This window comes from Medicago sativa, chromosome 8 (assembly GCF_051527215.1).
Source record: "Medicago sativa cultivar Bolivia chromosome 8, Bolivia_mono, whole genome shotgun sequence".
Lineage (NCBI taxonomy): Eukaryota > Viridiplantae > Streptophyta > Magnoliopsida > Fabales > Fabaceae > Medicago > Medicago sativa.
Genome location: NC_140756.1, coordinates 14,551,565 through 14,695,743, shown reverse-complemented (window position 1 = coordinate 14,695,743; position 144,179 = coordinate 14,551,565). Strand labels below are relative to the sequence as shown.

Genomic DNA, 144,179 nt, shown 5'->3' with positions numbered 1-144,179 from the left:
CAGATATTATCATGGTTGTGGAGAAGCTTTGCCAACAATTGAACCATTCATCTCCTGAGTACAAGATATTTTTTAATGATGTTTCAGGAAATGACTTCAACAACATATTTAAGTCACTTGACAACTTTAAAGAGAAATTGCAAAATGAAATCAAAACTAAAATGGGTCCTTGTTACTTCTTTGGGGTTCCTGGTTCTTTCTATAACAGAGTTTTTCCTGATCAAAGTTTGCATTTCATTCATTCCTCTTACAGCCTTCATTGGCTTTCAAAGGTTAATATCGTCACCTCATTTTTTATACTGTGTTTCTTGTATATTTTTGTGTGTCGTTGATTAATTTATACCCTAGGAAACACCTTGTATTTTTTTGCAGGGTTAGAATAAACTTATTTGGTCTTATATGATAAAATGCAAGTATTTTAGTATATTTTGAGAAGAGTATTAGTGAGTAACTTATAAAATGTTTAAAAGAGTTGGCAGAGTTTCCCCTTGTTTTTATTAACGCTTCTAGGTATAAATTATTTGTCATAAGTTTTTTTTTTTTTTTTGAGCAAGTCATAAGTTGTTTTTAGCTCATGCATATACTTTTCTTCTTATATAATTTTGTATTTGATTGTACAAAAAAAAAAAAAAGTTCAAATGTGATAAGTGTTTATTGGATAAGCAATTTAATTAAATTGTATATCTAACCACATCTTCATGTACACACACTGAAATATCCATATATGCATTTACACACACACACACACACACACACACACACACATATATATATATATATATAGAGGGCATATCAAATGAGAGGAGTAACTAAAATGAGAGATGAGAGGATATAATAGCAACCATTGGATCAAAATACACGGTCCAGATCAAATTCCACTAAAATAGGATCGGCACACACAAACATACGCGTGCTCTTCTCTTTCTTTTTTCTTCTGAAAGAACGTTTCCTCTATCCCTTCAATCTTCATCGACTGTTCATCTTTACCCCCTGTTTCTTCAATTCGTTATCATGAGCTGCCATGTATTTTTTCTCTTCAATTCCAGATCGGGAATCCATGATATTTTTTATCATGTTGAAACCCATTTATATATAGTTTTGGTCATCTCAATTAAACACCCTTTTTTCTTCCGCGTTGGATTTTCTACAATAATTTTTTAGCTTAATTTTATAGGTAGGTATCAAAAATTATGATTTGTAAAGCAAAGAAAAAAAAATAAAGAAAAGAGGTAAATGGGTTTGTTTTCTCGTGTGCAAATCTTCAACAAGAAAAAATGTGTTCATGAAATAAAAGAAGTATGACTATATTTTTCCTCTTCGGCAATGATTAATGGAAGCACATGTATAACAATATCTCCTGAATATGCAATTTGCTTAGTTCTGGTGACCAGAATCTGACTGTGTTTGTAAAAGTCTGTGAGAGAAGAAAGAAGAAGGGTATCAGGATTGAAGGTTATGAAATTCCGCTGCATTTGTAAAAATGAGATATCATGGTAAAGATCAATCTAAGGGCTGTGATTTAACCCTCTCACCTCTCATATTAAAACTCCTCTCACTTGATACATCCCCTATATATATATATACACACACACACACACACACACTATAGATTATTTATTTCATTTTTTGAAAAATCTATTCTATAGATGTAAACATGTACATACAAATATATAATTGATTTTATTTGTTAATATGGGGGATTATTAGGTTCCGGAGGGTATAGAGAACAACAAGAGCAACATTTACATCAACTACACAAGTCCCTCAAATGTTGTTAAAGCATACTATGATCAATTTAAAAGAGACTTCTCGGTTTTTCTCAAGTATCGTGCAGAGGAACTAGTTGAAGGGGGTTGCATGGTTCTAACAATGAGTGGAAGAAGAAATGAAGATCCATGTGACATAAAATATTGTTGCTACTATTGGGAGCTTTTAGCTGCTGTTCTTAATGGCATGGTCTTAGAGGTACGTATAAAAGCATCTATAAATGAAAAACAAGTCTTTCTATACATAATAAATAACATAAATATCTTGTAATATACCCAACTTCCTATTTGTACATATTCACCAAGTTGTTTTATTTTTCATTCCATAAAATGTAGGTAATCCTAAAAAGTGAACAGTTGCTCATCTCATTTTTTAAATTGCTCAAAAACATACCCAAAGGCAATTAGCTGCCGCTCTGCTTTTCCAACGTTAGTTAGCTGTCGTTGGACACTTTTAAAATCGATTAAACCGATTTAAAAGGTGATTGAACCACTTTAGTAAGTGTCCAACAACATTTAACTATTGCTGGAAAATCTGAGCCACAATTAATTACCGTTGAGTATGTTTTTGAACAATTTTAAAAGCGAGATGAGCAATTTCTTAAAGTTGCTCACTTTAAAAAAAAAATCCTAAAAAATTACAATCATTGTTGTCTTAATTTAGGGTCGGTTTCTTTGATTAGTTTTAGGGATTTTTATACGAAGTAGAAGTTTATTTGTATTTTTTTTTTTTTTTGACAAAAGAAGTTTATTTGTGTTTATCTATATAATAATATGAATATGATTTTTGTATGCAACAGGGGATTATAAAGGAAGATCAAGTGAATACTTTTAATGTCCCTCAATATTATCCATCTCCATATGAAGTAGAGTTGGAAGTTCTCAATGAAGGATCATTTGCCATCAATCGTTTGGAGTTGTTTGAAGCGTATGTAGATGGTTCTAATCATCGTGAATATGTATATAATGTTGCACGATTAATGAGAGCTATGGCTGAACCATTGGTAGTTAGCCACTTTGGTGAAGATATAATAGAAGAGATTTTTAGCCGTCACCAAAAAATCATAATTGATAAATTACCCAAGGAGAAACTGAAGGCCATTAATGTTATCATATCATTGACTAGAAAAGCATTATAAGCAAGAAGTTTGTATTATTTTGATTAAAAAAAGATATTGAAAGTCATTGTGGTGGATTGTTTTCTTGTAGATAATCATATTTAATGTGTCTCTAAATGAGATTCAAACCTTCGTTCGTCATCCCGTCAAATAGGAGTCCGTTCATTAAACTCAATTCTAATTGGTTGGATTGTTTTGCTTGATTTTTTTATAAGTAATTGTTTCTATTAAATGTTATGCCAATGAGCATTCATATTTTTTGGCCAAAAATCATCTTAGAGTCGTTTATCTTATTTATTTATAGCACTTTAGTCTTTTTATCTTTTTTTTTTTTTCCTTATTTAGGTTATTTATATATTTTTTTTTATTTTGTTCAAATTTGTTGATGTGGTTGTGACACTTAATTTCTTACGTGGATTAAGATAAAAAATAATTAAATTTATTTATAGTTTTTAATATAAAATATCTATAAATTAAAGGAGAAGAATATCTACATCTAAAACCCAGCCAAACCCATAATCCATCAAATTCATTAATCAATTATTTTTTAAAAAGTTCACAAAGTTATTAGAAGGAATCACAAATGTAGACATTTCCAATTTTTTGGGCATTTTAAATGGATCCATAAGTCACAAAATTTATTAATTTTTAAAACTCTAGTTTTCACATAAGTATCGAAACTTAGAGCTTCCTAATGTAATATAGGAATCTTTCATAGAGTTGGTTTTAGAGAAGACAAACTCTATAAGTTATTTTTTATTTTCCCTCAAAAAAAAGTTATTTTTTATTTATTAGTTTTATTTAATAACAAGTTTGTTTTAATAATTGATCAAAATATGATATTAATATAAGGACAAAACTTAGGTACAATTCCTTAGATGATTTTCGTATGGTTCTTAACTAAAAATACAATTTTTTTTTTAATATAACAAACTTTGAGAAAATCGTGGATTTAAGGAAATCATGGTGAATTTAGTTAAGAAGCATACGAAAAGCACCTGAGGAATTGTACCTAAGTTTTTTCCTTAATATAAATATTAAAGATTCATTCTAGATCCTCACAATTTGTTTGTGATCCAATTAAGTCTCGTCCAAAACAAAAAAAAAAACAAAAAAACAAAATCATTCTCACTAATGTTTTTATACCGGAGAGAATATTCTTTCTAGTAAATTTTACATATACTTAATTGATCGTGTTAAAGTGATGATGTGTCATTTACTAATGCCACCTTGAAAACAATTAAAGGCGTGTAAATTCTCTGGGTCAAATTAGTCCCTCCTTTGTAGTTTATTTCGAAATTAACTTCTAAAAAGAGTTAAAGTACTCCCTAACTAACTTGGCTTAAATAAGTTAATGTCGAAACTTCTACTCTCATTATTTTCTCCTTCATCAAATCATAAGTTTTTAATGCATTTTACGATTGAGATGAAGAGAATGGAAGAAATCAATTTCACAGAAACCTAACCACCACCTTGTATCAGTCGCAATGCCCCCCCCACACCCAATCTCATACGTAAAATGGTAAACTTAGGATTTATTGAAGGATAAATGAATTAGAATATTGTTTTAAGAAAAGGCTTATTTGGTTCAAATTATTGAGCGACTAAATTGGATTTTTTTAGTAGACAATTTTGACATTCATAAAAAAATATGAGGGGAGGACTAATTTTGCCCAAACATAATTATGGTTCAGTAACTTATTCCAAGGTGACATTAGTAATTGAGACGTTAATCAGACTCGTAAGAAACCAATAAACCAAGTATGAGCCAAAATTAACAGAGGGATAGATGCCACCTTGGAAAAAATTGGGGACACATAAGTTGTATGGGCCAAATTAGTCCCACCTACTTAGTTTAGTTCGAAATTAGCTTCTAAAAACACTCAAAGTGATCCATCACTAACTTGACTTAAATAAGTTAATGTTAGAACTTCTACTATCGTTCTTTTTTCCTTCAACAAATCACAAGTTTCTAACCCATTTAACAATTGAGATGGAGCGAATAGGAGGAAACAATTGCACATATAACTAACCACCATCTTGTATAAGTCGCAATGGGTTTCCCTCTTTATCCAAACTCAAACGTAAAATGATAAACTTAGGATCTATTGAAGGAGAAATGAGTGAGAACAAAGTTTAAGCGGAGACTTATTTTATTCAAATTAGTGAGCGACTAAATTCGATTTTTTGGTAGATATTTTTGACATTCAAATAAAATGAGTTGAGGGATCAATTTTGCCCAAAAATAATATCGTGTCAACAACTTTTTTTAAGGTGGCATTAGTAATTGAAACATCATTACTTTAATCTGACTCGTCTGCAAGCAATCAACCAAATGTTAATCAAAGTTAACTGAAGCCGTCTAATTTATCTCTCGTATAAAATTGTTTGGAACAAATTCATATATTGTTTTGTGAGGGGCTGAATTTGGCCACTAGTGAATGGGCATGGATCCTTTCCAATCACTAGATGATCCAGTGAAATCTCATCCATTGAATTGGCTTACTTTGTTTCCAAAAATTCTTTAAAAATCAATTGAATGGTCAAAATTTTAATTAGACCTCCTCCCATGTAAAATACACGGGAGGTAATCATAATTGCTGGTGAATAGTGAGACCCCAAATTGGATCTTTAGTCTAATAGTATAAAATTAATATAATTATGTTGACTCACATCAATTAAGACATAGTTAATATTAATTAATTATTTAAGGAACCTTTTTTTATAGTTTATGTCTCTAATGACACATTTTCAAGCTATTTGTCCTTCAAAATAGCCACATCTTTTTTATTTCAAAGAGTTAATGTTCTCTTTAATGTGAAGGACGAAAATGACTAACCAGGTGAATAATGAAGTATTAAATTATTTCTTTGTGAGAATCATTGGCTACTGCATGTGACATTGCCTAACACTTTCACACACTTATTTTGAGGTTTGAGTTTAATCTATTTGAAAGTTGAGGTTTGAAAAAAACGAAACAATACAACAAAAAGGCCAAGACTAAGAGCCTGTTTGGTTCAGCTTATTCCAAGACCAGAAGCAATTCTAGAGCCTCAAAAGTGAAAAACTAGATTTTCAATGGTGTTTGGTTTGGCTTTTCAAAATTGCTTCTATCCCCCAAAAGCAATTATCCTTCAAGCTACAACCTATTATTTTCTTTTATTGCCCTTTATCAATTCTCCTTCTTTTTGTTTGTAATTTAATTTGATGAACCAAATTTAATCAAAAAACTTTTTTTTTACAAGAAAAAAAAAGTTTATGGTAATCAAAAAACTTTTTTTTTGAAAGTGGTAATCAAAAAAATTAACGAATATTTTTGTAACTTAAAAAAACTTTATTATTTTTGAAAGTTTATTTTTTTTGAAACTTAAAAAAAAGTTAACGAATATTTTTGTAACTTAAAAAAACTTTATTATTTTTGTAACTTAAAAAAAAGTTTATGGTAATCAAAAAAACTTTTTTTTTGAAAGTGGTAATCAAAATAATTAACGAATTTTTTCAAAACTTTTTTTTTTGAAAGTGGTAATCTAAAAACTTTATTATTTTTGGCAACAAACTCTAGTATTGTTTAACTTAAATATATTTTATCAAAAAATATAAAATATTTGAACAAATATTTTTGTAAAAAAATTTGTTTAATGATCGTATTTATTATTTTTTAAATTAATATATAGAAAATTTATTTATTTAAATTAAATAATATATCTACATTTAGTTTTGATCTACATACACATTCAACTATGTCTAAATTCTATGTCTATTTTAGTAATTATACATTCAAAAGCAATTTTGATCAAAATCATCCAAACAACATTCAGTTTGTTTAATCAATTCTACATAATTGTATCAAAACATAAATCAATTCTCTCAGAATCAATTCTATCAGAATCAATTCTGTCAGAATCAATTATATTCAAAGCTGAACCAAACACACACTAAATGATCTTGGTGGCTGCCGTTGTCGTTTTTTTGTTGTTTTAACATAGTCAAGGAAATTCAGGAAAAAAACGGCCTCGACAAAACGTTGTTATGGACACAAGGGCTGCTGAAAACACTGCTACAGGCCTCAACATTTCCATAATCTGCATTCTTTTCTTTGCTCAATTCATCGGTGTGAAGATTTTGGGATTTCGTAGAAATCGAGCTAAAAGACTCGTAGAGAAACATTTTGATAAAAGATACTCACATGAAAACAAGTGATGATGCTGTTGTATAGAGCTAAGACACGAACCTAAGTATTTAAAGTTAAAACTATTAACTATTGTTATTCTTAACACTCGGTTTCTCCGTTCCTAACTTCTTTCTCAGATCATCTCTCGGCTCCTCCCTCCCGATTGGTAAATATGACTATTTTTTGTGTTGTTGCATGTTTTTTAAGTATGGCTAAAATACTTTACATGTTTTTTTTTTTTTTTGAAAGAATACTTTACATGGCTTGTAGTGTGACTTTTTACGTAAAATATAGATGTCTAAAAATACCTCAGCATTCTCTATTTTTTTGGAGAAAATAAAACATGTTTTCTGAGAAAAACTAAATGGTGTGGTCCCTTATATAACATGGCTGATAATGGTAGGTACAATAAAATTAATGGATATTCTTTTAAAAAAAATAAAAATAACAGGCATGGCCCATTCTGGCAATAATTGTAAGGATAACATTATTATGGTTTTTTGATCCTTTAAGTTTTTCGTTTTTCTCAGAGTGGTCCTTTAAGTTTCAAAAGTCTCAAACAAATCCTTTTAGTTTTTGAATCGTTTCAAACAAGTACTATTGTAGATAACATAGTTGGTAATTGCTTCCTTGAACTCATCTTTGGTACCAAATCTAGCTCCTAACACCCACTTAAAATTAGTCATCTTTTTAGGTATCGCAAATGGTGGATAATGCTCTTTGTTGCTATCATCTGAATCATCACCATCATCCTCTAAAATGACTTGTTTGAAACGATTCAAAAACTAAAAGGACTTGTTTGGGACTTTTGAAACTTAAAGGATGATAGGCCAAACCGCAAGTGCACGGTCTATCGAAGTAATAGTAGTAAGAGAGAGTATCGTTCCGCTAGGGAGTTATGAATTTAATTAACTTTCAATAATGATTAGATGAAGGTTTCAAAGGTTAAAAAGTTTGGATTTTTAATTAAAAGAAATAACAATAATAAAATAAAAGAGTCTTGGAATTATTGGTTCGTCATAATAACAAACCCTTCACTAGCCAAGACTTTAAATTCTAATTTCATGTTTTACACCTTAATTTCTAAAGACCGGTTTCCCTTTAACCCCTCACCTTTCCGATGAAAGTCCGGTGAGAGTTTACCCCTAGTAACCAAGCCTATTTCGCTGACTTGATTACTAGAAGAAGCTTATAAGGATTGAAACTACACATGTCTCAATAATTGCAAAGACTATTTCGCTGCCTTTGCAATTATTGTCTAGATTCACTTGTTCCAATATCAAAGCTCCGCTTTCGCTTTATGAATTGATATTTGGGATGATGGATTAACAATTATCAAACCCTCCACTTTCGCTTCTACAGTTTGATAATGGTTAATTCATGTTAAAACGGTGAATCTAAATTAGAAATTACGGTTACATGAAATTAGGGTTAAAGCTTGGTTCGATTAGGATTATGTCATTAGACTTATCCAACAATCCCAAGACAAGAAGAGTCTATTCACTAACGTTCATTGTAGACATAGAGAAGAAAGAGAAGAAGAAGAATATAAAATAAAGCAAAAGTGAACTTTTTATTCCCATAACAAAAGATCAATATTTGTGATGGAGAGCTACTCTATTTATAGCTTTACAATTGACTTAAAATGTAAGCAACTACAAGGGCTATTCGGTAAAACTAAAACAGGGTAACTTGGGCTTGAAGAAAAGCAGCAAAAGGACTCTTGGAGGGTGGCACGGCCGTGCCACATGTTGGCACGGGCCGTGCCAAGCTTCTGACTTGGGGGCTCTATATTTTTGTTCTGAATCTTTCGTATTTTTGCTCCAAATCAGCTCCAGACTCCTTTCTTTTGCTCCAAGACACCTTCCATCATATATTCGTTCCTAAAATATAAAATATGCAATTGTAGTAAAAAGATTCAAAAAGGAAATATTATTGCAATAAAATAAATTCAAATCTAAATAAAACTAAACTAAATAATGCATAAAAATAGACTAAATATAGACTCATCAAAGGATCCCCACACTTGAATCTTTGCTTGTCCAAGGATCCCCACACTTGAATCTTTGCTTGTCCTCAAGCGAAAGGCAATAGACATAGCAGCAACAAGAAAGATTAAACATGGCAACACAATTGAAAAACTCATGCCTCTCCTAAGGTTTTGTTTCAAGTACACTAATCACGACCTCAAGCATTCCTTGTGAACCTATTCAACCCAACAACAAGTCTTAAGTGAGTGTGTGTGTGTGTGCAGTCCAACCCTTTTCTTGCTCCTGTATAAGACAAATATTATGAGGAACAGGTTCTATCCCTAATGCTAAAGTAACCGAGAAAAGTCCTTTCTTCATTTCATATAAGAGTGATGGGAATTTAGTTAAAATTAAATTAAATTAACAATTTAAGCACAAAGGGGCTGCAGGTGCTTAGGGGCTATCTATCCTCATAGGAAGTCTTTTTGGATGTAATTGTCCTTTCCCCTTAGATTCAAAATCACCCTAAGCAGTGCTGCAAAATTTTTATTCCATCTCCGCGTAGGAAGTCTTTTTGGATGTAATTGTCCTTTCCCCCTAGCATTGATGAATTTATTTTCCTCATTTCAGGGATTTGGAACTTAAGTTCAAATTAGGGAGTCACCACCACAATTAGGAAGTTAGGAATTGTCCTTTCCCCCACATGTTGGTGTCATTCTCCCGCCCCATTTAACTTTAACAATTAAGAGAATATATCAATAAAGCACAATTGATTATTTTCCCACACAAACTTATACTACTTTTACTCTAAAGACTTTTAAGGGTCTAAGTTAACACTAAAGATAGAACGTGCTCCTTAAAATACCTACTTATACACTTGCTCAAAGATTGCAACTGGGTGCTTTTCTCATTGGAGATCTTTCGCAATAAAACAAGATGTGGGTATAGCAAGAACACTAAAAACACAAAAAATCACTTTCATGTACAAGAAACAACCTTTAAAGAAGAGACAAAACAAAAAATTTTATGCCATGATTTCCATTAAAAACAAGTTACTTAATCATGCCTTTCGCTATAAAAACAAAACAAAGGAATAAAGTTCAAGGGAGTTTGGAACACTACGACTCAAGACACTTTATTAGCCCTGATGACATGCTGTCATTACGTAATTTTTAGGACTTATTTTGACATTTTGATAGAGTTCTAAGCAACATTAAGTGTCCAGGAGCAGTTAAAAGCATCAAATATGGAAGAACTGGAAGAAGCCAATCGTACTGCGATTTACTAATCGCAATACGATTTCTTGAAGTCAGAAAGCATGTTTTTTTTGAAGAGTTGGATCGCAATACGATCCATACCATCGTGATACGATTTCAAGGAGGGCTTTAAAGGAAATTAGGGTTCAAAGTACCAATCGTGGTACGATTTGTGCCATCGTGGTACGATTTTGGGCGATCAGAACTTGCCTATTTAAGCTGAAGTCAGTCTCAAACAAAGGGGATTACGATTTTGGAGAGCTAAAGTGCGATTTTAACACCAGAAGGCTGCAGCGGAGAGGATTTCATCATCTCTAACCCAGTTTATGTATGTTTTAATTCTTCCATTGATTATGCTATTTGTAAACTCAATTATGAGTAGCTAAATCTCTTAGAGATTAGGTCAGAGATGAACCTATGTAACCCTAATTGATATTATGTTGCTGTGAAACTCTATTATTTATTAATGAATTTCTAGTCTTTATTCAATTCAATTGTTCTTAATGCTTTTTATATCCTGATCAAATATAAACATGATTTTGTGAGATCGAATGACTACTGACCATAGCTTTCGACTTAGCCCTAATTGAATTGTTCTGATAAACATGGTTAGTCTAGGAATAGATAATCGTTTGTTAGTGATATTAGGTTAACGTTCATAAAACCTTCAAGGATTATTAGACCACCTAAGGAATTAGGGGCTGTAGTTTAAGAAGAGGGTCCTAACTCAAGGGATTGATTAGGGCTAATTTGTTAACTATCGTGAAACTAGAAAATCATTAGTAATAATAGGTGCAGTAACCAATTAGGGGAAATATAGAGGATTCGAAGACCTGATCTCATCTCTCTCCATATTTTCTTAATCAAATCTTATTCTTTTATTTGATTTTATAAAATCAAACCAAATCTACTGCCTAGTGGCAAACAAAAATAAACCTTTATACATCCTATTTTTATAACGCGATTGAATTTTTGAAGTTAAAAACAGTCCTCGTGGGAACGATATTTTTACTACTTCGATAGTATTTGGTGCACTTGCCAGAGATCTATCAAGTTTTTGGCGCCGTTGCCGGGGACTGTTGAATTATTTCAACAAGGCAATTACGTTATAATTTAGGGTTTTTGCAATTTACTTTTCTGTTTTTTTTATTTTTATTTTTCTGTTTTCATATTCACTTGATTATTTTGCGTTGTGCAGTGCTACTAAGGTATTTTGCTGTTTATGCGAGGTAAACAGAGCTCTGACGACCTAGAGTACGATCCGGAAATTGAAAGAACTGCTAGAGCACTTCGGAAAGCTGTCCGATCGCAAAGGTTAGCTCAATCCGTTCCACCGGGTGTTCGAGAACAAGTACCGGAGCAACTCTCAAGTGAATCTGAAACAATCTCTTCTCCTAAATCTGCAACTATGGAAGGAGAAGGAGTTGTACCACCAAGACCTAAACTAGGAGACTACGGGTTAGCCACTCATCGCGGTCAACTGACCCACACTTTTCAACCAGCTAACCCCGTAGCTTTCGACATCAAGACAACTGTCCTCAACGGTTTAAGGGACAAGCAATTCGATGGGACTGAAGCTATGAGTCCTCATGAACACTTGAGTCGCTTTGCTGAAACCTGCGAGTTTTGTGTGCAACCAGCCACCGTGACTGAAGCACAAAAGAAGCTAAGGCTATTTCCTTTCACCTTGACGGGAAGAGCAAAAGATTGGTTGCTAACAATTCCAAACGGGACTGTCCAAACATGGGAAGAGTTAGAGCTGAAGTTCTTGGAGAAATATTTCCCGATGTCTAAGTATTGGGACAAGAAGATGGAGATCTCTAACTTCAAGCAAGGAGAAGGTGAATCATTGTATGATGCTTGGGAGCGATTCAATTTGCTTCTTAAGAGATGCCCTAATCATGAGTTCACCGAGAAACAATACCTCCAAATCTTTACTGAGGGGGTGACACCAAACACAAGAATGTTCTTAGATGCTTCCGCGGGAGGTAGTCTCAAGAGCAAAACTGATCATGAAGTCCAAGCTTTGATAGAAAACATGGCTGGAAATGAGTATCGTGCTGAAGCTAAGAAGAAGGAAAGAGGAGTGTTTGGGGTGAGTGAACAAACTGCTATCCTTGCTAACCAAGCAGCGATGAACAAACAAATCGAAGCTCTAACTAAGGAGTTTCAAGGCTTCACTTTGGCTCATAAGCAACAACAAGTAGCTGCAATCAAGTGCGACTTATGTGGTGAAGAACATCCCAATGGTGAATGTGTTCCAGAAGGATCAAATGAAGAAGCTAACTTCATGGGAGGATATCAAAGGCAGAATCAATACTACAATTCAGGCATTAACAAGCATCCAAATCTAAGCTACTCAAATAACAATGCTTTGAACTCTCAGATGCTCACTCCTCCTCAACAACAACAAAGGAAGCCATCAGCTCTTGAGGAAACTATGATGAATTTCATGAAGATGACTCAAGGCAACTTTGAAGAGATGAAGAAGAGTCAAGAAGCTGAAAGAAAGAACAATGAAGCTTCTAGGAAGATGCTTGAAACTCAACTGGGGCAATTAGCTAAGCAATTGGCTGAACAAAGTAAAGGCGGATTCTCAGGTAACACTAAAGACAACCCTAAGAATGAGTCTTGTAATGCTATTGAATTGAGGAGCAAAAAGGTTTTGACACCTTTAGTTCCAAAAGCTCCAAAGAAGGTTGATGATGTAGTTGAGGTGGAGGAGAATGATGTAGTTGAAAAAAATGATGAGGGTGTAGTTGAAAAAGAAAATGATCAGGGAGTAGTTGAAAATGAAAGGAAGAAAAAAAATAGAGGGAGAAAAAAGTGAGAAGTTAATTGATGAGGATTCAATCTTGAGGAAGTCGAAGAGTCAAATTTTGAAAGAGGGAGACAAACCACAGGTTATTCCATCATATGTGAAGCTTCCATACCCTCACCTTTCAAAGAAGAAAGAAAAGGATGAAGGCCAATTCAAGAAGTTCATGCAACTTTTCTCACAAATTCAGGTGAATATTCCTTTCGGTGAAGCTCTTGATCAAATGCCGTTGTATGCTAAGTTCATGAAAGACTTGTTAACCAAACGAAGGAAGCCTAAGGATGATGAGAACATTGCACTTTCTGAAAATTGTAGTGCTATTCTTCAAAAGAAGCTGCCACCTAAGTTGAAGGATCCTGGTGCCTTTACTATCCCTTGTTCAATTGGACCGGTAGACATTGGAAGAGCTTTATGTGACTTGGGAGCAAGTATAAATCTGATGCCACTTTCAATGATGAAGAAGCTTAAGTGTGGGGAACCAAAACCAACAAGAATGACCATTACTTTAGCTGATCGGTCAATCTCTTATCCTTTCGGTATACTTGAAGATGTGCTAGTCAAGGTTAATGACTTGGTGTTCCCAGCAGATTTTGTGGTCTTAGATATGGCTGAAGATGAGGATATGCCACTCATTCTAGGAAGACCTTTCCTTGCAACTGGTCGTGCTTTGATTGATGTTGAACGTGGAGAGTTAATGTTGAGATTCCACAATGAGCAGGTAGTTTTCAATATCTTTGAGGCAATAAAGAACCAAGATGATAACCACAAGTGTTACCGGATTGACGTTAGTGAAGAAACAGTCGAAGAAAACTCCTTTGAATCTCAACCTATTCAACCTATGGAAGGGGAAATTGTGAAGCTTATTGAAAGTAAGAAAGAGGTTGAAGATGTGGATCTAAGGAAGTCTGGTGCACAAGGAACTTTCAAGGGCAAGGAACAAAAGCTGAAACGGTACCGTAAAGGAGGACTCCCAAACAATGAAGAGGGGGAGACATCAACTGATCCTTAGGGATAGTCATCAGTCAAGCTAGTGACGGTAAAGAAGCGCTGGGTGGGAGGCAACCCACTGATTTATTTTCAGGTATAATTTATAGCTTTTAGCTTTTAAATTTTTTCTTTTGGAACAAAACACAAAAACAGGCAGAGGATTGTAATACAAAACTGATGTTGTATCACAATCTCCCTTTCCAAGAATAATTATTTTTCAAAAGTAGAAGTCCAGAAAAAAGTTTAAATTTTAAAATATTGGCATTCTGACTTTACAAAATCGCATTACGATTGTAAAATCGTAGTACGATGGTGAAGTCAAACACCTGGACTTTGACTTTTGATATCGTATTACGATTGGGGTATCGCAATACGATAAATGGAAAAATTTTGCACCCTTTCTGTTTCAACAAATCGCACTACGATGGTAGAATCGCATTACGATGGCATCAAGAATTTGAAAAATATAACCGTTACAAACTGCAATCGTAATACGATTATACAATCGCAGTACGATTTTATCAGGTTCTATAAAAACCCAGCAGTTGCAAGCACAACCCATTCGACCCTTTTCCTAGTGTTACTCTGCCCAAATTTCTCCTGAAACCCTAACCACGAAATTTATCCCTTTTCTACCAATTTTTCATCTTCCTAACACTTCCCAACATCAATTCACTCAACAACCTTCATCTTCATCCACATAATCCAACATATTCATCCAACCCTTTTCACCAAATCATCCAATTTTCATCAATGGCACCCAAACAACAACCACCTTCCAAACCATTGACCCGTCAACAATCCAAGCCTAAGAAAACAACCACCCAACCTTCATCTAGCCAAAACAAACGCAAACGAACCGCCGTCCCACCAACAAACGTTAACCGGTTCATTTCCGAAGATGCTAGAGCGTGGTTTGATTATTGCAAGGGTTTTGAAGTGGTGGGAGAACGAAAATTTGATGTGGTGAATCTCACAAAGTATCCAGTCTTTGACACAATGCTTCGTGAGAGAGGATGGGAAGAGTTGAACAACATGGTACCGGAAGAGAATAACAAGTCTGTGGTGATGGAGTTCTATGCAAACGCTCGTTTCACGGAAACGAAATATCAATCCTACGTTCGAGGGAAGGTGATAGATTTCAGTCCTGCTGCTATAAACAATTTGCTTGGGTTAATTGCACCGGAAGAGTGTGCGGTTCGGAGATTGGAGCGTGAAGCAAAAAGTTGGGGTGATGATCGATGGGCTGAGTTGCTTGCCCAAATGTGTAGGCCAGGGGCTACATGGAAGAAAGCCCGGATGTTGACTTATGCTGAATTTTTGCCCATTCCAAAGGCATGGGCCTCTTTTGTTATTCAGACGCTTGAGAGCACTTCTTGCTCCTCTGAGATTCCTCTCAAGCGAGTACTCACTGTTTCTGCTATTCTTGATCAACAACACATAAATGTTGGTGAACTCATTGCCAACAACATTCATATGATCGCAAAGGGTAGCAAGTCAGTCTATGGGCATGGGAGCATGATTAATTGGCTATGTGAGAAGATGCTGGTGTTAGAATTTGAGGGTGACTTGCATACTCCTACCACAAAGCCTATCACTGACAAGACTATGGATGTCTTGATGAAAAAGTACGCGGATTATATGCGGAGGAGAAGCGGTGAACCTGAAGCACCACCACAGCAACAGCCACCACAAATGGAGCATGGAGAGGGTAGTAGTCAGCATGGTTCTTACCCTCCAGTTCATCCTATGGTTCTAGAGTATATGTTCAGTTCTGCTAACTGGATGAATGAGACCTCTGATCTCATGTGGGTTAACCGTCCGAGGTTCTCCGCTGAGTTTGCTGCAGAGGCACAGATGCATAGGAGGCCTATCACCGGGTCTTATGAGAGGTTTGACAAGTCTAGGGAGTCTATGGATGCTTACTTTGATCGCCAAGAGCGATATGCTGCTTTCATGAAGAAGGAGATCACTGATGATTTCGAGGCAGGAGAGAAGGCAGATGCTGATGACTTCTTTGATGGGATACCCGGGACTGCTGGTGATGATGATGTGGATATGGGACTGGATCACTGAGGGTCCAGCTTTGTTTGTTTTATTGTTTTGTTGTAATTTTTATTTTCTGTTGAACAATTTTATTTCATTCCGTATTGTTTTTTTTATTTTATTTTCTCGTATTGTCAGAAGTCCATTGAACTAATTTCCCCGTTTGTGATAAATTTGCACTTGTTTATTATTGACGAATTTGTTTGTTATGTGACCTATTCCAGTTTAGTAACAGTTGTCTGATGAAACGGTATTCTAAAAGTTCAAAAGGAGGGGTGACTTGATTCAAAGGCGAAGTGTACGGCGTTGCTAGGTAGTCACATACTCCCACAAATCTCAGCCATAAGGTTCATTGCCAAATCTTGTTTTTCAATTTACTTATATTTAGATTAGTTTTCCATGCAACTACATTTCTAGAACTTGCATTGTTTCTCTATTATTAATTGGTCTTTGTCAATTACACACTGAGGCAAAAGTGCTTGGTCCTGTGAGCCTTTTTGAAGCCTACCCTGTTTTAATTTGTTGAATTTATCCTTTCTTAACCAATTGTGAGCCGGTAGGATTAGAACTTTTTGTTCGGTGACAAACTACATTACAAGCCTAGAGACTTTTAGGACTTGTCCCTTAATGTATTTTCTGAGTTAAGGCATTGTAGAATGTTGCTAAAGATTAAGTTTGGGGTTGCTATTGGAATTTGCAACCAAATTAAGTTTGGGGTGGGGGTACTAGAGAATAAGAGAACAAAAATGAAAGAAAAAGAAATTGTCATGCAAAATATACACAAAAATGGTGTATCAAAAAAAAAAAAAAAAGAAATTGAATGATGAAAAAGGGACAAAACATTTAAAATCCGAGTAACTTCAAACTCGATTGTCCCTAAATGTTAAAAATATTCTCTAGTACCTTTGCATTGATTGTTATTCCACAAGGTGAATGATTGAAGGATTGAATTTTGTGCTTTAACTTCCGTAGGAATGCCTAACTCAAATTTTGTGTAGCCTACTTATCCAAATATATCCCACCTTTCACCTAAGCCCCGTTATAACCCTAAAGACCTCAAAAGTGTGTAATGATATTGACTTTGATTGATGTTTAGAAACTTTTCAAGCGTATGGTAATATGTAGACCTGCATGTCGACTGGTAGAACCCTGTTTCAATTGAATGCGTGGAGTTGTGAATTGGTGGATGCGAACAAGTCAAACTAGCTCATCTTTAGCTAGAAGGAGAATGAACTTTTGGGTACTATCGTTTTGTCAGGTAACTGTTATTTTACTGTCGTTTGTCACTGTTGCAAGCAAATTCCTTGAGGACAAGGAATGGTTTAAGTTTGGGGTTGTGATGACATGCTGTCATTACGTAATTTTTAGGACTTATTTTGACATTTTGATAGAGTTCTAAGCAACATTAAGTGTCCAGGAGCAGTTAAAAGCATCAAATATGGAAGAACTGGAAGAAGCCAATCGTACTGCGATTTACTAATCGCAATACGATTTCTTGAAGTCAGAAAGCATGTTTTTTTTGAAGAGTTGGATCGCAATACGATCCATACCATCGTGATACGATTTCAAGGAGGGCTTTAAAGGAAATTAGGGTTCAAAGTACCAATCGTGGTACGATTTGTGCCATCGTGGTACGATTTTGGGCGATCAGAACTTGCCTATTTAAGCTGAAGTCAGTCTCAAACAAAGGGGATTACGATTTTGGAGAGCTAAAGTGCGATTTTAACACCAGAAGGCTGCAGCGGAGAGGATTTCATCATCTCTAACCCAGTTTATGTATGTTTTAATTCTTCCATTGATTATGCTATTTGTAAACTCAATTATGAGTAGCTAAATCTCTTAGAGATTAGGTCAGAGATGAACCTATGTAACCCTAATTGATATTATGTTGCTGTGAAACTCTATTATTTATTAATGAATTTCTAGTCTTTATTCAATTCAATTGTTCTTAATGCTTTTTATATCCTGATCAAATATAAACATGATTTTGTGAGATCGAATGACTACTGACCATAGCTTTCGACTTAGACCTAATTGAATTGTTCTGATAAACATGGTTAGTCTAGGAATAGATAATCGTTTGTTAGTGATATTAGGTTAACGTTCATAAAACCTTCAAGGATTATTAGACCACCTAAGGAATTAGGGGCTGTAGTTTAAGAAGAGGGTCCTAACTCAAGGGATTGATTAGGGCTAATTTGTTAACTATCGTGAAACTAGAAAATCATTAGTAATAATAGGTGCAGTAACCAATTAGGGGAAATATAGAGGATTCGAAGACCTGATCTCATCTCTCTCCATATTTTCTTAATCAAATCTTATTCTTTTATTTGATTTTATAAAATCAAACCAAATCTACTGCCTAGTGGCAAACAAAAATAAACCTTTATACATCCTATTTTTATAACGCGATTGAATTTTTGAAGTTAAAAACAGTCCTCGTGGGAACGATATTTTTACTACTTCGATAGTATTTGGTGCACTTGCCAGAGATCTATCAAGCCCCCCCCCCCCCCACCCCACCCACCCACCCATCCACCCACACACTTAGGGGAAGCATTGTCCTCAATGATTCAAAAGAAAAGCAAAATTAAAAGAAAAGAGAAGGAGAAGAAGAAGAAGGAGTAGAAGAAAAAAGGACTAGGAGAAGGAGAGAAAAAAGGAAGAGGAAAGCTCACAATTGTTCATTGAGGTCCATAAGGAGGACCTTGGAGATGAAGGTGTTGCATCATCCGACGGAGCATTTCATTGTTTTCATCATTGATGCGGTTGCCCTTTTGGACATCATTTCTGAGCCTGATAATTCAACACCTTGCCTTTGTTGCTTGGTGCTTATCCTCTTAATTTCAGTTTGCATCCATGGTCATGGTGCTCTCCCTCATGGTGCAAGTTAGCACCTTCTCCCACATCATGGTGCAAGTTAGCACCGTCCCCCTCATCTAGATTTTGCTCCTCATGTACCTGGACATCATCAACATACAACGAATTTTCTTCCACCACGGTGTTAGTCCGAGATGGGTTAGGAAGTGGTATCAAAATAGGCACATTGAGCTTGAGTGTGTTGGAACAAAATGTGTTTAACAATGAACCTTAAAGGGTTTTGATGATAACAAGGTATTAAAAATTGTAAATTGGACTAGCTAATATTTGTTCAAGTGTACAGGACCATAATTATAAAGTTACATCATCATTGGTTCTGAATGAGCAAATAAAGAGCTATGGAAACAACAAAAATTTGAAGCTTGGACGCTCCTGAAGGCAACTTGCTACTGAAGAGAAATAGCGCTCCTGAAGTAAGCTGCTCCTGAAGAATAGTGCTTCTGAAGACAAGAGGTCCAGAAGCCACATCATCAGAAGCTGCGTCATCAGAAGCTGCAGAAGTCATATCATCAGAAGCTGCATCATCAGAAGCTGCCTCATCAGAAGCCATTTCACCAGAAGCTGAATATCAACTGGATTTGCAAAGAATCAAGAATTGAAGAATTATCAATGCAAAAGCTGTCTATTGGATACGAAAACACAAACAAAGGATTAGTGGAGTTTGCAACGGTCATTTCAAAGGTGTTTGAAGGCGTGTGTTTGCAATTTGGACGAAAGCGTTGACATTGTACTTTGTACGAATTGTACAACCACGTTCTCCACTACTCTGTTTTGTGTCCGCGCTACAGGACAAGAAAACAGCTCCAGAATACGGTTTCTCCTGCATAGATGTTCCTTTGGATAAGGAATGGATTTCAAATTTGTTCTTCATAGGACAACAGCCAAATCAGGCAAAAGATTATTGGTGAAAGATCAAGCTTCAACAACGACTCTTTGGTGTGCTGGCAATTTCACAACGTCTCTTTCACACCACTATATAAAGGAGTGAAGACCTAGAGAATTGGTAATGCATGAACTCTGAACGAAAGACTCACAAAGATTTTCACAAGTACCAAACCTCTGCTGAAATTGTTCTGCATTCACTTAGAATTTCTGTGTCTCAAAGTCATATCTTAGAAATTCTTAAGTCCATTGAGTCTGTATCTGATTTGTATTGTGAGCACCTCTGATTGTATATCAAGTGTTCAACCTTAAACAATTTTCTGTGTAATTTTGTTTAGTTAGGAAGTCTCTTGCAGTTGTGCTTGAGCAGGAAGTCTCTTGATTGTGTTCTTGAGCAAAGGAAGTCTCTTGCTTGTGTGCTTGAGCATTGGAAGTCTCTTGCTTGTGTGCTTGAGCATTGGAAGTCTCTTGCTTGTGTGCTTGAGCATTTGTAATCAGATATTTCTCATAGTGAAATCTCCTTGGAAGTGCAAGGGGGACTGGACTACTTCCGGATTGTGGAAGGAACCAGTATAATTGCTTTGTGTCGTTCTTCTTCTCTCTCTCTCTGTTTTATTCCGCTGCATTTAGATTCTGATTATCACTTCAGAAGCTGTCTCGCTTAGCTTCTGATCAGTGTGTTCAGTTTTTAGGAGAAACGAAGAATTTTTCTAAAACACAATTCAACCCCCCTTCTTGTGTTTTTCTCACCTTCAATTGGTATCTAGAGCCTTGGTCTGTTGTGTATCACTTAACCGTGCAACAGTCAAAGATCTGAGAAAAACATGTCTACTCCTACTCCTACTGGTCCTGGTGATACTAGCTATAAACATGTCTCACATGATTATAGTGATAGTAAGAAAACCAGTATTGGAAAAGTTCCAAAGTTCAATGGAGATGCTGAAGAGTTCTCTTGGTGGAAGACCAACTTTTACAGTTACATCATGAGCCTAGATGAAGAATTATGGGATATTCTGGAAGATGGTGTTGGTGATTTAGTCCTTGATGAAGAAGGAGCTGCTGTGGATAGAAAGAAACATACTCCAGAACTGAGGAAACTTTACAAGAAGCATCATATTATCAGAGGAGCTCTTGTCACTGCCATACCCAAAGCAGAATACATGAAGATGAGTGACAAATCCACTGCTAAAGCTATGTTTGCTTCTCTCTGTTCAAATTATGAAGGGAGCAAGAAGGTCAAAGAAGCAAAGGCTCTCCTGCTTGTACATCAGTATGAGTTATTCAAAATGAAGGATGATGAAACTATTGAGGAGATGTACTCAAGGTTTCAAACCTTAGTTTCTGGTCTACAGATTCTAAAGAAGAGCTATGTTGCTTCTGATCATGTAAGCAAGATACTCAGAAGCTTACCTGCCAGATGGAGACCAAAAGTGACTGCCATTGAGGAAGCTAAAGATTTAAACACTTTAAGTGTCGAAGATCTTGTTAGTTCTCTCAAAGTTCATGAGTTAAGTCTTAATGAACATGAGTCTACTAAGAAGAGTAAATCAATAGCTCTTCCATCCAAAGGCAAGTCATCAAAAGCTCTCAAAGTGGTTGAATCTGAAGAGGAAGAACAGTCAAGTTCAGACTCTGAACCAGATGCTACAGAAATGGCCATGCTCTCAAACAGACTTCAATATCTGGCCAAGAAGAACAGAAAGTTTCTCTCCAGAAGGGGTAACTCCAGAAGCTCAAGGAAAGAAGATCAGAAGGGATGCTTCAACTGTAAGAAGCCAGGTCACTTCATTGCTGAATGCCCTGATCTTCAAAGAGAAAAGTCAAAGGACAAGTCAAAGAGGTCTACATTCAAACCAAGCAAATTCAAGAAGCAGATTAAGCAGAGTTTAATGGCAACCTGGGATGATTTGGGTAGTGAATCTGGATCTGATAAAGAGGAAGCTGATGAAGATGCAAAGGTAGCTGTTGGGTTGGTAGCAACAGCAACTTCAGAAGCTGGGTCAGATTCAGACTCAGAAGATGAAAACGAGGTATATTCCAAAATTCCCAGAGATGAACTTGTTGAGTCACTTAAAGAACTTCTTACACATTTTGAAGTAAGAACCAATGAGTTGAAGGATTTAAAAGAAAAATATGCTGATTTGGTACAACAGCAAAAATCAACTTTATTGGATCTGAAAGCTTCTGAACAAGGACTTAGGGGCTTTGACTTCATGTGTAAAACATATGAAGATCAGCTCAGGTTCTTATGTCAGAAGCTACAAGAAAAGTGTAATGAAAAACCTTTAAGTAACCATGAAATTGCTCTTGAAGATTTTATTATATCTGGCATTGACAGAAGCAGAGTGGCTTCTATGATTTATAGCATTTACAAGAACAATGGCAGAGGAATTGGTTTTCCAGAAGTGAAACTGGAGAAAACCAATCTAAAGTCTTGTTGTGAATGCATCAAGGAAGGTCTGAAAACATTCTTTGTACCAGAAGGGGCTGAGTTGGAAACTGTTGTTCAATCAGAACCTGAAGCTTCTAGTTCTAAGGCTAAGATTATTTCAAAGCCAAAGAACTCTAAGTCAAAGGCTATGATCAAATCTGATTCCAAGACTTCAAAGGTTAGGATCCTGAAAAGATCAGAACCTATTCCTCAGAGTCTGGTGAAACCAAAATCTGGGGTTCTGAAGTCTAAGTTTCAGAAGAAGACAGTTACTGCTTCTGAAGTACCAAAACCTAAGGTGATGGTTAATCAGAAGCAACCCAACTCACAGCACAAGGTACAAGAAGTGAAGAGTAAAGCCTTAAGTACTAACCTTCCAGGACCCATAGAACAATGGGTACCTAAAACTAAAAATGTCAATGATGCAGGTATGTCTAAGAGCAGTGCCAAAGCAAAGATCATGGTACCTAGACAGCGGTTGCTCAAGACACATGACAGGAGACAAGTCCATGTTCCTCAGTCTAACAATGAAAGAGGGAGGAAATGTGAAATTTGGAGGCAACCAGTCAGGCAGGATCATAGGTACAGGAACTATTGGTAATTCCTCTACCTCAATTAATAATGTATGGTTGGTAGATGGTCTTGAACATAACCTTTTGAGCATTAGTCAATTTTGTGATAATGGTTATGATGTGCTTTTTGAAAGACCCAACTGTACAGTAATCAACAAGGAAGACAAATCCATTGTGTTCAAAGGAAAGAGAGTTGACAATGTCTATAAAATCAATTTTTCTGAACTGGCTGATCAGAAGGTGGTTTGCCTACTATCAGTGAATGATAAGAAATGGATGTGGCACAGAAGGTTGGGACATGCTAACTGGAGGTTAATCTCTAAGCTTAGTAAGTTACAACTTGTGAAAGGGCTACCAGACATTGACTATCATTCAGATGCACTCTGTGGTGCATGTCAGAGAGGGAAAATTGTGAAATCATCTTTTAAATCCAAAGACATTGTTTCAACCTCAAGACCGTTAGAATTACTCCATATTGATTTATTTGGACCAGTAAGTACTGCATCCTTATATGGAAGTAGATATGGATTAGTCATTGTTGATGATTACAGCAGATGGACTTGGGTGAAATTCATAAAGAGTAAAGATGTTGCGTGTGATGTATTCAGTAGCTTCTGCACTCAAATTCAATCTGAAAAAGAATCAAAAATTTTGAAAGTCAGAAGTGATCATGGTGGAGAATTTGAAAATGAGCCATTTGAAGCTTTTTGTGAAAAACATGGAATTTTCCATGAATTCTCTTCTCCTAGAACACCACAACAAAATGGGGTTGTAGAGAGAAAGAATAGAACTTTACAAGAAATGGCCAGAACCATGATTCATGAAAACAATTTACCAAAACATTTTTGGGCAGAAGCAGTGAATACAGCATGCTATGTTCAAAACAGGATCTATATTAGACCTATTTTGGAGAAAACAGCATATGAACTCTTTAAAGGAAGAAAACCCAATATCTCTTACTTTCATCAATTTGGATGTACATGTTACATTCTGAACAACAAGCTCTACCTAAAGAAATTTGATGCAAAGGCCCAAAGAGGAATCTTTTTAGGTTACTCTGAAAGGTCAAAGGCATACAGAGTGTATAATTCAGAGACACTCTGTGTTGAAGAATCTATGCACGTTAAATTTGATGACAAGGAGCTTGAAGATAAAACTTCAAAGCAAGGTGAAAGTTTTGCAGAGATACAGGTTCCTGAAGCTACTCCAGAACCTGATCAGATAGCTGAATCTGAAGATAGTCCAGAAGCTGAACCCACATCAGAAGCGCAAGATGAAACTGCTTCTGATGAAGCACAAGATGACTCACATCAAGAAGATCCTCCCAGAAACACATTCAAACACAAGTCTTCACATCCTGAGGAGCTAATCATTGGAAACAAAGATAGTCCAAGAAGAACAAGATCACATTTCAGACAAGAGTCAATGATTGGACTAATCTCAATGATTGAACCTACAACAGTTGATGAAGCACTTTCAGATGATGGATGGATCCTAGCTATGCAAGAAGAGTTGAATCAATTTCAAAGAAATGATGTGTGGGATCTGGTACCCAAACCTCAGCACAAGAACATTATTGGAACAAAATGGGTATTCAGAAACAAGCTGAATGAGCAAGGTGAAGTAACAAGAAACAAAGCCAGGCTTGTTGCACAAGGGTATAGTCAACAAGAAGGCATTGATTACACTGAAACGTTTGCTCCAGTTGCAAGATTGGAAGCAATCAGGTTACTTCTTTCCTATGCAGTTAATCATGGCATAATATTATATCAAATGGATGTCAAGAGTGCATTTCTAAATGGTGTCATAGAAGAAGAAGTGTATGTCAAGCAACCTCCTGGATTTGAGGATATTAAATATCCTGACCATGTTTTTAAACTGAAGAAATCACTATATGGCTTGAAACAAGCTCCCAGAGCTTGGTATGATAGACTAAGTAATTTCTTAATCAAAAATGATTTTAAAAGAGGACAGGTCGATACTACACTCTTCAGAAGGACCCTTGAGAAAGATATTCTTGTTGTGCAAATATATGTTGATGATATAATATTTGGTTCTACTAATGCATCTCTTTGCAAGGAATTTTCTGAGTTAATGCAGGATGAATTTGAAATGAGCATGATGGGAGAGCTGAAGTTCTTCCTGGGCATTCAAATCAATCAATGCAAAGATGGAGTCTATGTTCATCAATCAAAGTACACAAAGGAGCTTCTGAAGAAGTTCAAACTTGTAGATTGTAAAGTGATGAACACTCCAATGCACCCTACGTGCAACTTGAGCAAAGAAGATGAAGGAGCTAAAGTAGATCAGAAGCTGTATAGAGGTATGATTGGTTCTTTGTTATACCTCACTGCATCTAGGCCAGATATTTTATTCAGTGTATGCTTGTGTGCAAGATTCCAATCAGATCCTAGAGAATCTCATATGACTGCTGTCAAGAGAATCTTCAGGTATTTGAAAGGAACAACTAATCTTGGACTCCTTTATAGGAAATCCTTAGATTATAAGCTAATTGGATTCTGTGATGCTGATTATGCTGGTGATAGGATTGAAAGAAAGTCAACCAGTGGCAATTGTCAATTTCTGGGTGATAATCTTATATCCTGGGCTAGCAAAAGACAAACAACTATTGCTATGTCTACAGCAGAAGCAGAATACATTTCAGCTGCAAGTTGTTGTACACAACTACTTTGGATGAAACATCAGTTGGAAGATTATCAGATAACTGCTAACAGTATTCCCATTTATTGTGATAATACTGCTGCTATTTGTTTGTCTAAAAATCCAATTTTGCATTCAAGAGCTAAGCACATTGAAATCAAACACCATTTTATCAGAGATTATGTTCAAAAAGGAATTTTAGATATACAATTCATTGATACTGAAAATCAATGGGCTGATATATTTACTAAGCCTTTAACTGTTGAAAGATTTGATTTTATAAAGAAAAATTTGAACATGCACTTTGTATCTGATTAAATGCTTGCTTGCTCCTGAATAGGATTTTAGGTTCTGAAGTTAGTTCAGAAGCAGTAGTCCATCAGAAGCTCTTTATTGAGGTTCTGAGGAAAACTCGCTTCTGATGATGACGTCAGCATCTGAAGTCCAGAAGCTGGATTTGTTGCTTCTGAATAGTTGAATTAGTGGAAACGTTGGAAGTTACCTTTTAAAAAGTAACTTCTGACCCACTAACTTGGTAGTTACTCTGTGAACTTCTTACGTGGCCTGTATGTGTTGGTGTATAACTAAAAGGGCAATGATGATTTAATAGCTTTGAAAGTACTTTTCACGCGCCCCCAATTTTGTCATTAATGTTATGTTTGTTTGTCTCTTTTGAATTGCAATCGTTTTACTTTTAACACTTTGTCAATTCACACACTACTCACTCACAACAAACACATTTGCTCTCAAACCTCTTGCGAAGTAAGCGCATTCTCTCAACCTTAGAACCCTAAAATCTTCATCTTCTTCAAATCTTCGTCAATCATCAAATGGCATCATCAAGCTCAAAAGTTTCAGAATCTACATCAAACAAGCAAAGCGTATCAGAATCTGGGTCCATCTACAAAGAGAAGACTATGGATATTCCATGGGAATCCTTAATAGTTCAAGTAGAGTCACCGATGGATTTTGCTTCACTCAAGAAGTATGAAGTAAACGTGGAAGGTTTGATAGAAACTCAGATGATGTCTGAGTATTTCAAGATGCTAAATGGGCCAACATATGTGAACTTGGTCAAGGACTTTTGGTTAAAAGCTGAAGTGTACAATGAAAAGCCTGCAAAAGTCGTAAGCAAACAAGCGGGGTCAAAGAAAGGGAAAATGGTCATGGATATGAATCCTACATCATTTGATAGCTTAGAAATAAGGTCTGAAGTGATGGGCATTCCTATAACCATCACTGAGGACGTTATAGCTAAAGCTTGTAGGATGCATGCAGAGGGAAGATTCCAAGAAATAGTCAGGAAGGAAGATGTCCTGCTAAAAGGTTACTACAACTCTCTTCTGGGTGGGAAGAAAGATGCCAAGCCTTCAGAGATGGAGATTCACAACAGAATGTTGGTGAAATTCAGTAATGATTGCTTCTTTCAAAGAGCAGGAGGGTCTGACCAACCCAACAACCAACAGAAGCTAGCAATTTATTTCATGACCAATCTTGAAAAGATAAACTTCCCCAGATATGTAATGGATCATCTCTGCTGGGCCATAAACGAAAGCACTACAAGAGGAAGAAAACAAGTACCCTATGGAAGATTGCTGTCTGAAATCTTTCATCAAGGAAGGGTGCTGGAGTTCTTAAAAAGGACAAGGAGTGCTTCTGATAAATGTTTCGAAGTCTCTACTGCTGAAAGGACTATCAGTAGCAGGAGCTTATGCTCTATGAAGTTCATCAAAGAAGCCCCTAAAGATGAAAAGTGGTTAGAGATGACAACTGCTGAAACTGAGATAATCAGGGACTTTCCTCCCATCTTTAAGGAAAGTGACTCTGATTTCCTAGTTCAATCAGTAGCTGAGGAAAGTCAGATGGTGCTAATGTATCCTGAATTAGAAGGGAAAACAAGAGAAGAAATGGGTCTTGCGCCATTTGTTGAAGATGAAATCAGGTCCAGCATCTGTGGTATTCCAGTAAGACTTGCACAATGGCACATAGAGTATGTTCTCAAGGCTGCAGCCTCTGGATACTACTCTGGAATTGATCTTTCAGATGCTGCTGAAAAACGCATTTGGAAAAAGCAAGCCAACTTGGTGATATACAATTCTGAGAAGGAGAAGAAATATGCTGAATTGAGCATGGAAACTAAGATGCTTCTGAAGATTCAGAATGAGAACCTGTTTCCAAGTGGTGACTGTGTGAAACCAAATCTAGCTCAGAAGGTCCTTCTCCAGCACTTCATCAAGAAGGAAAAGGTGAATGTGCCCAAATACATGTTCAAGTACTTGGTAGAGTGTTTGAAACAGAGTCAGCTACTGGATAAACCCTTGGTTCCTTATGGAAGACTTCTCTCAGAGATATTCTATCAAGGAGGTATCTTGGACAGTCTCAGTCAATCTCAAGGCTTCACAGATCAGCTACTTGACACAAAAACTGGAAAATTCATTAATGCTCATACTCTCTTGAATATGAAGCTAATCAGTGAAGTCACCAAACTTCAAACTGATTTAAGTGAATCATTTGTTAAGTCTGATCTTATGAAGGACTTTCCACCCATCTGCAAGAAGGATCCCATTGAAGTGCAGATGTACTATATCAAGGAACATTTTGAGGCAACCAATGAGAGAATCAGATTGGAAGATATTCCAGAGGAAATGTATGGTGGTGCTCTGCCACGAGCCAGAGGCAGAAAGTCAAAAAGGAAGATAACTGCAGAGCAATATCTAGAGGTTGAACAACCTGCTAAAAAGGCAAAAGTTGCTACTGACAAGCTCAAAATTGGTAGTTCATCAGTACCTTCTATTGAAGAAGCCATTGAAGACATGGATTCCAGGTTGATCATGGATGTTGGCATTTCTCTTGATCAACCTGCTATACCAAAGAGGAAGAGGAAGCCAGCCTTGAGGAGGACCAAGGATTTTCCTCATATCACCTCTACAGCTCAAGATGCTTCTGATTTGGAGTTAAAGAAGTTACAAGAGAAGAAGGCAGCAGCTGAAAAAGTCTTGGAAATTGCTGCTGAGCTACAAGAGTCTGTAGTCTCAGAAGCCAAGAAAATGTTGCAGATGACCAGTGAGTTTGCTCAAGAGGATTCTGATCCTGAACCAGAGAAGGTAATTAATATATCATCAGATTCCGCATCCAAATCATTATCAGACTCTGATGATTCTGATGATGATATACCCTTAGCTCAACTGTTTCGAAAACCAGTAAAAAGCCAATCAACATCAACCAAAACCAACGATAAGCCCTCTCAGTCAACTACTTATGAACCAGTTGGTCACATAATTAATGAGAAGTTGGCTGAACTGGCTGAGCAGAGAGAAAGAGTCATTGATACTATTTTTCGCCTTCACCCTCAACCTCTTAACATTCAACCTCTCAACATGATTCCTCCAGAAAATGTTGAGTCTACCTCAGAAAAGGCCTCTGAAGCAACTCCAGAAGCAGCTGCTTCTGAAAACGTTGTTTCAGAAAACCCCCATCAACAAACACCTGAACCACATAAACCCACAACACCCCCTCAATCACCAATAGCCACCATTGACCCCTAACTCAACACTCAAACATCATCTTCACCACAACAACCATCAACTGAAACTGAATTTCAACCTTTACCTGAACACTCCCCTGAACCAACTCCCATGGATGTTGACATCTCTCTAGTCAATGTTCAAGCCTCAACCTCCACCACACACATTGATTCTGACCAGCCTTCATCTTCAAACACACAAACACACTTTACCATTCCAGTTCCTAACCCTATTCAAGATTTGGAAATCAATGATTCTGATCTTGAAATCCTTGAACAACCACCCACAGACATCCTGGAATCTGGATATATTAATTCTGAGCTTCTGACAATTCTGAGTCAATTGCATAATCTGGTGGATCAAAGAGGGACAATTGATCTCACAGGTGCATATGAAGACTCCTGGGCATCTCTTCAGAACCGGGCAACTGAGCTAATTGAAAGCATAAGGGCTAAGTGCATCAGAAGCAAGGAAGCTACTGTCAGGAAGTTAATGGAGCATCTGAATCAGAGTCTCAGAGTAAGAAGTTCTACACTGCTTCTGGCAAACCAGCCTTTCTTCTTTGAAACGGATTACTTGACCAGAGAAGCAAGGTTGTGTAAGCTTCTGAAGAAACAGACGGCACAGCAGCAGCAAGAAGCTAGAGAAAGGGAACAAGCTCTTCTTCAGAGGCAACAACAACTTGAAGAACTGTTGAAGAAGAAGATTGAAGAAATGGAAGAGATGAAGAAACAACAACAAACCAACCCTTAGTTGCACACCCTTGTGTTTTTCTTTGTTTGTTGTCTGTTTTAAAATTTCTTAGTCCTTGCTTCTGAAACCATCTTGTCTTATTTCTCTTGCTTCTGAATGCTTACTGATTCTGACTGTTTAGCTGCTTCTGACAATTGAATATACATGTTCATATATTTTGCTCTGATTTATTTAGTTCATTGCTTAGTATACTCTCTCATGTTTGAGTTTTTCTCATATCTCTTTGTCTTTTATGCCTATATATTTCAATTTTTTTTGATAATGACAAAAGGGGGAGTATATGTGACAAGTATTTAAAGGCTCTGAGCCCCATTAATGGAATTTGAAATTTTTGAAAACCTTCTATCATTTTTTTTTTACCTTATTGGTATAAGCTATGAACGAACGAAGGAGTATCAAAATTCAAGTAAAATTAATTGAACCATTCTTCTTATCTATAAGTTAATTCTTTCAATGATTCAATTTTGTTTTTAAGCTCTGATAATATTATTGCGCGAAAAATGAATTTAATTAACCTGGATAGAACTTAGGGGGAGCTTACAAACCTCACCTTAAAGACTATCAGACTCAGGGGGAGTTTGAGCTTACAAACCTCAGATTCTGAGCTTACAAACCTCAGAACCCCAAAGTCAACTTGTTAATTAGATTAACAACAATTGATCAATTTTAAATACTTTTGTTTGTCATCATCAAAAAGGGGGAGATTGTTGGAACAAAATGTGTTTAACAATGAACCTTAAAGGGTTTTGATGATAACAAGGTATTAAAAATTGTAAATTGGACTAGCTAATATTTGTTCAAGTGTACAGGACCATAATTATAAAGTTACATCATCATTGGTTCTGAATGAGCAAATAAAGAGCTATGGAAACAACAAAAATTTGAAGCTTGGACGCTCCTGAAGGCAACTTGCTACTGAAGAGAAATAGCGCTCCTGAAGTAAGCTGCTCCTGAAGAATAGTGCTTCTGAAGACAAGAGGTCCAGAAGCCACATCATCAGAAGCTGCGTCATCAGAAGCTGCAGAAGTCATATCATCAGAAGCTGCCTCATCAGAAGCCATTTCACCAGAAGCTGAATATCAACTGGATTTGCAAAGAATCAAGAATTGAAGAATTATCAATGCAAAAGCTGTCTATTGGATACGAAAACACAAACAAAGGATTAGTGGAGTTTGCAACGGTCATTTCAAAGGTGTTTGAAGGCGTGTGTTTGCAATTTGGACAAAAGCGTTGACATTGTACTTTGTACGAATTGTACAACCACGTTCTCCACTACTCTGTTTTGTGTCCGCGCTACAGGACAAGAAAACAGCTCCAGAATACGGTTTCGCCTGCATAGATGTTCCTTTGGATAAGGAATGGATTTCAAATTTGTTCTTCATAGGACAACAGCCAAATCAGGCAAAAGATTATTGGTGAAAGATCAAGCTTCAACAACGACTCTTTGGTGTGCTGGCAATTTCACAACGTCTCTTTCACACCACTATATAAAGGAGTGAAGACCTAGAGAATTGGTAATGCATGAACTCTGAACGAAAGACTCACAAAGATTTTCACAAGTACCAAACCTCTGCTGAAATTGTTCTGCATTCACTTAGAATTTCTGTGTCTCAAAGTCATATCTTAGAAATTCTTAAGTCCATTCAGTCTGTATCTGATTTGTATTGTGAGCACCTCTGATTGTATATCAAGTGTTCAACCTTAAACAATTTTCTGTGTAATTTTGTTTAGTTAGGAAGTCTCTTGCAGTTGTGCTTGAGCAGGAAGTCTCTTGATTGTGTTCTTGAGCAAAGGAAGTCTCTTGCTTGTGTGCTTGAGCATTGGAAGTCTCTTGCTTGTGTGCTTGAGCATTGGAAGTCTCTTGCTTGTGTGCTTGAGCATTTGTAATCAGATATTTCTCATAGTGAAATCTCCTTGGAAGTGCAAGGGGGACTGGACTACTTCCGGATTGTGGAAGGAACCAGTATAATTGCTTTGTGTCGTTTTTCTTCTCTCTCTCTCTCTGTTTTATTCCGCTGCATTTAGATTCTGATTATCACTTCAGAAGCTGTCTCGCTTAGCTTCTGATCAGTGTGTTCAGTTTTTAGGAGAAACGAAGAATTTTTCTAAAACACAATTCAACCCCCCTTCTTGTGTTTTTCTCACCTTCAGAGTGAAAATTGAATGGGCGGTTGATGTTTTATGAAGTTCATGGCATTTCATTGTTTTCATCATTGATGCGGTTGCCCTTTTGGACATCATTTCTGAGCCTGATAATTCAACATCTTGCCTTTATTGCTTGGTGCTTATCCTCTTAATTTCAGTTTGCATCCATGGTCATGGTGCTCTCCCTCATGGTGCAAGTTAGCACCTTCTCCCACATCATGGTGCAAGTTAGCACCGTCCCCCTCATCTCGATTTTGCTCCTCATGTACCTGGACATCATCAACATACAACGAATTTTCTTCCACCACGGTGTTAGTCCGAGATGGGTTAGGAAGTGGTATCAAAATAGGCACATTGAGCTTGAGTGAAAATTGAATTGGCGGTTGATGTTTTATGAAGTTCATGGCAATGAGGGTGTCTATGTTAAGCCTATTGTTTCCCTCAATTGGTTTTATCCCCTCATCTTCACCCACTCCAAATTGCCTAGCTATGTATGTGATGATCCCCCCCGCCACTATCTCTCCCTTACCGGCAGGCCTATTACCTACATCGGCAAGATAATCAAGCAAATATAAACAAGTGTTTACGGGGTGGTTATAGAGCATAGTCCAAAGCATGAAAAGTTCATCGGTTCTAGTGTTCCCTAACTCGGTTCTACCCCAAATGAAAAATTTCCCACTTCTTCCTGAAGCCATTGTCATTGACCTTGGTTGGACTTTATGTTTTGATGAAGGTTAGGGTCTAGAAAGATTTTCGGTGGAAAAAGGTTGGTTTAAGTTTGGGGTTTATGTTCGAGTAAGGGTTATGAGTTTAGGTGTGGAGATTGGTTAAGAATTTGTGGTTTTTAGGGTTAGGTTTAGGGAGGTAAGGGTTTGGTGAATTATGGGTTTGGGTGGATGAAAGTTGTTTTTGATGGAAGGGGTTTGTGTAGAATGAAGTTTAGGATTGATTTGGTGAAAGAATTGGTTGAGATGCGAAGGTTTGAAGGTTGTTGGTTATGGAGGTTTTAGAGAGAAGTTTGAAGGTAGAGAGATGTTTGTGTGTGAAAATGAGGGAAGACGAAGAAAATTTTTGAGGTTATACTTACCTAGAGATGTGGCATGGCCGTGCCACATATTGGCACGGACCGTGCCAAGCTACTGGAATTTTGGCTTGTGTTTGGCTTCAAAATCTGGCACGGCCGTGCCAGACTTAGCACAGGCCGTGCCAACCTTCTGGTCAGGGGGCCTCAATTTTTTTTCACTTTTCTTGAATGTACTCGGACAATTACCTACAAAACAACTTAAAACAACGAAAAACAAACAAAATAAAAGCAGTTAAATGTGTGGGTTGCCTCCCACGAAGCGCTTGTTTAGAGTCATTAGCTTGACGGTAAGAAAGTGGTTTGTCTATCCTATACCCAATCTTTCAGAAAGGGACAACGACATCAAACTGACATTCTCTGCCAAATCACACATGGCTTTTGCTATGGTTTCAGATCCTATGACACAAGGTATGGAAAAGCTCTTTGGATCCTTAAGTTTAGGTGATAATTTGTTTGGAAGTATTTCAATAAAATTTCTAAACTGCTCATCTAACTTTGATTTTGAGCCATGTCTTCAATCAAGGCGTATGCCTCCGTATAGTTTTTATTCATTAGAGCTCCACCTGCAGCTGCATCAACAAAATTTTTGTGGTACACAAAAGGCCATTATAAAAAATGTGAATAATAAGCCAATTCTCTAAACCATGATGGAGACAACGTCTAAGCATTTCTTTGAAACGCTCCCACGCATTGTAAAGAGATTCTCCATCTTTTTGAGTGAATTGTATGATTTGTTTCCTTAAGTGAACAGTTTTAAAATGAGGAAAGAATCGGGCAAAAAAAACTTGCTTCATTTGATGCCATGAAGTGATAGAACCAAATTCCAATGAATGAAACCAAGAACTAGCTCTACCCCCTAAGGAAAAAGGAAAGTTGTGCAGCCTTACGACCTCTTGGTTTGCATTCACGGTTCTACTGAGTCTTAAAAATGTTGAAATATGAAAATTCGGATCCTCAGTGAGTGATCCGAAAAATTGATTTTGCTCCACTAAGTGAACAAGTGCAGGTTTTATTTCAAAATTGTCATCAACCGTTGGGTACACAATAGCATCGTATGACTCATTTGAAGATGGGATTGCAAACTCTTTGAGAGAGTGTTCCTTAGCCATATCGTTATTATCTTCCCAAGAAGTCAAAGACAAAAGAAGAAATAGAAAAAGAAAGAAATAAAGAAAGAGAAAATAAAATAAAATAAAGGAAAAGATTTTTTTTTCAGTCTAATCCTTAAAAAAAAAAAATTAATCAAATTGCAATAACTTCCCAGCAACGGCGCCAAAAACTTGATAGGCCAAACCGCAAGTGCACGGTCTATCGAAGTAATAGTAGTAAAAGAGAGTATCGTTCCGCTAGGGAGTTATGAATTTAATTAACTTTCAATAATGATTAGATGAAGGTTTCAAAGGTTAAAAAGTTTGGATTTTTAATTAAAAGAAATAACAATAATAAAATAAAAGAGTCTTGGAATTATTGGTTCGTCATAATAACAAACCCTTCACTAGCCAAGACTTTAACTTCTAATTTCATGTTTTACACCTTAATTTCTAAAGACCGGTTTCCCTTTAGCCCCTCACCTTTCCGATGAAAGTCCGGTGAGAGTTTACCCCTAGTAACCAAGCCTATTTCGCTGACTTGATTACTAGAAGAAGCTTATAAGGATTAAAACTACACATGTCTCAATAATTGCAAAGACTATTTCGCTGCCTTTGCAATTATTGTCTAGATTCACTTGTTCCAATATCAAAGCTCCGCTTTCGCTTTATGAATTGATATTTGGGATGATGGATTAACAATTATCAAACCCTCCACTTTCGCTTCTACAGTTTGATAATGGTTAATTCATGTTAAAACGGGGAATCTAAATTAGAAATTACGGTTACATGAAATTAGGGTTAAAGCTTGGTTCGATTAGGATTATGTCATTAGACTTATCCAACAATCCCAAGACAAGAAGAGTCTACTCACTAACGTTCATTGTAGACATAGAGAAGAAGGAGAAGAAGAAGAATATAAAATAAAGCAAAAGTGAACTTTTTATTCCCATAACAAAAGATCAATATTTGTGATGGAGAGCCACTCTATTTATAGCTTTACAATTGACTTAAAATCTAAACAACTACAAGGGCTATTCGGTAAAACTAAAACATGGTAACTTGGGCTTGAAGAAAAGCAGCAAAAGGACTCCAGGAGGGTGGCTCGGCAGTGCCACATGTTGGCACGGACCGTGCCAAGCTTCTGACTTGGGGGCTCTATATTTTTGTTCCGAATTTTTGCTCCAAATCAGCTCCAGACTCCTTTCTTTTGCTCCTAGACACCTTCCATCATATATTCGTTCCTGAAATATAAAATATGCAATTGTAGTAAAAAGATTCAAAAAGGAAATATTATTGCAATAAAATAAATTCAAATCTAAATAAAACTAAACTAAATAATGCATAAAAATAGACTAAATATAGACTCATCAAAGGATCCCTTTGGGAAAAACGAAAAACTTAAAGGACCTTTAGATGCATTTGACCTAGTTTTTGTGTTAAAATAAAATATTAACATATTTAATTAAGGTCTTCCTAACTGTTTTAAGGACAATGGTTAAGGAATCTACAAATATAAAGTTTGTCATAAAAATATAAAATGGTACTTTTAATTAAGTAATGATTACACATCTTTTTTATAAAAACTTACATGTAATTAACATTTAGTGTACACAATACACAACATACCCTTTTTATCTATCTATCTATGGGTTGATGTATGGCCTATTATTAAACACTAAATCAGAATAGAAATAAAGCTAAAAGAAGCAAGAATGGACGTGGGGAAGATAGTGCACATGAATGGAGGCGATGGAAAAACAAGTTATGCAAACAACTCATTTTTCCAGGTACGCACACATATACAGATTAGATCTCGGTTGACTCTATATAGATCGGGTATTGATGTTATCACCAAGCTTGGGTTTTCTGGTGACTATATAGTCATGGTGGTGACTTTAGCATCTGCCTATGGCTATGAAACATTGAGATGATATTGATTATAGCATTTGCATTGTGTTCGTATTACTTGATGATCCAACATAGCATAAATAACATTTTAGAGATAAATACTCTCTTCGTTCCTTTTTTTTTTTTTTTTTTGAGGGAAATACTCTCCTCGTTCCTGTAAACTTTCAAACTTTTGTTTTTCATTTCCATAAAAAAAAAAAAAATCACAATAGTTTCTTTTGTCAAGTGAACGTATATTTTTGAGTGATTTTTTGCTTTTATGTTTAAAATATTATAAAAAAAATCTACAAAAAAATTAGTCTAAAATTTGTTTTTTAAATCCATATTTTCTTTATTTTTATCTTAAACTGTTTGACATTTAAGAAATTTATGTTTAATTTATATCCCACATTAACAAAAATAAAAAAAATTGTATGGGGGCAACAATTTATAGTTTTTTAAACATGTCTATGAAAAACCATTAAAACATCTGTGGTGATTTATCATTAGAGAGTAAAATTGCTCGCGTCGCAAGATAAATTTGTTGGACCCAAATGTGTGATTCTTTTTATGGAAATTTTTTAAATTTTTTTTGTAAAGACACAAATATATTTTACCTTTGTTTTTTATTCAAAAATAGCATTAAGAACTACTCCCACCATTCCATATTAGATAACTTATTTGACAACGTTTAATATTAACCTGACAAACTTTGATCATATTTTTTTACTAATATAAAAAGATAAATAGTATCATACAAGATGTTGTTGTATTCGTTTTGATGAATATTTTCAGAATATTAAATTTTTTTTAATTTTTTCTAATAAATAATTAAAGATATTAAAGATAAAAAATATGCATTGATATGTGTGATAGAGTCAATTGTGTCACTTAATATGGGACGTGGGAGTAATTCTTATAGGAGCCTACCAAAAAGTTGGTGAAAATTTATAATGTACAACACCCCACTTAGCAATTCTTTTTTTCTTTTTTCTTTTTTTTTGAGGGAACTTAGCAATTCTTATGTCGCTTGATTTTGATGCATCATATTGTTAACCGGTCTTAGAAGTCATCCCAAGACCTAATTTTTGGAGTGAGATCCATCAATAATTTTTGTGACATCTTTTTCTCTTATACTCACATTATGTTTTCACTTTAATTCTCTATTGTTTTGATTTTCATGTCAATACTTACCTTTTTTTTTTTTTTGTAAATCTATAGTTGTTCAAAAAGTTATCAAACAAATGGTTGTTTAAATAACACACCAGAGAAATTGGAATCAGAGTCGGTTATAAATTGTAAACTGGAAATTGAACTCATAACCCGCGATAGACGTGAATATAGTAAAGAAGTTGTTTGAAGTCTCAAATTGCTTAATTTTTCGGGTTGTTGGATGTCTAAATGTATTTGATGGCTCTCACTTTTTAAATTTACTTTTGAGAAGACGAAAGTTTTCATTAGTCTTGCGAATAGATAAGACATCTAAAAGTGAAAACATAATGAGATTAGAACAAGATAATCTCTAATGAAAATTTAGAATCACAAATCTACTTGGTTATTGCGCTTTGGGTTGGTCTTTGTATTTGGGAGTGAGATCGATGATTCCTGGGAGAAGAAGAGATTGAATTAGGTTTGGGTTTTTAAAGAAGGGCATTTTGGTCTTTTCGCTTTTGCCTTAAAGTCCTAGGGGCATTTTCGTCAGTCTACCCATTCTTTTGGTGACTCAGCAACTCATTTAACCAATCATCAGTGACACCTCAGCTGATTACTGACGTGGCAGTAATTAACTTGGTTGAAGGACTAAATTTCAAATGATTAAATTTTGCAATGGCGGTTTAAAATAATTAGTAAGTTCATAGACCAAAATTCAAATGATCCCTATTTGCAGAACTAAACATATACATATATATATATACATATATATATATATATATATATATATATATACATATATATATATATATATACATATATATATATATATATACATATATATATATAAGCCTCTTAGTTGCTTTGTGCACTTCCAATGATCACTCCAGAGGATCACTAAAGATTAGTTAATTGAAAATTACTAGCTAGTTTGCACTAATTAGGAATAAGTTGGATAAAATTGAGTTAGTTAGTTAGATAAAAATTAACTTTATCACAAGATTTACTTGTTAGTCGGGTAACCTTAGTTAGTTAGCATAAATCCTCTCTATACATAGAATTGTGTCCCTTGCGTTTTGATATCTCCACATCTTCTCTATTCAATACAATTTACATAATTTCATTCATTTCTCTCATCCTTATTCTAAATTGTTATTCAACTAACATTTAGTGTTTAGCTTTTCAATCCAACATATTAATGATTGCATCAGGGACGGCCCAACAGATTAAGAGGCCTAAAGAAAAAATTTAATGTGGCCTTTAAAATTATTATTTTTTTAACATAATATTTATATAAAATCAATTTTGTGGACACTAAAATTTGAATTCGTGACTTAGAGTAATTGAGGCCTTTTTGATAATTAAGTAAATTATGCAAATGTCTGTAATTTAGCTGTCATATAATATATTTAGCAAATGTCTAAAATTAATTTTTTAGAGGTCTATTTTTCCACCCAAAATTTTGAGGCTAAAAACCCTTGTTTGGGTTGTTTGGCCCTTAGGCCGGCCCTGGATTGCATTGGAAAAAAGATTAGTAATTTGTAATGTGTCGCGCCGATGATAAATATTTTATTTTTAGGGTTAAATATGTTTTTGGTCCCTATAAATATGTCAACTTTTCGTTTTAGTCCCTCTAAAATTTTCCTTCAACTTTTAGTCCCTATAAAATTTTCAATCACTACTTTTGGTCCCTATTTTTAATTTAATTTTTGCATATTTTAATGAAGTTATGCAGAAATGTGTAAAATATTCTAAAAAAAATTCCTAAAAAAAATTAGAATTTTTTAACAAAACACAAATTAAATATGAATTTTTAACCGTAAAAAATATAAAAATTCATATTAAATTCTTGTTTTGTTAAAAAATTCTGAATTTTTTTTTGAGTGATTCTTATAATATTTTGAATTTTTCTGAAAAATTTCATTAAATAATATGAATTCTACATATGAGTTTACTTTAAAAGAGGGACCAAAAGTGAAGATTGAAAATTTTATAGGGACTAAAAGTTGAAGGGAAATTTTAGAGGGACTAAAACGAAAAGTTGATATATTTATAGGGACCAAAAACATATTTAACCCTTATTTTTATGTCATTATAGGGAAAGGGGATTTCTTTGACAAAACATATAAGAGAGGAAGCCATAACTAGCCTCTACACCAGCACACTTCCCAGAAGCCTTGCAATTGCTGATCTGGGTTGTTCTTGTGGACAAAATACTTTGTCTGTTGTCTCAGAAATCATCATGGTTGTGGAGAAGCTTTGCCAACAATTGAAATATGCATCTCCCGAATACAAGATCTTTTTTAACGATCTTTCGGGGAATGACTTCAACAACATTTTTAAGTCACTTGATAGCTTTAAACATAAACTACTCGATGAAATCAAAACTGAAATGGGTCCTTCCTATTTCTTTGGTGTTCCCGGTTCTTTCTATGATAGAGTTTTTCCAGATCGAAGTCTGCATTTCGTCCACTGCTCTTACAGTCTTCACTGGCTATCAAAGGTTTATATATCATCACTTATAGACTAGTGATATACATACATGCAAGTACACAATTGAATCTATAGATGCAAACATATATGATATACATATATGAAACTATGTCTAATTGATTTTTATTTGTTTGGTGAATTAGGTTCCCGAAGGTATAGATAACAATAAGGGCAACATTTACATCAGCAACACAAGTCCCTTAAATGTCGTCAAGGCTTACTACGAGCAATTTCAAAGAGACTTATCGATTTTTCTCAAGTGTCGCGCAAAGGAATTGGTTGAAGGGGGTCGCATGGTTCTAACGATGGTGGGAAGAAGAAATGAAGATCCATGTGACGTGGAATATTGTTGCGACGATTGGGATTTTTTGGCTACTGCTCTTAATGATATGGTGTTGCAGGTATAGACATCATTTTCCTATATGAAAAATGAGTTATATAGGAAAATTATTTGTGTTTGTCCTTAATATTGTATATGAAATATTGTATGCTACAGGGGATTATAAGGGAAGAACAAGTGAATACTTTTAACATCCCTCACTATTATCCGTCTCCGAATGAAGTGGAGTTGGAAGTTCTCAATGAAGGATCGTTTGCCATCAATCACATGGAGTTGTTTGAAACAGAATCAGATACTTCTAATATGATGAAAATGATTCTGAAAATGGATATGATGTTGCAGGGTGCATCAGAGCTGTGGTTGAACCTTTGCTAGTTAGTCACTTTGGTGAAGCTATCATTGAAGAGGTTTTTAGCCGTTACAAGGAATTATTGATTGATCAAATATCCAAGGAGAGAATGAATTCCGTTAATGTTACCATATCATTGACTAGAAAATCATAATAAGCAAGAAGTTTGCATTATATGTTGTTTATTAATGGTTAAATAAATTGAAAGTTGTTGTGGTACTGGTTTGTCTGCTTGATTATTTTTGCTACTAATTAATTACTTTTTAATAAATGTTATGCCAATATAATAAGAACTGCATGAACATTGATATGTTTTAGCTACCAATTGTCTGCGTTGTTGTGTTCTACAATGTGTAATAAATAAAAATCAGGATTTTAATCTCTAATCCTAAAACCAAATAGTTAATCATGTGTCCTCTTTACTAAAGGCATGATATGTATTTGATGATGTGACAATGATGATTTAAATTAAATCTTAACATGTTAGTATCCTTATTTATTTTTAAAACTACCATTACATGAGACTATAATTTAGTTCATAAGCGACCCTATTACCTTGCCTCTGACTAAAATCGACATGAGAGTTTTGAAAATTAATGTTCTGAAACAACTGCTTACAAATATATATAATACAACCAAACTCAGTGACATCATTTATGCATGTCCTAAAAGAGTCAACAACCTTCTTAGAATCTAACAGAAAATCTACATTATCAAACTGAATGTTTGCCACCTATCAAGTGTCATATATAAACTCATCGCTTCACCCACATCAAGCGTAAAATTACCCTCTTCGTCTCTAAGACACATTCTAAGTCGCACCTTAGTAAGCGACAAGGAAAATGAGGCATCTATATCACATTTACACCTTTCAGGGGGGCGGTTTTACCCATCGATATGAACCTATAAGAGTCCACCCATGTGGGTCAAAATTAGAGGGAGCTGCACTACCTAAACGAATGACTTGCGCACGTCACTAATCTTTGAAGGTGAGAAAAAACACAAGAAGGGGGGTTGAATTGTGTTTTGAAAAATTCTTCGTTTCTCCTAAAACTGAACACACTGATCAGAAGCTAAGTGAAAACAGCTTCTGAAGTGATAATCAGAATCTACACGCAGCGGAATAAAACAGAGAGAGAGAGAAGAAGAACGACACAAAGCAATTATACTGGTTCCTTCCACAATCCGGAAGTAGTCCAGTCCCCCTTGCACTTCCAAGGAGATTTCACTAAGAGTAATATCTGATTACAATTGCTCAAGCACACCTGCAAGAGACTTCCTTTGCTCAAGCACACTTTGCAAGAGTCTTCCTATGCTCAAGAACACAATCAAGAGACTTCATTGCTCAAGCACAACTGCAAGATACTTCTAACTAAACAAAATTACACAGAAAATTGTTTAAGGTTGAACACTTGATATACAATCAGAGGTGCTCACAATACAAATCAGATACATACTCAATAACTTAGGAATTTCTAAAATGAAACCTTGAGACACAGAAATTCTAAGTGAATGCAGAACAATTTCAGCAGAGGTTTGGCACTTGTAATAATGTTGTGAGTCTTTTTGTTCAGCATTGCCAATTCTCTAAGTCTTCACTCCTTTATATAGAGGTGTGAAAGAGACGTTGTGAAATTGCCAGCACATCAAAGAGTCGTTGTTGAAGCTTGATCTTTCACCAATGATCTTTTGCCTGATTTGGTTGTTGTCCTATGAAGAACTAATTTGAAATCCATTCCTTATCCAAAGGAACATCTATGCAGGCGAAGCCGTATTCTGGAGCTGTTTTCTTGTCTTGTAGCGTGGACATAAAACAGAGTAGTGGAGAAGGTGGTTGTACAGTTCGTACATTAGTAAAATGTCAACGCTTTCGTCCAAATTGCAAGCACATGCCTTCAAACACCTTTGAAATGACCGTTGCAAAATTCCACTGATCTTTTGTTGTCCTTTGATGAATTTCGATCCATGACACAGCTCTTGAATCCTTGAATTTCTCAAATTCATTTGATCTTCAGCTTCTGGTGAAATGACTTCTGATGAGGCAGCTTCTGATGATGCAGCTTCTGATAACGCAGCTTCTGATGATGTGGCTTCTGGACCTCTTGTCTTCAGGAGCACTATTCTTCAGAAGCACTTTACTAACTTCAGGAGCGGCTTTACTTTAGGAGCGCTTTTTCTCTTCAGGAGCGAGTTGCCTTCAGGAGCACTAAGCTTCAATTTTGTTGATTCCTTTTGCTCTTTATTTGCTCATTCAGAACCAATAAATGATGTAACTTTTTAATTATGGTCCTGTACACTTGAACAAATATTAGCTGGTCCAATTTACAATTTTTAATACCTTGTTATCATCAAAACTCTTTAAGGTTCATTGTTAAACACATTTTGTTCCAACAATCTTCCATCAGGTGTTTTGCACACTCTAACCTACACATTAGTCTTGTCCGTTTGTTGCCAAAGTTTCATGTTTCTATGTTTTCATAAGCTACATATTATTCAAGCCCATCTTTGGGTAAGAGCACGGAGCTCTATGGAGCTGGACCTCCAATTTATGGGGACCTCAAATATTTGTAGGGATAGGGGTATAGTTGTTGGAGAGTTAGATAAAAAATAAAAATAAAAAACATCTACGGACAACCTGTCACTAAATGTCAATTTTCTGTAAGTAAACATCTGAAAGAACAATTTTGCTGTCAATCATTCATTGTTCATAGGCAAGTGTCTCTTTGTTTGTAGGTAAAAGCGTAAAAGTCATGTTTGAATCAATTTATGGTGTTGGGTTTTTTTTTTCTTTTCAATTCTTTTTAAATGAAAATTGTCAAGACTACAACTGAGCCTCTAAATTGTCTAGGATGGCCCTGATAGTATTGATGCAAAATTTTCACTCTACATTGTGGGACGACACTGATAGTATTGATTCAAATGTCCTTATTAATTCAAAAGGAAAGAATTTAACTTATTTCTTGGATTACTTAATCCGATAAAATTGGAACGATACAAAGAAGATTAGCATAACCCCTGCGCAAAGATGACACACACAAATCAAAAAATGGTCCAAATTTTCTTTATTTTTTATTTGTAGTCGTGTTGTCCTATCACACAACAAGCATATTCTCATTCTACACAATCAAATATATATATATATATATATATATATATATATATATATATATATATATGGGTTTTGTTACAAGCCACCCTTTGGTGGTGTCTTTTAACAAGTCACACCTTAAGGTGTGATTTTCACTTTTTAGTTATAACTTTGCTAAAAGACACCTTCATAAAAGTAAGTTGGTGTCTTTTCGCAAATGCTCATAGAGTAACTTGATAAAAGACACTTCATAAAAGGTGTCTTCTATCATAACCTTATATATATATATATATATATATATATATATATATATATATATATATATATATATATATATATATATATATATATATATATATATATATATATATATCCTCCATTAGAACTTCCAAATCATCACGATGTCACTCCCATGTGTCGGATATTAAATAAATTTTATATATCAGTTGAAATAATAGAAAGTCAAGGAAGAAAGAGACTGAAAATAACATAATATGGTTTTTTTATGTCACGATGCAATTTGAAAGTAGTATAGGTTAAAAACTATTTAACTTATAGAAGTAAATCTATCGTACATATATTTTTTTTTTTTTTTGACAAATAGTCTAGTGACGAGAAGCATACACTTAAGTGTAGAGAAGTGGATGATTGTAGAATCAAACTATTGCGCTTCAAGTCCCCAACACATCAAATATCTTTTCACTTATCAACTAAAGATATAGAACGTGTATTAAATATTAACATTTTTTTTGAAGGAAATATTAGCTAGCATTAAGAAATTATAAAATGGGAAACGCTAGTTTTCCCGAAAAATCTTACCATGACAAGATCACGATGATACATGCATTTAGCCACTTCAATCTTTAACCATCCATGTTTTCCACTCAATGCAAAATCTAACGGTTGTTAATTAGTCGTGATAAGTTGGGACGTTTTTTGTCGCTGTGAATAGCACGGCTCTTATAAAATATGTGATGAATACATACAAGATTCGCTCAAGCATCTAAAACATGAGAAACACTTGTGTGGACCAGCACCAAGAATTTTGGTTTTGGTCACACACACAAGTTTTTTCCTTCTCTCTCTTCTCTTCTCTCTTCTCCATTTTCTCTCTCTTCTCTCTTCTCTCTTCTCTCTCTTCTCTTTTTTCTCTTTGTGTGACCAAAGACCACTTGTATGGACCAGGACCACACAAGATTTTCTCCTAAAACATTGAGTTCCATCGGTGATACTCTAATACAAATTACCCATTCATAAATAATTATGCGCCTTGGTAAATTTCTTTTCGGTGCCTTATATAAAGGTTAAATACTCCCTCCGATCTTATTTATAAGAAAAAATTGACTTTTTAGATTCATTGAACAATTGATGTATCTTGTATAGAATATAGACCAAATACATCATTATGCAATGAATCAAAAAAGTCACATGTTTCTTATAAATAGGACCGAAGGAGTACATATATGAGGACGTTTGTTTCAAGTTTACAAAATATAATCTTGGGAATAATATTTCTGGGAATAAAAGGATGGGAAATTTATTCCTAGGTTTACTAAGAAAATGTATTTAATTATTATTTAAAATATCTCAAAGCATCATTGATAAAGCTATATTTTATGGATAGTAATTAATGATTTTATTTCCAAAGAACTTTATTCCTCTCGATTTCCTTAGGAACAAAACATCATTCCTAGAAAACTTCTATTCTAAGAAATAAAATTTTAAAAATTTAAAACAAACATAGGAATATATCTTTTCTGCAATCATATTCACATATATCTCTAAATATGACTTCAAACAAAAGCCTCCATATGTATTTTAAGGTTAAAAACCTCACAACGCCCCTGCATGCATGCCACTTTAACTTTTTAGTCCAAATGTTATCTTCACCTTTAATTCAAAGAGCACATCTCCTTTGTTAGAAGAAATTAAAACCATTTCCTTTTTAGGGAGGTTCAAGACCAACTCTCTATTTCTTTTTTGATATGAAAGGGACAAAATCAGCTTTAATTCAATATGTTTTTGCTTTATTTCACATCAAATACGCGTCATGGGCCTGCTTTGGAATATCATAAACAACTAAAAATTATCCCAATGTGTTTAAAAATTTTTACTAAGTTCTCGTGAGCTTAACTCAGTTGGTATGGACAATGCATAATATATACAAGATACGGGGTTCGAACCCGGCCACCACCCAAAAAAAATTGACTAAATAAGTTGGTTAAACTAATTAATAGAGAATCGCCTTGCTATGATCTTGTTTGAATCATAATCTAATCAAACTCGTTGTCAATCAAGTTGAACCTATTTAATTGTTGCGGGCTTCTACGGTGAAATCAGGAAATTGACTTTTTTGGAAAAGTTATTTTGCTTAACCAATAGTATAACTGTTGATGTCATATCAACTAGTGTCCTGCTGGTGGACCACTTTAATACTATATTTTACCTTATTGCAAATAAGTCCTCATACAAAATATTAAGGGGGATTTCAATCTTAGTACACAAATGAGAATCTATGTGTTGAAGGCGAAAAGCAATATGGAGAAGGATGTGATGGTTTTTTAGAATTTTCATTATTCTGTTTGTTTTTCGAGGAAATTGAAGAACATTAGTTTTTTAAAGATTTAATTTTTAGGATTTCTAAAAAAAGGGGGGTTTGTTAATTGAAGGATTGGAACTTTATGAAAATCAGTTTAACTTCACTAGAAAAGTCATTATCATGACTTCACCAAAGAATTTTCCTTAATTGTTCTCCCTTTATTCACTATTATAAACAAATACTAGTATTCTTTTTTCAACTTCATTCATTAACTCACGTAGTTGGACTATAGTACAGATACATCAATTAATTAATGAACTTAAAAAAAAATGAAAATTTACTTATAATAATGATTCAAGGAAGTAGTTGAATTTCGAATAATTCAATCAGATTTCATAGTTTTGTGTATTTATGTAGTATTTTCACTTTTTTTTTTATTAGTTCTTTTGTTCAACTTTTTTTTTTGAGCAAAAATTCTTTAGTTCAATTATAATTCAACCGATTGAACTAATTGAATTAAATTTAACAAACATTAATATCGTCATCTATAGTCATTCCCCATAGCTGACAGGATAGAAGTAAAAAAAGAGAGAGAAAAGAACCAAGAAATGTGTGACACAATTTATTATTTCATTAATATAAGTAGCTTGCTAGCTAAATCATCCAACCGTATATCTTGACATTTGAGATAGGTATAACATAGAAATCAATAAAATAAAACACACACGTACACATACAAACAAATGCATCACTTAAAGGTGATGAATTATTGGAACAAACAATACAAGAAAGAGTGGAGTATGATCATAAGCAATAATATCCTAATATACCTAACCTCTTCCCCCAAACCGAGCCTTTAGCTTCTTCACTTGTGCAAGATCAAGAAAAGTAGTTTGTGCCACCAATTCAGAAGGTAAATTATTGGAAAACAATAGAAGATCAAGTAATTGAGCACCAGGGTTAGCACTACTAAAAGTAAGAAAAGCAGTAGCTTTTCCCTTACCAGAATTAACTTGAAAATGCAACATCCCTTGTGGGAAAACCATAAGATCACCCGGTTTCAACGTCTTCGAATAAACTGCAGTAGTTGTTAGAAATCCAGCAGTTATTTCACCTTTAACCATAATCAATAATTCGGTAGCGGCAGGATGAGTATGCATTGGAATAGATCCGCCTTTCGCTATGTCTAACCGTGCCGCAGAGATTCCAAGATCGTTAAGAGCTGGAAAGTCGGTGACAAACGCAGAGGTAAGTGCAGCGTTGAAAGAGTTGTTTGTGTTTCCTGCTACAAAGCCGTGAAAGACGAAATCGTCTGATGTGATGTTTGCAAGGGGCATGCAGTGATAGCCTGTAGGTGTTTCTGGAGCTTTTATATCTCCTACACAAAAATCATGGACAGAGGCATAGGAAGTGGTGGATGAGAGAAGAGTGAAAAGGAAAAGTATAGGTGTGATCTTCATCTTATTATTGGGTGATGATTGTTAATTATTAGATTAGATGTGGTATGATGGAACGTTGGTATTGGCTAGCTATATATAGAGGTGTTCGTGCAAGGATTGGAAGAAAGAATGAAAGAAAATAAAAGAGACCGTCTAAAATAAGAAATGATATTGTACGACTATTTTATGATAATTTTTGGACAACTTTCTTTCATACTTACATGATGTTCTTATATTCTCTCTTCCCTTTTGTGTCTCTATTGTTTTTTATCAATAAGAAAAAAAATTGTCATCAAATGGTTGTATAAATATCATTACTCAATATATATTACGTATAATAAATGGTGTGATTGTTTGACTAATAGTTTTCAACAAAATTTTCTTTTTTTAAAAGAAGCAGCTATGTCTCTCGACCGTGAGTTTCTCAACTTTTTCAAATGTTAAATAGGGATTGTGGATTTTTCAAGAACTATTAACCTAATGAACTGATAAGTAAACGAAATTTAGAATGATAAGGGATAAATTGCGGGTAAAAATGATAGTTTTGACCGTTAAAAAACAAACAGTAATAAAATATATATATGTGTCACAATGGCTCAAAAAATAAGAGCCAAAATTGCACGATCACATATCAAAACAAGCTTTTAACATTAGTTTATATAAGCATTAATATTGATAATTAGTTCCCTTATATATTATCAACAAGATCACGCCAACCATGCAATTTGAACCATCAGAGTCAGGAGACAGGATCACCCCACACAACCTGGTGGGTTAAAGGTCAAATTAGGAAGATGATGAGTCATGACACAAACACACATACATGCATATAGATATCAATAATTGACGTTCATGCTCTTCAGTATTCTCTGCTGATCTCTCATCATTATTTAACACGTAACTTAACTAAATTATACTCCATGTAAACGGTGGTGTTTGATTACAGTGCACGACATGATCAGATCATGCAAAAATTTGATGGAAATACTTATAAATATGAGAAATGACTTACTCCCTCCGTCCCGGAATAACTGACCCATTTTCTAAAAAAAAGTGTCCCAAAATAACTGACTCATTTCAATTTTCAATACAACTTTCATCATTTCCAATACAATATAACACTAAATAATACTACTTTTATCATTCCCAATACAATATATTCCACTTTCCCCTTTATTTATACATTTTTCTTAATATGTGTGAAAAACAAAATTGTGTCAATTAAATTGGGACGGAGGTAGTACTAAATTATACTACCTCCGTCCCGGAATATCTGACCCATTTACTAAAAAAAGTGTCCCAAAATAACTGAGTCATTTCAATTTTCAATACAACTTTCATCATTCCCAATACAATATAACTCTAATTAATACTACTTTCATCATTCTCAATTCAATATATTCCACTTTCCCTGTTATTTATACATTTTTCTTAATCTGTGTGAAAAACTAAACTGACTCAGATAAAAATAAACATAAATTTGTTTTTCTGAAAGAAACTACATAAAATTGTTAAATCGTTTAATATATCAAATATAATAAAAGCGAGAAATTGTAACTTATATAAAATTGAAAAACTAAATTTATTGTTAACTTAATTTTTTTTTGACCCAATATTGTTAACTTAATTTTGGAAGGTTTAGAATTGAGATGAGAATAGAATTTCGATCGAAACAAAACTCTCTTTTATTTGTGATTAAAATTTAAAAGACCAAATGAAAAAAAACATTATCGAGATGAAAAAGAATTCTAAACAAAGACGGCCCCACATGCATTAGTATGTAGACTTTGGCCCTCACTACTATAGTACTAGTGTGTGGACCCGTGCCCCGAAAAAATGTTTTAAATAAAATTTAAAACTAAATATTTTATACATGATATCAAAGAAATTAATTTGTTATCTCCAAAGAAGTGGTTGCACGTCTCCAAACCAATAAAAACACCAACATAAAATGACTATGTGCATGTTACAATTGTAATTTTTTTTATAAGCAAGGGGAGTGGACAGACATCAAGAGGTATCATCAACATCCCAATTAGGTTGGCATCCCGAGAGACCTTCATCCTATGCCGACACATAAAAAAAAATTATTAAAAAAGAGGGAAAAAATTACAAAAGGAGGGAGGACTAGACCGAAACCCTCAAAAAACAGAAAAGAAAGGAAACAGAAAAATAAACAGAAGAAACAACAAAAACCATCCAAAAAACAGATCAGGGGAATCTGTAGTTTGGAAGTCCACATCTATCCCGATAGAAATCAAGCCTCAAATCATTAGGAATAGTGTCTAGCCAAACCGCATCAATAATGGAGTGACCCATAGAAGCCAATTTATCCGCGCAGCAGTTGTCTTCACGGAAAATATGAGAAGAAATAACCTGAATCCCAAGATGTCGAGCATTATGCCAGCGGTTACGTAACATAATAGGAACCAACAAAGAGTTAGAAAAAATCAAAAGAGCACTAGCGGAGTCGGCTTTTTATAATGCACAAATAAGTAAGAAGAAAGAGACTTACGGTGAGAATTGAGACATAAAGGCAGTCAACAAAATAATAAACTCGGCTTTTTACAAGTGTTTCAAAAGAGTGAGGAAAAAAATATATATAATTCAGTAATTAAAATTGAGATTATTACAACTTATTTTTGTAATATTAGCTCTATTGCTTGCATTTTTTATATCAGATAGAAAACTCTAAAGATTTGAAAAGAATAGAAAATAATAAAAGTAGAACACAAAAGAACTCGTAACATGACGTACACAAATGTTGAGACATAAGGTAAGTAAGAAAGCAAATGCACCAGTTACTTTCTTTCTCAGTGGATAATCTCATAAACTTGAAATCATTACAACGAAAATCAAGTATTGACATAGGCTATTATAATGAAATCCACCAAACCTGTCCTAAAGCCAAAATTGATCCTTAAAAAGCATTTTCATGGAGAACAGAGTTATCCCTCCATAAAGAACCACAAAAGAAATTACCCAAAAACACTACCTTAGCAAAAGAAGTATCCACATATCAGAAATGTGATTCAAGGAACAAATTATAGCTTCTTTCTAATGTTGCTTTAGCAAGCAACATCACAACCACAAAAATTTATTAGACAGGTATAAACTAAAATATGAATAAAAATGTCACTAATAATCACTCACTTATTAATCAATATCATAGGATGCAACTCTATAGCTTCTTCATTTCTACTTTACCTTTAGAAAATGTAGCCCTTACAATGGCTTTTTCATTCAATTCTGTATATAAATCCCTAGAAGAAATTACCAAAAAAAAATAGAAGGGTTAAATGAGCAATTATAATTTTAGATAAAATATAACAGCAAATGTGATGAAATCTTACCTTATTTGAAGGATTTGAGGGTGAAGATAGTCCTTTAATAGAGCTCATTCAAATTCATTTGCTCCTTAAATTACTACCCAAAAAATATAATTATAGTTAGAAACGAAATTAAATTTGGAAGGCAGTAGTAAAGGAAGGAAAAGATGAAGCAAACAAAACCTAAGCAGATTCAGTGAAGAAGAATCAACAAAGAAAAGCAACAGTGGAGAAGTGAGAAAGGGATGAATAAGAAGATAAAAATAAATAAGTTAAAAGCCCTTACCTGATGCTTCACCCGATCCAGAATCTTACTTTTAGGAAGAATATGAAATGAAAAACAAAGAGAGAGATGGAGCGTAGATGGTATTGCAGCAAAAAAAGAGGAATTAAAGATAGGATTGAGGGAATTGAGGGAAAAGGATTGAAAAACACTCTCTATTCCAATTTGTTGATAACAAAACATTGAAAACGGGTGTCATTGAAAACATGCTGGATTTCAAAACCAAAATAAATATAAATATAAATATATCCAATTAATAATTGATTGGTTGGATGTCGTGATTTGAATTTAAATATTTAGAACCTTTAATTACACTACACTAAAATAGGGTTTAGATAGCGTTTTCTTTTTGCCATATATAGCGCTTTAAAAACACTATTGTAAAGGGGGTTGCTAAAACTTAAATAGCGCTTTTATAAGGAAAAAGTGCTATCTAAGGTTGGCTTAATATAGCGCTTTCACGTTAAAATGCTATCAAAGGACATCTTTATATGACACTTTTTCTATAAAAAAAAAAAACTACCAAAGAAACATATTAAATAGCACTTTGATCTTAAAGTGCTATTATAGTACAGCTTATGTTAGCGTTCTTTTATGTAAACGCTATAAAACGTTAGGATATATATAGCTTTTTATATAACCATGGGTTGTTAAAATCATACTATTAATATCGTTTTATTCAAATATGTGTTGTTATATATCCTAGTGATTTTATTCAAATAATATACCATTGCAGTGTGTGTGTGTGTACATATATAATTTATCCAAGGAAAATATATATTTTATGGCACATTATAATTGAGAATTTTATTTATTCAATAAAACTTTATTATATCTTAAAATGAATGTATATGCGCATAAAAGTTAGAAATATATAGCCACTAAGAATGGAAGTTACAAATCATCAGTTATTTCTAAGTTACAATTTAGTTATCAGAAAAATCAAAATCTTCTTTGGTAACATGCAATCTTCCTCTGTCTTCATAGTCGTCTCAATTTTTTTTTCCATAACAAGCAAATAAATAGATCATGATGCATTTCCGAATTTTGATAACTTTCCTTCACCTGAATATAGCAAAGAAACGCATTAAACAATAAGTAACAATACTCTATTAGAGGAAAGTTCAAAGCAAAGACTCAATTGAGGAAGTTCATTTCTAGTTTCATTTTCCAAACAGAACATCAAACACTTGGCTCAACGGTGAAGGCTAAGATTAATATCAACACACATCTTATTCTTCTTATCATATTCCTATATTCTTTTTTTCTTTCCAATACATGTTAAATTCACCCTTCAGACACAAAAGCTTTTTTAACTCAATAACAACCTATGACTCAACCTTAACACTACAAACCTCCATGTAACACGGAAGGTGTGTTCTGTGAGAGAAGACTCGCCAACAACGGAAGTTATGCACCCAAAGTCACAAAACTTGTTTTTAAATAAATAAATAAAACTCAGTGGTACACTGTCACCAACCATTGGAAAACTCATAGCTCAGTGAAATCTCTCTTTCACACACCAAAAGTTACCTATATATTAAGACAATCCTCGGCGTTCCAACATTGTTTATAACAATTAAAACGATACTATAATGTAGAGTAGAACCACTATCAATGCTAGCAATTATAATTAGTAACATGAAACTCATCTTATCATAAAAGTTATTAATACTTTATTTTTACGAAGTCAACAAATGGCAGAATGAGAACCCCAAATTTCAGTAAAAACAAAAACGAAAAACTTCAAATTACTCAATATTTTTCAGAAAAATATTTATAAGGCTATTCGTGAGCTTAATTGATTTTAATTTTATTATATTATATTTCATGTTTTGTTAAAAAATCTTATAATATTCTAAACATGATTGTGGAAAAAAAATCAAAATTTCGACTGATACACATGAGTTGACTTAGGAGTATGGACTAAAAGTGATGATTGAAAACTTTTGGAGACTAAACACATAAAATAAAAAAATATATAGGAACTAAAACGGAAAGTTGGAAATATTGATAGGAACCATAATCATATTTAACCTTTTATTGTTTTGATGTTTCTTTTCCCACGTTCCTACTAGTTTCTTGCGCGTCCTACAAGATTTTGAATTGTATAGCTTATGGTTTTGTTATATCCATATAAGAGGCAACAAGCCATAGTCACAACTCAGAATAGTAGCACACACACTTAACTAGTAGCTAGCAAATTGAATTAATGAAAAGTAGTATCTCACTTGTTGAGTTTTGAAGATACAAGAACCTTAATGCACACACTCAACTCAGAATAGTGGTGTGCAATATTTACATCATTCTTGTCGAGTTTTTCAAGTTTAATAGTTACAAGAACCTTAATGCACACACTCAACTCAGAATAGTGGTGTGCAATATTTACATCATTCTTGTCGAGTTTTTCAAGTTTAATAGTAGTAGCTAGCAAATTGAATTAATAAACAGAACAGTAGTAGTTTCATAATTGAATAAATAAATTATCTTTTGTCTTTGACTTAGTAATTTGCAACACTTTTTGTTGACAAAAATTTATGCCAGCAACATCTTAATTGTTATGTATATATGCAAGGTCTAAAGACACTTTTTAAGGATTTTAAATAAAAAGAATAACTCATGTATTTACTTAAAAAGTTGCACAATTCAATTTAAAATGTATTTAATACACACATTTTTATAAATCTTACTATTTTAACTCTTAAAGAGTGCCTTAAAGGCATTTCACATTTGTTAGCATTTCATGAGTGTGTGTGTGTGTGTGTGTATATATGTGTGTGTGGGGGCTGCTAATTTACTTTTTGGTTTATCTCTTCTCTGACTTTTTCCATTTTAATGGTTAAAATTCTAGAGGTCAAGTGCTAAGAAACTTTTCATATACTTTTAGATTCAAAATGGCATTAAGAATCCTAAGGTTTGGAGAGAATACATAAGGTGAAAAGTGATCATTTGTGTTTTTGTTCTTGTAGTTTGTTGATTCGGTTTTTGCTAAGAAACTTCTCATATGTTTAGGGTTTTGCTGAATGTTAGTATGAGATTCTATGCAACCAAGTTGGATAAGAGCCTATAAAGCTCTGATACCTGATACGATACGGATATGATACGATATGACCTCGATAAGTTATTAAAAAATTAAATTTAAAATTAATAGTATAAGTGCACAATGTATAAACATAACTAAAAATGATAATAAACAAACATTCACATTAATGAAAATGATCAGAACAAGTGACAATTACATATTTTTTCCGCACAAATTAGATAGAAAATAGCTAAACATCATTAGTGTCATCCAAAGAGAACATCATAAGTACTATAAAAAAAATTAAAGAACATCATTGTCTAATGTTGATTACTTAATAGTTAACACTAATCGAGATCGAAAACAAACAATTTAAAAACAAACATTTTTTCCCAATTAGAGGGAACAACATAAGAACCATAGCATTAGAGAGAAGAGAAACAGAGTAGAACTCAACCGGTGGTAATGGTTAGAAGAGGGAATAGCTATCGCTATGTGGCGACGAAAAACCCTATTGACAATATGTTTTTGATAGCCTTGTTAGACTTTATGTAGTTTTATTTCTTATTATTTTATTATTATTTTTTTAAAAGGAAATATGTAAGACAAAAGTATCGGTGTCGGAGTATAAGTTAGCCCGTATCGAAGTTTAAGTTAGTTGTATTCGACACATATCTGTCATTTTTTTTTTCCAACCAATTTTAGCTTGTTGAAATCTCTGAAATCACACATATGTTAATGTTTTCTGATTGATCTACACTAGTTATTCGCTTTTTAGTACATTTATGCAATCAGAATTAGCTATAACTCAACCTAAAATTGTTTGCTAGACAATGACAACAAATTAGGTACCAAACAGGTAACATTTTTCAAATGTTACTAAAAAAACTCTCAAGTGTTACTAAAACCATTATTTTATAGGCTTTACCTAACATTTACCAAATATTACAAAATCTAATAGTAACATCATTTCTTTATTTAGTAACAATTTGAAAATGTTACTAGATTTTGCATATGTTGGTACAATAAGTCAATAATACCATATTTACCAAGTAGATCTTTATGAGCGTTTCATCTATCCAGGTCAGTTTCTATTTATTTGCAAGTTATGATTGATTATCTTTTTTTCATTCTAAGCTAAGTAGGGTTTCCCCAACTAAATTAACTTCTTTTCTGTCAGGTACACACTTTGCTACGAATTGCTCACGATTTTGCGTAAACAAATTCGTTAAAATACCGCGAATCAGTACTCGCAAACCAATTTATGGTTTCCACACTCTTGAGGTTGACTCAATAGTCTTACGCCTAGTTTTGCTTGTTGATATATAAGTAAGGTTTTAATTTATAAATTATATCCCACTACTTTGAATTGTATTGTGATGTTTTCCACATCATGTAAAATTTTCTAACTTCTCACACCCAAAATGGTAAATAATTATGAGTTGTGCAGTCTATTGAATTATTAGTTCAACTAGGTACTCTAAAATAAAATGGATTATAAATATAGTCTCATCGATGTCATTTTGAATAAGGTTGAATTTGCTGAATCATACTAATTTAATAAGATTTGTTTTTGCATTTACTTTTTTTAATGGAAAATGTTAACCAGTGCCCCCGGGGCACTGGTTAAGGGTCAAATATAGTAGGATTTGCATTGAGAGATGTGTAATCAGTGCATTAAAAGCTGGAAAAATATGTTTTTTTATTTAAAATTTCATCTTTTGGCTTCCTTAACCAGTGCCCCGGGGGCACCGGTTAACATGACCCTTTTTTAATTTATAGGTTAATCATTTAGTTCAATTGTGATTCAAGTGATTGAGCTAATTAAATCATAATCTCGAGGTCGTGCTCATTTAGTCTTCAATTCAATTTTAAATGTGGCCATAATCCAACTAAAAATTAGGAGACAGGTTGAGAGAGATAGAGAGAGGAACCGAGAAATACCGAGAAATGTATCACACAACATATTATTTCATTATTATAAGTAACCATATATCTTAACATTTGGAATATAGCTATAAAACATAGAAATAAATTAATAACACACACACAAACAAATACATCACCAGGTGATTATTGAAATAAACATTTACACAAGGAGAGTGGGTGGGTTATGATCATAAGCAAACAATATCATACCCCTACCCTCTTCCACCAAACCGAGCCTTTAGCTTCTTCACTTGTGCAAGATCAAGGAAAGTAGTTTGTGCCACCAACTCAGAAGGTAAATTATTGGAAAACAAAAGAAGATCAAGTAATTGAGCACCAGGGTTAGCACTACTAAAAGTAAGAAAAGCAGTAGCTTTTCCCTTACCAGTGTTAATTTGAAAATGCAACATCCCTTGTGGAAAAACCATAAGATCGCCCGGTTTCAACGTCTTAGAATAAACCGCGGTAGGTGTCAGAAATCCAGCAGTTATTTCACCTTGAACTATTATCAATAATTCGGTAGCACCAGGATGAGTATGCATTGGAATTGAACCACCTTCCGCTATGTCTAACCGCGCTGCGGAGATTCCAAGTCCGTTAAGGCCTGGAAAATCAGTGACGAATGCGGAGGTAAGTGCGGCGTTGAAAGAGTTGTTGGTGTTTCCGGCTACGAAGCCGTGAAAAACGAAATCGTCTGATGTGATATTTGCTAGGGGTTTGCAGTGATAGCCTGAAGGGGTATCTGGAGCCTGTAAATTTGCAACACAAAAATCATTGACAGAAGCTTGGGAAGTAGTGAACGAAAGAATAGTGAAAAGAAAAACTATGTGAATAATCTTCATCTTTATTATTAGATGATGATTATTGATTATTATTGAATTTGGTATGAGAGAGCAATGGAATTGGCTAGCTATTTATAGAGAGGTGGGGGGAGGAAAATGTAAAAGATGTTACATGTGATCTAAGAAGAATTTATAAAAAATTATCCGAAAAAAAATCAGGATAACAAAAGATTGATAATGTCTAATTATAGTAACACTAAATGTTTGTCCTATAGAAAACGTTACCTTCTTGATGATTTAAATTTTATAAAATTCAGCTTACCTGTAAGAAGATCAAAATATAATACAGTCTGACCATATCATATAATATAGGCCTAAGCTTATGAAATAAAAACTCGTATAGCAATGATAATACAGCAATCACGGCCCCAGTTCATGAGGTATTTTTGTATGGACACAAATACAAATGAATAGTATTTGGTCACACACACATCAAAAACCTTTTTCTCAAAAGACTAAATCATTTTATTATCAATTTCTTTTTTATTATTAGAAAAAAATCTTTTAATGTATGTGTGCTCAAACACTATTCATTTATGTTTGTGATTATGATAGACTTTCTCCCAGTTCATATGCCACCAATGCGTCTCTATTCATTTTTCTAGTAATATAATATAAATTATTTCAAAAAAAAGTAATATAATATAAATCAGTACGTGAACAATATGATCTCATGGACAATAATGTATTCCAACTTACTAATTTAAACCAACTAAACAATAGGTGAATGTGCAAATTAGCAAATCGATTTTAGTTTATGCCCCTCTTTTTTCTTTTTTTTTTTTTTGCGGATAGAAAATTCACCCAGCTAAATAAATAGATGTCTGAGGTTCAAACGTTCGTCTCGGCATATATAATACAATGTTCCTTTCTTAAAAAAAAAAAAAATACAATGTTCCTATCAACATAGCTAAATTCACAAGAACATTCTCACACATTTCGTAGTGAATTAAAATTAATCAAATAATTTATTCCTAGCAATCGTTAATCCCCATATATTTTGTATACTTATACGGTGTATCATAACCATGTCCTTCGGGATGACCCCACACAACCTGGCGAGCGACCTCTTCGTGAAGGATGTATTTCATGCCAAGAAGTCAATAATTCATTTCATACAAATCCATTGAATTTCCTCTTTGATTTCCCTTGGCCCACGTGATGATCTTCTGCTAATCTCATCAAGATTTGGTACGTAGTGATTTTTAGGTAAATATATATACTATAAACGATAGTGTTTTTTTTTTTTGTGGTGGTCGGGATTTGAACCCTGAATCTTGCATATGTTATTCATTGTTTCTACAATTGAGTTAAGCGGACATAACCAGTGGTGTTTGATTGCACAACATCAGACACTACAAAAATTATATGGAAATAGAAATAGTAACAATAAGAATGAAAAATAAAAATAGCAAATTATACTTCTTTTTTTAAGGAAAATAACCAACTCTTCATTATCTTCATGGGGATAGTTTAGGCTTATCATATTATTATACTCTAGAGTCTCCATGTAATGACCATCTTGTATATGGTTCACGCCACTCCTAAAGTTTAATTCATTGTCATTGCTTGATAAAAAATAAAAAATAAAAAGAATTAAAGAGAGTATGTTAACAAGTGTGTATTAAAGAATCCCCTAAAAAAGTATTAAAGATTGTGATGTTAGTATTCTTATTAATTCTCATAAAAACAAAAAAGTATTCTTATTAATTAATTTGAACATATGTAATTTTATGTACACGGATACAAAAGATGTACTCGAAACTAAATCATATTTGTTAAAAATAAAAAATGAAAACTAAATCATATTTTATTAAGAAGAAGTAAACTTGCACGCAATCTTTTAATGCAAATTAAGTATTCTCTAATATATTTTTTTTGAGGAAATATTTTTTTTCTTTTGAAAGAAGTCTTCTCTAATAATAATTACTATAATAGGTAATCAAACTTTCAATCAAATAATTTAGCATTGCTGCATTTTCAAATCTAAATTTAAACCAAAAACTTTCAATCAAGTTACAAGAGACGCGGTGCGATATCTTATGGAAATGTTTCTTTTCTTTTTTTTAACGGATCTTATGCAAATGTCAACTTGCACACAATCCAATCTAGGAAGTTTTGTGAGGAAAAAAAAATGGGAAATGATATATTTTTAAATAATAATATGGGGAATAATGTGTTCCTCTCTCATGTTATAAATTCAGTATATAGATAAAATAAAAATGTTGGTAATCTACGTATCATGGTGGCTCTGTTTCTTCGACCTTTCAACGCTGGTGGTTTGAAACGTCATTGTGTTTGCTGTGTAGTGGTTGGTACTAGAGCCGGTTCTCTCTTGGTGGTGGATGTTGGTTTGTTTGCTCACAGACGCTTGGTTTCTTGTTCGAACACCCTTTCACAGTGTATTGTAACAAGATTTGACGATGTAGGAAGAGGAACAAAGGTGTTGATATAGGGGTTTTTTTGATTTGTTTTGGTGGAGGGTGTTAGAAGACCTTTTGGTGTTGTGTTGGTCAGGTGGTGGTTTGTTTTTTGCCCTTTAGCTGGGTCAATCCCCGATCTGTTTGTGCCACTGCACCAACTCGGGTGTCTATCTTAGATTTTTGGGTTTCTGGGTTTTGGTGGACCAGTCGCTTTTTATTCGAGATAAGGAGTCAAAATTTAGTTTCAAGATTTTGGGCTTGTTGTGGTGTCTGAATCGTCGTTTTTATTTTAGATTGTACGTTTTGATTCAAATCAAATTGAACTAACTTGAAATCGTTTGGTTTGGGCAAAAGGTAGAAGCACAAATGGGTTGGAGTATTCACAATATTTGGATTTGATTTATTACATGTTTTGTTAAGCTCATTTTCCTCATACAACATTACAAGTCTTAGTGTGTGAATAGTTTGGTGGATGGTCCGAATCGATATGCTATTATCTGCCTCTAAAGTTGAACTATTAAGACGACGCACATATATCGTGAGGTGAATACTTGCAGCGATGTTCTTGATGAGATGACATGATGTAGATTTCTCTTCAAATGTGTTGGATACAATATTCCCAACTAGAATCGGAACTTCTTGACTCTTACCTAAGGTGAGCATGTTTTCTAGTGTCGAGCCTTAATTAGTCTTAGTTTTATACGGGTTTTTTTAATATATGTAATGTTGCATATGTTAATTAATGTTCCACTTTGTTTAACATAAACTATCCTATTAGTTACTTTTTTCTTGAAAAATGATTGTTTTTTCTCTATCCCCCCTTAATCAACTATCTTGTGAAAAACTAAAAAATAAATGAATTAAATAATCATCTTCTAATTGCAACCCACGGTAGTTTAGGTTTTTTTTAATCTTTCTATCAAACTTTTTTCTCCTTAATTCGGCATTAATTTGAAAAACATTGCCAAGGATATGGCAAGTGGACAAGACTCTTTCATTTGCTCTCGTATGATTGTTGTACAGGAGTAATTTATACATACACTTTCTTTCAATTGCTTTCATGTTTTTCTCAATTGTTTGAATCCGAAGAAAGAAAGAAAGAAAGAAAAAATCAAGCTTTGGGTATAAAATCCCCTGAGGTAACATAGAATCCCCTCATTAAAACCTCTATAAGGTGTGCTTAGAAATTATTGAATTGAGATGATTGAAAGTAATAAGGTTTTAGTTCATAATTTTAATTTTATTGATTGTTAATTATCGTGAGATGAATTTTATACTAAGGAAGGGTATTTAATTTGCATGTTTGTTATTATTGATTTTGATGGGTTTGATCTATCATTTAATTTCATTAATCATTATTGAAATGAATTTGAAGTTTGGTTAAGGACATGAAATTTTACATGTTTAACAAGAAAGAAAGGAGATTTCAAAGATGAACTAGAAATCCTGAAAATTACCTCGTAAAACAGGTTCAATGCATCATTTTTCATAATTTATTGACATAAGATATTTGAATGGGACCAATTGCATCACGTTCATATTTAAGCTGACTAGCTACCGTCATAAAAATTTAGAAAAATTTCAGACTTTATATGACTGTTCTTCTATAGCTTGTATTGATTGTAGTTCTGCAATAGTGCTATGTTGTTCAGTCTGACTGTGGGATTTTTCCTGAATTGATTACTTTGAATTTTGATTTGGTAGACGTTATGCTGAAAATTCGGATTTGAAACTTTTTCTTAACTCTTCAAAATGGTGGATCTATCTACTTTCTTATTATTACCAGTGCATTGTTCTAGTTTTAAATCATATGAATGTTGAATTAGTAGATTGTTGACCTTTTTAGTTATTTTGTAATGATAGTCCATTCTTAAAGAATGGAGAATTATGGAATACTATTTCAAATGTCTTTGTATGTTTGATTTCCTTGTTAATGAGTCACAATGTTACAATACCTTTGTGATGAATGATTATGAATGGATTATTTCTTGTAAATATAGGCTAGTAAGTAAGTTGAAGGAGGTTGTTATGAGCATTACACTATTGAATGACATATGATAGTGTTTATGAATATATATTATAAAGATGTCTTAAATCTGATGGGAGTAGATGATTACTCAGAGGTTAAGTTAAAGTGCATGCTATATATTAACTATTGTTATACATATAAGTATGAATGTATTGTAGTAAGTGAGCATGTTAGGATTCTGTAAGGTACCACTTTTGATGGTACCTACAAAGAAGGAGGAATTATTCAAAGAGAGAATAAAAGCTACACTAAAACTAATTCTAATAAACTAATTCTTCATTCATTCATTCATTTCCTATTGATTACAATGATCAATCCATTATTTATAGCATTGGCATTCCAATGACTCATCACAAAAAAGATCTCTCTAGATCCTTCTAGAACATGGTGACTCATCCACTAAAATACATAATACAACTAACTCATCATAATCTTTAGTTACTTGGACTACTCTATTATATTGGACCTATCTTAGGTCATTACAGATTCACCCTTGCAAGGTGAGTTCTCCATCTATATACGATGGGATGTGCAAGAGAGGGTAAACAGGACATTGTTTACGGAGTTAATTTATCTCCAATCTTACCAAAAGAGGTTACCACTATGAAGTATAGTCTATATGACATCATAGTCAGTCTAAGTCATTCGATTACTCACGTTTAGCGACTTAGACAAAGAAGATAAAGTTAAGAATATATAGATTATAGATATTATTTTTTTATATTTAATAAGAAGGAGGAAATTCACATACTCATTAAATTTTGAGAGGATTTTTCCATGTTTAGCATATCAACATGGCTGGAAACGTTTTAAACTATTTTATCAAGTTTTAAACTATTTTGAATAAATTTTATGTTACTGAGTTTTACTCACTATGTTTTTGAGGTGACGTTTCCAGGTATAGAAGGGTACACTGGAGGATTGAAGAGTAACTGTTGCTCGTTAGTCGTCAGTGTTTCAGTCGGAGCCGGATCATATTGAGAGTCTAGACTTTTAGGACTTGGATGTCATATGTTATTGTAAAAGTTCATTTTTCTTTTAAAGTTGTAAACTTTTCAATGAAATCTTTTAAAGAGACTTAAAGTTTTTTTTATGATTCTTTCCACATTAAATATCATATAATTTCTAAGCTGAATTTAGGTGTTACATCAATCAAATAAATATATAAAATAAACAACAAATAATTAAAATCAACAAGTCGACGGAAAATGTCAGCAAAATCTGCATTTGCAAGACTACAAGCGTTTAAAAATGCACAAAGCTGCAAACAAATAAAAGAAAAACATTAAGAGCCACGTGGTAGGGATTGTACCCTTTGAGTTGGTTACTATAGTGTCCATCCTCATATTAGTTTTTTGTCAAAAATGTTTGTACCCGAACTCCTTCAAAGACAACAAGTTTAGTGCCCGCTCTTGTATCCACTGGACACCTAAGAGCTCGTAATTGTGCTCACTGTCTGCACTTTATTATTAAAAATATAATAAATAACAAAGAGTAATGATATTTTGACATCCATTTGATGACAATTTTGTTGACAACCTTGTTTTTCTCACTTTTTATTGGTCAAAAACAATGGAGAGAGAAAAAGGAAGAGAGAGGATAACAACATCATGTGAGTATGAGAGAGAAAGTTGTCCAAAAATTGTCAAAATATCATTTCTCAATAACAAAAGAAAACATCATAAAGTAATTAAAAATCATGCAAAGTATAGTATTTAACCAAATAAAAGCATACAAAGTATTAAAAAAAAGTGTGTATATTCCATCCATACTCATTCAAATTTACGGATAACTATCAGAGATCAGGGCCCAGACCCAAGACCCATAAATGCAGCTATTTATCCTGTTCATTACATGTATTTTTTGCAAGTGTCGATTGGGCTTAGGTACAATTCACATCCCAACTCGTGAGAGATGAAAATTATACCTCCTCTGTTATAAAATGATTTTTAAAAGTTTTCTTCACATGGATTAAGAAAGGGCAATAAATGAATAAATAAGTGTAAAATTTGGGATAAATGTTAATTTATTTTCTTATCCTATATTGCTTACCATAAATCAATTGTTACCCGTATTTTATTAAATTGTTAATTTTGTAGGAATAAATCAGTGATTTATTTTCGTTCCAATTATAGTTTTCATTAATTGTACAAACTGAAGCCTAAATACCATTTGATAGACCTTTGGCCCTTCACTTTTATTTTAAAGAGTTGATTCAAATAAAGGATGGATGTTTAAGCATTGAATGATGACTATTATCAAGTTTAAGAACAGAAATCTCATGATTTTGGAATATTCAAGTACTATAGGTGTGCTCATTGAACTAGTTTTTTTTACAACTATAATTTTTTTTGTGCATGACCTACGAACTCGACTCATTGATAACTGGTTTCGTTTGTTTGAATTTTAAGTTAAACTTAAGTTGGAAAGAACTCAAATTAAAGACAATTAATTCGTTTAGATATTGAATTTGATCAAATTCGAACTAATCCAACTTGGGAACACCTCAAAATCCACCCTTAGTAAGTGGATTTCTCTAAAGGGCAATTTTTTATTAGTTCTCATTACAACATCTTCTCATTCTATTTACATAATATCTTCTGAAGAGTTATTTTCCGATAGTTTTTTTTTTCGAACCCCGGACCTTGTATATTTTATGCATTGTCCATACCAGCTGAGTTAAGCTCACGGTGACTATTTTCCAATAGTTGAGGCAATTATATAGGGTGTTAACTTAAATTGATTTAAAAGAGTTATGCTATTTACAGCACGCTTTCTTCAAGAAATCTTCATGATAAAAAAAATTGACCAATCAAAATTTAGGTTTTAGCGGAATACATGGGTGGTGGGATGTGATGACAGTCAATCATACATTGGTTTTAGAGTCTTTTAAATTAAGTTTTATGCTATTTTTTTAGTTTGGTATTTAATTTATAGATACTAATTGTCGTTTTTTATTTATTGAGTCAGATAATATATTATTAGTAGTATTGTTATTTTTTTTTTTTTTTGAGAAATAGTAGTATTGTTATTATTAGTGTGAATTGTCACATGAATAAAAAGGGCAGCATGTATAGCCCATTATAAGAATTTGATTGTGGCATAGAATGAGAAAATGGAGGCCCGTGAGTGGGTGAAAAGAGAAAAACAATTAGGTTTGCAATATTATAAAAAAATGGAACACGTGGCACACTACAAGTGGAGGAAGAAAAACCATGATGTTGAAGGTGTTTTAAAAGGGAAAATGTTACTTGAATACCCTTTATTCACACTCCATTGTACACCCCATGTACTAGGGACATTTCGGTAAAATCATCTCATAACCACACTTTCTCTTCTATTTGTGTGGGGTCCAGGTTGTCACATGTCAAAATTTTGTGTGGGGTAAGGGGTGTATTGCCACATGGGGGTGTACATGTATCACCACTCTTTTAAAAGAGCTAGGACGCATGGAGAAAAGGAGGATGTTTTGGAAGGGAGGAAAAGACATCACGCAATACGAGAAACAAAGAGGAGGGGAGAAGCACATGAGATAGGAAAACCACATCACCGATTGAAAAGAAATTGAGGAGTAACGGCGGCAACGACGGAATTCTATCAGTTTATTTTCTTTACTACGTTGCTTATTCCTTTTATCAAGTTAAGCTAATTTCCTTTGATTAGGTCTGAGACGAATCTGATGTAACACTGTTTGAAACATGTGGTTGTGAAACTCTATTAATTATGAATGAATCTAGTTTTACGAATGACTACTGACCCTAACTTTCGACTTATACCTAATTGAATTGTTTGAATAAACATGGTTAGTCTAGGAATGGATAATCGTTTATTTGTGATATTAAGTTAACGTTCTTAAAACCTTCGAAGAATATTAGATCACCTAAGGAATTAGGGACTGTAATCTAAGAAGAGGGTTCTAAGTCAAGGGATATTAGATCACCGCAAATGAAACTCAAAAAATATTTACTTGATGCACTTTTATTGAATTAATGTTTGATCATTTGATACTTTGGCAGGAAACATGTATGATCAAAGTGAAAGTTGACTGGAATAGGAAACATACTTTGGCACTTTTATCCCAGTCAACTACTTGTCAAAATTAGTCAAATACATAGAGATTGGATAGGAAACATACTTTTGAGTTTTGACAAAAAAATATAATTTGATCCAATATAGATGTTAATCTGCAAACTATGGCCAAATTATAATTTCAAACTTGGCATTAGGGACTGAAACAGAAAATAAATGAAGAAAACAAACACACAACTTTTATTAGTGGAATTCAATGATAAAACAATTACCAAACCTTACTACTACTTGTCAAAACAACAAACAACATTGGTTTGGATAATAAAACAAGAAAACAAAGTACTTAAAACCTAGCCACTCCCACCAAAAATAGCCTTAAGCTTTTTAACTTGAGCAGGATCAAGCAAAGTACTCTTTATCACATTAACAGAACTCAAATTATTTCCAAACAAAGCAAGATCAAGAATTTGTGAACCAGGGTTCTCACTACTAAAAGTAAGATAAGCAGAAGCTTTATTCCTTCCAGCATTATATTGAAAATGCAACAAACCTTGTGGTAGAGCCAAAATTTGACCTTTAGAAAGTGTCTTGATAAAAACAGTATTATCAGAAGAAATAAAACCAGCAGTTATACGACCTTGTACCACAATCATTAACTCCGAAGCGCCGCGATGTGAATGCATTGGTATTATACCTCCAACGTCGAAGTCCAATCTTGCTGCTGATAAACCAAGACCATTAACAGCAGGAAATTGATTAACAGATGCAGGAGTTATTGAAAATTTGAAAAAGTTTGCTGAAGTGTTTCCTGAATTGAAGTTGGAGAAAACAAAGTCATTGATTGTTACTGATTTTTTGCAAGGGTAGCCTGAAGGGGTTTGTGTAGAAGATAAATCTGCTACACAAAAGTCTAGTACAGAAGCATTGGTTGTGAAATGTGAGAGAAGAGTTAAGAGGAAAAGAATGAAAATCATTTTGAGTTTGGATGGATTAATAATGTGTTGGTATTGGTGAGTGAATATAAATGTGGGGTTGGTAAGGTGTTATATAGTAATGCTTGCATAATTAAGAATTAATATTGCAATGTTTGAGCCTAAAGATATGGTGATTGTTTTAATTATAATGCATGCATTAGGCCAAGTTGTGCATGTAAAAGACCTTCAACGTAACGTTAACTTGAGTCAAATATTGATGTTGACAAGTCAAACTAGATCTTATGACTTATGAGACTATAACTTAGAGGACAAAACTTAAACTACATTAGTATTGGTGTTATTGCATTACATGAATTCATCATTTCATGTGAAATTTTCACGTGAGAGGGCAAAATATGATTTGATTTCTCATCGTTCAAAATGAAAGAGAATTGGATTATGGTGGATAAAATATATAATAGCTATGGAGTTTATGGTGAAGTTAATTGATAGTTAAATGTGGATAAGTTAATTGTTTAAATTTAAAGTGTTGATAAAATTATCTATTTAGTTGGTTGATGAATATTTTTTTGGTAGTGTAGTTGGTTGAGGAATATAAAATTTCACAAAATTACATAAACTAGCTGATGATCATAATATAATTTTGTTCGACTCAAACATAAGAAAAAAGATAATTTTTGGATTACTAACATTAAATGTGCATAAAAAAACATATATTAGAGTCAAACAAATTTAGACACTCTTTTGCTTATAATTGAGTAAACAACTATAAACTCAAACATTACATAGATAGTATATCAAAAAATGATATATTTTGTGAGAGAATAACTGTTAACAGTTATATGAGATTATACGTTAGAAGTAACTCGCTATAAATTATGGTTTGGTCTTGTCAAACATATCACCGTCTCTAAATATAAGAAGGGTTAAAAACTATCTTTATCCGTTTTTATAAGACTCTCTTCAAATTTTCACTGTATTAATTATTTCTTTATTATCGTACACCCTTTTTTTTTTCGAGAGAGGAATATCATACCCTTGGTTATTTGACATTTTTTATATAATCTTAAGTTATGAAGAATACTCATAAAAATATTTAGATTTACTTCCCTCTAAAGATACTAAGGATGTTCAAATCAAAAACATCTGAATACAGAGCTTGTCATTTTACCACTATACTAAACTCTTAGTTTTTATGTGACATCTTTTACTGCAACTTGAAATTAACAACTCTTCCAGTTTATATGTGACATCTTTTACAGCAACTTGAAATTAATATCATGACGAAAATATAAACTTATATCTTCTGAAATATAAACTTCTAAAACTATATCAATTATTAACAAATTTAATTTTTATATTTTTTCTTTTGACGAATTTTTCTTCTTATTTCTCCTGTTTTAATAAATAGAGTCATATACTACTTAAACATGGAGGTAGTATTTGTTAAATTTAAGTAACTAAATCGTCAAACTTTCATTTTTTTTAGAACTAAAATATTGATTTAGTCCTAAGTAAAGCCTTTAATATTTTCACACTCACGCACATGTATACCAAGGCCCAAGGGTGACCATTAAGACTTTCTAATATTTTCAACTTTTTCTAAATTTTAAGTTTAGTTTAGATCTTAAATCTAGTGGGATGGCTACGAAGGCATTACGTTCGATTTGACGTCAATTACAGGTTGATATCCTTTTATTTTTGGTACTAAAGATTAACATACCCTTTATCATTTATCAAAAGGGTGTTTAAGGAACATTACTCATCTTTTATTACTTTATATTTGTTGGGAAAAATATATACATGGAGAAAAATAAAAGAACATAAGAATATAACGTGGAAATTTAAAAATGAAGAAAAATCATGGCTCTTGTCTAACGACAACAAGAGAATAATATTATATGCAAATTGTTACAACACATTTCGACAAATATTAGAACGTTGAAAGCTACTTTGATTCTTTTTGAACTTATATCCGGTCTGAAAGTGAATTTTCACACGTGCTTGCTTGTTGGTGTGTCAATGTAGCGGAATCTTAGTCGGTTAAAGGGATTGTTGTTTTGAATTATAAAATGGGTAGTTTTCTTTTGTTTATTTGGGTCTTTCGATAGGTGAAGATAAGGACAAACATATTAGGAGAGGTGGGTGAAAGACGTCAGTATGGTGGAGGGATGTGTGTGTCATTAACTAGGGGGTGGAGGATGGGAAATGAGTTGGCCTAAGGAAGGGGTGGGTCACATAATTGATGATGGAGAAAGTACATCTTTTTGGTGTGATCCTTGGCTGTAGGGAGAGTGTTTGAGGTCCAGATTTATGCGTCTTTTTTATTTATGCATTGATAGGTGTGTTACTGTTGCGAAGATGAGGAGGCAAGAATGGGCGTTGATGGACAAGGGTGGCGTTAGAGAAGGCAATTGTTTACATGAGAGGAAGAACACTCGGGTCATTGCGTTTCTATTTTAGATAACATTTTATTGTTGGATGAAGTTGTGGATAAAATGGGTTTGGACTCATAATCATGTTGATGGTTACTCGGTGAAGGATATCTCGTCTTGGTGCGTTGCATGTCGGATTATTACTATGTTCTCGAGGGTGCGAGAAGGAGAAACAAGTAATCATCTTGTCCTTGGATGTGATTTCTTCGGAGGCGTTTGACATCTTGACCTAAAGTGGTTGGGAATTTCTACGATTAATCACTATGATGTGGCAAGCATGCTCTACAATTTGGTGGTTCTGGTGGGTTCAGGAAAGATATTCGGTGTTATTTTCATGTAATTTGGTTGGCTTCTATTTGGATTATTTGAAAGGAGTGCAATGCTTGTATTTTCCGCAACAAAGAATTAATGTTGGAGCAGCTTCGGGATCGTATTAATCTTCACTCTTGGTGGTGGCTGAAGACACACATACTATTGATTTTGCCAACTTTCATTTACGGTGGTCTAAATTGTTGGTTTGTATGGGTTATAATATGGTATAATGTTTAGCATTGTGCTTTTTGGTTTTGTTTTCTAACTTCGTTGTAATGTGTACTCTTTATATCACTTTTCGGCACACCTTGTGCTTTCAAGGATGGTATTTATTATATATTATTTTTTGCCTCTTCAAAAGAAAATAAAAAAAAAAAAAACATAGAATACCTTCAAACACCCACCGGTCCTACTACATCCACACTCTTCAAAGAAAAATAACATTAATGGTATGCAAACTCCGTATCTTGGGTTGATATGTTTCTAATGGGTTTTTTGGGTGATGGCAACGTTATTTACATTGTTTGGATGCGGGTTGGGTTGATATGTTTCTAATGGGTGATGGCAACGTTATTTACATTGTTTGGATGCGGGTTAGATATTTTTACTTTGCTTTTTCTTTTTGATGTTTTGTAATTGAACTCTATTGTTTTTTCTTGCACACCTTATTGTTTTTTCTTGCACACCTTACGTTGAGAGGAGCATCTATTTTTGAGAATCGAACCTGAGACCTTGCGGAGGAGCACACTCCCAAGACCCAAGCCAATACCACTAGGCCAACCCAAGTGGGTTGAGAGGAGCATCTATTGTCGTTTAATATAGGTTTCATCTTGGCTTGTTCAAAAAAACATTACAATATATAAGGGTTGTGTTTCGAACTTTGTATTCCTCTCTTATATCACTTTAATGAATAAATTTCTAGTCACTACATCTACACCATTTGACTAAAAAAACATTATTTAGCTAAGTTTTATATCTAACAAAAAAGTCTAAGACAGGTTTGGTCTTTAACAAAAAATAAATCAAAGTTTTAGTCTTTTAGAATTTAAACACGAGACACGTTAGTTCTGTTCCTTCATCTACAGACGACAAGTAATGTTATTGTGCTAACATCAACTAAGATTTTGTTTGTAGCATCAAATATCAATTGGGTGCTCTGTGCTAGATATTTTGCTACAGCATTTGAGTTTCTGCGACCGTTTGGCGTCCTACAAACTATTTTAGTTCTTTCAAATTACGTTATATCATTTGCAAAGTGGTGCATGCATATCAGTTAAATAATTTTGCAATCAGTTAAGAAAGTGTGTGGCCTAGTTTTGGATCAAATTACAACTTGCATGTCACGCATTTATCAGTCGTATTCCAATTTATGGCAGTGGTCCAAATGAATTGTTAATTCTCAAAAACAATGATAATGCAAGTAGTCATCGATGTTTTTAAATCAAGACTATTCAAAACTTGGTGTATATTTTGAATAGTTACTTTACTATTCAAAGTAAAGTTTTATTTTCCTTTGAAATACTTGCTATAAAACTAATCATCAAGTTAACAACGAAACATCTGTGTTTGCATGAGGTTGGTTGTTTCTCAAATAAGCGACTCGAGGAATCAAGATATTTTTATGAGGGAGATTGATTTTACCAACTCTCCAAATCATATTGGTCAATTAAGTTCAAATTTTAACCAAGTCATAAAAATTGCATAAATAAAGGAGTTTAATATTTGTATAGGTATTAATACTACATGTTGCACCCATTGTTGGAGTGGGGCCAAATTGAATTAGGACAACTATCATCTTTAGAAAAGAGAAAGCAATAGGATAAAACTTTATCTCAACATAACAGTGACATGCAGGGTAGATATCAACATGGGAAATTGGATCAAATTGTCCTTCAAAATATATAGCTACGCAAATTAATCTCAACATATAGTTTTGGAACAGACAAATGGAAAAATAAAACCATACTCACAAATTTATTACTTCACATTGATACAAGGAAATTCAATTACATCCAAGGAACTAATGAATTCAAAAAAAGAAAAAAGAAAAAAAAAAAAACATAAGAAAATTGGTTGAATCAAATTACAACTATCAATGAACATAAAATATAAGCACACTGTTCCGGTACACCAAAAAATTCCACATTACTTCAGAATCAAGGTCAATGGTAGTTTATAACGAACATCTACACTTTTCAGTCCACTCAGACGCCTTTTTCAAAGAACAAAACCGTGAGGACTTACACAGTACCTCAAACCAGACGATACCTCGGAAATGTGGTTTGAGGTTGGAACACATGCATATATACTTAACCACTGCCACCAAGAATACTCTTAAGCTTCTTGACAAGAACAGGATCAAGGAAAGTGGTCTTAGTGATCAAAGGAGTAGAGAAGTTACTTGCAAAAAGTGCAAAATCAAGAATCTGAAGTCCAGGACTAGCACTACTAAAAACAGCAAAAGCAACTGCATTTCTCTTACCAGCAGTAGCTTGAAAATGCAACAAACCTTGTGGAAAAACCATAAGCTCACCTTTCTTCAATGTCTTGATATAAACAGTGTTAGCTGATGAAACAAATCCAGCAGTGATGTGACCTTGTGTCACAACAAGAAGTTCACTAGCACCAGGGTGAGTGTGAAGTGGGATAACACCAGCAGGACCAAGGTCTAACCTTGCTGCAGAGAGACCAAGACCATTAACACCTGGAAATTGAGCAACAAATGCAGGTGTAACAGCGGCGTTGATAATGTTTGTTATGTTTCCAGGTGCAATTAAGCCTTCAAATGCAAAGTCATCTGAGGTTACTGTTGCAGCTGGCTTGCAAGGGTAGCCTGAAGGAGTGTCTGAGGCTTTGATATCTGCTACACAGAAATCTTGAACAGAAGCATTGGAAATGGATAGGAAAAGTGAAAGGAGGAAAATGATTTGAATCATGTTTGGGTTTGTTTGATGATGAATTTGGTTTGAATGTGAATGTGGGATTGAAGTTTGCTTGCTATAGAATGGTGTTATATATAAGAGATTTTGTTGCAAGTTGGAGGGTAAGCATATTCCAATGCAGCACTAAATGACAAATGCTAATATGGGACATTCCAGCTGACAAAGGTCCCCTACCCCTCCCTTTTCTTTCATAATTAATAAATCATTTGATCAGTAAAAGGAAAAACTTGTTTGTTATTGCCATTTTAGGTCTTGAAACTGAAAAGGTCAATAGGATAAGAAATATACTTGAGATTGGACAAAGTGCTAACCAATCGAAGTTAACTTTGATTAAGATTTTCCCCTAAAAAAACTAGATTAAGATTTTAAGTTGCAGTCATAATTTGTTGAGGAGTTTGGAGAAGCAAAACAGGCTAAAGATTAACACTACACTTTCATTAAAAACCCTTAAGGCATTTGAGTATTATGAGTCATCTCTTTCACCTATTTAGTTGAAGTGTGACTAATTACTCGCACTTGAATTCCAACAAACTCTTCCTCAAATGTGAATCGGCTATCACTATATTTGATCAATCACACCCGAATTCACTCCCGCTCTCCCATCAAATCGAATCAAGAATCTGGAGAAGCAACATGAGCAACAACAAATTAAAGATGGGGATTCCTAATAAAGCGTTTTACTTTCGGAAGACATATTTGTTTTCATTTTCTAAAATTTATGTTTATTTTATTTTAAAATTGTTTACAAGCAGAGAGATAGAAGACTTATGAAGTAAACAATTGTGATTGAGAGAAGATAAGAAAATTAGCACAAATGCATTTTCAAAATTCCTCATAATACTAAATGTGGGATCTATATTCTCCTTTTTTTTTTCTATGGGTTTTTCTATCATGTGCAAATTTGCACATGTTAAGAAGTTTAAAATAGTAACTTTGTTTTGGAACTTGTACATTTTGTATTAAATATATAATTTTCTAATAAATAATTGTTGTTTTTAATAAAACTTGCTACTTTTAGTTGTTTTAACAAGTGCAATATTGCACATGTTAGAGAAACCATGTTTTTATTAGTTGAAATGAAAATGAAAACTAGCATGAAAAGTGAATGGACTCCAAGAGGTATGCACATTACATTTCCATCCAAAACCTTACAGTATATTGTATTACATCTCTTAAGTATCATTCATTGAAGTTATTCTTAGTTCGATGTGAGACTAAATTCCACTTGAATTCCAACATAATCATGTTATGGTTCAACACTTGTTATTAAAATCATGAGTTCTAACTATAATCCTAATAACCATTGATGTATATTTATGTTGAAAAGTCTAAGTTAGGTTATGCTAACCGGTGTCCCTTAGGCACTAGTTAAGGAAACAAAAAAGATAAGTTTTACGTTGAAAACAATATTTTTTACACTTTTAAATACTTGATTACACAAGTTTCAAAAAATTACTACTATACTTGTTTCCTTAACTAGTGTCTCAAGGACACTAGTTAGCATTTTTCTTAAAAAAAATATGCCATCAATCTACATCATTTTGAAGATAACAACCCACAAATACGTCATGTCAAGAAGTTAATTATGATGAACCAGGTAATGTTTTTCATGGTGAAACAAAACAATAACAGAATGAAAACAAAAAGGAAAAAGGGAAGTAATTAAATGTGGTCCAACATCACATGGGAAGAAGAAGAGGGTCATGAACAGACATTTTAATGACAGCTAGAATATTTATTGTTGTGTCAACAAGAACCATATGTATATTTGTGGACAAGAGAACAATCCTTCATGCTAAGATTTCTTATCAGCATCATTTGGTATACAACACCTCATTGCATTAAGGATACAAAAGTATATAGCTAGCATATATAACAAATTTGTTGTCGATTGAATTAGGTTTTGTCATTTACTATGCAAGTAGAAGAAAGAGGCTTTACTTACAATTTTCCAATTAGTTTTTAAAGTAGCAATGCATAAATAATATTGTGACAATGTTGAAGATAATAAGGGATCTTTTACATGTGTGGCTGAAAATTTTAGTGCTTCAAAGAAAACTAGTTAGTCTACTAAATTTTGAATTTAAATTGTTAATTAAAAAGCCTAAAGGTGGAAAATAACAGCAACACTTAAAAAAAGTACTGTAAAATTAAGATATCCTTCTAATGTTTTTCTGAAGTCTTTTGTTCACTGTTTTTCACTTTGACTCCCTTTACATAACAAGATTTTTGCCGGGATTCCTTTAGATATTTATTGGACAATGACTAGGCAAAATATCTGCAAAAATATATGATGATTCTGCCTGATATTTATCTTCATTTTATCAATATCTTCTACCATATTCTGTGGTTATAACTTATGTATAGTACTACTATTCTAACATTTTGTGATTAATTAATTGACTTGCTAAGTGTTAAATAGACATGAATCTTACTCTCAAAATTTACTTCATACGATGTATAATAGTGTTAAATGACTGAATGGGCATTAGGCATGGCAATGGGGCGGGGTGGGGATGGGTTTTACATTCCCCATCCCCATACCCGATTCTCATATACTTATCCGTTACGCTACCCATACCCAACGGGGATGAGAAATTGAATCTCATCCCCGTCCCCAACGGGTTCGGGTATCCTCGCCTCATCCCCATCCCTGCATTGAATAAAAAAAAATTAATAAAAAATAAAAGTTTTTTTTGCAACTCATAGAGAAATGTTTTAATGCATTATTCAACAATATGCTCACTTTAACATTTGTTAGACCGCTTGATTTAGTTGCTTCTTTAAATATCAATGGTAGTTTTTATAACACGGCAATTATCAAACAAAATAACATGATATATCAACATAAAGTAGTTTTCTGCATTCGGGACGGGTTTGGGTACGGGTTCGGGGTGTGTACCTATATACCTGTTACCCGTCTCATACCCATGTTTTGACATCGGGGAAAACCCAAACCTATACCTGAACCCAGTCAAAACGGGGAAAACCCGTCAAATTGAGTTTGATTCGGGTGGGTAACCACGGGTATGGGTTTTGTTGTCATGCCTAGGCATTATATTGTATAATAGAGTAATAAGACTAAAAAATTGCACTTTCAAAAAAACAAAAAAATTGCAATAAAAAATATTTTTGGATCACTAATTCTTACGTGAACTTTTACCCAACACATCATTCTTACACCCAATCAATTAAAATCTAACACCTCATTAAAATAATAAAAAGAATTAATATCATAATTTTTTCTCATTATTTTTAATATTTCTCTCTCCTTTTTTCACTTTCTTTTTAACCGACAAGAATCACCCACCACCATTTATGTTTCCATTTCCTTAATTAAAATCACACTTTTTTTAAAGTTAATAACATGTGTCATTTTTTTATTGGTTGGGTGTAAGAATGATGTGTTGGTTGAGAGTTCATGCAAGAATATCTCTTTTTGGATTTTGATGTTATAGTAAAATAAAGAATTGGATATGGATTTACTTACTGAGATTAAAGACGCTATTGATGTTACTTATTATGATATAACGTGTGATTAAACATGTTGGTTTTATAAGAAGCATGTATTTTCGGTATTCTTTCGTTTGTTTTGTGATTTCGTCGTCTTATCATGATTTTGTTTGTTTTAATTTTTCATTTTGTGCAGTGTTTATTTCATTCAAGTTGAAAGATTATCTTTGATCAAATGCATGTCCAATCAATACATTTTGTGTTGTCAATGTTGAATATCAGAGACATGGGTATTTCACGGACTTGAATATAATCATATGTTGTAGGCATATGTACTCTGTCATTTTTTGCTATTAACATAGATATTGTGAGTTTGTTGCAGATTCATTCTTTTTGTTTTTTAGCGAATAAATATAATTTATTTTTGTAAAAAAAAATAATACACCAACATCTACTGATCCACAACAAAGGGGGTGTATCTAGACATATTTTCATATACAACATTACAACTATAACAGTGGATGCAGTTAGCTAAATTATCTTTGGGCCTTGTTGTTTCTCCTTGCTTGACCGTTTGTATTTGTATTCGAAATTCTGCTCTTCTCCCATCAAAAATTGGTCGCTCCCAACCAAACAACATCTACTGATCCACAACAAACAAAGGGAGGGTGTATCTAGACATATTTTCATATACAACATTACAACTATAACACTGGATGCAGTTAGCTAAATTATATTTGGGCCCTGTTGTTTCTCCTTGCTTGACCGTTTGTATTTGTATTCAAATTCTGCTCTTCTCCCATCAAAAATTGCTCGCTCCCAACCAAACTTCTGAAAATATCCCTGCGCGACTTAAGTCACGCAGCCTACGTGAGTTAACTCACGCGGGATTTATTACTAGCGTGAGTTAACTCATGCAGTGTGAGTTAACTCATGCAGGGGCATTATAGTCATTTCAGTTGAAAATGAGCATTTTTGGGTAAAGAGCAGAATTCTTATATTCGATGGTTGTTCTTTTGTCTCTCAATGCGGAAATCGTTCGGGAGATAAATTTAGACCGACATTTTTATGTTTTTAAAGGCTTTAAAAGATAACTCTCAAATATTATTTTTCCAAGATAAATAGCAAATAGAGGGGAAAGTGAAATCCTATTGACAAACTCTCCGTCAAACTCCTTTTAACACACTCCCATATATGAAGCCATGTCACCCCCTTTTGATAGTGGTCTACCGAATCACCGGTTCTTCAAGTTGAAAAGAAATAATTTTATTTTTATTTTTATTTTATGTTGTGGCATTTAACTGCTAACACGTTTGTCCCACAATTCCCGCAAAAATAGACTCTTTCATGAAATATACCTTGGCACCATCTATCTATCTATATTGTAAATCTTCTCACCGCTGCCCTCATTGCAACATATTCTTTCCACCGTCGTCAAACCATTGTTGGTGTTGCCATCATCTGTTTCAAAGCCACTTCCACCAAATTTCTATGTTAAAATTAAGGTAAACATTACTTGTTGGTATGGTACTTGATGGAACTATATATATAATATATTAGCCTTATAATATATATGTGGGATTTAGACAATTAGTTTTAGATCTTTATCTTTGTACATAGTATATTTACATTCATCGTTACCAACTTCCCCAAATAAATTCTTTTTAATGTTTATTTTATTCGGTGATTTATGACTAATTCTTTGTGGCTTTGAGTTATCATTACTTGTTATATATATATATATATATATATATATATATATATATATATATATATGAGCAATGCTATATCTCTAGAAAAATAACATCAAGAATTCTTCAAGAATAAAGAGTAGCCAATCACAATGCACTATTTGCCACAATTCAAGGAGGTGTGGCTGAAAAATAGGAAGTGGACAAATAAATCATCCAATTAAAATTTGCCAACTGTGTCTTGAAAAATTCTTGAAGCTATTTTTCTTGAGAAGTAGCATTTTCCTTATCTAAAATATAGGAATTAATGGAAGTTGTTGATGGGGATGGTGAACATTTTATTGATGGGAATGAAGAGCAAGCTGTCAAGGAGATTGATGACAATGATTCATGTACCGTTGATTTAGAGGCTAACGGTGGTCAAGAACCTAACATTGGAATGGAATTTGACTCACAAGAAATGCTTATTCATTCTACACTCATTATGCTAAGTCAGTTGGATTTGGGATATCAATTAAAAATAGTCGTCGTTCAAAGATTTTTAGAGAGTTAATTGATGTAAGTTATGCTTGCACAAGATACGGCAAGAAGCGAGAATCCAGTTCACAAAATCCACGTCCTTGTTTGAAGGTGGGATGTGAGGCTAGTTTACGTGTTAAAAGAATTTGTGATGGAAAATGGATTGTTCATAGCTTCGTTAAAGACCACAATCACGAACTTTTTCCAGCATATGCACATTATTTTCCTTGCCATAGAGGAATCAATAAAGCTCAAAAGCATTCTATTGAAACTTTGCACCATGTTGGAGTGAGAACAAGCAAATTTTTTGCCACAATGGACAAAGAATATGGAGGATATGAAAACATTGGTTGCTTGGAGAAAGATGTAAGAAACCATTTAGATAAAGGTCGGCGTTTGGCTTTAGAATCAGGAGATGCAAATACAATGTTGGATTGTTTTATGCTCATGCAAAAGTAGCAGTGGACTTAAACCAATTGGCTATGTAACTTACTTGTTATCGGTCTAAAAAAAATGTTACTCACTTGTTTTTATATATTTATTTTGGAAGGCAAAATCTATTAATAAGCTAACCCAAACACAAGATGTGCAAGGATTATATAAAGTACAAAGATACATCCATCAATTACACAAACTTTACATGTCTATCTCTCAATAAAGCTCAATGAAAACAAAAAACCAAAATCAATCAATACCTATGAAGCACATATACATAACAGACACTATAAACAACACGAACACAGGCACATGGACACCGGTAATAATTTGTAAACATCACATAATTCAATATAATTATATGTGTCGGTGTCAAAAATCTACGTGTGTCTGACACCGAGACACGCTTAATCGAGGAGTATCCGTGCTTCATAAACCAATACATTAATCCTCCAAAAGCAAAGATAGCAATACTTATGAGATTCTCTCCCTGTATAGAAATTTATATTAGCTAGATAAGTAAGATTAATGATTAAGCTGTTGCTATCAGTCCACCTAATAACTTAAACTCCTTTAGTAATATCTCCACAAACTTAAGATAAAATTCAATCACAAACTTAAGATCCTAGCAAAAACTCAAACATATTAAGCAGAGTTCACCAATCCGGATACTTCATCCTCTTTTCAATGTCCTGAAAGCTAAAAAAATCAGCACATCAAATCATACCAAAAAACTCCCAACAACTTTAGAGTGGGGCTGAACCACTCAACATAATAACAAATATCCTAATTCCAAAGATAGAATGTAAATCACTTGTAAATTGTCATTCATCTCTTTTTTCTTATTTATACATTTATTAGCACTAGTGCTCGTTTACAATTATTCCTCTATTAGGGGTTGTCTTGTTGGGTGATTTTGCCATTTTGCTCCATTCCTTTATGAATTAGATGACAATTGAATCTCATCTCACGTTATTAATGTCCTATATATTTCTCAAATGGTGTATGTTTTTTAGCACTTATATTTGGTTCCTCAACTGACCCAACCAAATCACTGCTTCCCAATTTAAATGAAGAGGAGAATATTGCCAATAGCAGGGTAAAGATGGAGTTTGATGTGTTGGTCTCTGTAGTATATTCTTGTTATTCTGTCGTGAAGTAGTAGAGTAGTTTGCGGAAGAGATGATTTCACTGGAGTTTTATATACATGTGTGAGAGCAGTTGAACAAATATTAAGGAAAAAATAAAATAAAATAAAATAAATAACCCTGTTAACATGGACAACCGGTAACTAGTAACATTATTAATTAGATAGATGACGTGGCTGGCTTCATGTAAGAGGGTGTGTTAAAAAGAGTTTGAGAGAGAGTTTGTCAATAGCATTTCTCAGAGGGGAATCAACCATTTTGTATTTGGGTTCCTGACTTATCCATTTTACCTTTTTGAATCGATATTAATTTGACTGTAAAAAATTGACCAAACAAGAGTTTGTTTATTTTTTATTTTTTTTTGAAAGAACCAAACAAGAGTTTTTTTGTTTCACTGGGTCATGGACCAATTCTATACATTATATTTAATTTTAGAGAAATGCTAGCAACACACAATTTTCAACACACTCTCTTTGATTGATTAAAATTCATAAGGAATCCACCAAATTTATATGGAACCCACATAATTTGCTACTAATCCTATGCATTATATTTAATTTTAGAGATATGTTACTAATTAAAAATAATAATTTTAGTGTACTTTAAAAAATAGTATTCTAGACGACCATCCGTCTCACCTATACTCAGCCACCCAGGATGAATGTATTTTGACACTTGAAAATCCCACATTCATAAGGAGAGAGATAGGATAATTAATGTTCACTTTGTCATACTCATGGATGAAAATCACTTATAAATATTTAGACACGAAGAGGTGAAGCATCCTCGTTACTAGATGATCAAGTGCAGAGTAGGAGTTATAAAATATATATCTAACGTTGTTGTATATTTTCATTACTTTCGTTTTTTTTTTGTATTATATATCCAATAGCCTTAGGTGGCATAAATATGTACTACTAACTATGCCAAGTGTGAGTAGGAGTTTTACATCAGAAGAATTTATAATTGGAAGAAGAACTAATAAAAAATAAAAATAAAAAAATAAAAACCATTTAAAGGAGTTTATACTAACTGATGGTATGTTAAGTGTGAGTAGAAGTTTTACCTTAGGAGTTTAAGATGTTGATTTATACTAACTAATGGTATGTCAAGTGTGAGTAGGAGTTTTACATTAAGGGTTTTACATCTGTAATAATGCAGCGTTCAATCTCATTGTGTGGTGGCTATTAGCTCAAATTGTGGTATTAGAATTGATTATTTAACTAAAGTTGAGCAACTACTTGCATCGAATGTCTTTCGACAATGGTGACCAAGCGGCATATCTCCTTGATATCATGAACCAACAATGGTAAAAATGTACGTGGATAAATAAAACTTTTGCTTGAGAGAAAACAGTCCAAAAAAAATGGATAGATTTAAACTTGAGAAAAAGTTTGATGATAGGTCAAATGTGCATCTCATATTTTACTCGAGTGCTGATACACATACCACCATAGGTGGCATACCACTCCTACACCCCCCCTTATGTGGCACATTTTATTAATAAAAAATTCTGGAGAAAACAAAAAACAGATCAAACCTTACACACCCTCTCTCTCTCACCGCCATTTCTCACTTTCATTTCTTCGCCTCTCCCTGTCTCAATTCCATTTTTCAGCCGATCATGATGTCGCCTCCACTCCCAACATCTCGTATATCACCGCCGCTTCCACTCCAAACGACCACACTCGCGTCGTATTCTCCCCTCGCTATGTTTCTTCACAATCGTTGGGCTCAGATTCGCCGTCCTAACTGTCTATGTTGCTGTTTCTGTTGAATGTGAGTTTTATCTCGAATTTGTTCTTCAATTTCTAGGTTGTGGGTAAGCATTTAGGGTTTATATGTTTATCTGTTTTGAAATTTGTTCTTCATATTTCTTGTGAGTCATGATTGGTATGAGATAGTAATTTAATATAACTTTCTGGGTAAATTTCTGTCTGTGTCTGAGACATAATTTAATTTAAGTTCAGCAGTAATTTAATTTAAGTTTTTGGGTAAATTTCTGCATGATTCAGTTATGGATTATGATATGGGTTACTAGATTGAAAGGGAATTAGTTTGTGATTTAAGATATGGGTCATTTGTTTTGTTAGAGAGTAATTCAATGTGAGTTTTTGGATAAATTTCTGTTTGATTTAAGTTTTGATTTAATTTTTCTTTCTTTCAAAGGGTGTATGAAGTGCCTTTGGTTTTTTAACCTTTTTGTTAATTGTTGAATTTCGTTTATTTGTTAAAATCGTCAAGGTAAGCTTTTTGCTATTCCTTTGTAGCATTTCAGCTTGTGGCTAGCATTTTCCCTTTTCACCAATATTGTTAATCTTGACTTCTTGCTATGTCAACTCGACTTTTAATTATGGATGATGATTGATAAGGATATTTGATAGGAGTTGAAAAAGTATTCTTTTTGTTTGTTTAAAGTTTAGATTGTAGTTGTTATATCATTATATGGAATGATGACCATGATCATAATGATATATAATGTTTTGAGTTTTGCTGATGATGTCGAGTATAACATCGATGATTTCGTGAATTTGAATTCTCTAGAATAATAGCGTATTATTATCTTAATTTATTTGTTGTTCTTTTTAGAGTTTCTTGGATGATGGATGTTGTTACTGTTAATGTCTTGGGTGCTTAAATTTGCGTGCTCATTATTTATTTGGAGTTATGGAAGGAGCTAATATAAAGGGAGGCTAGATGTACCGACCTCTATCATGGTTTCGATGTGAATAACCTACCCGTATCTGTTATACTATAATGGCAGTAAGACTGCAGCTCTGGGAGCAGTTAAGGTGTGTTGATCTTATAGGCGAGCGAGTAGTCATAATTATGGTAATGTTATTCTTTGAAATGGTGAAGTCTAGAAGGGATGTCTTGGAACATATTTATGCTTTATATCAAAACCTTCATGGTCATTGAATTTGTGTTTGGTATGGGTAAGTATCAGAGGGAACACAATATCATGTCCCATTTTGAGTTTCATTGGGTTAGTCTATAGCCAGTTTTGTGTGTCACAGAACAAAATAGGAATTCATTAGCGAGAAAGTTTAAGGTTCAATGGCTTATTATTATACTTGAGGTTTCGTGACAAAACATTATAGCATTGTTTGATCCATCTAATTAGTCTGACCTAGTGGAAAACAACTTTGATGGTTGATGACAGTCAGTCATTCACTACTTTTAGAGTCATTTTAACTAAGTTTTTAGTCTATTTTTATTAGTTTAGTATTTAATATAGAGTCATATTGAATAAATTGTCGTTTTTATTTATTGAGTCAAATTGTATGTTATTGTTATTATTGGTCAATTAGTATGGTCAAGAAAGTGAATAAACAAACACATGGTATTATGAGCAAATGTGATTGGCCAAAGAAGTTGAAATAAAAGAAAAGGAGACAACAAGTGCAACATGGGGTGCTGGAATGAAGAAAAAGTAATTGGGCCTGGATTCAAGAGGTGAGGCAAGTAGGTAACGTTTGGAATTGGATAGAAACAATACATGAGAACAAAAGAAGAAAGAAAAGGGAGACATATAAGGAGAAGCTAGCCGCACAGTAGAGAGAAAAGTGACGCTTTGGAAAGGAATAGGGAGCATCACGTGGTACGAGACAAAAAGGAGGAGGAGAAAGGCACATGGAAATTGGAAAACAACAGCTATCGAAAAGAAATTGAGAAACAACGCCGGCAACGACGGAACTCTATCGGTTTATTTTCTTTACTATGTTGTTTATTCCTTTGATCATGTTTAGCTAATTTCCTTTGATTAGGTCAAGAGATGATTCTGTACTAACTCATGTGATAACCTGAAACTTGAAACTCTTACGTTATGAATGTCAATCTAGTTTATTCAGTATATTTTGTTCTTAATGCTTTTATGATTCTGACCAAATATAATTGTTTTAAGAGATTATATGACTACTGACACTAGCGTGTATCTCGGAAATATTTATGCTGTTCTATCTAACGGATAATCTAGGGATGGAGCGTTGTTAGATAGTGATAATTGAATTAGCGGACTAAATAGCCTTTGATGATTATAGGTTCACCTAAGGAATTAGGGAATTATGATTAGATGAGAGGACTTAGGATCAAGGGATTGACCTAAGTTAATTTGTTAATTCGTTGTTGACTTTGTGACATTCGTAGACTTAAGAAACAGGTTACTAATGAGTGATGTATAGATGAATCGAATGACCTAGTCATTTCTCTAAAATTATTTCAAAACCAAGTTTATATTTCAATTATTTATTTATCATTGCAACCAAAACCAATTTGCCTAAGGCAACCCCCTTATTTACTTACATCTTAAATATTAATGAAATTGCCAAGTAGAGATTAGAACAGTCCCTGTGGATACGAATTAAATTATTACTTCGATATAAATTGGTACACTTGCTAATTCTCTATCAATGGTTATTGTTGTATGCTGGGTTTTTTAGTCGATGTCGTTATCTTTGAGATCCGTTTGTTATACACTTTTTATGCTAATATATTATATTAATTAGTATCATTCTTTGTAGAGGCAGAACTTGTAGAGGCAAATGTATCATATGATGAAGCACATCATGCATCAAATCTGTTGACTAGAATTAAGAACAAGCCAAGAAACCGTGTAAAAAGTGGGTTCTGCTTTCCCCATGGGTGAAGGATGGACGCAAAAAGAAGAAGATTTAAATTGATGTAGTGTTTTGATATGATTGTAATGCAGATGTTTTCTGATGCTATTTTTTAATTGGTAGGACAATGTCGCACCTATAATATTAAAGGAAACACCATATGTTGTTAGTTACTAACATTGTTGAACTATCGTACAGTTTAATGAGTCAGTTTTTTTGTTATTTTTTTTCTTTGATATAAAAGATGATTGCGTCTTTATTGACAGGTGAAATCTTCGCATGTATACATTTTGCCTAAAACGATATTATTTACTCCTGGGAAAGATAACTAGCCAAATATATGGTCTGTATGACCACATTTTTACACATGCGTGACCACTATTTTTTCATAAATTAGAACTTGTCCGTCCTTAGGCGTGATAAACTTGCCGATTGTAAAACAGGTTATTTATGGTTGGAAATGCTTTTAGTGCAGTGATCAAATGAGATCATGCGTTCGATTCGCCTAAAACAAAATTATTTACATCTGGGAAATATAAACTAGCCAAATATATGGTCTGTATGACCACATTTTTACAAATACGTGACCACTATTTTTTCATAAATTAGAACTTGTCCGTCTTTAGGCGTGATAAACTCGCCGATTGTAAATCAGGTTATTTATGGTTGGAAAGGCTGTTAGTGCAGTGATCAAATGAGATCATGCGTTCGATTCGCCTAAAACGATATTATTTACACCTGGGAAAGAAAAACTAGCCAAATATATGGTCTGTATGACCACATTTTTACATATGCGTGACCACTATTTTTTCATAAATTAGAATGTCTCACCGACAATTGGCTTGAATTGATTTTTTTTTTTTTGCACATGTAAGTTACAGATAACCAAATCAACGAACAATATAACTATAATTTGTCAAAGGCGTAACCATTTTTTTCCCTGCATTCAAAATTGGCCGTCATTCTCATATCTGACCTAACAACATATAATATGATGCCCTTAATAATCTAAAGTACATGGATGGTGGTAACTTTGAATGTATCACTGACAAATTGGCTCGAATTGATTTTTTTTTTTTCACATGTAAATTAAAAATAACCAAATAAATGAACAACATAACCACAATTTGTCAATGTCGTAACCATAATTCATTCATGCATTCAAAATTGGCAAAATTAGAATGTCAGTTCAAGGTTCAATGGCTTGTTATTATACATGAGGTTTCGTATAGCATTGTTTGATCCATATAATTAGTCTCACCTAAAACGATATTATCTACACCTGGGAATGATAAACTAGCCAAATATATGGTCTGTATGACCACATTTTTACAAATACGTGACCACTATTTTTTTCATAAATGGATAAGGAAATATAACAGAAATGTTCAGTAATATTAACAACACTTACAATGGTATAAATGGATGGATGAGGAAATATAAAAACCAAGGTACAACCATTATATAAATGGATAGTTGAAATGGTACAATACATATGGTTTAATGGAGATAGTCCTAACAATAGATGGAGATAGTCATAACATTGAGAATCATAATTTCTAACACTTAAATTTCTAACAAAAGTCCTTTAAATGTGCGACCACGATTCTTTTGATTAAGAATTTGACACTAACTCTACGTGATATCAATTAGAGGAACAACCACAATCAAACTACAAAAATTGGGGAAAACTTATGTCCATCAGATCATCCACTAACACTTGAACAAAATCTAAGAACCTACCAAGAGGAGAGTAAACATAGGTTGTTTCCTCCAATAGCTCCGCTATCACTGCTGATGCATTTTTCAGAAGATTTTCATTGTTTGCTAAAACCCAAAATGAAGTGATAGTGAGAATGCAGTGTGTGATCTCCCTGTACACTGTGTAGGTCTGATGAGGATACAGTGAGCATATTTTAACTGCATTGATCAGGTAAAATTTCACTGGTACAAATATCCTTTTAGCTTCAGTTACAGAAATAGTTTCATTCAGTGATGATGACTAAACCTCAGCAGCACATTTCAAAGGCTCGGCTATTAATACAAGCAAAGATACCACTATATTTGCTATATTCACTTCTGTAAGATGCCCCCCACCAATTTGAAGCAAAGAAACAACACCTTTCCAGGAGATACTAAGAATATTGACTAAACTGCCACCATCATTCGCAGCAAGAACACCAATTTGAGACAGCTTTTCTATTGTGTATTTTGTTATGTTGATAGCATGGACAACATGAATAGGTTTGTCAAACCTCGACTGTTTTTCATCACAAGCCTCCCAATTTATTAATTCAGAATGCACCTTGCATATCTTTACAACAACATCAATGACCGTGTGTGCGGCCTTTAATATCTCTGATCCAAATGATTGAATTTTCTGCTTAGGATAAAAAAAGAACCATGCTTAGCGACACATACAAAATCTTGCAGTGTAAATATGAAATGAATGGGAGAAATTTCATCATTGGCACATTTGTTTTACTCTTGCTACCTAGCATTAACTATCATCGAACGCCACACGACTAAAAATACTGAAATGATAAATTTAAACATTCAAGGACTTCATTGGAACCCGGAAGACCACAAGTCTCAAAATATCAGTGGTACCTCAAAGGACTGATAAATCATTGGCGTTCAATTTTGATTCTCAAATTGATGTTTTGGTACACCTCCACTCAGTCATGTATCCACAAACAAGTTTGATTTATAAGCAGTTATCAAAGTCGGACACTTCAAATAATGTAGGAAATAGAAATACATGATTTAGAGATGATGTAATCAAAAAGGAAAAATATCTTACAGTGGATCAAAATTAAATCCTAGATCATATAATGACAATAATAAAAATTATATCCTCCAATTGTCAAGTTTCATACACACGAAGAAAAATATTACCTTGGCTTCAGATATAGAATCTTTAGTTAGATTTAACACTTCTATAGTGAAAATTTCAACATTGTCCATCAATTCCTTGTTACTAATATCGGTGAATTTCAACAAGACCGAAAAAGCTGATGCTGAAAATCTTAGGATCTCCAAAAGAAGTTGCAGAACATAAATATAAATGATTCAGGTAAAATATGATGTCACTAAAATCAACGTTTAGCCCAACAAACACGCAGATTCCTGAATGACCTTTGCAAAACTCTCAAATCAGTGGCCACCATTTAACAAACCATCCCACATAAGAAAAGTTGTCGACACTTTGGACCATTTTATTCATATTTGCTGAGATTATAGGGATTTCATATAAGAAAATTAATTGAGAAATTTCAACTTACAGATGGGTTTGGAGCAAGAATGAATCTCCTTCGTTGTATTCGGATCGGAATTTGGTGAAGCGATTTAGGGAGAGACGTCGTTGCCAGAGGGTTGAGGGAGAGATGGAGAGATCCTTCTCCTAAGATTGGGTAGAGAGATGGACAGATGGAGCCGTCGGCAAGAGGGTTGAGATGGAGCCGTCGGAGAGAGAGCTGGTGGCCGTCGGAGCAAATGGCAGAGAGAGATGGAGAAAGCGATCGCGTGGAGAGAGAGACAGAGCTGAAACTGATTTTTTTCCTTCTTTTTTTCTTTTTCAATAAGCCAGATCAGTTTCTTATTTTAATATTTTTTATTGCCAACTAAGGAGTGGTAGGAGGGTGTATCACCAAAAGGGTGTTCACCAATCTTTTTCCTATTTGACTCCACAAAATTAAGCGAGTGATATCAATTGTATATAACCAAATCAATTATTTATATTCATGGTTATTTTTAGGAGAGTGTAAATAATAAATCATGTTTGATTCGTTATTTTTAATAAATAGTCACTTTATAGGAGTCGATCCAAAGTTTAAGATGTATATGGTCGTAAGTTTTTATTTTTTTGTGGAATGGCCATATTGAATTGAGATGTCATGTAAAAAAAGTGTGTCCTAATTGATGATTGAAGTTTGATCAACACATTAGAAGTCACAATAATAGAAACTTAGAAACAGATGCTGAACCAATAGAAACTTATCACCAGACAAAGGAAGAAAGAGCATGATAAATTCATGACTGTAAGATATTCGTAGTACTTTCCTGTCTATAATTTATCTCGTAATTTATTCGTCCTGACTTCCCATGGATATTTTGCCACAATAATTTATACTGCATTGTTACTTAGAAGTACTTTTTTTTTTATTGGTTAGTATTGTTGAAACTTTTTTTTTTTTTTTGAGCAATAGTATTGTTGAAACTTGAAAGTACTTGAGGGAGCAATTGTTTTATCAACCTGGATTTTTTAGTATTATTTTTATTTTTATTTTCTCTCCGATTATTGTTATTAATGGTTTACTGTTTTGACTGTCTTGCATTAAAAATTGTCACGTCTATAATGAATACATATTTATGCCACTTAAGACTGGTTGGGTAAATAATAGTAGTAACAACAACTATTGACAAAAAAACAAAAAAAAAAACAACTCTGAGTGATAAACTACGTAGCATCTATAATAAAGCTCCGCTCCCGTGTCTGGATGTTTAAGAATGTCTCATGTATACGTCACTTCAAAAGAAAATATTAAATAGGTTTTATCAATAATTTTGTATCATTGCATTTCACGTAACAAATTTTATTAAAATAAATTATCAACCAAAAATAATGAAGAAAGAGAGGGTTTTTCTATAGACATTCATCTCTATAAACACTCAAATAATTCACTCCAAAATAGAAATTGTTTATTTAACTTTGTGCAAAATAACTAAAGCACCTATCATTATAAATGCTCTAAGAAAGAAATATAATTATAAGAATATTATATTTGATAATCTACGTTCGAGCAAATTACTGAATATCTCACATGGAATATAAGTATAATAGGGAGTGGTTATGGTGCATAAGCAAAACTTATGCACCATGCATAAGCCTAAACCGGATCCGGCCCACTAAACCAAGCCCAAGCGAAAATTGCTTTCTACACCACTGAAATTGCTTTCTTCACCTAAGAGCAAAACAAAACCAAATTGCAACGGAAACGTTTATAACATTCTCGCCTGTAACAACCTCGCCATCGCCTGTAACAGTTTCCGGCACCGGCGTTCACCAACTTCATCACCGTCGTCCTTTTCCACCGTCAAAATCACCGTCGTAGTTCACAATAATCATCACCGTCGTCGTTTTCTGCCGATTTCGTCATCATCGTTCGCATTTCCAACTTTCTTCACCATAACCGCCACCGTAACCGTCTTTCACGATAATCATCACCACCGCATTTCATCATCGTCAACATCACCTTCGTGCAAGCATTCTCAACTTCACGCAAGCATCTTCTTCATCATTACGGTTGTTTGAAACTGAACTTTAAAACTCCACAAAACTCAACAAAACTCATCAAAAATGAGGTTTAAACAGGTTTGAACTTATCTTGTGCTTTGAAATAATTACAATTATGTAACTGCATCTGTGTAACCATTTTTGTTTAGTTGGAAAGTAACTGCATCTGTGTAACCCTAAATTGACATTCTAATTTTGAATTGGGGAAAATGAAGTCAAATTAATGGTTTCAGAGTGATTAAATGTGCTTATTACAGAATGTTTTGTTTAAAAATTATGCCAAAACCATTTGCCTGTGTAAATGGTTTCTGCGAGTTTCATTATGAAACCATTTTGCTGTGGAAATGGTTTCAAAGTGTTAAGTTGGTTCAATTATAGTGTTGTTGTTGTTTGTTTGTTCATGATGTAAATTGATCATGTACATCTTGTTCATGATATAAGTTGGTTCAATTATAGTATTGTTGTTGTACTTTGTAAGCACTTGTGCTGAGCAAATGGTTTTGGTAAACTCTGAAAAATATGCTAAAACCATTGTGCTGAGCAAATGGTTTTGGTGAGTTGTACTCCAAAACCATTGGCTGTATTTAATGGTTTTATTTGATCATCCAGGTGGAAAAAACTACAGAGCAAGGTACATTGCCATCATTCAGTTTAGGACTTACACAAATGGAGGAGGAGGATGAAAAGAATATCAATGACTCGTCATCTGCTGGTGATACAAATAAGGATCATAAAAAAAGAGAGGCTAAGGGCAAAAAGAAGAAGCATAAACCAATAGAGGCTAAGGAGCATAAAAAAAGAGAGGCTAAGGGCAAAGAAAATAAGGAGCACATAACCAGGAGTAAAAAAAGGAAACAAGAGAATGAAGAACAATTGGAGGATGAACAAGAGAGGCTAAGGGCAAAGAAAAAGGTCACTGGTTCATCATCTGGTGGTGATAAACATAAGGAGCAGAAAGAAGATGCTAGAAGTAAGGAAAAGAGGAATAAGAAAAGGAAACAACAAAATGATGGTGAAGATTCTGATGAAGGAAGTTTGAATGAGGAAAATGCAAAGCACAGACTGAGGCACAAGCTGAGTATACCTAAGGTATATGAAATTATGAATTCAATATATCGAAAGAGAAACAAAACAGAGATCATTGAGGTTTTGAATAAGTCTGGCTTTGGTGGAATGTTGCATATCTGCAACTGGAAAAGAATCCACACTTTCTTTGTGGATTGGGTTGTTAAAAACTTTGACAAAGATAACATGTGGATTGTATTAGGCAAGAATGAGGTACTTCCATTGAAAGAGGAAGATGTACATAGGGTGTATGAGCTTCCAGTGGCAGGGAAGAAGATTAACGTGGATCTATGTTCTGAGGAAGCAATAAAGAAATTAAGGAAAGAATTAGGTCTGACTGGAACTTATTCGGCTTCTGTGAGGGTGACAGAATTGGAGAGAATACTGAAGACACTCGAGAAACCAAATGCGTGGGTGAAAGGTGCAATCTGTTATATCATTCACAATATTTTGTGCCCCACTAATAGTAGCTTTGTATCTCTCCAATATGCACACATATTTGAAGATCCAGCTGGGGTATCTTCTTATAACTGGTGCTCCCATGTTCTTGAATATATGAAAGAAGGCCTGCAAAATCCGGAAGTTGCAAATCCATTAGCGGACTTCCACTTCCTAATGGTGATCATATTATATATTCTGTATATTTGTATTTTTTAAACAAATAAGTGTTAGATTTTTAAATTATGTATATGCATGATTTTATTGTGCAGATTAATTACATGGACAAAATGGGGAAGAGAAGTCCTTTTCTGACAGGACAATACAAGCGGCCATCACTTCGTGATTGGGATGTCATGGCGGCAAACCAAGAACTTCAGAAGGTCTATGACATTATGGGACTCGAGCATGGACTGACAGCCGGCGTAACCAGACTGCACAACACAATTGAAGGTCCCCTTGTATTGTGTTTTGATGCAGATACTTGCCCACTCTCTAAGGTGAGATAAAACTGTCAAAAGATGTATTACATGAATGGCATAATATTGTGTTTTTATGGTTTTCAAAATAATAATAGTACATATAAAACTGAAAATAATTAAACCAAACTTATTGTTTCAGTAATAATTCCATCATTTAAAACCATTTGAAAATGATTTTGGTTTCACAATTAAAGCTCAGAACCATTGAAACAGACATATGTTTTTCAAAATAGTAATAGTACATATACATAAAATTTTTGCAGGCACAGATGCATCTTAATCATTGTAGGTCTTGCATACAAATCTACACTAAAACTGCTGAAACCTTGGAAAGAAGAATAGCTGAGGCAAAAGTTGAAACTTCTGGGGAAAATGATGATGTTCCAAAAGATACAACCAACGACAGTCCAACTGAAGGTCAACCTGAACACGACAAGAATAACAGTTCAAGTCATGAAAAAAGTATGGAAGCACCTGATAGTGAAGAAAATAGAGGGGATGGAAGCACTGGAAGGGAAAAAAGGTGCTGCATCTAATTTTAAGTCTTAAGACGATTTAATGTTTGATATCTGCATAAGATTGACACATATAAGCAAATGTATAATTCAGTGAAGAAAATCATGACAAAGATGTATCAGATGAGATTGATGATGATGATGGAGAAAATGAGATTGATGCCAAAATCCTTGATGATTCAGTGAGGAACGCATGCAATATTTCCGTTACACAGGAAACAATCTTGAGGTTTCCAGAGTTTTTTGATGGGGGAGAAGCTTCAAATGCAGGGTAAGAAATGAATACAAATGATGTGTTTCAATGGTTCTTAATTTGTGATATGTACAACTATATGAACTAACTAATGCTTTTCTATATATGATGTGTTTGTCAATAGTAAATCAGTTAAGACAAAATCTGAGACAACATCTGAAGCAAGCAATGTGAATCAAGAAAGGGTGATGGAGGAGGAAAACCAGGAGAAGGACACGGAGCAGGAGAACCTGGAGAAAAACACATCAGTTAAGACAAAATCTGAAGCAAGCAATGTGAATCAAGAAAGGGTGATGGAGGAGGATAACCCAGAGAAGGACACGAAGCAGGAGAATGCAGAGGAGGATAAGAATTTGGAATTTTGTAATGACATTATTGTAAAGTAAGTATCGACCAATGTGACATTGCTTCATTAAATTCTGCAAAATATAAATTCTGGAAAGTAACAATTACGTAATTTATTTGACAGGGCAACTCCGTTAAGGTCAGTGTTAGCAGATGAGGTAATTGACTTGGACAATGACAAAAGTGTGAAGGCAAGGAAAAGAAAGACCAAGCGTGACATATCTGGAAAAGCCCCTGAGCGTGAAAGAAGAGCTGTAAAGAAATCGAAATACCTTGAAAGCCCTTATGATGAAGCTGTCTACGAGTCAAAATGCAATAAGATGCAAAAGGACATATCAACATTTGCATGGAGCAATTCACTTGATGAGTAAGGAAAACCATTTTAAATATTTATTGGAATATTATATGAATTAGTACTTTGTTAGCACTTTGGTAAACTCTGAAAACTATGCTAAAACCATTGTGCTGTGTAAATGGTTTTGGTTAGTTGTCCTCCAAAACCATTGACTGTATTTAATGGTTTTATTTGATCATCCAGGTGATAATGATGATGATGAGTCAAACTGTTAATGCTTATTTGGCTATACTAGAGTTTCTAATATCATATAATATCGTATTAGTACAAACACTAAATGATTTATAATAATGTAGGGAGGAGTTTTTGTACTGCTCGGAAAACGGCGCTCATGCTTACGCTCTACAAAGAAGAGACTTGTGCACACTTAAAAAAGATGAATGGGTCAATTGCTTCGTTATAAATGCCTGGGTCAATTGCTTGAACTGGAATCAACAACCAGCTGACAAAATGACAAGACTGGTCACACCATTCATGAATTTTGTATGCATTACATTTCATGAATGTTAAAATTTTAAATACATAATGTTTAGTTCTTTTTGAAATTGATTTTGACTCATTTTATATAAACAGGTTGACTTGGAAAGACCTGATGCCCTGAATATAACAGAAAAGGTTGCATTTGAACGATTCATCGAAAAGCTGAAAAAGTTCAAATACATGGATTGGAAAACTATTGACCCTTCATGTCTAGAATATGTGAGACTACGTTCATTTTATTTTTGAAAGATTTCTACACATTAATTGTTTGAATTATATGATGTTGATTGTTTTTTTACTGATGAAATAGATAATGACACCAGCAATAATTGGAAATCCGGGTAGTCATTATGTATCCTTCGTAGTGAATCTCAAGAGCCAAAAGTTACAATTCCTGAACAGCTTGGCAGGAGATCCACTGCACATGAAGAATGGAGACCCAACTGTGTACAAAAGAATGTTTGATGTATGGCTGAAGGAGGTGGAAGCATTCGTGAAAGAATTGTATAAGAAAAGCAACATCACAATGCCTTTCCAGTTTAGCAAATTTAAATGGGAAACACCAAAGGTGCCTATTCAAACTGATAAAGACAGTTGTGGAGTGTTTTGCATGAAGTTTCTTGCTGAATGGGAGGATGGCAATCCAGAAATGGAATCTTTCAAAGGTTGGACCAAACTGAAAAAGCGTGGGGAGAATGGAAAGGTTACAAGAATTATGGATATGAGAATTGAAATCTGTTCAACAATATTAACTGACTCCAGCAATAGCAAAAGACAACATGTGGAGAAGGCAGCAACTTCAAACTACAAACAAGTGCTTGAAAAGCTAGCATCTCCGATTAAATAATGAATTAGTTTTAATGTTTTTTTTTGGAGTTTTAATGTTTTTTAAGGAGTTTGTACACAGATGTTGATGAATTTATATATTTCTGTCAAGTTTATGGAGTTTTAAATGATGAGACTATTACTGAAACCATATGTCTGTTTTAATGGTTTTGATAGCTTTAATTGTGAAACCAAAATCATTGTCAAAAGGTTTTAAATGATGGAATTATTACTGAAACAATAAGTTTGGTTTAATTATTTTTGGTGTTATAGTGCAAACTTATAACATAGAAAAGAATTACTTAATACGAATTAATCAATCAGTAACCACTTTTTTATTTATTAAGCTTCATCATCTCTCTTTTGTTTCTTCCGTTGTAAAACAAATTTCTGCATTTGTCTAAGTAAAATTGTGGTTTAATGGTTTATAAAATAAAAGAATAATAAAAATTATTATTGACAAACAATTTTAAATAATGACCTTTACTGAAACCAATAGTACAGTTTAATGGTTTTGAAAGTATTCTATGTGAAACCAATATAACTGCCTAATGGTTTTGTAACTGCCTAATTAGAGACACATAAATTTCCACGCCCCACCAAGATAAATACGGGAAAAGGTATAATAACGGTTAGAATGGAAGAGTCAGAGTCATGGACAGTTGAAAAATGCAATTAATTTAAATAAAGGAGTTAACTATGGTTTTGTAGGGAAGTTGAAACTAAATGAAACTGCCTAGTATGGTTATTAAACTGCTTAGGATGGGAAGTTGAAACATAAGGATTAACATATTACTATATATAATGAGGTTGCTTTAGAGAATGTTTCAGAATTAGTACCATAATAAGGTCTTGTGTCACTTACATTTCCAAAACAAAAAATGTCAGACGTCACTACTGCAAATTCCGCTCCAGTTGCTGTAAACGGAGACATCGCAACGGCAACAAATCTTGCAAATGAAGTAAGAGAAATCATCGTAAACAACACATTTGAAGCAATCTATTCCGATGCCAATATTAGAAACCAATTATCCCAACTTTTAAGCCAAATCCGTCCACTAAGACACCTCCTCAATCCTGTTCATTCAGGATTAGTCTGTTCATGTCTTCAGTTGCAAAACATGTTCGCTGCAGGTTTACCAATCATTGAAACTGATACCCTAAATGCAAACATCGCAAGACAGGAACTTGCTGTGTTCGAACGACAATGGAAGGTGCTCAATGATGATTTTGTCGCTGCTGAAAAAGCAATGACAGAACTATCATTGCAAAAGCATGCCTCTGATACTCGAATCGAAGTATTGGAGAAGGCACTTGCAGAAGAAAAAGAAAAAGGGATATTGATCGGGACAGAATTTGAGGCATCAAGGGTTCATCACTCGCAGCTGGCAGGGAGGATTATGGCTGGAACTGAATTACACACAACGTTGCAGAATGCGGTTGAGCAATGGGAGCAGAAGTACAATCAACTTGTGGTATGGAGAGAGAAAGTGTTGGATTGCTGGACAAAAATCAGGGCGTTCTATGGATGAAGAAAAAAGTAATCTTAGTATTTATTAGTAATCATATTTATGTTTTCATAATATTTCTGTATAAGTATTTTTAATTTTGTTATGTTTGGATTTATAATGTTAGTATGGTTTGTAATGTTTGGAACTATAATATTAGTATGTTTTTCCAATAATGCCTACATTGTTTAAAAATGCCTTGTTTTATTATGACTTTGATATCAAATCCATTGAAAACAGCAACAAACACTATTAAGAACAAAAAAACCATTAGATATGATAAATTGAAACTACTGAAAAACTCTGAAAAACTATGCTAAAACCATTGGCTTGTGCATATGGTTTTGGTGAGTTGTACTCCAAAACCATTGGCCTGTGGAAATGGTTTTGGTGAGTAATAAGCTAAATTGCTATCAAATTATCCCTAACACTCATACTCCAACAGTTATTTTAAATGATTCAATCATTAGGTTAAAAAATCACAGTTGAATATTCACATTGAGTTAAAAACATCACAGATTGAATCAAATTAACCGATGTAATCAACTGATGTAAACAACTGAACTAAAATATCACATATTGCAATGATTCAATCATTGCAATGATTCAATCAAGTAAAATTCTTACTACAACAATAATTTGCAATGATTCAGTTTACTTCAGTTTTATAGCATCAGTTTTCAATTCAATGAGTGGTTTCAATTTCAAAAACATAGTAATATTGTCACCGCGCATTACATCAGAATTGACATCATTTAATATTAATTTTATCACTTGAATAGATTGAAGCAAATTGCAAAACTCAGTAATTTATCCACTTAACTCAGTAATTGAAAATCTTAACTAAACCATAATTATAGTTTAATGGTTTTGAAAGTGTACTATATGAAACCAAATTAACAGTCTAATGGTTTTGTACCAAAATATAGTAATAAATGCGTTAAAACCAAAAAATGTGAAAATGTATAGTTTCCAGAAGATAATATTCAAACCAATGCATAACAATCAAGAATTTGATATGAAATCTAGTACAAACTTATCACATATAACATAAGTGACCGCTTTTTTAGTTAAAGCATCATCATCTTTCCTAACTTATAACATAAAAAACAATCAGTGCCCGCTTAATTTGTTAAAGCCTCATCATCTTTCTTTTGCTTCTTCCGAGCTATAAGGAATTTCTGTCTTGCTCTAGCTTTTTCATAATCACTTTTAAGTCGCTTCTTTGACCTAATTGGATTTGGTCTTTCTTTGAACTTTGGTGCAGTCCCAACAGATGGTTCACAGACAGCAACTGCTTTTGAAGACTTAGAAGGCGTAACGGATGATCGATCTGTATGAATACCTTTAGAAATAAGAAACTCCTCTGCCTTTTTCCCTGCCTCAAGAACACCGTTGAGAAATATTTCAGATGCCTCCGCATCTGCGCAAACACGTGTAGAAAGCTGAACTGTAACAGCACAAATTTGTTGATATCGTTGCGCTTCAGTGGTGTCTTTAGTGCCAACATTCATGGTGGATTTCAGCTTATCGACAGACGGACGCACATCTCTAGTCCACCGCTTTAAAACATATTGTGCAGGTATAGTCTTCAAAAAATGATATTGCACATGACCACCTAAGACCTCCAAAATCTTGAAAACATGTCGACATAAGAAACCCCGGTTCTCAAACATACGACATGAACAAGTAAAACTTTTGCTCCCAATGTCGACTGTGACAACCCTTTCATCAAGTCGATTATGATCTTCAAACCTTGGGGAAAGGTTTTCTTCAAATTCTGCATCCAAAACATCAACATTCGAAACCCTCTCATTATCATTATCAACATCATCGTAATTATAATCAACCTTCTCAATTGTGAAAACTTTGAAGAACTTGTTCAATTCTGACCCTTTTGTTGTGTCCTCCTCATAATAGTATTTGAAGGAAAGGTCATACTGACTGTGAATAAATGAAAAGCAAGATGGTGTATACTTGTTTACTACGGACCGCATAAGCTGACTGTTGGGATAATTATTTTTTGTTCTAGTGTTTGCAGCCTTAAAGTCCAACTCAGCATGATTATCCCTCATTCTCTGAACCATAATGTTGAAATGACTAAAGAATCGAACAAGTGAATGGTCTGGCTGCAAAAATCCACGAAGAAAAGCATTGAAAGACTCACTTAACTGTGTCGTTTTCAAACCAGCTGTAAAATGTGACCTCACCCAAACTGAAGACCAATGCATACGATTTGAATGAGTTTGAACAAGCCACTTAAAGTCCGAAGTAGGCCTTCCATTAAAACAGTTTTTCATCATCTGATCCCAATTGTAGTCGAAATCTGATTCATCTTCGACATTTGAAACCAAATTAGTTAACTCATCGAAAAATGCACTGTTTGCACGAGAGCCGAGATTTTTCTTTGCATTCTCTCCCATGTGCCATGAGCAAAGACCATGAAAAACACCTTGAAAAACATTCGGAATTGACTTCAACAACGCACCAGCCTGGTCTGTGTATATGGTTTGAGGTTTCTTATTGGACATACACTTCAAAAAAGTTGTAAACAACCAATCAAAAGTAGCTGATGTCTCATCATACAGTAGCGCAGCACCAAATAACACACTCTTACGATGATTGTCAAAACCAAGAAAGGCAGCTGAAATGAACCAAATCAGAACAAAATACAACATATTTAAAAAATATAAAACCATTGTGCTGTGTAAATAGAAAAAGCTATTTATTTAACAACTGTAAAAAAACACCTATGATCTTTGCATAGCTGGACATAGCACAACTTCTCAAGCGAGATGTCTAAACTCGCAAACACAGACAGAGCTATTTATCATCGATAAAAAAACACATATGATCTTTCCATGGCTGTACAGAGCATAAATTCCAAGGCAAGATAGGATCACCCATAAACCAGAACATTAAATTCTAAACCTTCAATCAATATAAACATTCAATTCTAAACACACACAAGAGCCAAATTAACACACATATACCAGAACCTTCAATTCTAAACCAGAACATTCATTCAAATTTCAAGAATATAAGAATTAAAAACTGTGAGAAGTACAAAATACTAACCTAATGGCCGATATTTATTGTTTGTTCGGTAAGTTGTATCAAAACTGACAACATCACCAAATAGAGCATAATCTTGTTGCATAATTCCATCTGCCCAAAAAATACTGGCTATGTCTTCTGCAGCATCAACTTGGATATCATAGTAAAAACCTGGTTTCGAGAGAGCTTCATTTCTAAAGAATTCTTGAATAACAGTTGCTTCACCAGCCACCATCTCCTTTTGACGAGTTGTCATTAGATAGTTCTTTAAGTCCGAAAATCGAAAAGGAAGATTCTCCGTGCCTCCAACTCCTTGACCCATCACTTCATAAGATGTTCTCATCGACATTCCAGCTTTAGAATTTATTAAAGCAAGTTGTCCTTGAACTTCATTTACTTCTCGAAATGATCTCAAGTAGCACAAATGCTCTGGTTTATGTAATGGATGACAGTGATCAACTTCCCACTTATATATCTTATAGACATTCAACGCTTCATCCAACTTCAAATATATTCCAGCTTTACAACCAACCCTTTCCTCTGGTTTTTCTTTAGCTTTCTCATACTCAACAAGAACTGGACTGTCACATGTTGGCCTGTTTTTAGGATTAAGCAGACTTCCCTTCTTGAAACCTTCTTTGTTACAAACATAACGCACATAATGTACCTTATCCGATTTCTTATTTTGTGAATTGTTCTTGGACTTCAACATACTCCTAACAGAGAATCCAGTGTTATATGCATAATTAAAATAAAAATCTTCAATCTCTTTTATAGATTTAAAGACCAAAGACTTCCATGATTCTTTATCACTAAATGAGTAACATTGAGAACTATCCGCATCAATAACTGAATTTTCAACCGTCAATTGTCCACTCTCAGATGAAGTTAATATCAAATCCATTGAAAACAGCAACAAACACTATTAAGAACAAAAAAACCATTAGATATGATAAATTGAAACTACTGAAAAACTCTAAAAAACTATGCTAAAACCATTGGCCTGTGGATATGGTTTTGGTGAGTTGTAATCCAAAACCATTGGCCTGTGGAAATGGTTTTGGTGAGTAATAAGCTAAATTGCTATCAAATTATCCCTAACACTCATACTCCAACAGTTATTTTAAATGATTCAATCATCAGTTTTATAGCATTGAGTTAAAAAATCACAGTTGAATATTCACATTGAGTTAAAAACATCACAGATTGAATCAAATTAACTGATGTAATCAACTGATGTAATCAACTGAACTAAAATATCACATATTGCAATGATTCAATCATTGCAATGATTCAATCAAGTAAAATTCTTACTACAACAATAATTTGCAATGATTCAGTTTACTTCAGTTTTATAGCATCACTTTTATATCATCAGTTTTCAATTCAATGATCCTTAACTTCAATTTTAAAGCATCAATTTTCAATTCAATGATTCAACAGTAATTTTATATAATCAACAATAATTTTCAACGATTCATATCACAGATTGCATCGAATTAACAGACTGAATCATATAAATGAATAACTCGCCGGAGAAATACGTCGGAGTGAATAACGTCGAAGGAAGGTGAGAAACACGTCGGAGAGAAATGTGAGAATCACGTCGGAGAAGAATCAAGTTGCAGCAGCGAGAAACGGTGAGAATCGAGGTGCCGGCGATGAATTTCTGAATCACACGAATCAAGATGAATCAAGATGAATTTCTGAATCGCACGAATCAAGGGTGAATCACGTCGGAGAGAAGGCTGAAAATAACGTCGGAGAAGCGAGCAAGGCTAAGAATCACGTCGGAACGGCAAGAAACGGTGAGAATCGTGATCGTGAACCGGCGCCGGCGACGGAAACGGTGAGAAAAGCGATCTTGTTAGGGACGAAACACTGTGGCATCTGAAGCTCAAGATTAGAACACGTGTGCAATATCGGACGGTTGTGATATGTTTGAGCTGAAGCACCAGATTATAACACCTGTCCTTGATCTAACGGTTCTGATTTGCTTATGCACCATGCATAAGGAAATCCTTATGCATAATAACTTTTGCCAGTATAATATTGGGTGACACGATATTATAAGTGTTAGTAATCTAAAGAAGATAAGTTTTAAAACTTTTGGAAGAGTGTTAGTAACATATTTTTTAACATATATTTAACCATTGTTGTCAAAATCCCGACTTAAATCCTAAAATTTAGAATTTTGTGACTTTTTTCACCTTCAACGACTAAAATCCAAAGTAGAATCCTAAAAATGGCATAATCCATCGATTTTGATTGCGATTTTACTATTTCTTATAAACTAAGTCATTTATGACTATATACCATTTATAACATATATTTAGTTTTTTTTTTGGTAAAATCTTTCGATTTTGATTGCGATTTTACAATTTCTTATATCAATTCTACAAAAGTATAGTTGAATAAAATCCTTCAATTTTGGTTGCGATTTTACAATTGTCATCTTCTCTTTCGACCTGAAGCAAAATCCCAATTTTGACAGCCTTACATTTAACACGTTATACATTGTGCCTCTCACATAATCACGTATGTCCTTTATAACATACATTTATACTCCACTGAATTATAACCCAACAACTGAGTGTATTGAAAAAGTTACTCTAGCATTATTCAACCTCTTACTTGAAAGATTCAAACCATCTTACATCTTACCCAAATGTTATTGGAACGTTTAAATTTAGTTTTTGTATTAGTTAAAAGTGCTTATTAGGACAAATAACACTGATTTTCATATATTTGGCCCTAATTTGGAGCTGCTTTAGACTAGATCCCACCACACATTTACCCATCTTTCTATGACATATCTTTTTTGTTGGTGGTCGGTTTTTTGTTGGTGGTTGGGGTTCGAACCCCAGACCTTGCATATATTATGTATTATTCATACCAACTGAGCTAAGCTCACGAGGAGTCTATGACATATCTTTACTATAGTGCATGAAGTTTCAATAAATAATTAAATTAAAATAAAAACACACTTTAACTCATGGTGGGAGTGTGGAGATGCTAATTTTCGAACACACTCTTTAAAATATTTGAGTATTTTATTTTTTCATAAAATTATCTCTCACATTGTTTACAATAACTGGTTTTGCTATAAAAAAGCTTAGTGGTGTAATTTAGTGCTCGTTTGTCTTATATTTATGTGTAACTTGAAGTTAACTTGTAAGTGTGATTTTGAGTTTTGAATTTATCATACAAACTTACTTTAATGTTAGTAACTAGCTAGCATAAATCACTTTCTTCAACAAATAAAATTAGAATAAATCATTGTATATTCAACTAAATTTTAATCAAAATAATGTGTGTTTGAATTAGTAGTTAATTTAGTATAATTAATCGCAATATGTCACCATGACTTTGATAAAATTTAAATTTTTGGATGCCAAAAGAAAAGCATCATAATGAGCAAATGAAAAATGTGCAAGAAATCCAAAACTAGTTTAATATATTAATGTATATGATGCTAAAAAAATTATATTATATTATAGTTACAAGTGGAGAAGTCTTGTGCATAGTCTCTGATGATTCCAGTCAAAGAAAAAAAACAAAAGGCACCCAGGTGATCTTTTTAAGCCTGCAATGTAACAGCACAGAATCAGCCAAGAAAAAAGCTGAAAGGAAAATGTTATTGAGGAAATTTTTGGGTTAATCAATATGAAAGGTTCAGTTAGGTGTATGAAAAATAAAATAAAGCATGTGTTTTGGGACAGAGAAACAGTGTCTGTGAATAGTTTTAACCCTCAGAGTGCACTTTCCTGACACCTTCTGTAGGAAGAAAAAAAGAAAGACAAGTGCTTTCAATTGCAAAACAACAAGAAGCACGAACCAGCTAGATAGTCTTTTACTTCCACTGTACCAACCAGCATCAGTGAACTTCAAAAGTTACATCATGATGATGATGATAAATAATGCTTATAACTCTGAAACACTGTGTGTGTGAGGGAGCAAAAATAAATAAATATAAAGACCTTTCACTTTGCTGCCATATTAATATTTTGTTTGACATTCAAATTTGTCATGTATCTTGTATTTTTATATGATATGATTAGTTACCACAAATTAGGAGTTTTATGAAGATTGTACGACTAAATTGAACAACATGTATTCCTAGTAAGAAGATATAATGTAGTATGTAAAAAGAAAAGAGGTATTTATATCAGTAGTTTTCAAATCATAATTTTTAAAAGTAATAAAAGTTGTTTATTTCAAAAAAAAAAAAGTAATAAAAGTTGTTGTCTTCAAGTTGAGTGGTTACGAGCAAGCTTTGGTTATATAAGAGATCTGACTTATATAATAAAACTTTACATTTTGGATAGAGATGTGGTGTCCAGTTTTTTACGGATCTTTGATCCTTGAGTTAATCGTTCGTTATAAAAGATGTGACTTATATACTCAATGCATTAAATTTTGGATATCATATCAAGTCTCTTATGGGTCTTTGATCATTGACTTGTTGTTTTTCTCAACTCTCCTCTAGACTCCCCAAAAACAGATATGGTAGCCTTGATTCAACTTGATGGGAGAGCGGGGTGGAACCATAGTGTTGGAGTCTTGTATTGAAAGTCCTCATAAAAATAGTGTTATGTCGATAATAAATAATGTATGACAAGTATAGAATGTGGGAGACCCGCACGTAAGAGAAGATTGTTGGATTTAAAAGTGAGTGGTTAGTCCCACATCTAATATGGATGAGTTAAATGTTGTGTGTGTGTGTAAGAGATGTGACTCATATATTAAATGGATAGAGATGAGTTATTTCTCTCTTGTGATCCTGGATCATTGGTTCTATTGCTCTTGGTGTGCACCCTCAAACTCCTCAACAAATGGTATGAGAGTCTAAGTCTGCTTTAATTGTGGAGTGAGAGTGGATCATGATGTTGAATTCTTGTATTTGAAAACTTTAATGTATTTGAACTCTTGGTAGTCCTTAATCATTTGCTCGTTGTTGCTCACGGTGCTCTCCCAAACATTTCAACAATTATTGTATTGATATTAAGACACAAATATTTCAAATAAATATGAGATAGAAAGTATCAAACTTGATATTTCTATTCAATCTGAAATTTAGAAACTTACAAAATATAATCCAGACATGCACTTATAACATCATGTTTAATTCATCTTATACCGTATTAGAAAAGCCTCAAACAATGATTTGGCCATAGCCTATTTTTGGTAACCAAGCTATAACTTTAATATTTAAAAAAGGAGAAGTGAAACACACACTTACCTGTTATTCCTATGGCCCAAAAAGATGATGTATTCATCTTGTGGTTGAAGAAATCATATTAACAGCCAAACATGTAAAGGATTATCATGACATGACTGTACCCAATGAAACATAAGAGTCCAAAATTGACTGTAACCCAATTTCTATCCTTGAAAGTAAGATGCCTAATGGTGAGAAAATGTAACAAAAGATAAACACATCATTCCGTACCTAAAAAAAAAAAAAAAAGAAGAAGATTCAGCTTTAGCCAATGACCTCCCATATCTATGAATAAGATCATGCCAGGCATGCTTAAACCAAAAAAGATTATAAATGACACGTACTAGACTTTCTTATATTCAAAAGCTACCACATCCTAAGATTGCAAAAGAGATTGATACCACCGACTCCGATTGCGATTGGTACATATGGTTGAACTTTTTGCTCGCATTCGCTGTGTGACTCAGGCTTAAGTCGAAAATTCTGTCGTTTCTAATAGATTAAGGACTTTTTGACCTTTAATAGACGTTCCAAAATATCTTACTTAAGGTTTAGACCTTTTGGTCGTGGTATAGAACCAATTCACAAGTTGATATTAGGATATCCGTGCTATAGAACCATTTCACAAGTCGATATTAGAACATTCTTCTTATTTATACGAGGTTGGACTGTCTCTCAAGTGTTGAACTTCAGGAATCAAAATCATATTCTTTTTTGCAAGAATCATTTTACCAACTCTTACAACACCATATTATCCCTTAATCTAAATTTTATATAATAATAAAAATTATAAAGAAAAAGGAAAGGAAAAAAAAATTGATGCTATATCATGATATATGATAAAATAGGAAGTATAGGTAGCTAAGCAGCTTACACTTGACATAATCTGATGGCACTGTTTTCAAAGAATGATGTGGAGACAGCAAAACCAAAGGTGCATGGACTAACATGCATTTGAATTTAATTTTTTCTTTGTACATTAGTTTATGAATTTCTGTAAAAGATGTCAGAGACAAGGGCAGCAGCAACAACAACAAAGGCAGGTGCAGATAAAAAAACAGAAGCATCACAGGTTCAGTCATTATAAGTTCAGACTCACTATCTCACCCATCCACCACATCGCAAAAATTAGTGAAGAGGTGGCAGAACACAATTTTCATATTCATTAACTATTATCCATCCATGCACAGTACAATAATCTCCAACCCCTCTTAACCCTCTTAAATAAAAGCATCTTCAAGAAAAACTATTAGTCCATCAAGAAAATCCTTATTTTTGTGTCTCAAAAAATGATGAGTGCAAGTTCAAGAAATAGGTCTCTTTTCACACCAAATCAATGGCAAGAACTTGAACAACAAGCCCTAGTTTTTAAATACATGGTTACTGGAACACCTATTCCACCAGATCTCATATACTCTATTAAGAGAAGTTTAGACACTTCAATATCTTCAAGAATCTTTCCTCATCCACCAAGTAAGTATTGTTATAACTCTTTTTAATATTTTATGAAAAAGGAAATACTATACTTTATATTTGTTATTATTATATATATATGTGTATACTTTATATTTGTTGTCATAACTGTGAATGGTGCAGTTGGGTGGGGATGTTTTGAAATGGGATTTGGCAGAAAAGTAGACCCAGAGCCAGGGAGGTGCAGAAGAACAGATGGCAAGAAATGGAGATGCTCAAAGGAAGCATATCCAGACTCAAAGTACTGTGAAAGACACATGCACAGAGGTAGAAACCGTTCAAGAAAGCCTGTGGAACTAGTAGTTTCTTCTTCAACAACACCAACAAATAACACAAACACAGCATCTTCTTACAACAGAAACACCTCCTTGAACAACAACAACAGCAGCATAAACTCACCTTCTTCTTTCCCTTTCTCTACTTCTTCCATGGCTTGTCATGATCAGTCACAATCTTTTTCACAATCCTACCAAAACCCTTACTATTACTCTCAATCAATTACCTCTTCTAAAACACTTGATCATTCTGATTTCCAAACTCAAGATGCTACTACTCATCACCTCTTTTTGGACTCAACATCTTATTCTCATGATGACAAGGACTATAGGTATGTATAAAACCAATAAATATATATACCATGGTTCTAAATTGTTGTCTCAGTTACACTGCGAACTTTTATATTTATATCAAATGCGGTTGAAATTGCAGTTGTCATACCGTTATAGAGACCTCTAAATACAATTTAAAATCATAATAAACATACATATATATAAAAAAAAATTACTAGTTTTTGATATTTTGTTGTGTAAGTGTTATTGTACTTGATTGTTGATAAAGGAGGCAAGTTCAAGGAATAAGGGATGGTACTGTGGATGAGAGAACTTTCTTTCCAGAAGCTACAGGTTCATCTAGGAGCTGCTATCATGATTCATATCAACAACAACTATCAATGAATCCCTTTAAGTCTTACTCAAGCTCACAGTTTCAAAATATCAATGATGATAATTCAAGACAACAAGAACAACACTGTTTTGTTTTAGGCACTGACATCAAGTCAACAAGAACAACAAACAAGGACAAAGAAAGTGAGACAACTCAGAAACCACTTCATCATTTCTTTGGTGAGTGGACACCAAAGAACACAGATTCCTGGCTAGATCTTGCTTCCAACTCCAGAGTTCCAACAGGTTGATTATCATTTATCATTCCTATGTTTTTGTTTTTTTGTTCTTATTATTAACATTATTATCCATAAAGTTATTTAATATTATTATACTTTACGAGCATCCAGACGGGTACTTCTGTGTCCGTCTGTCCGTTTTTTCTATTGCGTTAATGTATTTATATACTTTATTATCCATGGCAGATGAGTGAAGTTATTATTTGATTAAGAGACTTGCTGGTGGATACTGCCAAGAGAGTTAAAGATCAAAATGTTATGTGTGGCTGGGGTGAATTTTCTTTAGCAAAAGGTGTGATCTTTATTGTGTTATGTAGGGGACCACATTAGGATTTTTTTTGGTGTCTTGATAATATATTTTATTATTATTATAATATGCTTTGTTTCTTCAACATGAAGAAAAGTTAAAAAAACATGTCTCAGATTTTCACACTTAAGATGTTTGACTGGAAAGCATATTAAGTTGCTTATGCAGTCTACTTTTTTAAATGGGTGGTAGTAGCAATAGCAATCAATCAAGGACAGATTTAAATTAACTTTCTGATGCTTGTGCTTGTTATGTTGTGATGCATGGACCCAACAGCCAGAAAACATGTGCAATGAATATTTTGCAATATATTTACTACTGTTTTAAGATTAGGTGGGGAGAGACTGAGAGACACTTCCCCCACATCAAAATTCTCTATAACATAATACTTCCAATTGACTGTAACTAGTGTAGTTGTAAGGTTTCAAACTTTGCATCAACATCTTATATTGTTTCATTCATTCACCATCCTTAGGATATAGAAATCAATGTGGTGTAAGTAACTAGGTACTTGTTTAACTTTATAATTTGCATCCTTCACTTTGGTTCCACTTCTAGAGTAATTAGAATTGATTCTGGATGTGTAGATCTATTGATTCTAATTTGTTTGGTTGCTGTCGACTAGAATTGATTCTACATGAAGTTGGGATTTGCATCTTTTGATTCTAGAATTGATTTTCACACACAATTCTATAGTTCAACTCACTTTTACATTAATGTATCCAAACTCAAATCAGTTTTAGTCGGAATTACTTTTAACCAAAATTAATTCTAAAGAATCATTTCTATCAAAATCAATTATTCTCACCACGCAACCAAACACACGCAATCTAATTGGCTATCTTCTATAACATCTTACTTTATAAACTTGATTAATTATTTGGTTACTAGCATATCCTTAATTAGTGGTAAAAATAATCAATTCTCTTTCTTGAAGGATAAATTTGCAACAATATCAATGGTTAACTAATTTAATGCTACTTACTAGTTTTCTTATGTCTTGTGATTTAGTAGACAAAGTTCTATACTTAGGGACATAGGGACATAGGGAGTACACATTGTTAATATGTGTTTTTCAAAGTTCTTCTAACAAAGAAAAATGGCATAGCATAAGGGTATCATGTGCCAATAGTACTATATAGTACTATTCTACAAAATTACTTCATACCCTCTTAGAGAGGGTTCCACTTTGGTGCCATTAATGGCACCAATGACACCATCCAATTCCATCTCCACCACACACACACATCACACACACATCCCCCGCGGACCCACACACATCAACGGCCAGGATCTCTGCTATGGCACCAATGGCATCATTTCTAAGTCACTGAAGTATTTCCCTCTTAGAGATATTTATTTTGTAAATTACAATTTTCTCCTACCCCACCTTTTTTTATCTGAATGAAATCTATCATTTGGTGGTTGGGACTTTCGGATACATATCAATAATTAATTGCTTTGTTTTTTTGGTTGGACCATAGTTCATTTTGTTTTAAATGGAAGAAAACATTATTCAAATTATTGCATGCTAGGAGAGTAGGAGGGACAAAAACATCCATAGCTTCCTCACTCACAATTAATATAGCAATAAATGAAGGATATTAGCTTAGATAGTTCAACTTATCAACTTAAAGACCATAATGCCCCACGTTAGCATTAGCATTACTTCAATAGAGGGTGTCCTTGTAGAGAATAAAATACATATCTTAAGAAAAAAGTTTCTATCTCCAAAATGATACTCTCTGCTTTGGCACCAGAGAGGATTCCAATTGACATAAGATGCCTGTGCATGCTGACATACACTAATCACTTTCATGCGAACTATCTATATGTAACTTTTTCCTTTTTCCAAGTAACAAAGAAGAGAGAATAGGAAGAAGATGATGGTTCATCTTAAAGACTTGCTCCATTGTAGAAAGAGCACAAAAAATTTCAATATTATGAGGAGCAGTAAAAGATCAAACTCATATCATAGAGTTTTTCCTTGGTCCCTTGCAACAACATTGTTAAGTCATGTCTACAAGAATCTCTAAACCTTTCACCACTCTATTTTTATATATGGTCGGTTACATTGATCAAATGTCGTCGTAATGTTCTACTATCATATAAGCACACATTTGACATTGCTAAAAAAACACACATTTTACAAAAAGTTGTTCGTAAATATAAGCATTACTTTAAAGAGTGTATCAGAAACACTCGTTAACATTAAACACGGACAGTGTCATATGATTTCTCCAAACTCACCGTTCATGCTATATAAGCTAGAAACATAGTATGACATAGAGTTGTCTAGAATATTAATTTTTCTCGTTAAAACTCATTGATTCATATCATTTCCTAGCAACCAGCGTTCCAAATAATAATTGAATCTAGAGATTGCTACCTGATTCCACATCCAATGATTCCAAATTCATGATGGGACATTTATGGAGACCCAAGCTAAAAACTTGGTCAGTTGTATTTTTGCACCTCATTGGTTCAGAGTTGAGAGACCACATCATAGTCACATATTGCATGCATGATAGTTTCTGGCTAATCATTATTACTTATAGGGCACAAATTAGAGGTTATTCTCCTGCTACATTGTTCTGTCTTGGTCATCAAGTTGTCATAGCAACCCTCGAAGAACATAGGAAAGGATTTTAAGAAGTGGAGATTTTTCTAGTTTCAAATCAAACATGATATGCAATAATGCAGTATAAAAATCGATACTATCCCTAAGAAAAATAATATTTTTCGAAAAGAAAATCATTTTTAACACGAATTATAACTGCTTGAAGTATTATAAATCAAAGGTTTTTTTATCATGTACAAATTTGCACATGTTAGAAAATTTAAAATGGTAACTTTATTTTTTTTTGAAGGAAAGCTAACTCATTTCATTTCATCCAAAATAATAGAGTGAATACAATATGGAGAATGATAGAAAGTAGTGGGACTAGCATGTAATATAGACGCTCGAGCAAGATTATGAGCGGCTCTATTAGCTTGTCTCCTAACATAAGCTAGAGCATAACTAGCATTAGAAAAAAGTAAAGTTCTGCAATTAGAGAGTAAGATTCCTAACTCATTCACATAGGGGCTATTACCAAGGACTGCATTCACAACTAGCTGACAATCTGTTTCGAATACTACCTGATTGAGGCCAAGATCAAGAGAAATTTGGAGGGCTTGTTGTATGGCGGTAGCTTCACATTCAGCTGCAGTTGGGATAGAGGGAAAAATCATTGAGTGAGCTTGGATAAGTTGTCCAAGGCTGTCTCGAAAACAAATACCAACACCAAATTTTCCTTCAGCTTCAAAAAGGGCACAATCAACGTTACACTTTATCCAATCTGTCGGCGGTTTAGACCATACTGGAGTAGCAGGCTGCACATTACCATTGGGACGGTTGCACCACTTGAAGTCTCGAACAATATCCAGTGCTATGATACAAGATGTGTTTGCATTGACTGGTTTTTGCTCCCATAAACAAGCATTACGCGCGCGCCAAATACTCCATAAGATAGCTACAAATCTTGCACAATTTTCCGCCTCAAGCGCTCGAAGTATGGCAAAGATAATAGAGGAAAAACTGTCGTTGGACGTCATGTACGGTGCTATCGTACCCCAAAGATTTGTTGATTTCCAACAATCAATAGCAAACTTACAATGCATAAATAGGTGCATTTCATCTTCAAGGTCGTTATTATTGCATGTCACACAAGTTGACTGACAAGGTACTCCACGACCTTGCAAATTAGACCGTGTAGGTAAACAATTACGAAGCAATCTCAAACAAAAATGTTTGATTTTAGGCGGAACATGCAGTGTCCACATTAACTTCCAATCGCCTGGGACATGATAGTTTGATCGTTGCTCTGAAATATTCAAACACATCTTGTAGGCAGATTTTACTGTGTATGAGCCATTAGAAGAGGCATTCCAAATAATTGTATCAGAATCAGTTCGAGAGTGCAAAGGTAACTTACAAATATCTAATGTATCTTGCGTGTTCATAATAGAAGCAATAAAGTCTCGATTCCAAGTGTTGGTTGTTGGGTTGAAAAGCTGGGAGACAGTCATGTTGGTAAGATTACTTGCCGGTATCGTGAAAGGCCGCAAATTCTGACGAGTGCGGATCCAAGGGTCTTTCCAGACATTAATATCGTTGTCGTTACCAATTTTCCACCTATAGCCAAGAGATAACATCGGAATAGTGCTCCATATACTCCTCCACGTGAAACTTGGACTATGAGAACTCTGGTGAGGAGAGAGGAAGAGTTTGTAATGAGCTTCCATCCTTGTTTACCTAGCATGGCAAGGTTAAAACCTTCAAGGTCACGAAAATTAAGACCACCCTGATCCTTACAAGCAGTCTTCTTATCCCAATTTAACCAATTAATACTTCGACCTCCATTCTTCTTCGAACCCCAATAAAATGAATTCATCATGCGCTCTATTTCTTCCCCAAAAGTGGTAGGGAGTAAAAAAGCGCTCATACAGTCAGTAGGAATAGATTGTGCAATGGACTTTAGAAGCACTTCCTTACCTGCTCGTGAAAGGGAACGAGCATTCCAGTTTTGTATATTTTTCCAAATTCGTTCTTTAATAAAAATAAATATCGATTTTTTGTCTCTGCCTACCATAGAAGGGAGGCCAAGATACTTACCGTGCCCCATAAATTCCACAACTCCCAAGAGATGAATAATATTGTTTCGGAGAGTCAAATCTGTATTTCGGCTGAAAGCGATGGAGGATTTTTGATAATTAATAGCTTGTCCGCTAGCTGCCTCGTAAGTATCCAGAATATTCTTGAGGGTTGTCACTTCAGGGATAGTAGCCTTGCAAAAAAGAAAACTGTCATCTGCGAAAAGGAGGTGAGTAATCGATGGACTCCCCCGACAGATGCGTGCCCCGTGGATGAGGCCGTTATTCTCATGATGCCTGATATAAGAACTCAAGCCCTCTGAACAAATAATATAAAGGTAAGGTGAGAGGGGATCCCCCTGTCGAAGACCACAAAGAGGAGTGATAGGTCCCACACGATCATTGTTGACAAGCGCATAATAATTGACAGAGGAGACACATTGCATAATCCAGTTAATCCAGGTATTTGAAAACCCCATCTTTTCCATTACCGCTTGTAAATAACTCCACTTGACCCTGTCAAAGGCTTTACTAACATCAAGCTTTAAAGCAATGTTTCCTTCTTTACCTCTAGTCTTACATTTCATATAGTGTAGTACTTCAAAAGCAGTGAGAACATTATCGAGAATATCTCTACCCGGGACAAAAGCGGCTTGAGTATCAGAGATGCACTTGTGGAGAATTTGTTTGAGCCGATTGGCAAGGACTTTTGAAAGAATCTTGTAAATGACATTGCAAAGTGAAATGGGACGAAGGTCCTTCATGCGCTCTGGATTATCTACTTTTGTAATTAAAGCAATGTTAGTATCATTTAAGTTAGGAGGAAAGCTACCTTCATCAAGCCATGAGCAACAAGCTTCAAAAATCTCCCTACCAATAAGAGGCCAGAATTTTTGAAAGAAGCCTGGGTTAAGACCATCAGGACCTGGAGATTTGTCAGGGTGCATAGAAAAAATAGCTTGTTTGAATTCCTCTTCCTTAAAGGGAGCCGTTAGAGTCATATTGTCTTGATGAGACAGGCATTGATGGATAGTTGCAATAATTGGTGAATGATCTCCGTCACTAGGTGTGTAGAGATTACAAAAATAGTCTTGGGCAATGCTACACAGACCAGCTTGATCTTCGACATACCTATCATGAGCATCCCGCAGCTTTTTTATAGTATTTCTCTTGCGTCTCGCAGTGGCTGATGCATGAAAAAACTTACTATTCTTGTCCCTATCCTTGAGCCAAAAGACTTTGGATCGCTGTTTCCAATAAATATCTTCCTGCAACAAGACACAAGAAAGCTTGTTTTGGATGTTAGTAATAGATGCATCAATTGTGTGATCATTAGTACTTCGAATGGCAGCAAGCTCGTTCCGCAATTTGTTTGCCTCGTGACGAAAATTTGGAGTATTGGCTTTGCTCCATGCTTCCATATCATCAACACAATACTTTAATTTTTGTAAAACATTATTAGCTGGATAGTAGTGCCAGTTCTCGTCAACCATATCAGAGAGACTTTGATCAAGGAGCCATGAATTTTCAAAGCGGAAGCTACGTTTTGAATGAATATAACTCTCTGGATCCAGTTTTAGAAGGATAGGTGAATGATCTGAAGTTGCCGCAACAAGGTTAATTAATCTTGCATTCGGGAATAAAGTGAGCCAGGAGGATGTATGAAACGCTCTATCAAGTCTTTCTTCTAAGGCGCGAGGGGTTCCAAGACTTTTGAACCAGGTAAAAGGATATCCTTCTAAAGGAAGGTCATGCAAGTTACAATCATTGACTGCTGAACGAAAACCATTATAAAGCCAAGTTGTTCTCTCGGATCCCCCTCGTTTTTCATCACTCGTAAGGAGATCATTAAAATCGCCTATGATACACCAAGGGTCCGTGGACATAGCAGCAAGATCTCGAAGGAGATTCCAAGATTGTCGACGCTGAGCTTTATTAGAATAGCCCCAGAAAGAGGTCAGGCGCCAATTGCCTCTGTCTGAGTCATAAACTTGCAAATTAATGAAATTAGATGAATAATTGATAATATTACATTGAATAGAGGACTTCCAAATAACAGCAAGGCCGCCACTACGACCGTCCCTATCAACAGTAAAATAGGAATCATAGCCAAGCAAATAAAAAACTTCTCTTATTTTATTAGAATGCGATAAAGTTTCAATAAGGAAAAAAATATCCGGTTTATAGACACGGATAAGGTCTTTAAGACTAGGAACTGCCTTAGGATGTCCCAGACCTCGGCAGTTCCAACATAAGATACTCATTTCGTCCGGCAGGCCTGGGAACCAGACTCTGCCGATAAAAAATGTTGTGTGTTCTGCTGCTGTTCAGTGCGATGTACGTCCTCCATACATGCTTTGTCCGACGGTGTAATAACACAGTCATCTAATGCATGTAGTGTTGTATTTTTTATTTGTGTATCAGCGCTCCTAGATCTCTTCTTTGATGTGCCGTCTAATTCTTCCTCCATTAGTTCTGTATCATTTACTGCTGGATTTGTAACTGCCATATTTGTTTTGTTTGGCAATCGAGGGAATAGAGTAGAGGGATTTGCAAAAGCTTCAGCAAGAGAGATTGTTGCCCCTAATTTATTGACAATTGGTGGAGCCTTTGAATGTTGTTGACTGCCTCCTTCAGTACCTGAAACATGTGTAGCAGTTCTTGTATTTTGTGACACTGATGGACCAGCAGCTCTAACCGTACCACCATCCTCCCGCAACCACTTAGAACTAGAACCTCTGTTGCCGTTTTTCTTCATTGGAACTCGCAGGTCAGAACTCCACATACGAGAACCATCGTCATTAGGTTGTGCAAATAGGCTACTGCAGAATTCATCCGTATGTCCGAGCAAACCGCAATAATAACAGAAAGATCCTAATCGCTCGTATTTGAATCGGACTTCATGTGAACCACCCTTAATCTTGATCTTCTTGAATCTCGCCAAAGGTTTACGGACATCAATCAACACTCGGATACTCATATAAGTGGCAAGGAAATTGGAATTTTTCTTCTCATCATACTCCATATATTCACCAATAAAATTCCCAAGTTGTTTACCTGCTGTTTGAGACATACATCCAGTCGGAACATCATGAACTTGTACCCAGAAAGGGATGTGATTGAGAGGGACAGATTGTGGCGTGTTCCCTTGTTGCAGAAGCCCTAGGATAAGGGTGTGACCATCGAAAGACCACGGTCCTTTTTTGAGAACGCGTTCCATGTCTCGAGGATGGAAAAATTGGAAGAGGTAGAGATTAGGGTCGACCTCCTTAATTGACATCTGACAAACTGGGCGCCAAAATTCAGCGATCTTTTCCTTCATCATATAGGATCGGACAGGGCGGTCTGTGAGAAAGCGTCCTACCAGAACATACGACCCTTCAACGGCTTCAATCGATGCTTGACTCTCGTCGAATTGAATTTCCAGTTCCTCCTCTTCACCTTCAATTCTGAGATGCTCCATGGAGAGAAAACGAGTACGACACCGATTGGAATTTGAGATGATATCACTTTCCTGTATCGCAATCGCTTTTGTCTCTAAGTTGCAATCACACAATCGCAATATTACGACACCGATTGGAATTTGAGGTGATATCGCTTTCCTGTATCGCAATCGCTTTTGTCACTGTAACAGAAAGAAAGAGCAGAAATACGATAAACTTCTCACAAAAGGAGAGAGACTTCTCACTAGGAAATTGAAATCCTAGGAGAGAAATATGATTACGGCACCAAGTTGCAATCGCACAATCGCAATCGCTCCCCGATGTGTTTCACGATATGGTTCTGTTTAAAACATGCATTGTTTAAAAGAAAATGATAGCATGTGCCTTAAGGTACCTCTTAAAGGAACTCAATGTGGAAATTGTATCTCTGAAATTGTGACAATTTACTACTGAAAAAGTTAGAAACTTTTATCAATAAATATTTTCTATTTGTAGAAACATTAGCTTGGCCTTGCTTAAATTGGAACATTATACTTCATTTTTTGGCCAAGGAACATTTTATTTCTAAACATTAGTTTTTTCGGTTTTAGGGACTTCATCGCTGAGTAATATATTTGATGAAGTACCACTCTGTAATTCATTTAGCACATTCATTTCAATAATGAGAATTGTTTCTACTCATCATAGTGTTAACCGTAATACGCTAGAACTGAAGATTGGTTCTGTTTTTTTTTTTTTTTTTAAATAGAGAAGATTGGTTGCATTAATCCTTTTCTAAACAACTTTTTTTCACCCCTCATTTCTTAAAAACTACACATGTATCTGAGGGTATACTCTTTGACGGCAAAGGTTGTGTTTTTTGTTGAAGATGGAAAAGAAACTTCCCTTTTCTCTATAGGTCTCCATATTCGTGTGTGCTTAAACGTACTGTTGCTAAAGACTAAACTGTGTTGAGGCTTACATGTTTCCTTATCTCTAATTTTATGGAGGAATGTTATTTGAAACAAAATTGAACACAGACATTGTGTATCTATGGTTTCTGAGCTTTAAATCGTTTTTCTCTCTACTCGGGTGCTTATTCTCTCGCTTTGGAACTGATGTTCACACTCAATGATATACGATGTCAAGATACTGATCGGAAATCGTATGGCCAAACATCCCAACTATTTTTTGTACAGTTTGGAAAATTGAGTGAATTAACCACTTTTTAAGCCCTACACATATGCAATTATTAAAACTAAAATTATTAAAAAAATCTCAACAACAAAAAATGTGTGCAACAATGTATTTACATATCCTTCGTCTTAAAAGAAAAATTTTCACACACTGCATTCCACATGATTAGCCAGAACAAACTCAGCAATAAATTTATTGCATTGCTAATTTCTGGACATAAATACGTGAGAAAGGAAATGCTAACTGTATATACAAAATCAATTTTTGCAGGCACTAATTAGAAAAATTGTCAACATTTGTATAACTGGATCCCAACTACTATCATAAAATATCCATACCAACTATTGTTCAAATCCTTTAAACTTTATTCTAATTATATCCATGCATTTATTCCATAAATATGGTCGGCTGGTTGATCAAGAAAAGGAATAAATGGTATGTAAAACTCTACCAGTCTATATTTTCAACAGCAATGAACCTACTCAATTTAAGGCATATGAACAACAAATTAAGTCCCTAGCTATTATAATATCTTGAAATGACAAACAAATTGGATTGGAAATTTTTGCTACTATATATAATTGTATTTCATTCGGACAGCAGAATTATAGAAGTAACTTCTTCTTTTGCAAGAATTTTGGCAATTCAGGTAAATTTCAACTAATCTTCATCTTATCTTCCAGTATAGAGTTGCTTAATTGACACTTAATCATCAGAAAAAAGAGAATAGTAAACTGAAAAATTTATGTGTAATAAAAAAGTTTTACTGTAATATATTTACATAAGTTGCACAATTTTACTAAAACATGCATTAACCTATCAACATAGAGGACTTTCTTTTGACCAAAACATTAGAGGACTTAATATCAAAAATTCTAAATAACAAAAATATCAAAGAGCCTAACAGTGAAACTCAACGCATTATGGGCAGAGAATAGGAGTATTGCGGTTTCAAATCCGCACCCCAACATTTTAGATGTCCCCGCAACTTTTTACTATCTGAGGTGCACTAACAGGACAAATAACAAATATGTTTGACAAACTGATATAACTCTGTGGACAAGATACAGAATGTGGCAATCAAATGCCACATGATTAACCATGCAAGTTAATCATATGCCTTTCATCGGCTTGGAGTAAATTCATAATACTACTACATATCTGTGTTTTCAAATTCCTTATTTTTCTTCTTTTTGATAAAATTATTCAGAATTATAATTTTAACTAAGCATATTAGCTCAAACAATGAAACAAACAAGGTTCCTTCAAAAACACAGTGAACATAATCCTATAGATAGGCACAGTTCAAATACCAAATAGTGAATACCCTCGAGAGTGAGACAACATATTAGCTCAAACAAACAAGGTTCCTATAAAAGTTTCCACTTTCCACCCAATTATTAACCTTGGCAGCCACTCCAGACAATGCACTACTTTTAGCATGACAAGGCAGAACACCATCTCTATCTATAACTCAAAGTTTGACAACAAAAACAATGCTGTCGTTTAAGAGTGTGCTACACATTAAGAAAACCACATAACAGTTGAAACATCATAATCACTATAGATTAGAAATCTATACACACAAGGTTCATGACATCATTGGAGGACGAAAAACAAAAAGTACTATCATTAATCAATCAAATATTCCTAACATCATCATTGTACATCTAACAAGTTAGAGAACAACAAACAAAAAAACCAAACAAGTACAAAAGGGTTTCTTCTGTTTTTTTCATTATAACCCAATGTAAATAATGTATCTAAAGGGGTTACATAAAATGTGAAAGGGAAACGTAAACTAACAATATCAATATCAAATATACAAAGAGTAGCGTTTGTTCCAACGACTTCCACAAATTCATACATTTTCCATTTCCCTACTTGAAAATCTCAACCTTTCTCTCCCACAACAAAGAATTTCAATTTCAACCCATTAATTCTCTTCTTTTTTTTTCTTTTTCAAATGAATTAAATAAGAAAAGTAAGGAAAAAAAATTCAAGAACAATTCTCATATCTGTCATTGGTCTTCAAAAGTTGTCTTCTTTTGATTACCAAGAACCCAACAAAACCAACCTGCATAATTGCCGCAATGCCCACAAATAAAAGTCCAACCTTTTTGCCAGCATTCATCGAATGCTGCGGCGGGGGCGGCGGGGGCGGTGTTAATTGAACATGGTGGTGCCAGCGTCGGTGGTGGGGCGGCGGCGCCAAACTTAATGAGCTGGGATTTTGATTTTGTGGTGGAATACTCGGCGGATTTTGTGGTGGAATATCCGGCGATGTTGGCAGTGGAGGTGAATTGAAATCCTGAGGCGGTGGTGGAGTTGATGGCGGTGGAGGTGGTGGTGGAGGTGGTGGCGGTGGAGGTGGCGGAGGCGGTGGTGGAGATGACACCATAAAAACTTGATTTTGTTGTGATTGAAAACCGTTTGGATCTTGTATCTGAGATTGAACAACAAAAGCATAAAAACTAAGAGAAATACCGAAAATCAAAAATCCCAAATGCGAATAAAATGTTGAATCCATGGAAGAACAGAGATCGATTTCTATATTGATTAGTAGGGTTCGTAGATACAAAAGGGGGTTTTTTCCACATCTACCCCCAGGTTGAAATTTTGCTGTAAAAATGAAATTAACCCTTTGAATTGAAATCGGTATGGATCAAAATCGTTGATTTGTTGTTGTTAAGGTGAGAAATTGAGAATGAAGGTAATTAGGGTTTTTGATGTTTTCATTGTGAAACGCAGAAAAAGAGGTCGTTTTGGAGAGAAAGAGAAAGAGGGGTTGAAAAATGAAGGAATGTGTGTTCTCTTTCTCTCTCTCCGAGATTGTTTCTGAGAAATGGGGTTGAAAGAAATGGAATGGGGTTGGAGGAGAGAGAAAGAGAGAGATGGGGTTCAACGGTTGGGCTAATTTAGGAGAGTAATGAGCTAGCAACATGGAACGAATCTTCCTACCTGTCATCACTCTTCATAGATTTATTTTCCTTTGTGTCTTTCTAATCAATATACTCAATATTTTATCTAGTTAATTAAGTTTTTCTTTTAACAAATTTATTACCTAATCATAGTAACTATAGTCTTTGATCCAACCGAGTGATCGATGAGTTTCTCTTAAAACGAATCGTTTGATACTTGAGTTCTCTAAATCCGTTATTTTTTTCGAAGTTGTGTGAACTCATGAGATGTACCACCTAAGGAGAAGGGTCGTTCTTCACGCCAAGTGTTGATGATCCTTGTAACTATGCGTATGTGTAATAGCCCGATTTTTCGCTAGATTTATTTTATTATTTATTTATGTGTGTTATATGTGCTCTTATGTGATTAATTGCCTCTGTGTGTATTTTTGGTTGGGAATTCGGTGTTAGAAGGGTATTTTAGTCATTTTGGACTCGGGGGTATTTTGGTCATTTTGAGAGTAAGGGTAATTTAGTAATTTTGATGAGAATTATTTTTAGTGCTTAGTGAGAGCTAGTATTATTTTACTAAGTGCTAGGGAGTTGTAGTAATTTATTTTATTACCGGTAAGTGACCGTTATTATTACATTTTACCGTTAAGTGAGTAGTAACATTTTGAATTAGATTAGTAATGGGTTAGGCCCATTAAGGCATTGTGAGTTGAGCCCAATTAGGTGGAACCTATATAAACTCTAGTTTGTAGAGAAAATATGGTTTTACCAACATTTTCATAATTGAGAAGAGATAGAGATAGAGAGAAGATAAGGGTTTGAAGAGGAAGATCTAGAGAGGGCTAGAGGAGGCTAGAGATTCAAGCTTTGGGAGCTAAAGTGAAGCCTTAGTTGGTGATTGTGAAGAATTAAGGTAAGGGGGTTAGGCTTTAATCATAATCCTTTAGTTTAATTTCTACCCTAATTCTTTGCATAATTGTGGTTAAGTGGTTAATTTGATTTTAGATGTAGAAATTCGTGCTTAATTTTGATGATATGATTATATGCATGAATTAAATGATAATTGTGTTGTTGTTGTTAAATTTGTATGTTAAAATGGGTATATATGAACATGATGAGTTTTTGTATGAAATTGATGATGAATAATGTTGTGGTTGTTAGATTGATGATGAATTCATGTTCAAATGTTGTTGTTGTTGTTGTTGAATGTGTTGTTGATGAATAGATACATTGGGTATCATGAATTGGTGGATTATGATGAGGTTTTGTTGTTGTTGTTGAAAGTTGTGGAAGTTTTGGTGGAATGATGAATTTTGTTAAATTGATTTTTTATTCCAAAACTTGTGTATGTTTAAGTGTTTTGAAGCATATATGACCTATAAACATCTTTGGGATTAAGTTTTGGGGTTTGGAAAGATTAAAAAGGGGATTTTGGGGTGAAAAGGGTTGGAACCCGTGACTGGTTTTTGAACTTCTGGTGTAGGACGCTTAAGCGTGCAGAGGACGCTTAAGCGTGCTCACCAGCGAGCCAAAAGCGTGCTCCAAGCGAGAAACTCCCAGAAGCTACTGGAAGTTGGACGCTTAAGCGTGCAGCTCCCTGTTCAGCCATTTTTGAATTTTCGCTTCGTGCACTTGGGGACCAATCCGGGCTTTCTAAAATATTTCTTTTGACTTGTTTAACCTCTGTTTATACATCTAATCCTACTGAATCTTCATTTGAATCAAATTGGACTTGATCTTGTGAATCAAACTTAAACTTTTGAAAAATGGTCCAAAAACATCGATTTTTCGAAAACTCGTTTTTCTCGTGAAATTGAAGTAGGATTAAGGTTGTATAATGTTTATATGATTTCTAAAAATGGTTGTGATTGGTTTCATTAAGTCTTAACATGTTTTGCTTTGACAATGAGATTCTTTGGTAAAAATGACAAAGAGAGAGATGAACTTTGGTAATTTCATGATTTCGTCGTGTTTAGCCGGTGAAACGTAATTGTATGCTCTACTGCACTTATATGTGGTCTAGAGATATACTTAGTTGAGGCATTGAATCTTGTTTACTTGGTTTTGGTTCAAAAGCTTCAATTATTTTAAAATGGTGAAGTTAGAGACGAACTTTGATGAAAATGGTTTTATGAGCCGAATGCGTTATAAATCCTCTATGGATAGTTTGATATGAATGTAAGAAGATGTTTGAATGATTGTTAGGTGAAGAATATGATGTTTGTTATCATGTGTTGTAATGAATGGAGTTGTTGAACTTTATGATAAAGATGAATGTTGATTATAGCCGTTGAGTTGTTGTGAACATATGCAAGTGGATTGAGTCATATGGTCATGCATCATGGGTGACGACCTTGAGGAGATTTGGTACCACATGCATATATGTGTCGAGTTAGGCGCATATCATTATAGCATGAGTCTTGAATGTTGCATTTAATGATGAATGTGATGAAGGTAGTTGATGTATGTGTGATGAATACATATATTTGTGTTATTCGGAAATGTTATGTGAATGAATATGTAGAGGTTAATTATTCATGTTATTAAGTGAAGAATTGAAATGATATATATATATATATATATATATATATATATATGTGTGTGTGTGTGTGTCAAGTTATTTGTATTGATTATGATTAATGTAATGCTAACCTCCAGTGGTTTTGACCGCCTACCTGTCTGTATGGATGGGTAGACGTTGTGCAGGAGTAGTTGCTTTCGGTGAGTGCTTGGATAGCGGGAGCTATCTCCGCTATCGGTTGGAGTCGTAGGTTTAGGCTCTGATTAGGGTCGGTGTCTTTATGTTTTGTTAGATTCTGTTTATTGCCGGATTCTGTTGAGATTGGTCCACTTGTTGGGACTTGGAGAATTTTTATATGATGATGTATTTTTGACCATGGCATGTATATGTTGGAGATATATGATTTGTATCCGCTGTGACTATTGAGATGTTTTACATATGCATAATGATTTTGGAGTTTCGTTGAGACGTAGCGTCTATTTCTTGAATATTTGTTATATTCGTGTGTTTTATCGCTTTAATAGAAATAGGGCGTTACAGTATGCTTGTCCTTCAAACGGGCATATACATGTAAATGATAATTTGATGCCAAAGTCATTTAGTGTGCTAGCATGTAGCGAGTGAGTATAAAGTAACGTAGTCATGTATGAGAGAATATTCGTTATTTATAGTGTGGCTCTAAATGATACGCATTTGGTTGTTGCTATCCTCATGCTGAATTTGTATCACATAAACTCAATTTGTTATGGAAAATAGATAACATAAGGTTATTATAATATTTGCATGCATTATATGATGCTAGAAACGATTAACCATATTAGTACTTCTATAATCCTGGTGCGGAGATGAGTTGGTTTCTTGGGATGACGTTGGGAGTAGATTTTTGTGTTGAATCATCTTTTATGTCGATGTGAGCACCTAGGGTGGAATTGGTATTTGGACCCCGTTATTAAAAAGCAAATCATTTACGTAGTTTTCAATTATTTTTCAAAACACTTATATCAACTAAAATTGATTCAAAACATGCGATTTTTTCCACTTTATTGTACATATTTGGTCATTTGGGTTTGAGACAGAAAAATGGTGATTTTTATATCTTTTTCTTGTTTTCGAAGGTAAATGATTGATAAAACATTAGAAGAAATAGACTGTCGCGTCATTTTTCGGAGATCAAGGCTATTTGATTAGCTTTTGACTCACTTGATTATTTCACGACCGAACATTTTATTTTTTAAAGAAAAGGGGGAAAAAAGTTCAAACCACCCCATTTTGAAAAGATTTTGGGTTCGGGGGTTAGTTACATAAATGGAAGGTATTAGCACCCTTTATGTCCGTAGTACTCTACGGGAACCTCTTGGTTTTATTAAATAATGTGCTATAACTTGCTTATTTTGAAAAAAAAGAATTTTAAGTGATTAAAAAAAGGAGGACCTAATTATCTACATTTTATTGATTTGGAAGGACAAAGTCCTCTGCCTACGTACCCGTGAGGGATCAAAACCTCGTAGTTCGGGGTTAAAAAACTGACGTTTGATTGGTTGAGTGTTTTTTAATGTTTTGAAAAAGGTTTTAAAATAAAAGAAAGCCAAAGTGGCAAAAACGTATTTGTTTGTGTTTTTTAATATTAAGAAAAAATGGACTCAAAGTAAAATTAAATGGATTGAAATTTGATTAAGAAAAGAAAATAAAAAAGACGTCACTTGATTTAAGATCAAGGTTTATTTAAGAAAAATATTTTTGTGTTTTTTGATACTATTTGTATGTTTTTGTTTTTTTTTTGAATAATTGGAATAAAAAAACTAACGGAGCAGAAAATAAAAGCGTAGGAACCTTATGGTGGCGTTGAACCACCGCGAGGCCCTTTAACCTAAACTACGAAGCATGAAAGTAAAGCATGCACACACGCACGCACACATGCATCTAAGCTATTACAAAAAGCCTATTATACATTCTAGGGTCTGCGGAGAAAATAAACATGCATGATAAATTTACATTAAAGCCTAAATATACATTCTAAAACCCGTGCAATAAAAATAAATGACAATAAAATAAATATGTAAATATGCATGAAAGTAAACCTAGACTAACAAATGCATGAACGATTTTACATTGCGCCCATTTATACATTCTACACCAACGCGAATAAAAATAAATTGCATAAAATAAATATGTTAAATAAATGAATGGTAAATATGCAATCTAATCTAATAAACATGAAGATAATAAAGTGCAGAGAAAATAAAAGATGCAAGAAAAAGATTTAAATGCATGGAGAAAAGAAATAAAATAGTGTGATGCAAACGAGGGGGGTGCAGACAGTAACCAGGGGGTGTTAAACAGCAATTTCGTAGAGGAAAATAGCAAGAGAAAAAAAAATGCATATGGGCCTTGCAGAATGGGTCATGGGTCAAGGTTTAATGGGTGATGGATCGGTTTAGGATATAAATGCATTTCCCATGGTTTTTCCTCACTTTTGTTTCATCGTCTCTCTCTCTTCACTTAACCAAAACAAAAATTGCTCTCTTCTCTTCTCTAGTTACAAGAACACAGACATGTTCTTTCTTCTCCCTTTTTAATTTTCAATTTCTTTCCCCTTTTTGCAAACAACACTAAAAACTTTCCCTACTTCTTCTTCTTATTTTTCTTTCTCCTTTCTTTCCTCTTCTTCTTGTTCGCGCTCCTGCTTCTTCTTCTTTCTTTTATTTTTTTAATTTTTTTTTAATTCAATCTCCTTCTATTCTAACAACTTATCACAATCAAAAATCAATAAAACAAACACATAGATGAAACAAGACTTGTACCTTTCCTTCCTTGTCTGTCTCGATGATTCGGATTTGAATTCGAATCCGGTTTGATTTGACTCGCGTTATCCCGTTTGTGGAGCGGTTTCTGACTTGAGATTGACGGCTGGTTTGATGATGGCCTCGTGTTGATGCTGGTGACGGTTGGGATGGCGTGTGTCGTCCTTCGAACCGGTTTGCGGCAGTGTACCTTCAGTTCGGTTTTGATTTGCTGTTGAGGTGCGGTTGGTCAATTTGAGCAGCGGCTGATGTGATGATGAATACGTCTGGAATTTTGGTGTTTGTGTTGTGAACGTGTTCTTGTATTGTGCTTGAGTTGTTGAGTCACTGTGTTGCGAACTGGTTGATTAGGTTGTTGGTTTGTGCCTAGGTTATGCGTGATGGAAATTGTTGTAGGTTCTGTTGTGTAATTGTTCGTGTAAAGTTGTTGTGATGATTTGGTTTGATGCAGGGTCTTTGTGGTGAATTTTGGCCGTTGAAAATTTGCAGGTTATTGGTGTAGAATTCGGCCGTTTTGTGCGTTGAAATTCACCCCTTAACATTGTGTTTTGCAGGTTGTTTTATAGTGTTAGGATTCTAGGTTAAGGTTTGTTGAAAGTCTGCTGAAAATTTGTGGCTTGGGGAGGAGAATAAGCAGTGTTATTGCTGGATCGATAAGGCCGAGAATTGGATTGGGATGGAGGAAGAAAGAATGCGTACATGCTGTTTTTTTGGATGAGGACCTCTTTTTTTTTGGGATTTTAACAAATAATAATAATAATGAAAAAAAATGAAGAATAAAATAAATAATGATAATAATAAAAACAAGATAAAGACTTAACAAAAATGACAATTAAAAAGGATAAAGTTTAAATTGAAAATTAACTAAAAAACAATAAATATTTTTAAAAGCAAAATTAAAGTTAATTAAAATTAATTTGAAAATCAGATAAAAGATGGAAATTAAAAATAAAATAAACACCACTGTGAGAAGAGGGCCCGACTCGGAATTAAATAAAATGAGGTATTTTAAAATACCTCTCTGCCGAATTTTTCACTGAAAAGTCGGAGACTAATCAAGGTTAAACGACGTACGAATGTAGGGTCCATCGACACGTGTCAGTAGTATTTTAGGTCAAAAATTGGGGTATGACAGATGCCCCTATTTAAGTTTCTTCGTCCGGAGATTTGAAGATGGAATCTTTGATTCGATCGGACCGAAGAGACTTAAATAAAAAATACACCAATTTTGGACCTAAGATGCTATGAATGCTCGTGAAATATTTGTATGAATGCATGACGACAAAGTTGACTTGACTGAGACGAGAAACAACGACGGGATACCCAAATCCGTTGAAGAATGGGATCCGACTCCGCTAAGGGGAATGTAGTTTCACTGGGGAAAATGATTGTCTACTACCGTATTGGTTTGGAACGATAGCTTAATGAAGACAAACTTTTTAGCGACATCACTTGAACAGCTAAACTGGGGATGACACTGAAGAAAATAAAATGTGATTCCAAACTGAAACATGACGAGAGGTAAACTCAAGCGGTCCGTTGTTTAGGACTGGCAGCTTGAAACAAGGTAAAAAAGACTCAAGCGGTCCGTTGTTTTGGACTTGCCACTTGAAACAAGATAAAGGTGGACTCAAGCTGTCCGTTATTTAGGACTTGCCACTTGACACAAGATAAAAGGTAGACTCAAGCTGTCCGTTGTTTAGGACTTGTCACTTGACACAAGATAAAATGTAGACTCAAGCTGTCCGTTGTTTAGGACTTGCCACTTGAAACAAGATAAAGGAAAACTCAAGTTGTCCGCTGTTTAGGACTTGCCACTTGAAATAAGATAAAGATAGACTCAAGCTGTCCGTTGTTTAGGACTTGCCACTTGAAATAAGATAAAGATAGACTCAAGCTGTCTCCATTGTTTAGGACTTGCCACTTGAAATAAGATAAAGATAGACTCAAGCTGTCCGTTGTTTACGACTCGCCACTTGAAACAAGATAAAGGTAGACTCAAGCTGTCCGTTGTTTAGGACTTGCCACTTGAAACATGATAAAATGCAACTTTTAATTTTTTTATTAATATTACGCATAAACGGTAAAATAATATCTTTGATTCAAAATATAACACAAATATATTTAAAATCAACATAACATAATAATAAATTAAAGAATATATTCAAAACATATGAAGTAGTAATAATATAGATTAAGTTAATGAAATATATAGGATTGAAAAACAACAAAAAAAAATATATTAATGCAATAAATAATACTAACAATAATAAATAGGTATGAAAATTTACTTTTGTAGTTCGGTTTAGTTTGGTTTTGAAAAAGTTATCCAAAATTTGATCTAATCCTAGCAGTTTTTACTAAACAACATTCAAAGATATTTGATTTTTTGCGGTTTTCGATTTTTTTAAATCTGACTTGCTTTTTTATATTATATAGGTTTGGATTTGAGCACCCTTGTGCACAACTACCACTAGAGATATAAACGCACCTTGCCAAGCAAACCAACAATTTGCTTCATGAATCAATTCAGAGAAATATGAAGAAAAACATGGTAATATCTCTAAGTGAGCACATAATATGCTTAACGAATTAAGGCGACATTGAAAGACGGTTTTTTGAGTTGAAAAAGATGTAACCTTGAAGAAAACTTATTTCACTAAGCGGACATAAAATTCGCTAAGAAAATCTTCACTTTTCAATCCATTATAAATAGAACAATAACTGTCATTTTTAAAGTGTTACTTTGATACATTTCAGTACCATAACCAGAGGGAGAGAGTGACTAACAGAGAGTGTGAAATGTTTGAGGAGCTTTAATGAATCAACTTCTACAATCTACCCCTTCTCAATATGTATTGTAAGGTTACCATGTGTAGCTAAATAACCCTTTTATTGATATTAGAATTAAATTATATATACTCCAATGTATCATTTGTTAACATGTTTGTTACGATCTTGTTTTCATTATATAGATGTTCTATTCTAACTCTTGATACTTTTTCAGAGTGATGATTTTGAAATTGGTCTTTTGATTTCTTTTTAATTGCTTGGAAAAGTTTTTTTAAATAACGTGTCTAAAATAAATTCATTTGTGGATGCTAGTTGCTAGGAATAGGGCAAGATTTAGAGTCATAAACCAATATCGGATCTTAATGTTATCATCAAGGTTAACCGAGAAAGGAATCAGAAGTTAATCGATACAATAGATCTCTCGTTGTTTTTTAGGAATGAAAATCTATGAAGAGTGACATGCAAAGATACAATTGGAAACTGAAAAGTATGTAATTTATTAGGAGGATACATTGGAAAGTGGTTGACAAAGTCTAATCCCATAAATCTCATCTTTTTGTTATTTTGATTTCTAATTGTCAATTTTATACAAATTCTATGAAAAACAAACATACTATACTTTCTACTTAAAATCATATTAATTGTTGAAAGGCATTGATATCGCATGAGTCCTTGAGGATGCAGTAACTTAATACTTACTTTGATGTGTTAAAAGATGTGACATCGGTTGTTGAATCAGTTTGATGCTCTTAAAATGGGTTTCTTTGTTAGATGATCCATAAGATAATTGAGTTGAAACTTTTAGACACATACCCTTAAACAATCTTCCTATACTCTTAGTTATTTTAATGGTAAATTGGGTTAGAATTTTTTCTTATCACCAGTTAATGGTGAATTTGAGAAAAATATGTTGATCAACAATGGACTCTTGTACCTAGATTGTGAGAATAATATGATTTACCAAAAGAGAAGTTTCATGATTTATTTATTATCAACAAGTGATAGACCTTTTCTCTGAGGTGGTGGATTCCTCGTCACCCTTTCTAGTTAGGGAGGAGTTCTTATCTTCTTACATTAATCCATAAAGTGTGGAAGTGGAGTTGTGCCACATCTTTACTCCTAAGGGTTTGTTTGGTTTTACGGAGAGGGAATTTAATGGAGGAAGAGGAAAATGAAGTGAGATATTTTAATTAAATATATGTTTGATTTAAAAGAGGAATGAAAAAGGAGACAAGAGATTTTAATTAAATATATGTTTGGTTCACAAAGCGAATGGAGAGATTAAAAAAAATATTTTTTACCCTTAAAATCATACACTATGTTTTAAAACCATGTGTCCCTTTATCATCATTTTGATTGTGCATCTCATGAAAAATAAAAAAATACAAACACAATATTTTCACTCAAAAACATCCATAAACAAACAAAAGAGCATACAAAGAATCTTCAAAGAGGCTAAATTCCAAGCACATTGCACATAATCTTGGCACAAACAATAACACATTATCTTATACTGCTTAAAATTTCATATAAGCTACACAATAATCGGATATGTCAAGTTTGGTACATTAATCCTTCAAAAAAAAAGTTTGGTACATTAAATACATAACAAACTAGGTTTCTTTGAGCGTATGAATAATGTAATATGAAGTTAGATAGGCCACACAAGTTATCTTATAAAATTCCTCTATTTGATTATCCTTGAGAAATGCGCCATATCACTGATCCACAAAACCAGTAACATCATTCTATGTTGCAATATGATTTTAGAAAGGGTCTTGTTAACCGGTGCCCCCGGGGCACTGGTTAAGGAATCCCAAAAAGGAAAATTTTAATGAAAAATAACACCTTTTTGACTTTTGAGAAATTGATTACACAATTTCCGATGTAAAAGTTACTATATTTGCTTCCTTAACCAGTGCCCCCGGGGCACTGGTTAACATTTCCCTTTTAGAAAAAGTAAAGCAATCAAGTAATTTAGGATTTAATATAAAAAAAAAAATCAAGGGTAGCGTTGTTTATATAATAAGTTAATTTTTATCAACCCTACCCTCCCCTCAAAACCCTCCTAAATTTGGAGGAACCAACAATTGTTCTTTATCTCTTTCCCTCCTAAAAAATTGAATCAAACAAACTTCATTTAAAAATATATCCTCTCATCCTCTCTAAAAAAAAAACCCCTCTAAACAAAATTCTTTATTAATAATTGATAGGTATCGGGACAATCAAGGTATTTTTAATTTTCATATCAACATAAACTTGCAGTAAATTTTTGCAGTTCAACAATTTATATAGTTATAAGTAAGGTTTGAGAAAGTTTATTCGTTTAGAAACTAAAATAAGTAAACTTGTTGAAAATAGACTTTCTTATAACTATTTTTTGAATGTATCCTTGTGATTGATTACATACATTCAAGTAATCATTGATATCTTCACATAGACATTTCTAGATTGCCGAGAGAATTGCTCTGAACCCATAATTCTTCATTCTTTGATCCTCTTTGATATCTCTATCTATCAAATATAATATCAAAGGAAAAGAGATAAAATTAACATTATTGAATATAAAACCAAGTCAATAAGTGACATTCAAAGTATATTCACAACAAATCAATTTTGTCATTTATCAAAGGCAATATCCTAAAACATGTAATCAATCTTGAATTACCAAGATTTGTATTTTTGTCGTAATGTCTTTAGCATCCTAAAAATCATTGTTTTTCTATGTATGAAAAAAGCTTGGCGTTAAGAGAGCACTTATTCTCAATTTATACATTATTTACAAAACATGCTCTCTTTTCTTTCCACTTTCACACCATAGAATCATATAGTCTTGTAATATGTTCTTGTTTCAATAAAAAAAAATTATTTTACTTTCTTTTTTATTTATTTTTATTTTAGAAGATTGTCGATGTGATGAGTGAGTAATCTTTCCCTTGTCTCTGGATCATGGAAAATAGTTTTATGGTGAACTTTCGATGATCCTTTTTCTTTTGTTGTGAGAATTCAAAATCCCAATCTAGCCTTTTTTTTTAAAGCAAAATCAAGGTGACATTACTGTTGAAAGACAAAAAGGTTGATGGAAATATAAGGCTACACAAAGGTCTTGAATCAGGAGAAAGCTAATGGTTTTTGGGATTAAATGTGTAATAGAATTCAATGGGTCTTACAAACATAGAAACTATGATAATAAGGAGCTCTCTTGGTAAGGCACAACTTTTTTTTCTTGCAAGAGAATAAAGGATATTTTAAGAGTTAGCTCATCTTTAGACAATGATTTCTCAAAATAATTAGAAATGATTAGGATTTGAAATTGTTTATTTTAATGAGAACCCCCAATGATTCCAAGGCATATGCTTTTATAATTTGCATACTTTCAAAACCAAAACAAGAATCAACCTTTTAAAAACCAAGATAATTCATAAAAAACACTTAGAAAAGAAAACCATATCAATTCTAACAAGTCCGTATGGATTCGATACTCTTGATTACGATGATCTACTTATGCATTTGCATACATACCAAGTTTTTGACGTCATTACTGGGGACTTGTGGAAAATCAATGTAAATTTATCTTTTCATATTTTTTAGTTTAGAAATTTTTCTTTTATTTCCTTTTATTCGGTTTGTTTCTCTATTTTATTAAATGAGAATAAAACAATCATTTGTTTTTCCAATGGCTAAAAATATATCTTTAAAACATTATTCAATCCCCACCATTATGGATCCACATTAAAGTGTTGTTAGCCCCATAGTGAATTCTTACGATTTTGAACTTAAGCCATATTTATTGTCTATTGTACAACAAAACCAGTTTTCCAATGTACCAGTGGACGATCCAAATCTTCATCTTGCTATTTTATTAAAATACTGTGACACATTAATAATGAATAAAGGTGCCGTTTAGCCTGGGAAAGGCTAATTTTTCCCACCATGGGAAAGTTAGTTTTTGACCATTAGATTAAATAGGGAACACGATGTTATCATGGTCTCTCAACACACAATTTTTCCCACATCATCTTCCACCACACCCTACTCCAGTTCTCTCCTACCTTTGTGCCATTACCTCATGAAGCAAAACAACCTCTTCCGATTGTAACTATGGCTTCTACCGTAACACAGCTAAACAGATCTTGCTCCTCCATCTTTTCTTTAATTCAACACTTACCCAACAACACTTATACAAATACTGATAGACTTCTGTGGTTTCTCTATTAATATCAAAAGAGTCATCTTTTCTTTAATTCTTCATCTTTATACTCACAAAATCCATAACTTTTGGTTTCCTAGTTTCTCTATCAATAACTAGCATCAAAAACACTTTTTTCAGCATAAACAAATGAATAAACCAGCAGGTAAGTTAATTCCAAAAAATTCAGTACATATGATTGTTCATTTTTACATCTTCGCCAAATTAATTCCAAATCCAGTAGTATAATCGAACATGGTGGTGAAAGTTAATCAAATCCAAAACCATAAAATAAGAAGAGAGATAAGAAATTGAAAAAAATCCAAAATTATATCAATCTTTGATCAAATAATCACAAAATGTAGAGAAAGTGAGAGAGATCTGGGTGTTAGGCATGGTGGTGGCAGTTATGATGGTTCTGAGAAAGAGAGAGAGAGAGAGAGAGAGAGAGAGAGAGAGAGAGAGAGAGAGAGAGAGAGAGAGAGAGAGAGAGAGAGAGAGAGAGAGAGAGGAGTTAGAGAGAGAAAGTGAGAAATCAGTTGGTAATTGTGAGGTTGAAGAGAAAGGGAAAACAATATAATCTAGTGTGGAGGGAATATGAAAAGAGTGTGTTCCTCATATGATCTAATGGTCAAAAACTAACTTTCCCATGGTGGGAAAAATTAGCCTTTCCCAGGCTAAACGACACCATGAATAAAGTCACAAGTGGCGGACATACAACTTATTTTCTTCCCCCTTTCACTAAGAGATAGAGCGAGAACTTGACTACATTCATTGCCATTTGATTCCATTTCCACATGGGATGAGCTAAGAAAAGCTTTCCTACCGAAGTATTTTCCCCCAATCAAAAGTTGAGAAATCAGATCACGAGTTTTTTCTTAAACAGAGGGGGGGGGGGGGGGGGGGGGGGGGGTCTTTGTACGAAGCTTAAGAACATTTTAAAGAAATGCTATGATTATGCCCACACCATGGGATAGAAAAATGGTGATAGTAAATACATTATATAATGAGTTAACCAACACAACAAGGATGATCGTGGATATGACGGTCGGAGGAGCCCTGATGAACAAAAGTGTAGATAAGGCATATGAGCTCATAGAAACGATGACGATGAATCACCATCAATAGGAAATCGATACATCGACACCCTTAAAAAGAGGGGGCGAAGGAATGAGGTTGCAGTTTTAGATTTAATTTTGCAAAAAAATTGAATCTTTATTAAAAAAAAATTGAAAAATTGAGTGTCTATGACATCGCTCTAACAAACCTCCTTGTGAACTGTGCAGGATCATAGGGCACACTCTAAATGAATGTCCATTGCCAATAAATGGTTAACTACACTAAACAACGGGGTAACGCGTAATCTAATACCTTCAATACGGGTTGGGAAATCACCCAAATTTTTCTAATAGGAACCAAATTTCCCAACAAATTGGTTGGACCTTCCGGCTATCAAAGAGCACCAACCAATCCTCAAAAGTCTAACGTAGAGCTTATGATGAGAAATTTTGTCTAAACTCAAAATGAGGAATTTAAAACACAAAACTTACTTATCAATAAAGCTTTAAAACAAACGGGATCTAAAGTTGACTCATGACCACTCATAATGTTGGAAACTCAACTCTCCCAAATGGTTCAACAGATGGAAACCACCTCTAAAAACTCTAACACCTTTCGAGTCAACCAAAACCTAATAAGCCATTTAAATGTTATCAAAATTGTTGAAAGGAAAGACTTATAAAAAAAAAACTAGGGAATAAGTAATAAAAATAAAAGGATTTGACACACGATCAAAACTCATTACACATTTAATTTCAACTCACGATTTAATCTAGTTATTAGCACATAAGGATCACAACAAAAGACTACATACTTAGTCACTCACAACTTTAGTTAATGACTCCCAACACATGAACACTTCACATTAAATTCAATTCAAATACAAGTGTGCACATATCATTTACATATATTATTTGTAAAACACAACATCTTGATAATATTATATTTCTCATGTTAGTCGTCTTAGTTTATCAATTACATAATTAATTCATTTAAAACACTCTTCCTAAGGCTCAATAATTGACTTTGCCTCGTATAAAATAGGAAAATAAGACATTTTCGTTCATCCTACATACCCAATACCTATTATTTACGTATGATTCAACTCATATCTTACCTTAGTTTCGTTCATCCTACATACCCAATACCTATTATTTACGTATGATTCAACTCATATCTTACCTTAGTTTGAATTGTGAAACCCTTAAATCTCTGACGAGCATCTTCGAAGGTGAATCCATTGCTCTTTTTTTTTTGTTGGTGACCGGGTTTGAACTCCGGACCTTGCATATATTATGCATTGTCCATACCACCTGAGCTAAGCTCACGAGGACAAAGTGAATCCATTGCTTAACAACTAACAATACTCCTAAGGTACATTTATTAAAGATAAAATTGATTTAATAAAAAGAGAGAAGTTTTTTAAATAATAAATAATTAAAAAATTGAAAAGTTTACCAAAACAACAAAAACATAATTATTTAAAACCCACATTTTGAAAAATCATTAATTTAAAGAGAAATGGGATAAACGCTTTGATTTGCTTCATAATATTTCTAACCTTACCCCTCATCTAAAAGAATGGAACACTGAAACTTTTGGGAATATTTTTAAAAGGAAGAATGAACTTTTGGCCAGGTTAAACGGGATTCAGAATAGTCACAGTTATGGGTACAGTAGCTTCCTTGAGAACCTTGAGAAGGAGCTTCACGACCAACTTGCTATAACCCTTTACCAAGAAGAGTGTCTTTGGTTCCAAAAATCTCGTAGCAAGTGGATTGCAGATGGTGATCGAAATACTAAGTATTATCATTCCAAAACAATCATCAGAAGGCGTAAAAATAAAATTTTGACACTCCGTGATGACTCTGGTGCTTGGATTGATGACCCAAATATCTTGAAGAATCTTGTGCGGAATTTCTATACGGATTTATTTAAAGAGGATACTCCTAATCGTGACTCTATTGTTTCCTGGACCACTTATCCAAATGTTGTGGGGGAATACCATAACAAACTTATTTCTAATGTCCAGCTTAATGAGTGCAAAAGAGCTTTGTTTGATATGGGTCCGCATAAGGCACCTGGTGAAGATGGTTACCCTGCTATCTTCTTCCAACATTGTTGGGATAAGGTGGCTGACTCTTTGTTTAACTTTGTCAAACAGGTTTGGGTAAATCCTTCTCTCATTTCTTTTATTAATAATACCCTTATTGTGACGATTCCTAAAATTGAGAAACCAGAATTTGTTTCTCAGTTTAGGCCTATTTCCCTATGTAATGTTATATATAAAATCATTTCTAAAGTGATTGTTAACAGGATTAAACCTTTGCTTGATCGTATTATTTCTCCATACCAGTCTAGTTTTATTCCAGGTTGTAACATACACCACAACATTATTGTGGCTCAAGAAATGGTGCACGCCATGTCTAAAATGAAAGGTAAAAAAGGCTTCATGTCTATCAAAATTGATCTAGAAAAAGCTTATGATCGTCTTAACTGGAATTTTGTGGAGAAATGCTTAGAGGAGTGCAAATTTCCCCCACAAGTCATTCAAATCATTCATCATTGTATTTCGTCTCCGTCGTACAAAATTATGTGGAATGGTGAAAAAACTGATACCTTTTATGCCACTAGAGGAATTAGGCAAGGAGACCCCCTTTCCCCTTATCTTTTTGTCATTTGTATGGATAGATTGTCTCATATGATAGCTGATCAGGTAGAAGCGAAATATTGGATTCCTATGCGCGCAGGCAGGTATGGTCCACAAATATCTCATTTACTTTTTGCTGATGATCTTCTTCTTTTTGCAGAAGCCTCAATTGAACAGGCTCATTGTGTTTTGCACTGCCTTGATACTTTTTGTCAAGCCTCTGGTCAAAAGATAAATAGAAATAAAACTTGTGTATATTTCTCCAAGAATGTTGATACCCAACTTCGCGAGGATATTTTACATCACACAGGGTTTAATCAGGTCAATAGCTTGGGCATGTATCTTGGGGCTAATCTTGATCCTGGAAGGAGTTTGAGAGGCAAGTTTAATCATATTGTTAATAAAATTCAGCGTAAGTTGAATGGTTGGAAGCAACAATGTTTAAGTTTGGCAGGTAGGATCACTCTCGCTAAGTCTGTTATAAGCACGATCCCCTACTACCATATGCAGTATGCTAAAATTCCCAAGACTATATGTGATGAGATTGATAAAATTCAGCGGGGTTTCATTTGGGGAGATTCTGATCAAGGTAGGAAAGCCCATCTTATTAGTTGGGATGTTTGTTGCCTGCCTAAAGTTGATGGCGGTCTTGGATTTCGACAAACACATAAGATGAATGAAGCATTTCTCATGAAGATCCTTTGGAATTTGATTAAAAATCCGAAAGACCTTTGGTGTAGAGTTCTTCGCAGTAAATATGGACGTACTAATGACCTCATTGCAAGCATTAGCGCACAACCTTATGATTCTCCTCTTTGGAAAGCCTTGGTAAACATTTGGAATGATTTTAAAGGTCATATGGTGTGGAATGTTGGGGATGGTCGTAATACTAATTTTTGGCTAGATAAGTGGGTTCCTAACAATGGAGCACTTATGTCTATAGGTAACCAGGCCTACATGGATACAACTCTATCAGTTAGGGATGTTCTTAGTCCTTCTGGAGATTGGAACATTAATTTCCTCGTAAACAACTTGCCAGCTGACACTGTTAATCAAATTCTTTCGCTTCCGATCCCTAATGATGATGATGGTCCAGACACTATTGGGTGGGGTGGAACCAATACCCACCATTTCACAGTTCAAAGTGCTTATTCTTTGCAGCATCAGGATTGCCCGGCTTTGGAGGGTGACTGGAAAAGTATTTGGAAGTGGCATGGCCCACATCGCATCCAAACCTTTATTTGGTTGGCTACGCATGGGCGCATTCTTACAAATTTCCGAAGGAGTAAATGGGGTGGTGGAATCTCTCCTACTTGCCCGTGTTGTGGAAATGAAGATGAAACTATTCTTCATGTGCTTCGCGATTGCATCAACGCTATTCAGGTATGGCTTTACATCGTTCCATCTGATTTTATAACTAATTTCTTCTCTTTCGATTGCAGGGATTGGTTCTTCAATAACCTCAACAAGAAAGACATTGGGACGAACACTTTAAGTTGGAAAACAACTTTCATGACGACATGTTGGTACTTGTGGAAGTGGAGGAATAAAACTATTTTTGAAGCTGGTTTTATTAGGCCGAACAACCCAATTTCTTTAATTTGGAGATTTGTCCAAGATATTGAAGATTGTAACCTGGAGCTTGTTCGTAAAGGTCAAAAGTTGAATGAAATCATCTATATAGGTTGGAAGCGGCCTCAAGAAGGTTGGATCAAGCTTAATAGTGATGGTGCTTGCAAGGATATGGGGGTTATTGCTGGATGTGGCGATCAAAGGCTACACTAAGAAGATTGGAGCTTGTGATGCCTTACATGCTGAAATGTGGGGGCTATATTTGGGTTTGGATATGGCTTGGAGGGAACATTACTCTCATCTTATAGTGGAAAGTGATTCAAAGATTTTGATCGACATGATCTCTGATAATTTCAAGTTCAATGGGAATATTCCTGTTTTAGTTCACCGGATCCGGAAGCTGCTGAAGATGAGTTGGAATGTTCAACTCAACCATACTTGGCGTGAAGGAAATAGGAGTGCTGATTGGCTCGCTAATTTAAGCATTTCTACAGATCACTTTAATTTTCTAGTGTTGGAGTCTCCTCCTTGTGAGGTCAAAAGAATCCTTTTTGATGATTTATCCGGGGCTTGCATGCCTAGGAATGTTCGATTAGCTTCTTAGTTTTGTTTTTTTTTTTTTGGGCTTTGCCCTCTCTTGTACCAAAAAAAAAAAAAAAAAAAAGAAAAATCATTAATTTGATAAAGAATGAACAACGATCACGTAAAATAAATGAAAATTAAAACACTCCTTAAATAATTAATAGTATTCTTTTCAAAACACATTTTATACAAAAATAAATTCAAATCAACTATTGGTTCTCAAGCGATATATTAACCCAGGAGCATTTGGATGAAATGGTAATTGATCTTTTCCAACTTAACTAAAGATTTTGGGTTCAAATTCAGCTCTAGACATACAACAATGTTATAATTTTTTTTAAAGAAGAGCTTTGTCATCCATTGTGATTCTAACCGGTTCGAGAAATTAATCTATGCAATTGCATGCGAAGGATACACGATTCACACAAAAAAAAAACACGATATTAACCCTAAAAAGCAACTAAAAAATATCAACTTGTCAGCTCTATTGCAATAGTTTTCTTTTTAGTTTAAACTTTGAAATAGCTTTGTGGCCCAAATAAGGCGGGTCAAGTGCAACCTTAGTACCATTGAACTAGACTGGGCCATAACTCATAGGTTCAAGATAGTTGGTTTTAGACACCTCAAAATTGTTCATCTTAGTGAAAAATTCTAATGAAAATTTTCAATCCAATCGAATTTTACACAAAAATTTCGGATCAAAAGTTACAATCTGATCGAAAGCCTATTTGAGGAGTCTAAAGAGCAACTATCTAAGCTCAAGGACTTCCAACAAAATGTATCGGCCCAAGTAATCTATTAGCTTCAAAATTTGTCTGGGCTTAGACAATTGCAATAGCGCTTGGGCTTTTAAATTTATATATTCTTTGAAATTTGCTGTTTACACTTTTAACAAGGCTGAAACACACCAAAAAAAGACGTAAATGGTCATCGGCAGTTAACTGCTGCTGGTTAAAATCTATTGACAGTTAACTACTGATGAGGTTATATTGGTAAATTACTAGTGTTTCCTAGCATTGAGTGAAATGTGAACAACATTATTTATATTCTTTTATCCTTCCAAGTTTATTTATCAATTCTAAAAAATTACTTTAAAATGTAAGATAAATTGACTGATAATATAGGTTACAGCAAACAAATAAGTATTGATTTCTTCCGGTAAAAAACGTCGTTATAAAAAGTTCAAATATTAGTTGTAAAAAAATTGAGTTGATTGGGACATTATACATAAAAATATAATCTATTGCATGCATATTTTCAGTCTTAACTCTCAAGTTCTTCGAATAAATCAACTATAATAATTTAGAGTTCAACTGAAAGATAAGTCTTGCAGTTAATAGTTAATACCCTCTTGCATTGAAGAAGAAGTAATTTGTTGGTTGGTCTAATTTATTTTCATCCTTAAAGAAAGATTTAGGTAAATATTCGTAAAATTATATGTTTAGATTTTTTTTGAAGAATTTAAATTAACACATCTAAATTGACAAGATAATTGAACATGAGACTTTGAGGAAGAGCACATTTCAAACTTCTAAACCAACACAACCAGATCAACCTAAATGAGTTGTTATGTTTAGATTGAATTGGTACTGTACTATTATCCAAAATGGATTATTTTTTGTATGAAACTTATATTTATACCACTAGCTTGTATGACCCGCAATAGATGAACTACCCCAAATTATTAACCTAGCACGACGGGTGAGAAATTAAAAATTTGAGTTCTAAATTCTTATGTCCAGCTAATAAATCTTATCACCCCTTTGATAAAAGAACTATATAAAACCTACATATTCTATGACGTAAAACTTGTTGAACTTTTTTGATAGATCAAACTTTATATTTAAGTAAAGTAAGTATTAGTATTAGTAGTCATTTCGATTTATTTTCACAGCTAGCTAGTGATTAAGATAAGAGAGGGAAAAGGGGATAGAAAAGACATTGTAGTATTAGTAGAATACTAGTGGAGCGAGCAAACAAGCAAGCAAAAAAGAGCAAGAAGCATGTTGGGCGGATCCAGCTCAACAGCCGGATCAACGCAGTCTCTTTTACCACAAATGTCAGCAACATTTATCCTATTGCTCATTTCTTGCTCTTATGCCTATGCCTATACCTATCCATCCCCCTATGCATGGCATCAATGTTTTGTCCCATTTACAAGTCACTTGCAAAAAGAAATTGAATTTCTTCATCTCGATTGGCAACTCCATGAACATTCGTACTTACGAGTTGAAGTTGAAATTTTGGATTCTCTACTTCGCATTTATATTGTGTTAGTTTTGTCATAAGCCTACTTAAAAGGATAGTCTGACGCACTAAAATTTTCGCATATACAAGGTTTGGGAAGGGGTCACACCAATTGACGTATAGTACACAATCTTACCTTCCCACTATACTATTTCAGGATTTGAACTCGTGACATTTTAGTCACGTGACAACAACTTTACAATTGTCACTAGATTACTTGACCAAAAAAATTGTACTTCTTCCAACTCACAAATCATTTGAATATTAGAGATCGATTAAAAAGGTATTTAAGTATGTGTTTGGTCCGGCGTTGGGTTTGACGTAGCTGTGTGGTGAAAGGGAAGCTAGGAAATTCAGCTTCACAAAATCACGGTAAACATAGCATTCAGACGTGATAATTGACATTCTAACGCGAAACCAAACATTGCCTAAATAAAAAAGGGAAAGTGCTGGTTTTAATAGATTACTCTTATTTAATATTGGTGTTATTTCTTTATCATTTTTTTTTGTGATGATCAGGGTTTGAATCTCGGATCTTGCATATATTATGCATTGTTCCTACCAACTGAACTAAGCAGCTCACTAAAAAATATTGATTTGAATACCAACAATATTAATTAGATTTTATAATTGAAAAAATTAGTTAATATTAATATTGTTAAAAATTTAAAAGGTAATTCATCGTGAGATATTTTTTTTATAAAAGGATCACTCTTTTGAAAGTATTAAAAATTTAGAAGGTCATTCATTGTGAGATGATTTTTTTACGAAAAATGTCAAATACCGCTCTAGAGACACTAATTAAGGAAACCAAAATAAAAATATTCTATTGAAAATTGTGGAAAAGTGAAGTATTTAAATTTATAAAATTCAAAAACTTGTTTATTTCAATGAATGTTTTTTTTTTTAACTTTTTTTTAACTAATACTCTAGGAACACTGGATCATAGCATGATCTTATCTTTATAAAAGGATCACTCTTTTGAGAGTACTTTGTGTTTGTGAGAGGATGAGAGTGTTACTACTTTAGTTTAGTTAATGGTTATTTTGAGAGTGTTGTAGGGACAAAAGGTGGCATGTTGGAATTGTTGAGACATAACAAGGATGTGAAATGAATGAAGGGTAAAAAGGGTAGTCATGGTGTGTGAAAGGGAATGCATCATGAGCCAAAAGAAAAAGTGACCTTAGAGCATCCACAATGGAGACACCCATTTTTGGGTACTTAAATGGGTCTCACACGTACACATCACTCTTTTATCATTTTTTAATAGTAGTACTTAATAAGCATTCAATCCCTCCAACCCAGATCTCACACAAAGTTTTTAAATGGGACCCACTAATCAACTATCAATAACTTTATATCACTACATTTCAATTTTTTAATATTAAAAGCATTAAAAGCGTGCAGGTCCCGTTTAAAGTTGGGGGTCTTAAATAAGACCCCGGGTCTTAAGAGACCCCCAAAAAAAAATTCTCCAATGAAGGTACCTATTAGATACGGTGTCTTAATTGGTAAAGACACCACCATTGAGGATGGTCTTAGTCTTGTTGTGGATAAAAAGGGAACTTCATTGTTTATTGTTCCCTCGCCCCCATCGTTTTAACTTTACTTTCAATTAGTTTTCATAAAGAGAAAAAAAATAAAAATAAAGATGTTATGAGAAAAGTGCAAAAGTTTTGAGTTTTAGGACACTGAAGTGAAGAAAAAGAAAGGGTATTACGTGACAATGCCTTGGAAATTGAGGCTAAGTTGCTTACCGTGGCTAAAATTCAGCTGGGTGCTATAGGGTACCCCAGATGGCCATTTGGAGGAATGGGGATATCCCTATATATCTATATGGTCACATTATATCATTCTCATTTCATGATTTGATTTTGATATATGGTAGTTGGATTTTTGTTTTTTTGGTTTGCACATCTATAGGAATTTCAGTGGTATCTTATAGAAAAAAAGGCTCTTGGACTGTTCTGCTTTAGCCTTGAGATTAATATATAAGGAAAATGTGAATAAGTGCTTGAGAGCATTATTTAACTAAATTGAATTTTTATGGTATTTCACTATTTTGTGGTACAACAGTTATAGAGGCCGTTAAATTTTGAGAAATAAGGGTTATTTCTAACAATCCAACAATTTTTACTGCTGGACCATAAAGCAATAGTTGTAGAAGAAGTCTAAAGAAATAAATTCTTATGGAAAATTGTATTTTTAGTTGATTGAAAATAAATTACTTAAACATTCCTTCTTAAAAGAAACCATCAAATAAAAGATGTTGTCACAAATCAATTTATTTTGGACAAGTTTTGTGACAACATCTTTTATTTTGACAAGTTTTATGACACTTTTTATTGGAAATATGTCAAGACTTAGAAAAAACATGTATCCAACCCAACCGTACTGGGCTAAGAATGATGCTCTATAGTCACTTATGTTGATCCCCATATGTCTCATGATAGAACTGGTGATCACGCTTTGATCACACAGTCATAATTCATATTCAGGTTGTCATGGGTTCTATATGTGACTATTGCGTATAAACATGGGCGGAGTTAGAAATTTTATAAAATTCAGGCAAAATTTTAACCGCAACATTTTAGTGACAGCCACAAATGTAGGTAGCGGTCTTTAATATTTTTAAAATGGTATCCTTACAATTACCTATGATTTTGTTTGTAGGTAAAGGTGAAAAACATGTAGTGACAGGCTGACAGGCATTTGGCTTGGCAATGACAGACATATTTAATTAGCTACGGAAATTAACCCTATAGTGACGGATTTCGGCTGTCACCATAAGTCAAATTTCGTTTAAATTTCTTGTAGTAACACAAAGAAAGTGTAGGTTGAGCCCGGGAACGTGTTCAGGCTCGCCGGATGGTAAAACCGCCCTTGCGTATAAGAAAAGTTTGATTGAAATGAGAGGATTCATCTTATATGTCAGCTATATTTCTCGACAAAGATTAATCACGGATAAACTATAGTGAAAATTTCATAATAATATATAATCTCATTGTATAACTAGGACTCCATGGCTGTAAAAAAAAAAACTAGGAGTCTATTTCATACACAAAATGTACCCAATGGATACAAATGTTTTTATGAAGAAAAAGATTCATTATTGATATTTGATTATTTAAATGTCGAAAAAATATTTAAATCATTTTAATCATGCGTAAGAGTATCCATAATGGAGACACTTATTTTTTGGTATTTAAATAGGTTTCACGTGTACACATAACTCATTTATAATTTTTTAATAGTAGTATGTAATAAGTACTCAATTTCTCAAATCCATCATCTCACACAAAATTCTTAAATGAGACTTACTAATCAACCATCATAACTCATTACATAACAATTTTTTAATATTAAAATAGTGTGGATAAATACTTAAGAATGAGAGTCTTAAGTGAGACACTGAATTCTATAAGATTCCAAAAATAATTCTCCTGGATGGAGAATCAGTATCAAATTTTAAACGTTTAAAACCTCACCATTGATAATGGTTTAAAAACTAATTAATTAAGTGACAAACGACTCATAAGTGATACTATGTGATTACTATAATTAGTAGATTAGATTTTAGTCTACAATCCACGTTGACTCTAAATAGTAGCATCTATCTTCCATAAATCTTTGATTAGATTTGAAATGAAATAGTAGTAGCCAAATAGACTTTAGTTAAACTCGAATATATCACAACTGGTAGCATATAGGCTGTGTTTGTTTACAGACTATAGAAAATGACCTGTCTATTCCTAACCCATAACAAAATCACACCCTTCAAATAAAGGAACACAGAAGAAGTACCTATATAGCATATTATATAGATGGTAAAAATGCTTAAACTGTCACGCCAGCATGCAGCCCATGCAATCTCTGAACTCAGCTCTTATCCTATTCTTCCTTACTCATTCTAATTAATCCATAGTACCACCTAGCTAGCTAGCTAGTGAATTGTACCATAAATATAACTATATAACTTGCAGTTTGATTGCAATAACGCTCAAAGAAGAAGAAAATTAAGAACAAGCTATTAAAGTACACCAACTTTATTACGTAATATATATACTTATTCTGTTGAATGGTTAATTAGCTGTTCATGTTTATTAATGTGTGTTTTGTTATGTGACCATGATGAATAACTTTAAATTAATCCACTTTGTAAAATTAAGTAAAAGTGTTTAGTTGCAGTTTTCCCTTTTGGATAAAGTTTAATTGTAGTTTTGATGTATTTAATTTATTTAAGAGTGAAAAACTCATTTTAGTTTCAAAGAAAAGCTGCAAAACTCAATTTAATTCATGAGACATAAAGTGAAAAGTTAGGAATAGAAGATGAGAAGATTCATGATTTAGTAATTTGATATCACAGAAAATGAAAGTAAAAGAAAAGAGAGAAAAATATGTGATTTTATAAAATGATATAAATACCCTTAAAATTATAAAATATTAAAAATAAAAAGAGTACAAATATAAAAACTTAAATATTGTGTAACAATCTTTTTAATATACTGTGTAAAATAATAATATTAATCGATGGTTCTTATGCATCTTTTACTTTGCCGTGTCAATAGAAAAACAAAGAAAAGCAAAAGATTTTAAATGTTGGGAAATACTTTTTTTTGAAGAAGAAATGTTGGGAAATACTATGAAGATGAGTTTTTAAGGGTGGCACTTTGGTGCCATTAATGGCACCATGCCATTAGATCAGGGCCACACATTGCCTCAAGTGTGTGTGTGTGATGTGTGTGTTGGGTGTCATCAATGGTCAGAATTTAATGGCACGGTGCCATTAATGGCACCCAAGTATTGTCCAGTTTTGAAAGAGCAAGAGGCTTTTTATAGTCGTTCTCTGAAATTATAATAAATATGATATTAGTCCTTATTTATTGCTTCTTTTTTGTGCTTTTAGTTTAATGGGTTAAGTCATTAAAAAAATGAATGGGTTAAATATGTAATGGATCAAGTCCTTAAAAAAAATTAATAGGTTA

At 33.9% G+C, this 144,179-nt stretch overlaps 9 protein-coding genes, 4 long non-coding RNA genes, 2 other non-coding genes and 3 pseudogenes across 18 annotated transcripts in view; 9 read left to right on the top strand and 9 right to left on the bottom strand.

The window, feature by feature from the left end:
- Nucleotides 1-3,023, top strand: part of LOC146897229 (S-adenosyl-methionine 4-1-methyl-2-pyrrolidinyl-3-oxobutanic acid methyltransferase-like) — a 5,735-nt gene extending 2,712 nt beyond the window's left edge. The window contains exons 2-4 of the mRNA XM_085732662.1: nt 1-272; nt 1,708-1,965; nt 2,567-3,023. The exon at nt 1-272 is cut by the window's left edge and continues 133 nt beyond it. Coding sequence (XP_085588788.1) covers nt 1-272; nt 1,708-1,965; nt 2,567-2,905 — 869 coding nt within the window. The 3' untranslated portion in view covers nt 2,906-3,023. The remainder of the gene's footprint in view (nt 273-1,707; nt 1,966-2,566) is intronic.
- A 9,059-nt stretch (nt 3,024-12,082) lies between these two features.
- Nucleotides 12,083-12,189, bottom strand: LOC146897228 (small nucleolar RNA R71). Its single transcript, XR_015024399.1, has one exon. It is a non-coding gene; the product is annotated as a small nucleolar RNA R71 (small nucleolar RNA).
- A 21,514-nt stretch (nt 12,190-33,703) lies between these two features.
- Nucleotides 33,704-33,811, top strand: LOC146897227 (small nucleolar RNA R71). Its single transcript, XR_015024375.1, has one exon. It is a non-coding gene; the product is annotated as a small nucleolar RNA R71 (small nucleolar RNA).
- Nucleotides 33,812-35,783: 1,972 nt separating this feature from the next.
- On the top strand, nt 35,784-40,695 carry LOC146897226 (S-adenosyl-methionine 4-1-methyl-2-pyrrolidinyl-3-oxobutanic acid methyltransferase-like; annotated as a pseudogene). The gene is made up of 4 exons (XR_015021488.1): nt 35,784-35,942; nt 39,293-39,697; nt 39,831-40,088; nt 40,184-40,695. The product of XR_015021488.1 is annotated as an S-adenosyl-methionine 4-1-methyl-2-pyrrolidinyl-3-oxobutanic acid methyltransferase-like (transcript).
- Nucleotides 40,696-43,325: 2,630 nt separating this feature from the next.
- On the top strand, nt 43,326-43,437 carry LOC146897225 (U6 spliceosomal RNA; annotated as a pseudogene).
- A 3,177-nt stretch (nt 43,438-46,614) lies between these two features.
- On the bottom strand, nt 46,615-47,509 carry LOC146897224 (germin-like protein subfamily 3 member 1). The gene has a single exon (XM_085732661.1). It carries the CDS (start codon nt 47,461-47,463, stop codon nt 46,834-46,836), a length of 630 nt encoding a protein of 209 aa, XP_085588787.1. The 5' UTR covers nt 47,464-47,509; the 3' UTR covers nt 46,615-46,833.
- An 8,508-nt stretch (nt 47,510-56,017) lies between these two features.
- Nucleotides 56,018-56,892, bottom strand: LOC146897223 (germin-like protein subfamily 3 member 1). Its single transcript, XM_085732660.1, has one exon. The coding sequence runs from the start codon at nt 56,845-56,847 to the stop codon at nt 56,218-56,220; it is 630 nt and encodes a 209-aa protein (XP_085588786.1). The 5' UTR covers nt 56,848-56,892; the 3' UTR covers nt 56,018-56,217.
- Nucleotides 56,893-58,867: 1,975 nt separating this feature from the next.
- LOC146897222 (uncharacterized) lies at nt 58,868-62,404 on the top strand. The gene is made up of 2 exons (XR_015021487.1): nt 58,868-59,925; nt 62,198-62,404. It is a non-coding gene; the product is annotated as an uncharacterized LOC146897222 (long non-coding RNA).
- Nucleotides 62,405-65,545: 3,141 nt separating this feature from the next.
- Nucleotides 65,546-66,344, bottom strand: LOC146897221 (germin-like protein 8-14). Its single transcript, XM_085732658.1, has one exon. It carries the CDS (start codon nt 66,300-66,302, stop codon nt 65,679-65,681), a length of 624 nt encoding a protein of 207 aa, XP_085588784.1. The 5' UTR covers nt 66,303-66,344; the 3' UTR covers nt 65,546-65,678.
- Nucleotides 66,345-70,957: 4,613 nt separating this feature from the next.
- On the bottom strand, nt 70,958-71,995 carry LOC146897220 (germin-like protein subfamily 3 member 1). Its single transcript, XM_085732657.1, has one exon. The coding sequence runs from the start codon at nt 71,944-71,946 to the stop codon at nt 71,320-71,322; it is 627 nt and encodes a 208-aa protein (XP_085588783.1). The 5' UTR covers nt 71,947-71,995; the 3' UTR covers nt 70,958-71,319.
- A 5,177-nt stretch (nt 71,996-77,172) lies between these two features.
- On the top strand, nt 77,173-78,199 carry LOC146897219 (protein FAR-RED IMPAIRED RESPONSE 1 pseudogene; annotated as a pseudogene). The gene has a single exon (XR_015021486.1). The product of XR_015021486.1 is annotated as a protein FAR-RED IMPAIRED RESPONSE 1 pseudogene (transcript).
- Nucleotides 78,200-80,754: 2,555 nt separating this feature from the next.
- LOC146897218 (uncharacterized) lies at nt 80,755-83,991 on the top strand. The gene is made up of 2 exons (XR_015021485.1): nt 80,755-80,977; nt 83,719-83,991. It is a non-coding gene; the product is annotated as an uncharacterized LOC146897218 (long non-coding RNA).
- Nucleotides 83,992-85,252: 1,261 nt separating this feature from the next.
- LOC146897217 (uncharacterized) lies at nt 85,253-87,491 on the bottom strand. Its single transcript, XR_015021484.1, has 2 exons — nt 87,099-87,491; nt 85,253-86,194 (listed from the first exon to the last, which is right to left on the bottom strand). It is a non-coding gene; the product is annotated as an uncharacterized LOC146897217 (long non-coding RNA).
- A 2,176-nt stretch (nt 87,492-89,667) lies between these two features.
- Nucleotides 89,668-94,016, top strand: LOC146897216 (uncharacterized). The gene is made up of 9 exons (XM_085732656.1): nt 89,668-90,793; nt 90,886-91,113; nt 91,359-91,618; nt 91,705-91,881; nt 91,988-92,245; nt 92,333-92,575; nt 92,860-93,046; nt 93,137-93,262; nt 93,354-94,016. Exons 1-9 carry the CDS (start codon nt 89,777-89,779, stop codon nt 93,888-93,890), a joined length of 3,033 nt encoding a protein of 1,010 aa, XP_085588782.1. The 5' UTR covers nt 89,668-89,776; the 3' UTR covers nt 93,891-94,016.
- A 2,424-nt stretch (nt 94,017-96,440) lies between these two features.
- On the bottom strand, nt 96,441-99,486 carry LOC146897215 (protein FAR1-RELATED SEQUENCE 5-like). Its single transcript, XM_085732655.1, has 2 exons — nt 98,455-99,486; nt 96,441-98,020 (listed from the first exon to the last, which is right to left on the bottom strand). The coding sequence occupies exons 1-2, from the start codon at nt 99,335-99,337 to the stop codon at nt 96,501-96,503; spliced, it is 2,403 nt and encodes an 800-aa protein (XP_085588781.1). The 5' UTR covers nt 99,338-99,486; the 3' UTR covers nt 96,441-96,500.
- A 2,387-nt stretch (nt 99,487-101,873) lies between these two features.
- Nucleotides 101,874-103,814, bottom strand: LOC146897214 (uncharacterized). Its single transcript, XR_015022278.1, has 2 exons — nt 103,676-103,814; nt 101,874-102,019 (listed from the first exon to the last, which is right to left on the bottom strand). It is a non-coding gene; the product is annotated as an uncharacterized LOC146897214 (long non-coding RNA).
- Nucleotides 103,815-104,513: 699 nt separating this feature from the next.
- Nucleotides 104,514-106,843, top strand: LOC146897213 (growth-regulating factor 5-like). Of its 2 annotated transcripts, none has more exons than XM_085734392.1 (4): nt 104,514-105,127; nt 105,251-105,734; nt 105,965-106,314; nt 106,494-106,843. In XM_085734392.1, the coding sequence occupies exons 1-4, from the start codon at nt 104,944-104,946 to the stop codon at nt 106,499-106,501; spliced, it is 1,026 nt and encodes a 341-aa protein (XP_085590518.1). In that variant the 5' UTR covers nt 104,514-104,943; the 3' UTR covers nt 106,502-106,843. The 2 variants fall into 2 exon arrangements, with proteins under 2 accessions (XP_085590518.1, XP_085590519.1); XM_085734393.1 differs by having other exon boundaries at nt 104,533-105,127; nt 105,968-106,314.
- A 10,735-nt stretch (nt 106,844-117,578) lies between these two features.
- LOC146897212 (uncharacterized) lies at nt 117,579-118,857 on the bottom strand. The gene has a single exon (XM_085734595.1). The coding sequence runs from the start codon at nt 118,396-118,398 to the stop codon at nt 117,868-117,870; it is 531 nt and encodes a 176-aa protein (XP_085590721.1). The 5' UTR covers nt 118,399-118,857; the 3' UTR covers nt 117,579-117,867.
- Nucleotides 118,858-144,179: the final 25,322 nt, after the last annotated feature.

Coding starts and splice junctions, on each gene's coding strand:
- LOC146897212 (XM_085734595.1), bottom strand. CDS start 118,398: ATGGATTCAACATTTTATTCGCATTTGGGATTTTTGATTTTCGGTATT.
- LOC146897213 (XM_085734392.1), top strand. CDS start 104,944: ATGATGAGTGCAAGTTCAAGAAATAGGTCTCTTTTCACACCAAATCAA. Junction 105,128..105,250: donor AATCTTTCCTCATCCACCAA/GTAAGTATTGTT, acceptor TGAATGGTGCAG/TTGGGTGGGGATGTTTTGAA. Junction 105,735..105,964: donor CATGATGACAAGGACTATAG/GTATGTATAAAA, acceptor TTGTTGATAAAG/GAGGCAAGTTCAAGGAATAA.
- LOC146897215 (XM_085732655.1), bottom strand. CDS start 99,337: ATGGATTTGATATTAACTTCATCTGAGAGTGGACAATTGACGGTTGAA. Junction 98,021..98,454: donor CAATAAATATCGGCCATTAG/GTTAGTATTTTG, acceptor GGTTCATTTCAG/CTGCCTTTCTTGGTTTTGAC.
- LOC146897224 (XM_085732661.1), bottom strand. CDS start 47,463: ATGAAGATCACACCTATACTTTTCCTTTTCACTCTTCTCTCATCCACC.
- LOC146897223 (XM_085732660.1), bottom strand. CDS start 56,847: ATGAAGATTATTCACATAGTTTTTCTTTTCACTATTCTTTCGTTCACT.
- LOC146897216 (XM_085732656.1), top strand. CDS start 89,777: ATGGAGGAGGAGGATGAAAAGAATATCAATGACTCGTCATCTGCTGGT. Junction 92,576..92,859: donor TGGAGCAATTCACTTGATGA/GTAAGGAAAACC, acceptor ATAATAATGTAG/GGAGGAGTTTTTGTACTGCT. Junction 93,263..93,353: donor ACCCTTCATGTCTAGAATAT/GTGAGACTACGT, acceptor CTGATGAAATAG/ATAATGACACCAGCAATAAT.
- LOC146897221 (XM_085732658.1), bottom strand. CDS start 66,302: ATGATTTTCATTCTTTTCCTCTTAACTCTTCTCTCACATTTCACAACC.
- LOC146897220 (XM_085732657.1), bottom strand. CDS start 71,946: ATGATTCAAATCATTTTCCTCCTTTCACTTTTCCTATCCATTTCCAAT.